This window comes from Manis javanica, chromosome 10, assembly GCF_040802235.1.
Source record: "Manis javanica isolate MJ-LG chromosome 10, MJ_LKY, whole genome shotgun sequence".
NCBI lineage: Eukaryota > Metazoa > Chordata > Mammalia > Pholidota > Manidae > Manis > Manis javanica.
Window position 1 is genome coordinate 826,537 of NC_133165.1, and position 106,219 is coordinate 932,755.

At 61.9% G+C, this 106,219-nt stretch overlaps 3 protein-coding genes and 1 long non-coding RNA gene across 8 annotated transcripts; 2 read left to right on the plus strand and 2 right to left on the minus strand.

Annotated features, from left to right (window-relative positions):
• Window positions 1-635: 635 nt before the first annotated feature.
• On the plus strand, window positions 636-5,813 carry LOC140843019 (tryptase gamma-like). 2 transcript variants are annotated; one of them, XM_073214415.1, is made up of 6 exons: window positions 636-902; window positions 1,099-1,147; window positions 1,949-2,108; window positions 3,845-4,119; window positions 4,416-4,561; window positions 5,387-5,813. In XM_073214415.1, the coding sequence occupies exons 1-6, from the start codon at window positions 891-893 to the stop codon at window positions 5,567-5,569; spliced, it is 825 nt and encodes a 274-aa protein (XP_073070516.1). In that variant the 5' UTR covers window positions 636-890; the 3' UTR covers window positions 5,570-5,813. The 2 variants fall into 2 exon arrangements, with proteins under 2 accessions (XP_073070516.1, XP_073070517.1); XM_073214416.1 differs by lacking the exon at window positions 1,099-1,147.
• Window positions 5,814-17,072: 11,259 nt separating this feature from the next.
• On the plus strand, window positions 17,073-18,670 carry LOC108402891 (tryptase beta-2-like). The gene is made up of 6 exons (XM_037005693.2): window positions 17,073-17,153; window positions 17,305-17,359; window positions 17,472-17,643; window positions 17,743-18,008; window positions 18,122-18,285; window positions 18,355-18,670. Exons 2-6 carry the CDS (start codon window positions 17,305-17,307, stop codon window positions 18,517-18,519), a joined length of 822 nt encoding a protein of 273 aa, XP_036861588.2. The 5' UTR covers window positions 17,073-17,153; the 3' UTR covers window positions 18,520-18,670.
• A 3,642-nt stretch (window positions 18,671-22,312) lies between these two features.
• Window positions 22,313-83,569, minus strand: CACNA1H (calcium voltage-gated channel subunit alpha1 H). 4 transcript variants are annotated; one of them, XM_037005672.2, is made up of 35 exons: window positions 83,382-83,569; window positions 82,779-83,098; window positions 43,927-44,038; window positions 43,696-43,829; window positions 43,269-43,366; window positions 41,106-41,265; window positions 40,492-40,807; window positions 40,280-40,372; window positions 39,193-39,988; window positions 37,670-38,112; window positions 36,475-36,626; window positions 35,612-35,797; window positions 34,790-34,925; window positions 34,337-34,492; window positions 34,041-34,143; window positions 33,750-33,958; window positions 32,469-32,843; window positions 32,209-32,309; window positions 31,972-32,095; window positions 31,826-31,894; window positions 31,488-31,672; window positions 31,270-31,396; window positions 31,029-31,154; window positions 30,792-30,881; window positions 30,421-30,613; window positions 29,897-29,914; window positions 28,747-28,898; window positions 28,070-28,179; window positions 27,752-27,885; window positions 27,469-27,539; window positions 26,430-26,508; window positions 25,410-25,531; window positions 24,917-25,334; window positions 24,637-24,797; window positions 22,313-24,078 (listed from the first exon to the last, which is right to left on the minus strand). In XM_037005672.2, the coding sequence occupies exons 2-35, from the start codon at window positions 83,078-83,080 to the stop codon at window positions 23,113-23,115; spliced, it is 7,017 nt and encodes a 2,338-aa protein (XP_036861567.2). In that variant the 5' UTR covers window positions 83,081-83,098; window positions 83,382-83,569; the 3' UTR covers window positions 22,313-23,112. The 4 variants fall into 4 exon arrangements, with proteins under 4 accessions (XP_036861567.2, XP_036861568.2, XP_073070515.1 ...); XM_037005673.2 differs by having other exon boundaries at window positions 22,314-24,078; window positions 34,790-34,907; window positions 83,382-83,568; XM_073214414.1 differs by lacking the exon at window positions 29,897-29,914 and having other exon boundaries at window positions 22,314-24,078.
• A 9,171-nt stretch (window positions 83,570-92,740) lies between these two features.
• Window positions 92,741-97,404, minus strand: LOC140843707 (uncharacterized). The gene is made up of 5 exons (XR_012121706.1): window positions 96,768-97,404; window positions 96,408-96,490; window positions 95,690-95,898; window positions 93,786-93,951; window positions 92,741-93,113 (listed from the first exon to the last, which is right to left on the minus strand). It is a non-coding gene; the product is annotated as an uncharacterized lncRNA (long non-coding RNA).
• Window positions 97,405-106,219: the final 8,815 nt, after the last annotated feature.

Genomic DNA, 106,219 nt, shown 5'->3' on the forward strand with positions numbered 1-106,219 from the left:
GATAAGAGAGGTTCTGGTGTCTTGGGCCTTGCCAGAGTCAACAGGGACACTGCTTGGAGGGTTGGGGGCTCCCGGAACCACCCTGCTCCTTCTCCACACCTGCTCTTCCCTGGGAACTGGGCACATGCATGAGGGCAAGGCCTGGGGTTCTGGCCCCAATCCCCCCAAACAGTGTCCTGGGGTGAGGGCCCACAGCCGGTGTGGATTTTGCCTCCTCGGGCGGCTCTGTGCTGAGTGGGGTGCTGGCCTGGGAGGGATGGGGCCCTCTTCCCTGGGTGCGAAGGAGGAGGCGACAGTGGGCTGGGAGCCTCCTAAGGGAGCCCAAGCCTCAGGAATCTGGAACCCCCAGGGGGGCAGCGGGGGAGGGCTACCACCTGCCAGGGGATCCCAGACACTGACCAGATGCAGGAGTTTCCCAGCCCTGGGGGGGCCTGGGGTCACTCCCTGGCAGAGGGGGCAGGCTCGGGCCCAAGGGCGACCACAACTGGACCTACAGGAGAGCTGCCCCAGCAGGCTGAGCCCTGCAAGGTGGGGCCAGAGTGGGGAGGGTGCGTCCTGGGTGGGGAGGAGCCTAGCTGGGCCCTCGCTGGCCCGCAGCAGGTCCCCGTGGCAGGGGAGGGTCGGCTGCCAGCACCAGAGGGTGCAGGGCCCTCAGCCCAGTCCATCCCCTGCACCCAGCCCGGCACTACTGCCCTGCCAGGCCTCCTTGCAATCCTGGCACCAGAAGCCCGTGACTTCCTTCCCTGCCCCCTGTCCCTGACCTCTGGGGACAGGGAGGAGGGGAGGCCAGGGGGGAGGGGCCAGGGGAGCTCCAGTCCGGTGCCATCACGCCAGAGTCAGGTGGCACCAGGGCTCAAGGAGAACGCGGAGTCCCCACTGGCCCCCGGCAGATGCGTCTCCAGGTGAGAGTTTCTGCAGGCAGGCCTCCCCCATCCAACCCTGCCCCCGCCTTTGGGGTGGAGGGGGAAGCCTGGGCGAAGGTGCCTGGCAGCGGGTGGCACTCACCAGTCATGGCCGTGGCTGCGGGGAAACGCCAAGGGCCCTTCCTGCAGCCCTGGGTGCTGGGGCTCGAGCAACCTGCCCTTTTCCTGCCCACAGATGCAGCTCCTCCTGAGGGTCCTCCAGCTCCTGCTCCTGGGGGGAAGGGGTGAGTCCCCAGGCCAGGGTGTCAGCAGCCCTGGAAACTAGGCCTCTGACCCCCAGGGCAGCTGGGGTGCTCCCAGAGGGCGTGCGGGGGCTGAGCTGCATCCGACCCCTCGTCCCAAGCGCCCGTACCCCCAGGCTGCTCTGGCTCCTTTCTGCACAGCTCGGTCCCAGGAGGCAGGCCTGGGGGATCAGGGGTTAATGCAGGCCTTGGGGCTTGGCGACCGGTGCCCTGTGGCGCGTGTCACTCTCTCTCCCTCCTGTGACTTTCCAAGTCCTCCCGTGAGGTGGCTTATCCATGTGGGACTCAGGAGGAAGCCGAGCCCCAGAGGGAAGCTTGGCCAGTGCCCCCTCCAGCCGGAAACTCCTCGGGCGACTGTCGGGCATCCTTTCTCACTGAAACTTCAAAATAGGGGCTGAGAGGCTGGCCAGCTGGCAGGCATGTGGCCGTCTGCCACCTTCTCCAGCCCGGGAGCCACCAGCCACCTAGGGGCTGCTTATGTCTAAATCACTTAGAATTAAATAAGATTAGAGATCCGGCTCCTTGGTCCCATGAGCACGTTTTTGTGACCAGCGGGCATCTTGCTGGACAGCTGACAGTGAGCACCCCATCACCGTGGACTCCCTCTCGGGGACGCTGTGGGCAGGTTGGAAGAAGGTTGACCACAGGCAACAGAGGCCAGCGGGGCTGGGGGGCCTGTGTCTCCGGGCCCCAGGCCTGGGCCGTTTTCACAGCAGGGCTGCCTGAGGGCAGCTTGCTGGCTGGCACAGTGACCTCGGGCTGTGCCCACTGGTGTCTCCACAGTGAGCGGCCTTGTCCCAGAGCCCCGCATCGTGGGGGGCATGGCGGCGCCTCCCCGGCAGTGGCCCTGGCAGGTCAGCCTCAGAGAGCGGGGCCGCCACACCTGTGGAGGCAGCCTCATCAGCCACCAGTGGGTGCTGACCGCTGCCCACTGCGTCTCCGGGTGAGTCCTGCCTCCCACGTGTGGGGAGGCCCCGGAGCAGCGAGATGGGAAACCTGGGGCCCTGGAGGAGTGTCTGGCCCCCCAGGACCCACCGCCCTCGACTACCTACCGGGGCAGAGCCCCGCAGGCTGGGCCCAGCACCTGGCTCTCTCCTCCGGGGATTTGCTGCAGACATGGGCCATTTGCTTCCAAACAGGAGAGGAAACATTTTCATTCTGTGTCAACGCTTAGAAGTAGGAACTTTCTCCAGTGATTTTCTTTACTGTGGTTAAACACATATAAAATGTATCTCAATCAAGTCTATGTCCCCCGTTTAGGGCATTGACCATATTCACATCCCCATCACCCCGCCCCCAAACGTTCTCATCTTCCCATGGACACTCCGTCCCCGGTGAACACACGCCCCCAGCCCCTCCCCAGCCCCTGACTCCCACCCTCCCACGTTCTGTCTCTGGATTCGACGACACGGATTTGCTCCTTAGTGCCCGGCTCAGCTGCCAGGGATGGTGCCCTCAAGGCCACACTGCAGGGGGCCGGGGCCGCCCTCCTTTCCGAGGCTAAACAACAGGCCCCGCTCCCCCCGTGGGCGCAGACCTCAGGCATGGCCATTTCTCTGCCTGTGCGCAGTTCCGCTGCGTCCATGTTTTTGCTGTTGTGAATTGTGAACCTGAGTGTATATGAAAGTAGAGAAATTTTAAGGAGCGAAATGCCCTTTGACAACACGTGAAAACTAAAAACCAAACCAGACCTTCAGGAAGCAATCCCAGGCCGACTTCTACAGGCAGATAATTTGCTATCAAGGATGGTAGCTCTCAAGGCTGAACCCTAACAGGTGCAATAATCAATATAAAATCAGCTGGCTCCGAGTGTGATTTTGAGGTACTTAAATCTTTCATGATTCTGTTGGTGTCGGGACCCTGTCTGGAATGTTCCTGGTACATTTAAGTCCTGGAAATAGTGGTCAACGGCTACTGGGGGCTCCCTGCGGACGTGCGTTGTTCCTAGCACACTGGGCAGACCGAGGCAAGTCCTACAACCCCCGCTCTCCATGAGGAAACTGAGGCAGAGAGAAGTGAATCATAAGCAACGGCAGATGCAGGATACCTGGAAAGGGCAGCGAGCCAGACCTCATGAGATGGAGTCATGGGGACCAGGGATGGTCCTGCCGGGACCATGGAGGAAGGGCACCCATGGGCAACAAGGGCAGCAGGCAGAGACTGCCTCCTGCAGGACTCAGAAACATCCGACTCCTCCACACACTTCCCGACGCACCCTTAGCTGTCCTCTGATGCCAACGGGGGGCATCCCGACATGCTCCACACATCCCAGAGCCCCCAGGCACTGCTCCACGCCCACGGGGCAGTCTCCCACCTGCCCCTCCACCCAGGCCCTGACCTGGGCCCCAGGCGCCCTGCCATCTAGGCACGGGCTCCCTGGCTCCCGTCTGGCTCAGGAAGAGCAGGGCCGTGGCCCGACTCACACACGGAGGGCTCACGACAGTCGAAGGATGACTCTCTCATCACACAGAGCTGGGGTCCCTCTTCCTGCCAGACTGGGTTTCTCGGGGATGCGACCCGGCTGGCATGTGTTCCCACACCTGGATCCAACTCTGGGGGCCAGGGTTGAGCAGAGGGTCCTGCAGGACTGAAGGAAGCTCCCGCAGGCACTGCCCTGTCCCCAGAGCTTGTCTGGGTGGGACCCTCACAGCCCACGGTGTCCCCCCACTTCCCGGCCAGATCTGTGAGGCTGCGAGACCTGCGCATCCAGCTGGGAGAGCCCACCCTGTACACCGATCCCCGGGGCTCAGTCTCCACAGGCGTGGCCAGCATCGTCCGGCACCCCTCCTTCAATGGGGATGCCCTCCAGGGCAGTGATGTGGCCCTGCTGAAGCTGGCACACCCCGTGCCCTTCTCTTCCACCATCAAACCCATCTCCCTGGCCTTGCCCGGCTCCCGCTTCCCTGCGGGCACCCTCTGCTGGGTGACTGGCTGGGGTGACATCAGGCAGAATGGTGAGTGAGGGGCAAAGAGTCGGGGGTTAGGGCTGGGAAGCCACTCTGAAGTGGAACGGGAGGCACTACAGGGGTCCCGTGAGTCGCCCCATCTCCCAGGGCCTGGCCCAGGCCTCACCCTGCACCCGAGTCCTGTCTGTCAGGCTCCGGCCCACCACCCATGTGATATGAATGCCTGCCCTCGGGAGGGGATCCGTCCAGCCGCGCTCCCAGCCGTTCCTGGAGGGCAAGCTGGGGGCCGGGCTGCACGTGCCACCTGGTGGTCCCCCTCCCGCCCACCGCCCCCTGCCTGGCAGTGGCCCTGCCCCAGCCCGGCAGGCTGCAACAGGTGGAGGTGCGCATCATCGACCTGCAGAACTGCCAGACGGCCTACCGCCCGGAGCCCATCGCCAAGGACATGCTGTGTGCTGGCCACTTCCAGGGCCAAAAGGGCTTCTGTGAGGTCAGTGCCCCAGCCAGCACCCTGTGCCAATCCACTGTGGGGCTTGGGAGAGTCACTGGACCCTCTGGGCCCCAGCTTACCCTGAAGTACAGTGGGGGCAGGGAAGCAGGGCCCCCGCTCACAGGGAATCTGGGAGAACCTTCCCCGTGCTGAGCAATAAGGCTCCCAGGTTTCCTCTTAACCCTCCGGGAGGCTGAGACACAGGCTGGGTCCTGGAGCTGGAGAGGGGCAGCCCCTTAGGGGGTAGTTCCGTGGGGCTGGGGCTGGGGCTCATGCCGGAGGCGGAACAGCGTCTGGCTCAGAGCCAGAGCTCTGTGAATATGTGTTGTAAGAATAAGTCCAGAGCATCCCGACGATAAGAAGCCAGAAAACAAGGCCCCGGCTGATAGCGCTGTGAGTGGTGCTGAAGGGCCCAGAGGGCCTGGGCCAGGCTGAAGGTGCCCCGTGACTCTGGGGTGGCAACGTGCCTTGCAGGAAGCCTGCAGGCCTGGGGTAACAATAATGGAAAAGTGCCCAAGCAAGCTGAGCTTTCACCAGCTGTGTGACCTTGGGCAAGTTGTTTGACCTCTGAGCCTGAGTCCTCAACTTCAGAAATGGGAGGTGGATGGAGTGGGTAGGCAGGGCTGCTGGGGGCCCAGATGCCCGTGGAGGCCCAGCCCATCCACCACCCTGCTACCTGGGCCCAGAGGGCTCGCCCTGTGCCTCCCCCCCAACTTCCTCCCCTGCAAGCTGATGCTGCAGGCAGCCTCTGCGAGTATGGGGGCTCCCCCTGTGGCATAGAACTGCCCCCTGACCCCGGCCTGTTTGTTTTCTTGTTTCTTCCAGGGCGACTCTGGGGGCCCCCTGGTCTGCCAGCTCCGGGACAGGCAGTGGGTGCAGGCAGCAGTGGTGAGCTTCAGCAGAGGCTGTGCCGAGCCCGGCCTCCCGGGGGTGTACACCAAGGTCTCTGCCTACCAGCCCTGGATCCGGCGCCACGTGCCTCTGCTGCGGTACTGCCAGAGGGGCTGACCCCCCCATGCCGTCTGCGGGACCCTTCTCCCCTTTCTGCTGTCCCTGCTTCTCCCACTGCCCCTTGCCCCCACTCCTGAGTGGCCAGCAGACAGCTGGAGCCCACGTCCTGGCTTTGAGAAGGCTGGCAGTTTGCCTGGCACCTGTTTGAGGCAGAGAGCTGGGCTCAGGATGGAAGCACAAGCTGGGGGGGCCTGGGGGCTGCAAGCACCCACCTGCACAGAGTAAATGCTCAGTATCCTGCTCCTCTAGCCTCTTCATTCAAACCATCCAGGGGAGCGGCAGCACCCGGCGAGACCCTGAGGGGTGTTGGCAGAGGGGGTCCTGGTGGGCCAGCCCTCGAGGCCCAGGCCTGACGCTCCCACCAGACGGGGTGGCTGAATGATTTCCAAGGTCTCTTGTTTAAAAGACAGGAAGCAACTTGGCTCCATTCTTTTGGAGCCTCTCTCTCTTCAGGGACTTTTATTGGCTATTTAACGTCCTGGGGACACCAGTGGACTGAGTGTGGCCCCTCCACGCTGTCAGGCCAACCCACGGGAGAGGGTCGCAGCCGGGCAGGATGGGAGGCAAACCTCCTCACATCAACACCAACAAAACACGTGTCACTGTGCGCTTCAGAAGGTGACACAGAGCCTGGCCGGCCAGGCTGCACCCCCACGACCCCTGTGAGCCCCGCCCCAGGCCTGCCATTCCCCGTGTGCCCCCCACATGCTCCCCCACCCCCATGCCTGCCCCCTCCAGGCCTGCCACGCTCCAGGTCCCCATGTGTACCCCATGTGCTCAGCACGCCCTGCTGACCCCACAGGCCTGGCTGGAGGGGTTCCTGGTTGTGTGTGTCTTGGGGGTCAGAGGTCCAAGGGGACCTTCCTCAACCTGGAGTGGTCGGCAGGCAGGGCCCCCAGCTCCTGGACCCACATCCAAAGGCCTGAAGTGGGCCCTGCGGCCTCGGAGTGGCCTGTGGGAGTCACAGGGCTCCTCTGTCCGTAAGTCCTCTGCATCAGCCTCTGCTGGGAATATCCTCCCCTTGCTGGAAGATGCCAGGTCTTCAGTGGAGGCCCCCGAGGCCCCTGCCCCCAACCCCAAACTTAAAAGCTGTGGAGAGGCGGGGTGCCTGCTGTCTGACCCTAGTGCCCACAGAGGCTGATGTGACACTGGAAGCCTCTTTTAAGGGGTCCGGGTGAGGGGCTGTGTGGACCCACTCCTGCTGTGTGACTCCGGACGGTACCATCCCCCGCCTGGTCCCCAGTCTTCCCATTAATACAAGGTTATTGCAAGCTTGGTCCCTGTTAATACAAGCTCTCAGCTCCAGGGGGTACCTAACCTGCACCCCCAGCTCCTCCCCCTGGTTCTTGGTGTAAACTCAGTTCTGCAGCTCAACCACACCTGGTGGGGAGTGTGTGTGAGGGAGATGGAGAGACAGACAGAGACAGAGACAGAAGGGGGGCAGCACGTGTGCACATGTGCCCCCCAGATGCAGCCCTGACCTGGAGGCAGGCATCACCGTGGCCGACAGAGCCCAGTACGGGCCAGGGCTGGCACCAGACATTCCCCTTTGCCCAGGATTTGCCTGTGGTCATCACCTCTGGGACCTGGGCCACCCTCCCCAGTGCAGGGACCAGGCTCCCACTGCTGCTGGAGCTCAGGGGGCCTCTCCCAGTGAGGCTGTGGGCAGGGCATGTCCCCCTTGGGAGCAGATTGCCATCCGGAGCTGGGCGAGGGTGGTGAGCAGGTGGGACGAGACGGGCTGGTGGAGGTGAGCTGGGATGGCCCGGAGGAAGCAGGTTGAGGGGTACTCACCTGTGAGGGTTTCTCCTGGGTGGGGCTGCAGGCCCAGAGGCCAGCCTAGGAGTGAACTCCCAGGAGCAAGGGTGGAGGAAGGGGCACCCAGAGGCTTTCAGCCACCCACCACTCCAGACCTCTGCCCACAACTCGCCTCACCACCACCCTCCCCAGCAGCAGCCCCGTTCCCCACCGAGATCAGCCACGGCTCAGCAAGGTTTGCCGAATGGCCCGAGAGGACACAGCTAGAAAGTGCAGAACCCTGGGGCACAGGGGCCGCTCCGCGGCTGTTTGTTACCTGTGAGCTCCACGCTCAGCCACATTCAGTTACGTCCTTCTGGGAGAAAAATGGCGTGGTGCTCGGATAGCTCGAGGCAGGCACCTCTGGGAAGGATGACCATGCTTTAATGCTTAAAAATCAGCTTTTCTGTGGTATAATTTAAGTATGCCCATAATTAAAATTCACCAATTTTAAATCTACCATTCAGCATTGGACAGATGTACACAGTTACGGAGGTGCCGCCACAATCAAGTCATGCAGCACGCCCAGCTACCCCTTTGCCAGGTGCCCACCCCCCCACACCCGCAGCTGGGGAGGGGCAGGAAAGTTCTGGGAGGGGGCAAAGGTGGGGGAGGGGCAGCAGGCCAGGCTCCCCGGCAGGCCTGCCTGCTCAGCAGACCCCGAAGGGAGGGGTGTCATCCCACCTGTCCTGCTCAGAATGCAAATGGTCTGCTCAAGGGTGCACAGTCAGACCCCGGCAGGGCCAGGGTGGGCCCCAGGCATCCTGGCTGCAGTCTTTTCTCCTCCCCTGGGCTGGGTGGGGGGTCATTGCTGTCCCCTCCAGGAAGCCCTCCCTGTTCCCTGTGGGGCACACTGGCACCTCTCCTCTGCCATCTGGGAGCCTGGTCTTGGGGGTTCCTCAGGAGGGTCCTAGCCTAGCAAGGACAGCTCAGGCCCCTGTGATGGGAGTTTCCGGTCCAGCCCACCAGCGTCCCCATCCCCACACCCGCCCCAGTCCCGTGCCTGCCACCACAGCAGCCCAGGCAGCCCTTCCCAGCGGTCCTCTGTCTGGCCAGGGCCTCATGATCTAGCTGACCAGGGGCCCAGGGAGGGGCCGGGACTTCCCTGACACCCACCCCCACGCCCTGCCCAGCTCTCCTGTGCTTTGGGAGGTGGACTCCTGGTGTCCCTCTGTCCCCCCCTGGATGGGACAGAAGTTGGTGAACTGAAGAAGGCCTTGAAAAGGCAGAGGAGGCTCCTACCGGTTGTGCTAGAGCCCCCCTGACATGTGTGTGTCACCAGTGGGCATGTGTGTGCGTGCACTTGTGTGCAGGATAATTAAATCTGCCATCTATGTAAGCACAAGGCTTCCATCTTTAAAAAGCAAGCAAAGCAATTTTCAGCAACCTTGAAAAACAGTGTTAGAGCGTTCATTTAGTTAAAAGCCTCAAAACAATGAAAAGGCGCCCAGAGGTCCGGTTGGCATGGGAGAAGCAGAACTGGAGGAGATTGAGTGGGAGCCGCCACCCTGGCTGAGATGGGCGCAGACCGCACAGCGAGATGCCCAGCAGTGAAGGGGCGCTGCTTGTTACAGGGTTTCAGAATTGAACATGTGCTTCCTTCCAAATGCTAGCAGAGATACATCTATTGCCTTGTGTCCTATGTATCAGGTGTAGCATACTATGTATCATGTATATTATATTATGTATCGCATATATCACATGTATTATGTGTCACATATTATGGATGACACATTATTCAGCCCCGATATCTGTCTCCCTTTTGTGTCCTGTGTTGGATTCAAAGACTTAAAGGGGTGCAGGCACATCTCATTCAGCGCCATGGCCACAGAGGAAAAGAGACCCCAGTATAGGATGGACTCCATTCTGAGTAAATGTGCAGGTGGGGGTTTATCACCAAGGAACAGAGGGATGGTGGCCACAAACTTGCTAGGAGGAGACGTCAGGTCTGGGGAATTCTGGGTGAAATGCATCTAAGGGAATCCCTGTGGATGCAGGCCAGGGTGATAGATGCCACGGTGGGCGTGAGGCGTTTTGATCAGATACCCAGAGTGGTCAGAGGCTGGCTTCCATCACAGGGTGAGCTAAAACCTCTGTATGCGCCGCTCTCCACACCGCAGGACCTCAGACGTCAGTCAGGAGGAGGCATGCAGGTCACTCTCCCGAACTGCCACAGGGAAGCTCAGGGCACTGCCCCTCAGGGGCAGGGTGTGCCTTGTCCAAAAAGTGCTCAGAGGAGGGGCGCTCCACCCTACAATTCAGAGCACCAGGTGGGGAGGGCCAGTCCCGTGGCCAGGGCCGGCCACCACCCTGCCTGTCCGTCCACCCCACCTCCTCACTCTCCCCTGGGCATGCTGGTTGCCGGGGCCCCCAACCCACCTCCTGGCCTCCTGACACCCTAGAGCCCCTGCAGCCCCCACTGCTGCCCGGGGCCCCCTCTTGGGCCCTGGGGGCACCTTGCACTGCCCAGGAGCCTCTGTCTGGGTGACTGAGTGTTCAGTCCTGTCCGTGTCCAGACTTTGGCTTCCTTGCTCATTTGCACTCTGTCCAGGAGTGTGAGGAAGCCCCTCTTGCCGTCTGCGGCTCGGAGCCCCCCAGTGCTGGCACATGGTGTTTGCCTGACGCTGGTTCCCCATCGATGCGTCTAGGTGTGTGAGCATGTGTTTAGGAGACCATCTTCACCCGCCGAGCGCCTTGCTGTCTCTCTGGGGAGCGCGTGGCTCTGGGTGGGCCCCTCTCTGGACCTTCTTCTCTCCCGTGCCCCTTTTCTCCTTAGAGCTGGAACACGTTGTCTTGATTAGTTTGCTGAGAATTTCTGTTCATGATGAGTATGTGTTGAATTTTGTAAAATTCTTTTTCTTCATGTAAGGATGGGATAATGGTTTTTCTTTTTAGTTTAATATGGTAAATCACATTGATTGATTTTCACATGTTAAAGCATCAACTTTCCACTCCTGGAATGAATTGTCCTTGGCCACAATGTGTCTGTCACTCTTTTATAGTTCGAGGAATCTGATATGCTGAGGTCGAGTTAAGCATTTTGATGTCCCTTTAAAGGAGGGATCTGTAACTTCTGATCTGTTGTTTGTTTTATAATGTCTGCCTAGTTTTCTTATCAAAACTTCTCTTGGCTCTGATGTGCCATCTTTCTCCTGTGTCTCTGAATTCGATCTGCTAAGGTTTTGTTGGGAATTCTTGCGTGTGTGCCGATGATGGGTATTGCTCTGCAGGTTCGTTCCTGCGCGTCTTCGTCCGATTCTGGCGCCAGGGGGTCCCGGCCTTCGCGACAGGGGGTCGCTACTGGTTCCTCCTCTGCTATTTTCCAAACAGGTTATGAAGATTTGGCATTATTTCTTCCTTAAATGTTTGGTAAATTTACAAGTGAAATCATTTGGGCTGGGAGTTTTGTTTGCGGGGTTTCTGACCACAAATTTAGTCTGAGAAATAGACGATTTTGAGAAATTGACCACAAATCTGGTTTGAGAGATTGTCTGGAGACAATCTCTTTTTTCTTTTTGTAGTTTGTACCTTTCAGGGGGTCAGTTCAATGCATCTAAGTGCTCAGATGCACAAGTGCGGCGTTGCTCACGGTGTGGCCATCGTCCTGTAATGCCCTCAGGCCTGTAATGACGTCCCCTGGAGCAACTGACTTGGCTTCCTGTGGTGCTTCTACATCCGGGGCACCTGGGGCTCGGCAAGGGGCCCTAGGGTGGGGCAGGGGGCTCCCACCCTGGTGCTTTCCCCTTAGCTGGCCTGGATCCCCAGGAACCCAGGCCCAGCTCAACCCAGGCTGGGCAGAACCGGAAGGCGTGGGCAGAGGGCAGGCAGGCCAGCCCCTCTCAATATCCCGCCTGGGCCAGAGGGCAGATCCAGCGTCGTGCCAGACAGACGTCCCCCAGGGGGTCAGGCCCTGCATTCTGGGTCCCCTGGGGCCATGGGGCAGCGCCAGGGCCAGCCTCACCGGCTCACGGGCTGTGCCCGCACACAGCCCACAGCCCTGATGGCCCCGTGCAGCCTCAGTGCGCCACTGACACCACTGTGGAATTTGTAATCATTTTTGAACAAGGGGTCCTGCATTTTCAGTCTGCCCTGGGCCCCCCAAATCAAGCAGCCACCCCTGCGTGGTGTATGTGGCATTTCTTTCTAGACAGCGAGCCTGGGATCTTGCAGGATTCGAGCACCTTGAAGGCAGCCGTGGTGTATGTTCCCTGTGGCTGCTGCAGGGAGCATCACAGACTTCCGGGTGTGATGACCGATTCTCCTGCAGTTCTGCGGGTCAGACACCTGACGCGGGCCCGGCCCGTGGAGCTGGGGGGGCGCAGGCCAGCGGGGCTGAGGCGAGAATGACAGCATGGTGATGCACTGCCATCCAGGCACGGGCACGGCGCCATGCTTGGCTTGACACAGAGCAGACGGAGCAGACGGACGTCCAGCCATGGCCTCTGCACCAGCTGGTGCACACACGGCCTTGTCCTGCCGGCTGGGAGGACCTGGACGCAAGGACACCTCAAGAGCCACAGGACAGCCGGCGCCAGACCTGGGTCTCTGACGCCATTCTCCACCGAAGGCACCAGGCTCCTCAGAGAAGCGGCCGCTCCCCGGACCGAGGCAAGGCACGTGCGGGAGGAGCTGGAGTCTGAGCCACCCCCAGCCCAGAGGGGCCCAAGGGCATGGCAATTAAATGTCAGGTGGGGCCTGGAGGGATCCTGGGACAGAAAGAGGACATTAGGGGAAAGGAAAGTTTGGAATTCAATGAATACAATGTATCATGTTGGTTTATGATGGTAACAATGAACTATACCAACGTTCATAATAGAGGAAATTGTACAGGGCACATGGCAGTGTCTATACTATTTATAATTCCTTATGACTCTAAACCTGTTCTGAAATAAAAAGTATTTTAAAAAAGAAAGAAAGAAATGCGTTCCAGGCTGGCTCCGGGGCGCAGTTAGACCCCGGCAGGGACAGCTCAGGCCCCCATGACGGGAGTTTCCGGCCTAGCCCGCCCGCCCCAGTGTCCCTTCCCCACACCCACCACCACCGCAGCCCTGGCAGCCCTGGCAGCCCTTCCCAACGGCCCTCTGTGTGGCCAGGGCCTCGTGACTGATCAGTGGCCTGGGAGGGGCCGGGCCCTCCCTGCCTGCCGCCCACCCCCACGCCCTGCCCAGCTCCGAGTCACAGGCTGGGTGGGAGGGTCCCTCCGAGACTCCAGGTCAGCGACCCCTCACGCGTGTGGGGACACCGAGGCCTGGGGCTGCCTGCTGCTCCAGCAGCATGTGGCTTCTCGGGCACAGACTTGTCTCGCTGCTGCCGGCACCTGGCCTGGAGCCTCTGCTCAAAAGCGTGTGTCCCACGTTGGACCCCGTGGCACCACACCTGTGGGGGGCCCGAGCTGAACCCCATATGGCTGCACAGGAGGTTTAGGTGTCCTGCAGGGGACCTGCCCCCGTCGGCCCTGCTGTGGGGAGCAGGCCAGATCCTAGGCGGCCCCGCCAGGGCCCAGGCGGCCTGATGGCGCCTAGTGCAAGGGCAGGGCGGGCCTGGAGGAACCCAGGTCCTCTGACTCCCGGACCGCCCATGCCACGCCCGGGTCCCCCGGTGGGACTTCAGAACCCTCACCTGTCCCAGTTCAGCTTGCTGGCAGCAGGGGTCCCCTCTCCCCACCTGCACCCCATCACACGTGTGGAAGGCAGAATGGCGGTTCTCCCAAGGCACCTTCATCCTAACCCCCCTCCCTGCAGTCACGCGAGCTCACAGAGCAAAGGAGGCCTTGGGATGAGAGGGTGTCCTAGGCAACCCAGCTGGGCCCAGGGTCATCATGAGTTCTTAAAATGGCACAATCCTTACCAGCTGTGATCGGGAGACAGTGTGATGGATGCGGGTCAGAGATGCCATGCGACTGGCCGTGAAGACCCGGAGGAAGCCGTGGGCAGAGATACCAGTGCCTCTAGAAGCCAGAAACCGCAGGAAACAGCCCCTTGCTCACTTCTTCCTCCTCGGTGGTCCCAGCCCAGGGCCACCGCATCAGAGCCTGAGCCCCCTGGGCAGCCAACCCTCCCCTCCCCACACCTGTCCAGCCGCTCAGGTAGGTGCTTGGGGTCCTCCTTCCGGGGAACCCAGGGGGAACTGCAGGGCCCTGTGAGGGCTGGGGCTTGTGGCAGGACCACAGGGGGAATTCAACAAGGCTGATACAAAACCAGCATAAAAAATACTGTATTCCTAAATATCAGCCACCAGTAACTAGAAAATAAACCTAAACATAATCGCATGTTCCATACATTTAAACAAAGGTGGGCAAGCTGTCTACCCTAGAAAGGATAAAACATGGCTCAGAGAAATTGTTAAGGCCCTAAGTAGGTAGAGATGGGTCACATTTCTGGGTTGTTAAGATAGCAGCTCTACCCAATATTGGTTTTTAGGCTCATGCAATTCAAATCACTATCTCAGCAGTCTTACTTTTCAAAGAAACAGACCATTTGATTCTCAAGTTAAATTGAAAACGTAAAGGACGTAGCAAAGCCAGGGCGACGAGGAGAATGGATAGCGTGGCGCACTGTCTGCTCAGCCAGGACTCGCCCCGTGGCTACCAACAGTCAGACAGGACTGTACAGGGGGGCGGGGGGACGGGGAGAATGTGACACAGATAAAGGGACAGAGCAGAGCCGAGATGTAGATCCAAAGATTACAAGGTCCTTTGACTCATGAGGACAATGTTGCTGAGATGGAATGGATAATCGGGCACCTTATCAATGCGTGGTGTCCGGCCGATAAGAGCCCGGTGCAGGAAGGAGGGACATGTGGGCCCCACCGCCCACCCTACACAGGAATTCATAGGAGATGGATTTATGTGGAACGTGGTGCTGATGCGATTCAGCTTCTAGAACAAAGCAGGAGAATATCTTCATGATAAGGGGGACCTCGTCAGTAAGAAGGAATGGATCACAAAGGCCCACAGCAACCGGGGTGAATCTCAGAATTAGCCGCCGTCCGATGAGACACACAGGCCCCCTTCCCTGGGACGTCTGGGAACTGGCGAGACCAGCCCCTGGGGGTGAAAGTCACACGGTGGCTTCTCTGTGGGTTGAGTGAACGCTGTATACCTTGTCTGGGGTGCTGGTTACCCAGGCTTTACAATCATCAAAACTCATTGAGAACTGGACTCTCCAGGTCTGTGAATTCTGTTGTAAGTTAGTCTTATTTAATTTAAAAGTAAAACATCTAGATTCCAGTTCTGCTCTGACATGTACAGAACTTGGCAGTGATATTCCCGTCCTCACAAGGCAGAAATGAAGGGCAGGTGATGGCTTGTCCGGGAGCCCAGGCCGCACGGCCAAGCTGCGAGACCCCCTGGAGCAGAGGCTGCAGGGTCTGCTAAGGTGCAGAGGAGGCTGAGCCCAGGGGGCTCGAGAGTCAGAAATGCCGGGGGCCCCAGTCCCGGGAGGCGCACACGGCGACGATTCTTTCCTCCGGGAGCTCTCAGGAAGATCTGAGAAATGTTCCTTCACAGTTCTGGTAGGAGGAGGGGAGATCGCCAACGACGTTCACGGGGGTCCCTTTTCTGCAGCAGCGGCCTGTCCTCAGGGACACACACTCACCGGGCGAGGGGAGAGGAAGGAGACCCACTCAGCGCGCAGGCCACCCCGCAGCTCAGGCATGGAGGCCTGCCAGGCTGCACACGTGGGACAACAGGATGCCCGCTGTCACAGACCTTCCCGTCCCAGCCAGGTCTCCCGTGTGGCCCTAATGAGTCACAGAGAACATAGAATGAGGACGCAACTTCCAGGGAAACCAGAGACAACCGGCACAAACCAGAAGCCAGAGCAAGTAGAGGCCTCACCCACAGCGAGCAGCTCGCCTCAGCTGGGCAAACACATGCTCACCCTGAAGGCTGTCCGCCTGTGCTCTCTGTTCCCATCACCCAGGACCAGTGCCTGGCCCCTGCCTCCAGCCACAGGGCACGCGACAGGCAAGGAAAATGCGGTCTGGAGAGACGAAGGGACAGAACCAGACCTGGATGTGCCGGAGATGTGGGGACCACCAGACTGAGGATTCTAAACGACATGGCGACATGCCAAGGGCTCTAATGGAAAATGTGAGCGCCATGTAAGAGCAGGTGGGTGGCGTAGTCAGAGAGACAGGAAATCTAGGGGCTGGAAAACATGTGGCGGAAATGAAGAACCATTCAACATCTTACCGGAGTCATTTATATGTGCAAATAGACAAGAAAAGGAAATCAAATGGAAGGACTGGGAAGGAAGAAATAAAATCGCCCATTTGAAGAATGTGCATTTAGAAAAGTCCCATTTAGACAAAGAACAGACAAAAACAAATTCCCAGAACTAATAAGATATTTTAGCAAGGTCGCAAGACGCAACACGCCTCTGAGGACAGACCAAGGGTCTCAGTGAATAGAGAGAGCCCTGGTTCATGGATAAGGAGACGACGTCGTTCGGATGCCATATCTTCCCAACTTGATCACAGATTCAATGGGATCCCAATAAACATCCCACAGAATTATCTCATGGACGTCAACAAACGCATTCCAAAGTTTATGTGGAGGGGCAAAGGCGCAGAACAGCCAACATGATACTGAATAAAAAGAACAAATTCGGAGTTCTGACCATACCCAACTTCCAGGTTTATTATAAATGGCAACAATATTGATGAAAGAATTGACAAATAGCTCAATGGAACGGAGTAGAGAGCCCAGAAACAGACACACACGAATATAGAGAAATGATCTTTGGTAAAAGAACAAAGGCAATTCAGTGGAGAAAAAACAGCCTTTTCAACAAATGGTGCTGAAAAACTGGACATCTACTTGCAGAAAGATTAATCTTGACACAGACTTTTCATGAAAATCAGTTCAAAATGGATCACAGACCTAAGGTCAACAGCAAAATTATAATATTTCAGAAGAAAACAGATAAAATATAGATGAATGACCTTGGGTTTGGTGATTTTACATAAAACACCAAAGGCATGATCCATGAAAGGAAACAATTGATAAATTAAACTAAAACTGAGAACTTCTGCCCTTCAAGAGACACTGTGGAGAGAACGAAAGCCACAGACAGGGAGAAATCTTTGCGGAATGCACAACTGATGAAAGACTGGTTTCAAAAATATACAAAGATTCTGAAAACTGAATGGTAAGAAAGCAGGTGACCAATTAAAAATGGGCCAGAGATGTGAAGGGACAGAACCAGAGATGCACTGATGGCAAATGCTCTGCATCCTTTGTCTACAGCAGGGTGGGGCTGGGGTGAGTGCCCACAGGGCACAGGAGGGGCCCCCCAGTTGGCAATGGGGGCTGCGGGGGCTCCAGGTGAACTGGAGGCCGGGAGGCGTGCTGGGGGCCGTGGCAACCAGCAGGCCCAGGGAGAGTGAGGCGGTGGGGTGGACAGACAGGCAGGGTGGTGGCTGGCCCTGGCTGTGGGGGGCGGGGGACAGGGCTGCGGCCCAGGGTGGCTGGCTCTGTCCTCTTCTGTTATCTCACCGTCACTTCCAACTGCCTGTGCCTCTGCGATGACGCTCAGATCCCCCAGATAACGAGGCCCCACTGAGGTCGGCCAGCGGCCCGAGGACACCCAGGGACGGCGCCGTCCCACCTCCCCAGGACTCGGGTCTGCTGTCCGGGCGGGGGCCTGGGGCCTGGGGCTGGGCCTCACCGGCTGCCGCTCTGCATTGGAGGGCAGAATGCCCCTCCTCTGAGCTCTCCTGGTCTGAAGGGATAAATGGGGAGGGAGAGCGGGCTGGTGGGGAGCAGCAGGCACAGGCCAAGGTGGGCACCCTCTCCCCAGACCCCCAGAACTGAGCCTCACATGTGGACCCTGGTTGCTGGGGTCCCGGGGCCCCGGCCTGCACCACAGCATGTGGCCCGCAGCCCCCAGCTCCCAACCGGCTCACGTTGCCCCTCCCCCTGCTCCTTACAGATGCTGCATCTGCTGGCACTGCCCCTCCTGGCCAGCCTGGCCCACACATCCCCTGGTGAGTCCCAAGCCCCAGCTGGCCCTGCCCCTGCCCAGGCACAGCGGAGGGGTGGCTCAGAGGAGCCCAGGGGCCGGGTGGGGTCCCGTCCTGAGGGCGCCTCCTGCCCCAGCCCCAGGCCGGGCCCTGGAGCGAGCAGGCATTGTTGGGGGGCAGGAGGCCCCTGGGAGCAAGTGGCCCTGGCAGGTGAGCCTGAGGTTCAACGAGCAGTACTGGATGCACTTCTGCGGGGGGTCCCTCATCCACCCTCAGTGGGTGCTGACCGCGGCACACTGCGTGGGACCGTGAGTCCAGGGGCTGGTGGGCGGGCCGGGCCTGGGCTCCCCCGACGCTCCGGGCGGCCAGGAGGTGCTCAGGCCCCGACAAGGTGCTCCATCCCCCAGGGAGCCCATGGACCCGGCCATGCTCAGGGTGCAGTTACGGGAGCAGCACCTCTATTACCGCGACAAGCTGCTGCCTGTCAGCAGGGTCATCCCCCACCCCGACTACTACAACGTCCAGGGCGGGGCAGACATTGCCCTGCTGGAGCTCCAGGACCCCGTGAACATCTCCGGCCGCGTGCAAGTGGTCACCCTGCCCCCTGCCTCGGAGACCTTCCCCCCCAAGACACCGTGCTGGGTGACAGGCTGGGGTGACGTGGGCACGGAAGGTGCGGGCACTGGCTGCGCCCACTACCCAGACTCTGGGGTTCCCTGGGGGTGCGGGGTCCCCACAGGGCAGAGGTCGTTGTCCTTCTGATGCTGCCTCCTCCCCTCCCCCCAGTACACCTGCCCCCGCCATACCCGCTGAGGCAGGTAAAGGTCCCCATCGTGGAAAACAGCATCTGCGACGCACAGTACCACACCGGCCTGTCCACGGGGGACAATGTCCAGATTGTCCAAGACGACATGCTGTGTGCCGGGACCAAAGAGAGAGACTCCTGCCAGGTGGGCCCCCGTGTCCTTCCCCAGCCCCCGCCCCACCTCCTGGGCCACTGCTGACCCTTCCCTCCCCAGGGCGACTCGGGAGGGCCCCTGGCCTGCAAGGTGAATGGCACGTGGCTGCAGGCGGGCGTGGTCAGCTGGGGTGACGGCTGTGCTAAGCCCGACCGGCCGGGCATCTACACCCGCGTCACCCACTACCTGGACTGGATCCGCCAGTACGTCCCCGAGGAGCCCTGAGCCCAGTCCCCGGGCCACCACCCGGGTGGGAGGAGCAGCGCACCCTCCTGTCCCCACACTGCAGCTTCCGCCTGGCTTCCTGGCCCGGCCGTGAGCCCCCTGCCCGGGAGCTGGCGGCGGGCACTAAGTGCCATAAAGAGCATGTGAGGCAGACGTGTCTGTGGCTGTGTTTCTGGTGTGGGTGTCACTGGGGGAGCGAGGGGGCCCAGGGTCCGCCGGGTGCCGCCACTGCCACTGTGGGTTCCCTGAGAATGGGCATCGCTGTGGGGCGGCTCCTCCAGCCCCGGAGACCCAGGCCACCTTCTCAGCCCACCGGCAGCCGTGTCACTGTGGTCGAGGGGCACGTGCAGTCAGGACACGTTGAGCACCACGGGCCATTCAGAAGGTGATTCCAGGACACCCCCGTGCCAGCAGGGAGTCAAGAGGGCGTGGCGCCCCTCCATACCCCGTGTCCCTTCAGCCACACAGCCCCTCCCTGCCCTCCACGTGGCATCTCCAGGCCCCCCTGCGGGTTGGCATGGGCATGCACCTGGGAGAGCTGTGGCTCCCTGGCCCCGTCCGGGTGACTGTTCTCCTTCCCTCCTTTGCGCCGTGCTCCTCCCTGGCCCCACCGTTGTGGCGCCCCCAGTGCCGCTGCATGTGGCTGAGGTCATGGTTTGATTCTGCAGTGCCCACTCCCCAGTGGACCTGCTCCGGGCTGCCCAGGAGGCTGGGTGTCCCCACCCAGGGCCTTAGGACCAGTGGCCGTGGCCGTTCCTACGTGCACACCCCGAATGTCTGCAGCGTGGGCCAGCTGGGGGCTGCCGAGGTCTGGGGCGTGCATGCCCTGCATGTTCTGGGCCGTGCCCCCTCGTTCCTCCTGCCCCAACAGCAGGGCACAGGCTTCCACGACCCTTCCTCTGTGGCTGGTCTGGTTTGGGGGTGTTTTCATTAAGCTTTCAGTTGATTTTTATATTTGGGGAGGAGGTCCCTTTGACAAGTGGAACACTCACCCTTGGCGTGGAGTGGATGGGTGTCCACTCTCTGGGGACACCCCGAAGCCCACCTGAGCACCCTCCCCAGGGAGCTCGAGCGCTGATCCCGGCCAGTCCCTCTCCGGGACACCTGGCGCCTCCGTCACTGCTCCTGTCCGCACGCCAGCAGTTTCTGCGTCAAGTGGCTGAGGCTTGGTTGCTCCATCAGCACACAGCCCCTGAAGTGCCCCAGTGCACCTGCTTCGGGCGCCCGTCTCCCGGAAGCGGGCGTGTAGCTTCAGGCTCTCTGTCCCTGCCCGCCCCGTGCTCCGCCAGCCGGTGCATCTGGCCAGGCCACCTGGGAGCTTATATTCTCTGGGACACACTGTCCTGTCCTCTGTCAATTGAGCAGTTTGAGTTTCAGATTCCATATTCATTTTTGGATTTTTCTATAAAGTGCTGTGTTCCCCGGGGTTTTGTTTGTTTTTCTGTTTGGACATGATCATGTGCATAAACAAAATACTGAGCTAAATCAACACCATCTCTTAGATGTATTCTGGGTTTTCAGGCTGGAAAGAACATTCTAAATCAATATTTACTTGAACTTTCAGACACAAATAACCTGCCTGTAAAGTATCTAGAAAGGACCTCTATTCCCATCAGGGGAGATTCTGAAATGACCCACCAGTCCCTTCTCCAGCCCCACCTGACTTCTGCAGACTTCAGGAGATGGGGGGCCAGGGGCCAGGAACAGGATGGAGGTGCCGGGACACACAGGACTTCTAGGGATGGGTGTGGAGGGAGGGAAGGTGGGTAGGCAGGGGCCTGGGGCCCCAGACCAGGGGAGCAGGGGAGGGGCCTTGCCTCTCAGCTTCCCCTTAACAGGCTTCGATCCCACGGGACTCCGCCCAGCCCCACCTCTGACAGGTACGCATAAAAGCGAGGTTGCCTTTTACCAGGGAGGGTCAAGCAGCCCATCCACAGCGCCAGGCTGAGCCATGTGGCACTGAGGGGTCCAGCCCCACTCTGTGCTGGCAGGGCCCCTCCCACGGGGCGCCCTGCAGGCCATGTGGCCCAGGATTGCCAGCTGTGAGGGCATCTCCAGGGCCCTGGCAGGGACACCCTTGGGGACAGGATGCCCCTCTCTGTACCTCAGCTTGCTCCCCTGTCACATGGGCAGAGATGGCTCACGTCACCCAGATGTACCACATGAATGCTCAGAATTTCTTTCTCAACAGCAGACCTGGACCCCTGGGGCAACCAGGGAGCTGTGGTAAGCCACCTGATGGGGTGTGGGTGGGGAGAGAGGCCCCCGTGCTGCCAGCAAGCTGAGCTGGGACAGGTGAGGGTCCTGACATCCCCCGGGAGACCCGGGCGTGGCACGGGCAGTCCAGGAGTCAGAGGACCTGGGCTCCTCCAGACCTGCCCTGCCCCTGCACTAGCTGCTGTCAGGCTGCCTGGGATCTGGCTCGCTCCCCACAGCAGGGCCGATGGGGGCAGGTCCCCTGCTGGACATCTAAACCTCCTGTGCAGCCGTCTGGGGTTCAGCTCGGGCGCCCCACAGGCGTGGTGCCACGGGGTCCAACGTGGGACACACGCTTTTGAGCAGAGGCTCCAGGCCAGGTGCCGGCAGCAGCGAGACAAGTCTGTGCCCGAGAAGCCACGTGCTGCTGGAGCAGCAGGCAGCCCCGGGCCTCGGTGTCCCCACACGCGTGAGGGGTCGCTGACCTGGAGTCTCGGAGGGACCCTCCCACCCAGCCTGTGACTCGGAGCTGGGCAGGGCGTGGGGGTGGGCGGCAGGCAGGGAGGGCCCGGCCCCTCCCAGGCCACTGATCAGTCACGAGGCCCTGGCCACACAGAGGGCCGTTGGGAAGGGCTGCCAGGGCTGCCAGGGCTGCGGTGGTGGCGGGCGTGGGGAAGGGACACTGGGGCGGGCGGGCAGGGCCGGAAACTCCCGTCACGGGGGCCTGAGCTGTCCCTGCCGGGGTCTGACTGCGCCCCCGAGCCAAGCTGCACACTTGCTGCCTGAGCAGGGCCGACGGGGTGACACCCCTCCCTTCGGAGCCTACAGACCAGGTGGACCTGTCAGGGCGCCAGGCGCCTCCTCTGCCCTCCCCCCCTTACGCCCCAGCGCTGCCCAGCGCGTCTCAGGCTCGGGGTGAAACCTCCCCTCCCCACAGCACACGCCCCTAGGAACCACGGTCTCCCGGCCCAGCTGGCGAATGACTAGCCGGGGGTCGGGGCGTTGCCCGCACACTCCAGTCATCTGCTGTGAGTCGTCTTAGTTCCCGTGAACCCAGGAGCTGGAGCTTCCAGGCTGCCACCCTTGCCCAGGGAAGCTGTGAGCCTGGAGGGGGCAGGGGGCTGTCCCTGCAGCATGGACCCACTCTTGAGCTCTTGGCGAGGGGCAGGCTGCCCCCACCAGGCAGGGTCACAGGGCCCTCGTCTGCCCAATGGGGCAGCAGGGGAGCCCTGAGCCCAGAGGGCCAGGACACGTGGCAAGTCAGGGGTCAGAGCTTCAGGACAGGGAGATGGCTGAGTGGGTGCCCTGCAGCCCCAGGACTGCCCAGTGGGGAGCCTTGCCCTGCCCTGCTGTGATGCTCCACCCCAGGGCCCCCACCTCTGCCCAGGCCACACCCACGCCTGCTGGGACTTCTCTCTGGGACCAGTCAGGCTTGGGGGACGATGGGTGGATTCGGCTGCTGTCTGAGCTGGTCTGGGGAAGCAGTTTCTTGAGGACACGTGGGCAGTGCCACAGAGACCGCATGGCCCTGGGGTGGCCACCTGGAGCCCGGGGCAGGCTAGTGCCACCCTCCTCCAGGGAGGACCTGAGGACAGCGGTCGTGAGCTTGGTTCTTAAATAAGTTAGTATTTATTCCACGTTGCCTCGATGACCCTCACCGCCCGCCCACTTCCCCTTCCCTTCTCTTGAGAGGCTGAATTTTCTTCATCAGATTATTGCAACGTTTAACCTGAATTTATAAGAAATGAAATGAAACAAGGGGTGTTGGCTGAAACTGCTGCACCTGTGCCCCGGGCCGGGCAGCGTGGGTTACTGCGCAGCCCCCCTCCCTGGTGGCAGGGCTGCTCCCCAGAGACCAAGTCAGTGGGTTTCTGAAATGCCCGAGCAGGACAGAATGTTGGGGAGTGGTGTGTGTGAGGGGGACAGAGACAGTGACGAGGGGTGGAGACAAACGGACAAGGACTCAGACTGTGAGTGGTGGTGAAGCGTGGCCAGGGCCCTTGGTGCCACCCTTAGGGCACGGTGGCCCCGAGCGCGATCCCTATAGACTAAGTGGACGACGTGAGGCCGGGCTCCGCCAGACAGCTTGCCTTCCCCCTCCTGGCTGTGTTCTGCTCCCTGCCCCGCAGACGCAGCGCTCTCCTACAGGGCAGCTGGCCGGGCCGCCTGCATGTCCTGGCGGGACCCCCGAACCTGGGCCCGCTGGACAGAGGCCCCAGGCAGGGGGCTGCTCCGCTCAGAACCGGAGGCTGCCTCCCTCTCAGAAGCTGATGCCCACCTGCGCCCCTCTGCCTGTCGGGAACCCAGACCAGGGTCCACGCGTGGCCTGCGGGGGCCACCACCTGCTGGGAACACCCCAAGCCCAGTGGCAAAGCTTACGTGGCATTGTGCCCTGAGCTACACGGGGCCATCTACACTGTCCCCTGGGGTGGGGGTGGCTAGGGAGCACCCTGCTTTCTCTGGGGGACTCTGAGGGACTTTGAGGTGCAGGCCCTGCCCCTTCTCTAGGGGGTTGCCAGAGGACATGGGAGACTCCGTTTTGTGGGATTCAGGAGGTGCCCGGGCCTCTGAGGAGGAAGCTCTGGGTTCTGGGGCTGCACCACGGCTGCTGTCCAAGAACAGGTCCCCACTGGGGCCCCCCACGTCCAGCGGCTCAAATGCATAGCTGGGGACGGTCAGGTGCTCTGTGCGGCAGTGGGGCTGGCTCCGCCGCTCCCCCTTGGCCGCAGGGTCCCCTCCTGCCGCGTCCACGAGCTCCGGGGCATCCCTGTGTGGTGGGGCCTCACAGGACGGGGTTCTCCGCCGCAGCGTGGTGCTGCAGCCCTCAGCCACAGGGGGCCGGGCTGCGCCCTCGTCCTCTGTGGGGGGGTCTATGGAGATGCAGGGGGGGCTCATCTTCTTCTTTCTGCGTGCCCCCAGGGCTGGCTCCGCCTCTGAAGCCCGGGCCTTCCGTTCCCCGGCTTCCGGGCAGCCTCCGCCCTGCTCCACCGAGGGCTGCCTCTGTTCATCCGCCCAGCCCGGCCGACCTAGGAAGCCCTGGGCGTCGGCACCATAGAAGCCACGCAGGTCTGGCTCTGCGCCCGACACCCCGTGGGCAGCAGGCGAGGCCGAGCTGGTGATGTGGCTGACCTCCTCGTCTGCCGGGTCTGGGGCCTCAGCCTCCTCCCCACCCGGGCCTGGCGGCCGGCTGGAGACACAGTGCTGTCCAAAGGCGTGCTTGTGGGTCAGGACTCTGGTGGGCCGTGGGGAGGTCCCCAGGGATGCCTGCCGGGGAGGCGTCTTCCCGCTGGGCTCCCCCCAGTCCGGGCCACTGTCCCCAGGGCCGTCAGTGTGCCCTTCCAGGGAGTTGGCATGCGTGGCCTCCTGCAAGCACATAGGCTCTGCTAAGGAAAGGGGCCAGGCAGTAGCCAGGGGTACAGGGGCCACCCCATCTGGGGTCAGACTGGGCTTGAGACCCCTCAAGGCTGGGATCCAGGGTGAGAGGGAGCTAAGGACGCTGGAGTCCCTTCCTCCCACTCATGCCAACTGTCCCACCCAGGGGTGCAGCCTGCAGGCAGGTGGCCCCCACCAGGGCCGGTCATGCTGGGGAGGGGCCGTGAGGGGCAGAGGACTGGGGGCCCAGATACCCTGCTGGGCACAAACATGGGCGGAGGTTCCCCCACCTTGTGCACCCCAGGATGAGCCAAGAGTGGGGTGGTCTGCGGGTGCAGGTGAGGCCCCGAAAGAACTGTTGCTGTGGGAGACTGAGGCTGTGGCCCAAGGAGGGGACAGGGGCATGGCTGGGCACTTTGTGGCCACAGGATCCAGGGACATGGTGCCCTTCTGTCCCATCCCTGCTGCTCAGACTTCAGTGGGGAGAGGGACCCCTCCCCCCTGTGGAGCCCCAAGCCTCAGCTGCAGGACTTGGGGGCTGATTCCCACCTGTCTGCGGAGCAGCCGGCTGAGGCTGGGGGAGTGGGCTGCAGCCCGAGGGGGCAGGGCATGGAGGGTGTCGCTGCCCCTGGCTGGGGTGGATGCAGCTATCGGGACCTGGAGGGTTGCGCAGGAGTCCACAGGCGGCGAGAGCTCGGAGGCAGCTGGGTCTGGGGCGGGAGGTGTACGGACCATGCAGCCACCGCCTGGCTGATCCCTGGACCCTACCCTGTCCCCCTGCCCCGCCCTCCACCCCAGGTCCACCCACGGCCTCTGCGAGGGGCCCTACCGGGGGCTGCGGGGCCCAGGTAGGTGTCCATCTCCACCTCCTGCGGCAGGCAGGGCTGAGGAGCTGAGGCCGGGGCCACAGGCCGGAACATGTAGCTGTCATTGGGCAGTGAGAGCACCCTGCACACAGATGCCTTGCACACGACCAGGGGAGCGGGGGTGCCCGGGCTCTGCTGGGCCGTGGGAACGGGGCGGGCGGGGGGCCCCTGGGCTGCCTCCAGCTCGAGCTCGGCGTCCAGCTCGGCGTCCTCGCGGGCCTCCTTGTTGGTCTCCTCCAGGTGCTTCATGAGCACGGCCACCACCACGTTGACCAGCACGAACTGGGCCACCAGCACGAAGGTGACGAAGTACAGGGGCGATATGGCCGGCAGGTAGCCGAGGCAGTGCTTGTCCTCCAGGGCGCACTCGCGCAGCGTGTCCTGGGGGGACAGGGCGGCTGCAGGCCGGGCCAGGGTCCCCCCGCGCCCACCCCGGGGCCGCACACCGGCCGGTACCTTCATGATGCCGTTCCAGTTGTCGCCCGTGGACACGCGGAACAGCGTGAGGAAGGCCATGCCAAAGTTGGAGAAGGTGGCATGCCTGCTCAGGCCCTCGCAGGGGTTGTCCTCGCTGCACTCTGCCAGGGGAGAGGCCCTGCCTGTCACCCCGCATGTCGCAGGGCGGGGCGCACGCCTGGCGCTGGAGGCCCCCTTCCCCAGGGAGGAGGCCATGCTCCCTCGGGGTACAGGGCCACAGTAGGGTTGGGGATTTGGGTGGGCGGGTGCCTGTAGGGGGCATCTCTGGGGGCCCCTCTCCATTCAAAGCAGGGCGATACGGCTCCTCTTCCAGGTGGAGGCCTGCCTTCAGACTTGGGGCTCTCCGGGTGGGCGCAGTCTCCACCAGCTCTGGCTCAGCCCCAGGACACCACCCTGCCCCTCCCCCAGGCTGCCTCTGGGTCAGCATGCCCTCCAGCCTGCGGAGGGAGGGGCTGCCCCGGGCAGGAGGGGCCCCAGATGCTGGGCCAGCGGCCGGAAGACTGCTCTGGTTACAGCCTGAGACGCCTCGCAGGCAGGTCCCTGGGGGCAGCTGCTGGAAGCCACTCGGACGCTCAGGAGACGCAGAAGGGACCAAGCTGCCACGGAGGGTCCCCGCCCACCCCGCCCACCCCGTCCCAGACCGACCAGCACCTCAGGCCTGGGGGTTCTAAGGAAATCCTCGGTGGAAATTTAAAAGGATGTGTGGCACCATGTGTCCCCTGACACACACAGGGTGTGCACACACTGATGCCCAGTGTGGCTCTCCTCTGGGCAGGGGCGTGAATGCGTGTGCATGTCCACGCGTGGGTCATGCATGGGTCTGGCCCCATGAGTGCTGCTGTGTGGATGCTCCTGTGCATGTCTGCTGTGTTCGCCTAGTGCAATGACGGGCTGAGGGGCCAGGGAGGACATGGCAGCAGGCAGGCCCCACCTCAGCTGGCACCCGAGCTGTGTGGACAGGGCCAGCCCCCAGCCGGGGCAGGGCGGGGCCGCACTCACCCAGCCGCCCGAAGAGCTCCACTCCCAGGGCAGCATAGATAAAAAACAGGAGCATGAAAAGGAGCCCGAGGTTCCCTACCTACACGGAGAGAGAAGCAGAGCAAGTCAGGGGCCTCGGCCCACGGGGGCTCAGTGCCCAGGGTCCCCAAGGGCTGCCAAGTCCCACGCAGGCACTTGAGGAGCTTCGCCCGCCCCTTCCAGCCTTCCTGGCCCCCAGACCCTCCCCAGCCCGCACCCCATCTCGGCCCCTCGTGTCCACCTCCACGCAGGACCACCCTGCTTCTCCACCCCAGGGCCTCGGAGGCCTCCCGACGCAGGGCCTGCCTCCAGCCCTGGGTCCCCACGGTCAGGCCAAGGCCAGAGAGCAGCAGACGGAGGAGCCTTGCAGAGCCCTGTCCACGACGTGGCTCCCCCATGAATCCTCCCTCCCAACACATGTCCGCACTGCACTGGGGTGGGGTGCCCTGCAGTCACGGGCCTCCTATACTCCGATGTGGCCACACCCTTCTCTAGCACCTGCTCCAGGCCCACAGGTGCAGCTGGGCCCAGGCCACCAAGGGTGGGCCCAGGAACCCAGTGCTGAGGAGCTCTGCTGGGGGTCGAGGGTGGGAAGGGGGGCTGGTGGGCATGTGGGTAGACAGGTGCACGGCTGAGGAGGTGGAGACAAGGTGCTTGGCGGGCAGGCACCCGTGCGGAGGGGGTGGCTGGGTGGGCGGACGGCTGTTTGGGGGCAGTTGGAGAGGAAATGGGTACTGCACAGGCCGGGCAAGCAGCCTTTTTCAGCTCAACAAGCCACTGCATCCAGAACCGGACCAGGGGAGGTGGGCACGGGTGGCCAGCCTCCCCCGGCAGGGCTGAGGCCCGCGGCAGCCTGTCTCTCTTCCAGCCTAGCTGAGCTATCCCTGCACACGGGGGTGATGACCACCCATGGATGAGTGACAGTGGTCAAGGCCCTCCCTGCAGCCCCTCGCGGGGCTACCTGCAGCGCCCACCCTGGGCAGTGGAGTGGACCCCGGCCGAGGTGCAGACTCCAGCTTACCTGGGGCAGCGCCTGAACCACCGTGTCCAGTAAGGCGCGCATGCCCGTGGCCATCTTCAGCAACTTGAGCACTAGGGCCAGGAGCCGAGTGTTAGTGGGGCCGTGGGACTGGGCCGACCCTCATGGCTGGCCAAGCCCCGGGGCCTTCCTGCCCCCAACTCCCGTCATCAGCACCGTCCAGCCGCAGGCGCCTCAGGGAAGGTCAGTGGGGCATCGAGCACCGGAAGCCTGGCTGCCGGTCCTCCCGACAGCCTGGGGCCTGGCGGGGAGGCGGGAGGCCTACCGCGAGCGATGCGGAGCACGCGCATGATGCGTATGATGGTGGGGTTGATAGGCAGGGCAGCGTTCACCTCGATCTCCTCCAGCGTGATGCCCATGATGGACAGCAGGACGATGGCCAGGTCCAGCTGGTTCCACCTGGGCCGGGGGTGGGCGTGGCTCAGCGCCTGCCTCCTCCCCGGCACCCCAGAGCCCCCGAGGCACCCTGGACGTGCTGGTGCCACCCCCACACACTGCGACCTCAGGCCGGGACCACCAGGGAGGGAGGCTGTGGCTCTCATGGGCGCCCCCACCCCCAGAGGCCCCCAGGGGCCCCGCGCACCTGTCCTTGAAGAATCTCCGGATCCCAAACGCCACCAGCTTCAACACGGCCTCGAAGACGAAGACGACGGTGAACACGTAGTTGCAGTACTTGAGAGCCTCGTCCAGCGACTGGGGCAGAGGTCAGGCTCAGGCGCAGCCCTGACCCGGCCGCCCGCCTCCCCCATGCCCTCTCTTGCCTCGCCCCTCTGAGCCCAGGCCCCCCGCCTGCACCCCAGGGCAGGGGTGGCCCCACACAGTGGAGCAGATTCAGACCCAAGGGCCAGGGCACCCCTTGCCCCCAAGGGGAGGAGAGGCGTCCTTTCTTGAATGGAATGACAGAGATGCAGGTGCAATCGGAGCAAAACAGAGAGCTGACCGCTTCATGCCTGCCTGCTGCCTGCCAGCTCTCTCAGACTACAAAACCCATGGCCAGGGCAGCCGGACTCGGGGACGCTGCACAGCCAGCCTCTCGGGAGGTGTCCTCACGGGGTGCGGAGGGCCCCCGGGGGGGGCAGGCACCCCGGGCAGTTCCAGCCAACTTTAAAGGGAGACCCTTTGCTCAAGCCATACTGCCACGTACCCCCTACACCTGGGACGGCTTGGCCAGGGCCACTGGCCTGGAGCCCTACCACCTGGGGTCACTGCCCTGGCTGTGTGGCAGGCAGCGCAGGAGGGGCCTTGGCCACTGGGCCCCACCTTGGGCTGGTTGTAGTGCTCCACGGACATGGTGATGACGTTGACCCCGATGATGAAGGTGATGAAGAGGTCAAGGTAGTGGCTGGTGCACAGTGAGTGGATGGAGCGGCGGGGGGGCGAGTAGTCGGCGTAGTAGGGCCGGCGCTGGGCCTCTGAGGGGGAAAGGGGGCAGGTGAGCCGCAGAAGGCTGCAGCATGGGGCAGCTTGGGGAGCGCTGGGTGGAGAGCGGGGGTGGGTGGTGGTGCGGGGCTTGCAACAGGCTGAAGGAGAGGATCTCTCCCAGGTGGGGGTCCCTTCTAGGAAACAAGTGGCCCCTCGGAGTCTGAATTCTGCAGCTGGTAGGAAAACACGGGCTGGGAAGTCCGGGCGGGAATGGGCCTCAGGGTCAGGTCAGCAGCCCCTTGACTTTGGGCTCCAACACAGGGGGCCCCAGGAGTGGGCCTGGAAGCTGAGACCCCCTGGGCCCTGCCCAGACCCTGCCCTGCTGGGGGCTCCCAAGCGGGGGCCTTTGTGGTCCACTCTTCCTCCCAGGCTGGCGTAAGGGTTCAGAGACACCTGGACACCTGGAGCTTTCCTGGGCGGCAGGGCAGGGTGGCCGGCCCCTCCTCCGTCCCCAGTCTGGGCAGGCCCAGAGTACCCCCCAGCCCCGATCTCCGGTCGTCTGACGTTGATGGCCATGATCTGGGGGGTTCGTGCATCCCCCAGCAGGTCTGCCTGTACTAAATGCCCTGCCTGCAGGGACCCCTTTAGGGCACAGAAGCACCTGCTAAGCTCCCAGTGGGGCAGGGTGTAGCTGCCAGCACTGCACACAGGCACCAGCCTCAGCCACAGAACATGTGAGAGGCCAGCATGGTGAGAGCCTTGGCTATGCCAGCGAGATGGCCCAGGGCCTGGGAGAGCAGGGACTGACAGGTGCCACCCTCCCTTGGACCCTCATGCTCTTAGGTCTGGCATGCAATCACTGCAGCTCTGAGAAGCCAAAGGTGCTAGTGGCCGGGCCAGCCAGGCCAGCACTGAGGACATGGAGCAGCCACAAGCCAGCGGTCAGGTGAGCAAGCCAGGCAGAGGGACAGAGAGCAGGCCAACCCGCAGCCCTGCGCAGCGGCGGGCAAAGCGGGAGACTAGAGCGTGCAGGCCTGGAGGCAGGTACCTGGGTTGGGGAACGTGCCTGCAAAGACAAGGAGATGGTCTGAGCCGGCCGCGGTGGGGTGGGGCAGGAACAGTCCTCATGGGCAGTGCTGGGGCAACACTCAGCAGCCCCCTCCTGCAGGAAGCCCTCTGCGCTAAGACCCTCTCTGTCTCGGATGGCTTTGCTTGTTTGCCCCGTGGCACGAGATCTCACAGGCGTGACTATGCCCCGGTAGGGGGCTGGGGTTACCGTTCACACCCTGTGGCACTTGGTGGGGGACTCATGCCTCCTGCTGCAGCGGCCCTCCTCTGCCCGGGCTCCTTGGAGGGCCCGCCCCCAGCAGACCCAGACAAGGTGGGCAGCATGTGGAGCCATCTGGGGGGGTGGGCGCCAGGCCCCCCACACTGGAGTGCCAGGGAGACCTGGCTGGGCCAGCAGCAGCTGTGGGTCCTGGAGCCCACCTGCCAGTCTCTGGTCCCCAGGCACGGGTGGGAAGGGGCCAGTGGGCACAGGTACCCAACCCGCCACCACCCCGAGCGCCTTACTCCTGCGTTTGCGCTCCAGGCGCCGCAGCCGCTTCTCCTCGCGCCGCCGCGCCTCCTCCGCCTCCTGGTGCTGCCGGCACTTGTGGAAGTTCTCCACCACCACGCCCACGAACATGTTGAGCACAAAGAAGCTGACGATGAGCAGGAAGGAGATGAAGTACAGCAGCATCCAGGGGTTGTGGTTGGGCTCGGGCTGCGGCACAGAGTGGCCCGTGGGTCCCCGCTGCCGGCGCCCCTGCCCTCCAGCCCACGGCTGTGGCGCTGGAGAAGGGGCTCCACGGGGACCTCCAGCGGGGCCGGCTCCCTGAGCTGACCGGGGGCACCTAGAGAGGGGTCCGCGCGCAGGGCCAGGCTGTTCTCCGCCCACGCACCTGCCGGTCTATGCCCACGGCGTCCAGCCCGTCGTACATGATGTTCACCCAGCCATCCTTAGAGGACAGCACGAACAGAGACATCAGCGCCTGCGCGGCCAGAGTGAGGGCGTCACCGCCCGCCCCGCAGAACCCCTGGGGGCACCCCCCGCGCCACCCCCGCCCGCGCTGCGGTCCCGCGGCTACGTCTCTCACAGCACCAGGAGCGCCTCGCTCCACGCGCCCCGCGCCGCCCACCTGGCCCAGGTTGTCGAAGTTGTACTTGCGCCGCACCCAGCGGTAGTGCGCGGCCCGGCACTCGGCCCTGGTGGAGATGTTCCTGGTGTCGGCGCCCTCACAGTAGTGGAACTTGCCCTTGAAGAGCTGACCAGGGCGTGGGGTCACCCGGAGCGCCCAGCCAGGCGCCGGCCCGCACACCCGCCCCGCGTGGGCCTCTGGGCAGCAGGCCGGGACCCCTGCGGACCCCCAGGGTGCGCACCTGCACACCCAGGATGCCGAAGATGACGAAGAAGGCGCAGCAAATGAGGACGATGTTTCCGATGGGCCTGAGGGACGAGATCAGAGTCTCCACCACCAGCTTGAGGCCCGGGGCGCGGCTGATGACCCTGCACACGGGCAGAGGGGAGGCGGTGTCAGGCCGCGCGAGGGAGCACAGAGACCCTGCCCCGCCGGAGCCCGCCCCCCCACCGCGCCCACCTCAGCGGCCGGAGCGTGCGCAGCAGGCGCAGCACGCGCAGTATGCCCAGGATCTTGGCACCACCTGCGGAGGCCATGGCCACGACGATGTCGACCAGGGACACCAGGACCAGCAGCCCGTCCAGCACGTTCCAGCTGCTCTGCAGGTAGGCGTGTTCCCCCGAGACCAGGCCCAGGGCCACCACCTGGCGAGGTGCGGAGGGGCGCAGGTGGGCACCCCGCCTTCTAGGGTGCGCGGCCGGCACAGCAGGTGAGCTACGGGGTGAGCTGGGCCACCGGGTGGGGCGGGCCCCTGGGGGCCGAGGGCAGGCCCGGGGCACTCCCGCCCACGCCAGTACCTTCACCATCATCTCGGCCACAAAGATCGCCGTGAAGATGTAGTTGGAGACGCTGAGGAAGACGCGCTCCTGCGGGGACAGGACGGTGGGAGGGGCCCGCCGCGCCCCCGCGCCCCCCCTCTCCCCCGGGCAGAAGGACGCCTCACGGTGCTGCCAGGGCCAATGTCGGGCCGCTCCAGGGCGATGGTGATGCAGTTCAGGAAAATGAAGACCAGGACGACGTGATCAAACATCTTGTGTGCAATGATCTTATGGCAGGAGACGCGGAACCTGGGGGGCGGGCGAGTGGGAGGCGCGCGGTCCGGCACAGCTCACCGCTCGGTGGGTAAACGGAGGGGCCCAGCGGGGACAGTGAGGGGAGCCACCCCCCCGCGCGCCCTCACCTGTTCTGCGGGGAGAAGAGGTACAGCGCCCAGGGCTCTCGCCTCTGACACCATTCTGGCTTGTAGGGCTCCAGCACCTTGTGCAGGCGTGAACAGCAGCTCTGGGGAGAGAGGTAAAGGGTCCTCAGGGCCCCTGGGTGAGTCCTGCTCAGCGCCTCCCCCCGACCATGAACGATGGTTCTGCTTCTGGGACCCGGCCCATGGCAGGCAGAGGGGGTGGGGGCAGCTGTGGATCTGGGCGTGGGGAGCGCCCCACTCACGTCCTCCACGTCGTCATCGAACTCAGCTGTGTCCCTGTGGCTGTCGATCCGCAGGAAGAACTCGCTGGGCAGGGCCAGCACTTGTCCGTTGCAGTTGTGGAGCTTGGCAGGCACCAGGGCGGCCGGTCGAGGGGGCCGCAGGTCCAGCGTGCTGCGGTGGTCCAGGGACTCGGCGCGCCCTGCCCGGGGCCTGCCGTCCTCTGCCTCCTCGTCTGTGCTGCCCTTCCCCTCACCAGACAGCAGGGACTCCCGCTCTCCGCACTGGCTGCGGCGCTTGAGGCTGGGCGCGCGGCCCACGCTGTTCCAGCTGGAGCGCCGGCTGCTCCAGGCGCTGTTGGGGCCCCAGTGGGCACAGGGCGAGCTGCGGAGGCTGGACTGTGGGGGAGAGGGAGGCAGTGAGCGGGCCAGCCCCCGGGGTGCTCCCCACAGTGGTATCACTGTTGATGCCCATGGGTGGCTGCAGGGCAGACAGCTCTATGAGGGAGATACTAGTGATTCGGCATTTTCCACAGGATGCCTGTGGGCACAACAGGTCCACGGGGAGCTGGAGGCAGCCAGCAAGGGTAGAGGCTGGCCTCTTGTGCCTGCTGGAGGACCAGACAGCACCACCCCTTCCTCAGGAGGTGCTCAACAGGCCTGGGACGGGCCCCTGGCCAGGCACCCTCAGAGCCGGCCTGCCAAGGGGTGGCCCCCACTTAGAACACAGCCTGCAGCCCGGGGGGTTTCTCCTGCTGCCCAGGTTCTCCCCATTATACCAGCTCCCCTCCTGGGTCTACTGAGCTGGGCTCTGAGCCCCGCTAAACTGCCCTGGCGGTTTAACCCCCTTGGGTTCCTAGCAAGGCCCCTAATCCCTCTGCCCGCCCTCCTGGGCCCTTCTGAGACGCTGGTCTGGGCTGGTTTCAGCTAGTCTGCTGGGGAGTGGGCATTTCCTGCATCTCTTCAGAGAGCCTGGGCTCAGCTCCGTAGGACCCTGTTCCCCAGGACTCAGTGGCTTCCTTCGTGTCCCGCCTGCTGCTCCTAGACCTTCTCGGGGGCCTTGTTTTCTGCTGTTCCTTCTGCCCGCTTTTATCTATCGCAGCTTGCAAGGTGAACCCCCTGCCTGTCCTCCTACCAGAGGCCGGGACGGTGGCCCTGAGTTCCAGAAGCTCTGCCTGTGCTCTCCCGGCAGGAAACAGCTCTGGCCGAGACTCATGGGTGTGGCAGCAGGCATGTGGGGTCCACGTGCATCTCTGGGAAGGGCTGTAAGGAGCTGGGTGCCCTGGGGCTGCACGGGTGGCCTACCAGAGACTTCTGGTCTCCCAGCTGGGGGTCCGCAGAGCTGCCGCTGCCAGGACGTGAGTCCAGGAGGCCCTGGGCTGAGTCGAGGTGTGGGGAGCTCTTGGGTGTGGGCATGGGCGTGGCCGCCGTATGCATGATGAGGGGCGGGGGCAGGCTGCCTTGGCCTTCCAGGTGCCCGTTGGGGGTCACAGCCAGTGAGCACATCTTCATCTCTGCTGGGGGAGGGGGCTGCCTGAGCCTGCAGGGTTCCCGGGAAGGGGATGCCCCCACAGTGCCTCCTGCCCCCTGCCCCACCTGAACACGCATCTGTGGCCTGCAGGTCTCTGCACTTGTCAAAGTCCTCCTCCAGGCGGGTGGACGTCTTGTCTTCGTCGGAGTCTGATCTGTTGGCATCACCCTGTGCCCCAGAGAGCAGAAGACACGTGGGTCTCCTGTGTAGAAGCTGTCTGTGCTGAGGACCTTCCACAGAGCCCCCCACAGGAAGGCCTAGTCTGCAGGCGTGGTGAATGGAGGAATCCACCCTCTCCCTGTAGGTCTGGGCAGAACCCCCGACTTCACCCTGGGAGCCCCCCTCACCTCTCACCCCTCACCTCCGCCTGGAAGCCCTCCACCAGGATGGCCACCAGCAGGTTGAACAGCACATAGTTGCCGAAGGTCATCAGGGCCACGAAGTAGAGGGCGGCCCAGGAGGAGGTAGAGGCCATGCCGTTGTAGAGGACAACATTCCAGTCCTCCTGGGTGAGGATCTGAAGGAGAGGGTGGTGGGCAGAGAAGGCACCAGACCCAGGGGCACAGGAGGGTGCTGGGGCAGCTCACCCCAGCTATGAAAATGCTGGCAAGCCCCTGGGACCAGAAGCTCAGTACCAGTGGGAACACATGGCCATTCCCAGGGGACAGAATTGACGGCCCTATGGCTATTCACAGCTTCTCACCCACTTGAGCCTCACATAGGCTGAGGGATGCTCTGGGGTGGCTATGAGCAGGGCTGTGACCCCCCTGGGGATCCCCACTTACATTGGGGTCTGCCCCTGCCCAGGCTTTACCTGGAATACAGTGACAATGGCCCACAACAGAGAATCAAAGTTCTTCCTGTCAGGGACTGTGTCTCCGGTGTCAGTCTTCAGGCTGAACTTGCAGCCAAAGAGGTGCATGCCCAGGATGCTGATGGCAGGAGGCAGGCTGCAGTGAGCGGGGGGCAGGGATGGGGGCACCTCTGCCTGCCAGCCTGGCACCCAGTGGCGGCTCCTCCATGCCTCCCACTCTGGCTTACCAGGACCTCCCACTGCCCATGGCTGAGCTGTTTCCCATTCTGCAGGTGGGGAGACCAGGACCAGGACTGGGAGGGACAACCAGAGGACACACTGCCTCCAGACAGTGGCTGGGACCTGCGGCGCCCGCCTCACGCAGCCAGCCTGGGCTGCCCTCCGCCCCAAACCCCTCCCCAAGGTCTAAGCCCCAGGCCAGGCTGCCATGCAGCAGCCACTAAGCCAATAGCCACGGTCAGTGGCTGCCCTGCCCCTCCTCCCATCCCACCCTTTTCCTCTCCACTCTTCTTGGGCAGTCCCCTGTCCATCCACCTGGGGGTCTGCTCACCCCCTACTCGCTGTGAGCCCAAAGGAGCAGAGCCCAGCCTGGGGTCCCACATGCCTGGCTGGCACACAAGGGGCCTCGGGTGCTGCTTGAGGGGAGGAATCTGTGGGTGGGCTTTGCAGACACTTTAAGGCTCCTGGCCACCTGGCCCCCAGCACCAGGAGCACAGGGCCAGCAAGATGGGGAAGGACCCGCAACCTTGTAGCAGGTGGGCACCCTGCTCCGGGCCTCATTCCCAGCACCCCCACAAGCAGATGGCCAGGTGGGCAGCCCACCTGAAGATGAAGATGAAGAGCATGAGCAGCATGCAGAAGGTGGCCACATTGTCCATTGTCTTCACGAGCACCACGAGCTGGCGCCGCAGCGCAGGCATGAAGCGCACCAACTTCAGCACCCGCAGCAGCCGGAAGGTCCGCAGCACCGACAGGCCGCCGTCCGCCTGCCCGATGATCTCCCAGACGCTGCGGGCCGGGGCTGAGAGTCAGAGTCTGCTCTCTGGCTACGGGTCCCTGCACCTGTCCTGATCCTGGAAGCAGGGATGCCAGCCAGGGAGCCACTGTGGCCTTTGCCGAACCCCACGACGGGAGCAGGCTCAGCTGCATCAAGGTGCTCTGGGCTGCGGGACTGTGACATCTCCCAAGCCGCCTAATAGCTGCCGTCCCTGGTGGCTGTCCAGCCCCGAGGCTTCTCGGTCAACGGCCTTCCCCCATCCTGTCTGGCTTGTCTGTGTGGCTCAGCTACTCCCCGCTAGGCTCCCAAGGGGGACAGAAGGAAACCCTGACTCTCCCCTCTTTCTCTGTGGTTCTGCTGCAGCAGGCAAGTGGGCCCTCCTGGCTGGGGCTGAGCCCTAAGTGGAGTCCAGCCTCCGGGCTGAGCAGCTGCTGGGTGCCCACTCTGTTCCAGCAGGGAACGGCTCCATCAGGTTCTGGACACAGCGTGTGAAACGCACGTGGCCTGACAGTGCCTGCAGGGAAGGACAGCCCCCGGGAGGGGGCTCTGCCCAACATCCCATCTCCATAGCCTGTCAGCGCCGCAGCCAGCAGTGCCTTCCACCCTGCCAGGGCTCTGCCCTCTGGGGGTGGCTGCCCGCCCCTGGGGCTGCCCGGGCCTGCAGGCGGGGCAGGAGCCAGGCACACACCTGATGACCACGATGACGCCGTCAAAGATGTTGTAAGGGCTGCGGACGTAGCCCAGCGGGCCGCAGGCCAGCAGCTTGAGCAGCATCTCCAGGGAGAACACGCTGGTGAACACGATGTTGCTGACCTCCAGGGCGTTCGTCAGCCCATCAGGCTGCAGGCAGGGGGAGCGTCAGGGCCCGCCATGGCACCCACCCCTCTGCGGCAAGCGAGGCTGTAGCCCCCACGCCCTGCATGCAGGTGAGGCTGCATCAAGGTGCCCAAGGGGGAAATGAGGAGCTGTGACAACATCCCAGAAGGAACCTAACGGCTGCTCTCTGGAGGAGAAAACTGGGACCCCAGAGATGTCCCTTCCAGTCCAGTGGGGCCCCAGCCCTACCCACTTGCTGCCCTGGCTCTGAGGCCCTGCCTGATTTTCCCACCGGTGTGTCTGAGCACTGGGGCTCTGTGGACTCCGTGGCCCTGCAAAATGCAGGTCACAGAAACAGGGTCCAGGGCATTTGCACCAGGGTTCCAGCATGGGCTGGGAGTGGACGGCACCTCCAAGCATCTGTTCTGGCCCCTGGGGCCTCTCATACCTGTCCTGCTTGGCAGAAGGCACCAGTGGCCTCTTCTGTATGTGCTGGCTCACCTGAGCACGTGCCTGCCCGTGCATAACACACATGTATGCGTGTGCACATGACCTGCGTATGCACATGTGCAGGGGCCCTTCCCACCAGGCAGCCCTTTGAGAAGGCCCATTGCTGCCCCTGCCCTGGAGCTCACCGTCAGAGAACCTCCCCACCCAGGACCTACTTAAGGCCACCTGTGGGATCTTCCCTAAATTGCTCCAGGATGAAAGAAAATAGCCTAGTAACAGGGAAGCCAGAGGGTGGGAGATGAAGATGCCCTGCCCCTGCCACCCCAGCCACCAAGCCTTCCTGCGAGGCCCAGCCCAGGGAGATGGAAGCATTCGTTGAGTGACGACTGATAGAAATTCCCACCAGAGAGCGTCGAGCTCCAACACCATCTCTGTTCCCCACGGCCCCTCCGAGGCCCTCAGAGCCTGGAATCTCAAGGAGACGCACAGAGGCTGCTCCCCAAGGTCATGATGCTTGCCCTGGCCCAGGCGGGCCCCCACCCACACAGGCCCACTCCACCTCCCAAGGGTCGCAGGCAGGAGCACGGTAGGGCCCGGCCACCCCCACGCCTGCCCACCTGCTCGTGGTGCTCGACACCCATGCTCAGTGTGTTGGTCAGGATGGCCACCATGATGCCGCGGCTAAAGTACTTGCTGCCCACGACCCGGCGCAGCTCTCCGCTGACGGTGGTCCAGACGTGGCCCAGCCCGCTCCGCTCACCCGAGGCTGCCTGCCGCCGCGCCTGCCGCCTCGCACCGGCCCGGCCTGGCATGTCTGCTGCGGGCGGCGGCTGCGCGGGGTCGCGGTGGTCTCCGTGTTGCACGTCCCGTGTGAACTCGTAGACGGCATGGCCATCTGAGTCCCCACTCTCTGAGTCACTGAGCTCAAACTTAGGGTCCTCCAAGGCACTGGCACAGTACGGGCAGTTCCTCAGCTCACAGGTCAGAGTGCCCGCCTGGGGGCTGGGCAGGGGGCAGGGCACGCTCAGGCCCGACAGGCGGCTGGGTGCCCGGCCCAGTCCTGCAGGGAGAAGGGCACAGGCAGGGTCAGGCTGCTTAGCGGCTACACCTGTGGCTGGGACCCACATGCATGCGGAGGCTCACGTGCATGCCTGGGCACATGTACCTGGTCGCCTGTGGGCACCCATGCACCTAGGGAGGGAACACACACCTGGGCACACTCACATGCACCCCACACAGGTGCAGCCCTGTGTGCACGGGGCAGGACACAAGGGGCAGAGAAGCTTGTCTGCCCTGGGGCCTCACTGTCTGCAGAACTGCAGGGCCAGCCACTTTCTAGGAGCCACGCTGAAACGAGTGAGGATTTGACGTACCTGCCGAGGCTTTGCCACTCCGACTCTGGAAGGCTATAAGAATCTCCAGGAGCCGGTACCCCATCTCCTCCCTCCTGCTGACTCTGGGACCCAGGGCACACTTCACACAGACAGCTTCATACCTCAGCTCAGACTCACCACAATTCCAGGGCCCCGTGAGACCAGGGCCACTGGACTTGCCGGCCTGCACACCTGTGGGCATGGCACATGCCCCTACCCACTCCAGGCGCACCTTGGTCTATACCTGCCCGTGCCCCAAGTGTTTGCAGGTGACCTGGCTGCCTGGGGGTCAGTCCCGGTGCCCCTTCCCCAAGTGCTGTCCAAGTTGGGTGAAGCTGAGGCCCTGGGGGGAGGACTGTGTGGGGGGGGGGGCATCCAGCCCCCAGAGACTCTGATCTCGATTTCTCCCTCCTGCCCAGCTCCAGCCTCCCCACCTAGAAAGGGGGTTGGCCACTCCTCGGGAGAAGTGGACAGGCTGTGGACATGGCTTACAGCTCCTCCTGGGGCCAGGTGGGGGCAGTGGTATGCAGGCCTGGTGAGTGTGATGCGTTTTCTGCCAGCTATGGAATTCTCAGGCTCATGGCAAACACTAGTTTGCCACTTACCTGGCCCAGGGTTCCCTCCCTCCCACCCCTTCCTCCAGGGCTCATGAGGAAAAGAATACCTCCCTGGAGGGTACACAGGTGGGGACACCCCAGGAGTCATCTCCCCAGCCCCGGCCCAGCCCCAGTGCCAACCCCTCCACGAGGCAGGGCTGGGGTCCTTACCATGTTCTCCCACCAAGTGCTGGATCTTCTCACAGGGGTTGGGGCTGCTCAGGCTCAGGGGACTGTGCCCCCCAGTGCCCACCGGCCCACTGGCCCACTTCCTCTTGGGCCCAGGGCTGGTGCTGTCTTTGCTAACGCCCACTGCCGAGGGCAGGATGGTGGGGTAGTTCATGGCACCCAGACCTGTGGCCAGCTTCAGGCCAGCAGCGGTGGTGGCCGCGGCATGTGCCACCCGGGCCCTCTCCTGTGGCCCCTCCACATGGCAGTCTGCATGGTACACGCTGTGCACAGACTCAGTGTCAGGTGGCCTACGTCCTGGCAGGGGTGGCGAGGGCAGCGCTCCGGCCCGCACCAGCCTGTTGTCCCCAGCGCCCGGCTCGGGGCCAGGCCGGCGTGGGCTGCCATGGCTGAAGTGGTAGTGGTGGTGGTGGTGGTGGTGGTGGTGGTACACCAGGTGGTGGACAGAGGCTGCTGCCCGCCGTCCTGCCCGCTGTGGCCGCCGCCCAGGCCCCTGGCCGTGCAGGGTGCTGCTGGGGTCCACCTTCTTGCACCAGCGGCTCTGCCAGCGTGCATAGAGGCGCAGAGCACGCCGCTTGGCCTTGCGGCAGATGTGACCCACGTACTTGAGCAGCTCCTCGTAGCAGCTGCCTGGCTCTGAGAAGCTGGCCAGGGTGCTGGCGTCGGACAGGCAGCGGGCGCGCTGCTCCCTCATGAGCCGGCTCTCCCGCTGCTTCGTCTCGGAGAACTGCGTGGCGATCACCACCAGGCACAGGTTGATCATGAAGAAGGAGCCCACCTGCGCGGGCGGGTGCTTGCCGTGAGTCCTGGCAGGAGGCCCACGGCCCCGTCCTCGGGCTCGGGGGGCCGGAGGAGGGCATGCGGGGGCCCTCCTGGGGCAGCGGCTGTGGCTCCTGCGCATCGGTGACGGGCGGGGTCCTGCTCGTCAGATGCCGAGCCGGGCTCCCGGCCGACCCCGGGAGCAGGAGCTCAGGGACCTGAGAGACGCCGTCCCAGCGCCAACCGCCGGCACCGCGGCCGGGGCCGGCCAGCCCACCCACCCCGGGACGCGCCTGGTGCCTCCACTCACGATGATGAGCAAGATGAAGTAGATGAAGTTGTAGAAGGAGTGCGCGTCCATGACGTAGTACATGATGTCCACCCAGCCCTCCAGCGTGATCACCTGGGCGGGGGGCAGGCAGCTGGGCACACGGACGGGGCGGCCCTCCCGGCCTGGGCACCCTGGGGCTGGGCTGCGGGGCAAGTAAGCCCTACCCCCTGAGGCCACGGGCGCTCGCCCACCTGGAAGATGGCAATCCAGGCGTAGCCGATGTTGTCGAAGTTGATGGCGCCGTTGTGCGGGTTGGAGCCGCCGGCGCGGCACACGTTGTAGTACTGGTTCCAGTTGATGCAGGCGTTGCGGCTGCCGCCCGCGCCCTCGGCCTGCGGCTGCCCGAGGGCCTCCCAGCCCAGCGTGCACTCCACGCGGAGCTCGCGGCGGCTGGGGATGTGCGAGCACTTCTGCATGCCGTTGTCCCGGCGCGCCGAGCAGATGAAGGGGTTCTCCTCGCCTGCTTCCGTCTGGTAGTACGGCCGCAGGAAGCTGAGGTTGTTGTTCCTGGTGGGGCGGGCCGGGCGGGCACGCGGTAGGGGCAGCGGGGGCACACGGCGGGGAGACGGGGAGAGACGGGGAGACGGGGGTGACGAGGGGAGCCAGGGAGAGACAAAAAGACAAGCAACAAGAATATTAAAAAGGAGAGACACACAAAAAAGATAGACCGACACTCAAGCCCAAGCACGGGCCGTTCCGAAAATAGGCGTGTCCGCGGGCCGGGGCGGTGGGGGCGGGCCCGAGGGGGCGGGGCCTGGGCAGGGCCGGACCTGGGGGCGGGGCCGGAGAGGGGCGGGCCTCGCACCTGACGAAGGCGCTGTCCAGGAAGCAGCGGTTGCGCAGCAGGCCGGCCCAGAGCTGGACGCCCACAATGCCGAAGATGAAGAAGACGAAGAAGCAGAGCAGAAGGACGTTCCCCAGCATGGGCAGCGTGTCCAGCAGCAGGGTTACCAGGATGCGCATGCCTGCAAGCGGCAGGACGGGGCCGGCTCAGCGGAGCCCTTGGGCCCCAGCGCCTCCCGCGAGTACCGGACGCGGGCCTGCAGGGGACACACATCCAGCCCAAGCGGCAGGGGCGCCTCAGACCCACAGAGGGAGCAGGGCTGCGGGCTGGGTGGGGGAAGGGTCTCAGAGCGGGTGGTCCCTGACCCTGCTGAATGACAGCCTGCTGAATGACGGACGGGGACTAGGCACATACAGGCCCTGGAGGCCGGCCTGGAGTCCTGTGGCTCCAGTCTCTGTCCTGGAGGCAACAGCCTCGGGGAGCCCCCAGATCAACTCTGGGGTGCCCCCTGTGCTCTGGAGCCTGGGGTCTCGCAGTAGCTCTGGTCCAGGGGCAGCACCCATGTCAGTCACGCTGTAGCAGAGCCCCCTGCACTGGAGGGGAGGTGGGGGCTGCATGCACCCCTAGGACGGGCTTTTGGAGAGGCCGTTTTGAGGCCCTTGTTGCTGGGCACTGTGGGCCACGTTAACGCAAATTGACCCAAGCAGCTGGTCAGCCTCGCTCACCCAGTCCTGGCCCCTCCAGACCTCCTCTGGGCCTGTGGGCTAGTTGAAGGAGGCAGGTGCTGAGGCCTCATGGAGCAGAACTCTGGGGGTGGCAGATGGCACAATGGGCGCTTGGGGCCACAGTGGGTGTCTCACAGCCAGGAGGGGGACTGAAGTTTCAGAAGTGGCCGAGAGAGTAAGATTCACCAGGGACAGTCAGTGAGCACTGCTGCGGCCAGACAGCTCAAAGGTCACAGGTGTCACAGGGTCAGAGTGGGCCCCAGGCAGCCAGATGAGGTGCAGCCCTGAAGGTGACCATGTGGGGCTCGCCTGGCAGAGGTCCCTGGTTTGGGACAGGGGCATGTCCCCAGAGGCAGGCTGCTGGTGGCAATTCTGGCCTCTGTGGGAGATCATCTGAAAAACGGGCACCTGCGCGATGGGCTGGGCCGTTAGTTCACAGCTCTGAAAGGCAGGTCCAGGCGAGCAAAGTGTGGGGGTGTCAGGCACAGAGCCAAGCATGGCCACTTTGTGGGTGCCACCAGTGTCCAGCTGTCACAGCTGGGGAAATGGAGGCTCAGAGAAGTTCAGAAACTTGCCTGGGTTTGAGCCCTATCTGACCTCTGACGGTAGAGCCAGTTGGGCAGGTGGAAGGTAGGGCCAGAGCCCGCAGCACAACCTTGAGCCACCCACCCTTTGGTGGAGCTGATGGCCCGTGGGGGAGGGCGAACCTGCCCTGGGGGGGTGTCCCTCTTAGGGGTGCTGCAGGACAAGCCCTGACCACCCAGAGCCTGGGTGCTGAGGCCACCAGGGCCCAGGCCAGGCACCTGAAAGGCCATATGCGCAGCTACACAGTACACGCAGACCCCTCCCCACCTCACACACACACCTGCACTTGACAGTCTTGTGGCCACAGCACTGAACACTCTGGGGACAGAGAAATCATCCCCCTGTGGGGGAAGGTCAGTGCTAATACAGGCTGTTTTCTCAACAAGCATCCATGGACTTCCCAGAAGCGTCTGGAAGCTTCCCTGCAGCACCAGACCCTTCCAGCAGAGCTCGGAAGTGAGAATCTCTCAGGCCAGAGAACAACGCCACCAGGGCCTGCGCAACCCCTCTGGGAGGACCCGGACTGCCGTGCAGATGAGGACTCTGAGGTTCAGAGTGGCCCCTGTCACTCAGCAATGCTAGGGGGAGCCAGGTCCCGTGCAGCCTGCCCATCAAACCCCAGCTCAGGCCAGGGGTGTTCTGTCCTCCCAGAAGAAAAGCGGCAAATCCTCAAGGACTCTACTCGAGTGGCAGGAGGCCACCCCTCCTCCCCCAGGCTTGGGGTCTATGCTGGGGCTACAGCATCCAGAAGCCACGTGGGCAGCATGGCCTTCTGGTTCTGTGAACCCAGGGTGTCCTTGAGGGCACTCAGCAGGGCTGGCAGCACACACAGGCCTGTCCCAGGCCCAGGTGGCGGGGGGGGGGGGCTGCTTACTGGGCACACGGTTGATGGCGCGGAGGGGCCGCAGCACGCGCACTGTCCGGATGGCTGACAGGCTCACGTTGTGTCCGTCCAGAGAGTACTCCATCATGCTGGGGCGGACAGAGTGGGGGAAGGCTTGGGGGTGCGCACAGACTCTCGCCAGGGCAGGGGCAGCGTGGCCCTGGGGAGCCACGGGGGCCCTGCACTTACCCCATACCTGTCCCTCTGTCCCTGCTGCTGGCACAGGGGCCCCAGGACGAGGCTCCCGCCCACAGCCACCTCCCAGACCGGGTCCCACCCGGACTCCGCCAGGGTGTACCCCCCAGCCCTCTTCCTGGGGAGCCCCACAGGCCACCACCGGGTCCGAGGGGGCTGGACTCCCGGCCAGGCTGGCCAGTGCAGAGGCTGCTCCTGTGCTGCAGGCGGGACGAGGGCTCACCCCGCCACAACGATGAAGAAGTCCAGCCTGTTCCACGTGTCGCCCAGGTAGCACCTCTGCCCGAACAGTCCCAGGGCGGTCATCTTGATGACCATCTCCACCGCGAAGAAGGCGAAGATGAAGGCGTCGAAGGCCTGGCGGGAGGCGGGGCCTGAGAGCACGGCCTACGCCCCCGCGCCCGGGGTGCCCCGAGGGCCACCGCGCGCAGGCCCACCCGCCGCCGCCGCCCACCTCCAGGGTGCTGCAGCGCTCGGAGCGGCACTCCAGGTCCTCGCAGGGCCGGAACATGCCCAGGGTCACGCAGTTGAGCATGATGACCAGCATGCTGACGTGCTCGAACCACGTGGAGCGGCGCCGAGTTAAGGGTCCGTGCGAGAGGCTGGAAACGGCCGCAGGGGGCAGAGGGAAGCAGGTCCCCACCCCACACCAAGGCCCCCACCACCCGCCAAGCCCTTCAAACCCCTGCACCCGCCCCATCAGCCTGGCGTTAAGGGACAGAGCCCTGACACGGCCCCTGGGAGCCTGCCAGGGCCACCCCACAGGCCGCTGGACGCTGCTGCCAGCCCGAGCCCAGAAGCAGCCCAGGCGGGGAGCGGGGCCCTGGCTGGAGGAGGCTGGAGACCAGCCCCTGCCCTTCTGCCAGGTTCCCCACTCCAATGCCCTAAACCGAGGTCAGACATGCCAACGAGCACCACTCAGTCGCGGATGCCCGCAAACTGGAGGGGAGCCCCAGAGCCCCTCCCCATGCCCTCCACGACCCCCCCACATTCCTCCAGCAGGGGGATGCCCCGACCGCAGGGGCAGGATGTGAGCCACTGGGCTCTCAGCCCTGCTGTGTGCCTGGGGGAGGGGGACAGCGGATGAATGACGCCCACCCTCAGCCTCCACCCCAGCCGGCCGATCGTCCTGGGAGTGAAGGTCACCTGCCCGAGTGGGCTTATCCAGCCTCCCTGCTGGCAGGAGGTCATCCAGACTGGGGTGGGGGCCTCAGGCAAGGGGCTGGACCCACGTGCTCTGTGCACCCAGCACTGGGGAGGAGAGGCCACCAGGCCCTCAGCAAGAGCGCCCGGCCATTCGGGGAGTGGCCACCAGGGGGCACTGTGGCTCCACGCAGGCCGCAATCTCCAGCCCACTTGGCTCAGGAAGAAACTGAGGGTCCCTGTGATGGGCCATCAACGCCAGGGAGGGGCTCTAGGCTGCCTGGATGGAGGTGGGGACCCCCAAGTTGAGCGGCTGAGGCTCCACCCAAGCCTCATGGATGTGGGCAGGTGCCCCTCGCGGCTGGGAGGATCCCCTCCCACCAGGCCCACCGGGTCCCCAGGGCGGGCTGCCCTTAGTTGGGGGGGACAGGGGTAGGAAGGAGGCGGCCTGCGGCCCCCAAGGCCAGGCCCCTGCCCCCGCTGGAGCTGGAGCTGGTGGGAGAGAGGCGTCACTTGGAGAACACTGCTCACCAGCAGACAGCACAGGGGATCCTGTGCCACGGACCTGTGGGGGCCGAAGGGGGTCCAGGAGCGGGCTGTGCACCCTTACAAGACCCCCCCGGGTGCCTGGCCGACTGGGGGCACTGGGCCTGGGGGTCCGTGTGGCCCTGTCTGCGACGGCTCTGACCCCAAGGGCAGCTGAGACAAATTGGCAGAGGCTTTGCTGACGGGGCATCAGGGAGGGGATGAGGCCAGGGCCTCTATACTTACAGGTGGACAGGTTCAGTGACGGGGGGCAGTGGGAAGGGCAGGCAGTGCTGTGCGTGGTCCCCTGGCATCCCACGCTGATCCCTCTCCCCACAGCCTCCCGGGCAGGGTGGGGGTGCAGCATGGCGCCGGGCCACCAATGTAATCACACGATCCCGTGGGGAGCGCCATAACTACACTTAATGGGTTCAGCGGTAACAAGTGCTCTTGCTACGATGTGGCTGCGGGAAAACTGAAATCAGCCTCCTGCTGAGACAGCACCAAGGCCGGCCCCCAGGTCCTGAGACGGTGTGGCCACATGCTGGCCCAGGTCCACACAGAACCGGGGCCTCTGGGCGTGGCCCCTGGGTGGCGCTGAAAGCATGCAAACACCTCCAGTGCGCCTCCTGGGGCTCCCCGCCCCAGCACCACATCCTGGGGGTCTCAGGTGGGTGCTGTGCAGGCCCCCAGCATGGACTGCCATGGGTGTGCCCCTGGAGAGGATGTGCACAGGGACTGGCTCCATGTGTCTCCAGGGGCGGAGTTCTCCCCATAAACAGGAGGCCCTGGAGGAAGAGCAAAGGCCGCCCAGACCTGCATGCAAGGGACAACCCCACGTGTCCACTGGGCTAGGCGTGCCACACGGCAGGGGCGCAGCAGCTCTGGGCCGGGTGGGTGAAGACGGGGCAGAGTGGGGAACACATCCCGGCCTGAGTACCCCGACTCCAAGATCTGACTGGACACCTGGCCGTGCAGGTGCCTCAGGGGAGCAGCCTATCCATCCAGAGGGCATGGAGACCCTTCTCTGACCCTCTTCTCCAAGCTCTCCTTGACCCCATGGGCTTCTGGGCTGGAGACCCCTGCCTCCCTGCGAACATCCTGCTCCAGCACTGGGGTGCCCAGCCCTGTCCGCCCCCGGCTCTTCCCGACTGATGTCTCCACCTGCTGCCTGGTTTCTCCCAGGCCTGAGCCCGCAGGAGCCCTCCTGCAGGAATGCCCGGGCCAGGAATGTTGCCCAGAAACAGTGCACCCCACCGTCAGGTAAATATTCATGCTCTCCCTGCACCTGGCCCAGACGGGGTCCACCAGCTGCCCTCCCACCACTTGAAGATTTGCAGCTAAGCCTTGTGGTGGGCCGAGTTCTGGACCCCAGGGTGGAGGGAGGGTGGGTGGAGATGGAAGGGGCATGCACAGGCACAGGCATCTCCTGGTCTGCAGGATTCTGGCAGGGGACCGGCCCCAAATCCCCAGAGCTGCCATCTGGCAATGCTGAGGACCTCAGCCCTCAATGACGGCATGGACATGTCCAAGTCCCTGCTGGCCCGGGCAGGGACCCGCCACAGGTAACTCAGGTGAGGGACTGGGGAGCTGCTCCCCAGTGGGAGCCACAAACCAGACCCCCCAGCTACTTGAAAAGACAGCCTGGCTGGCGGTCCCTGGACTGAGGCTCTGCCTCAACACCTGCCCAAACTACTGATAAGTAAAGCACCCCAACCAACCTTGGCTTCCACCTCACCTGCTGGCCCTGGGGGTCCTGGCCTGCCTCCCTGCTCATGAGGCACAGCCTGGGAGCTCAGCACAAGTGACCCCTGGGGGTCCGAGAGCCCAGCGGTGAGGCCATGAACACAGACCTGTTCGAGAAGTGGGAACACCGCTGGGGCAGCTGGGATGACCGACCTGGTCCACATGGCCCCAGCACCCAGAGGGTTCTCCATCTGTCCCTGCTATCACATGCCCTTTGGGGGGGTCACTCTCCCCACAATGCAGCCCGAAACACACCTGGGAGGGATAAGGACCTTGCCTGGGGTTGTGCAAAGGTCACGCGCACGTGAGGCTCTGGAAGCACCCTGGAGAAGCCCTGTGCTTCCTGCCCTGGGGAGGGGCTCCAGGTACCCAGGTTCCCCAGGGCTGTCAGGCCCCCAGGGCACATGGGAATGGCAGCCTCTGGTCCCATGAAGCTGCCCCCTGATACCCTGCTGGGCAGCTGAACACAGGCAGTGCCAGCCAGCTATGTATCACACACAGCCCAGTGACTTATGGAGGCTTAATTACTCAGATGGATTTTCTGGGTTTTTTTTGTTTGTTTGTTATCATTAATCTACAATTACATGAAGAAAATTATGTTTACTAGGCTCTCCCGTACCCCAAGTCCCCCCCCACAAACCCCATTACAGTCACTGTCCATCAGCATAGTAAGATGTTGTAGAATCACTACTTGTCTTCTCTGTGTTGCACAGCCCTCCCCTTTCCCCCACCCTCCACACGGTACATGGTAATCGTAGGGTCCCCTTTCTTTTTCCGCACCCTTATCCCTCCCTTCCCACCCTTTCTCCCCAGTCTCTTTCCCTTTGGTAACTGTTAGTCCATTCTTGGGTTCTGTGATTCTGCTGCTGTTTTGTTCCTTCAGTTTTTTGTTGTTCTTATACTCCACAGATGAGTGAAATCATTTGGTATTTGCCTTTCTCCGCTTGGCTTATTTCACTGAGCATAATACCCTCTAGCTCCATCCATGTTGTTGCAAATGGTAGGATTTGTTTTCTTCTTACGGCTGAATGATACTCCATTGTGTATATGTACCACCTCTTCTTTATCCATTCATCTACTGATGGACACTTGGGTTGCTTCCATTTCTTGGCTATTGTAAATAGTGCTGTGATAAACATAGGGGTGCATCTGTCTTTTTCAAACTGGAGTGCTGCATCCTTAGGGTAAATTCCTAGGAGTGGAATTCCTGGGTCAAATGGTATTTCTATTTTGAGCATTTTGAGGAACCTCCATATTGCTTTCCACAATGGTTGAACTAATTTACATTCCCACCAGCAGTGTAGGAGGGTTCCCCTTTCTCCACATCCTTGCCAGCATTTGTTGTTGTTTGTCTTTTGGATGGTGGTGATCCTTACTGGTGTGAGGTGAATCTCATTGTGGGTTTAATTTGCATTTCTCTGATGATTAGCGATGTGGAGCATCTTTTCATGTGTCTGTTGGCCATCTGAATTTCTTCTTTGGAGAACTGTCTGTTCAGCTCCTCTGTCCATTTTTTAATTGGATTATTTGCTTGTTTGTTTGTTGAGGTGTGTGAGCTCTTTATATATTTTGGATGTCAACCCTTTATCAGATCTGTCATTTGTGAATCTATTCTCCCATACTGTAGGATGCCTTTTTGTTCTATTGATGGTGTCCTTTGCTGTACAGAACCTTTTCAGCTTAATATAGTCCCACTTGTTCATTTTTGCTTTTGTTTTCCTTGCCTGGGGAGATATGTTCATGAAGAAGTCGCTAATGTTTATGTCCAAGAGATTTTTGCCTATGTTTTTTTCTAAGAGTTTTATGGTTTCATGACTTAACGCTCAGGTCTTTGATCCATTTCAAATTTACTCTTGTGTATGGGGTTAGACAGTGATCCAGTTTCATTCTCTTACGTGTAGCTGTCCAGTTTTGCCAGCACCATCTGTTGAAGAGACTGTCATTTCCCCATTGTATGTCTGTGGCTCCTTCATCGAATATTAATTGATCATATATGTTTGGGTTAATGTTTGGAGTCTCTATTCTGTTCCACTGGTCTGTGGCTCTGTTCTTGTGCCAGTACCAAATAGTCTTGATTACTATGGCTTTGTAGTAGAGCTTGAAGTTGGGGAGTGAGATCCCCCCACTTTATTCTTCTTTCTCAGGATTGCTTTGGCTACTCGGGGTCTTTGGTGTTTCCATATGAATTTTTGAACTATTTGTTCCAGTTCGTTGAAGAATGTTGTTGGTAATTTGATAGGGATTGCATCAAATCTGTATATGGCAGGATGGCCATTTTGATTATATTAATTCTCCCTAGCCAGGAGCATGGGATGAGTTTCCATTTGTTAGTGTCCTCTTTAACTTCTCTTAAGAGTGTCTTATAGTTTTCAGGGTATAGGCCTTTCACTCCTTTGGTTAGTTTTATTCCTAGGTATTTTATTATTTTTGATGTAATTGTGAATGGAATTATTTTCCTGATTTCTCTTTCTCTTGGCTCATTGTTAGTATATAGGAAAGTCACAGATTTATGTGTGTTAATTTTGTATCCTGCAACTTTGCTGAATTCCTGTATTAGCTCTAGTAGTTTTGGAGTGGAGTCTTTAGGGTTTTTTATGTACAATATAATGTCATCTGCAAATGGTGACAGTTTAACTTCCTCACCAATCTGGATTCCTTGTATTTCTTTGTTTTGTCTGATTGCCGCGGCTAGGACCTCCAGTACTATGTTAAACAACAGTGGGGAGAGTGGGCATCCCTGTCTTGTTCCCGATCTCAGAGGAAAAGCTTTCAGCTTCTCGCTGTTCAGTATGATGTTGGCTGTGGGTTTGTCATATATGGCCTTTATTATGTTGAGTACTTGCCCTCTATACCCATTTTGCTGAGAGTTTTTATCATGAATGGATCTTGAATTTTGTTGAATACTTTTTCAGCATCTATGGAGATGATCATGTGGTTTTCGCCCTTCTTTTTGTTGATGTGGTGGATGATGTTGATGGATTTTTGAATGTTGTACCATCCTTGCATCCCTGGGATGAAACCCACTTGATCATAGTGTATGACCCTCTTGATGTATTTTTGAATTCGGTTTGCTAATATTTTATTGCTAATAATTTATCCTTGCATCCCTGGGATGAATTCCACTTGGTCGTGGTGGTGTATGATCCTTTTGATATATTTTTGAATTCGGTTTGCTAATATTTTATTGAGTGTTTTTGCATCTACGTTCATCAGGGATATTGGTATGTAATTTTCTTTTTTGGTGGGGTCTTTGCCTGGTTTTGGTATTAGGGTGATGTTGGTTTCATAGAATGAGTTTGGGAGTATTCCCTCCTCTTCTATTTTTTGGAAAACTTTAAGGAGAATGGGTATTATATCTTCTCTGTATGTCTGATAAAATTCCGAGGTAAATCCATCTGGCCTGGGTTTTTTTTTCTTGGGTAGTTTTTTGATTACTGCTTCAATTTCTTTGCTGGTAATTGGTTTGTTTAGATTTTGTGTTTCTTCCTTGGTCAGTCTTGGAAGGTTGTGTTTTTTCTAAGAAGTTGTCCATTTCTTCTAGGTTTTCCAGCTTCTTAGCATATAGGTTTTCATAGTAGTCTCTAATAATTCTTTGTATTTCTGTTGGGTCTGTCGTGATGTTTCCTTTCTCATTTCTGATTCTGTTGATGTGTGTTGATTCTCTTTTTCTCTTAATAAGTCTGGCTAGAGGCTTATCTATTTTGTTTATTTTCTCAAAGAACCAGCTATTGGTTTCATTGATTTTTTTCTATTGTTTTATTCTTCTCAATTTTGTTTATTTCTTTTCTGATCTTTATTATGTCCCTCCTTCTGCTGACTTTAGGCCTCATTTGTTCTTCTTTTTCCAATTTTGATAATTGTGACATTAGACTATTCATTTGGGATTGTTCTTCTTTCTTTAAGTGTGCCTGGATTGCTATATACTTTCCTCTTAAGACTGCTTTAGCTGCGTCCCACAGAAGTTGGGGCTTTCTGTTGTTGTTGTCATTTACTTCCATATATTGCTGGATCTCCATTTTGATTTGGTCATTGATCCATTGACTATTTAGAAGCGTGTTGTTAAGCCTCCATGTGTTTGTGAGCCTTTTTGCTTTCTTTGTACAATTTATTTCTAGTTTTATACCTTTGTGGTCTGAAAAGTTGGTTGATAGAATTTCAATCTTTTTGAATTTACTGAGGCTCTTTTTGTGGCCTAGTATGTGGTCTCTTCTGGAGAATGTTCCATGTGCACTTGAGAAGAATGTGTATCCTGTTGCTTTTGGGTGTAGAGTTCTATAGATGTCTACTAGGTCCATCTGTTCTAGTGTGTTGTTCAGTGCCTCTGTGTCCTTACTTAGTTTCTGTCTGGTGGATCTGTCCTTTGGAGTGAGTGGTGTGCTGAAGTCTCCTAAAATGAATGCATTGCATTCTATTTCCTCCTTTAGTTCTGTTAGTATTTGTTTCACATATGCTGGTGCTCCTGTGTTGGGTGCATATATATATTTATAATGGTTATATCCTCTTGTTGTATTGAGCCCTTTATCATTATGTAATGTCCTTATCTTGTTATTTTCTTTGTTTTGAAGTCTATTTTGTCTGATACTAGTACTGCAACACCTGCTTTTTTCTCCCTATTGTTTGCATGAAATATCTTTTTCCATCCCTTGACTTTTAGTCTGTGCATGTCTTTGGGTTTGAGTTGTGTCTCTTGTAAGCAGTATATAGATGGGTCTTGTTTTTTTATCCATTCTGTTACTCTGTGTCTTTTGATTGGTGCATTCAGTCCATTCACATTTAGGGTGATTATTGATAGGTATATACTTATTGCCATTTCAGGCTTTAGATTCATGGTTACCAAAGGTTCCAGGTTACTTTCCTTACTTTCTAAGAGTCTAACTTAACTCACTTAGTATGCTGTTACAAACACAATCTAAAGGTTCTTTTCTATTTCTCCTCCTTTTTTCTTCCTCCTTCATTCAAATTCTGTACTTTTTGTCTATCCCTTGATTGGCTTTGGGGATAGTCAATTTAATTTTGCATTTGCCTCGCAATCAGCTGCTCCACCCTCCCTACTGTGGTTTTACTACCTCTGGTGACAGCTATCCACCCCTAGGAACACTTCCATCTATAGCAGTCCCTCCAAAATAGACTGCAGAGATGGTTTGTGGAAGGTAAACTCTCTCAGCTTTTGATTATCTGGGAATTGTTTAAACCCTCCTTCAAATTTAAATGATAATCTGCCGGATAAAGTAATGTTGGTTCCAGGCCCTTCTGCTTCATGGCATTAAATACATCATGCCACTCCCTTCTTGCCTGTAAGGTTTCTGCTGAGAAGTCTGTTGTTAGTCTGATGGGCTTTCCTTTGTATGTGATGTTATTTCTGCCTCTGGCTGCTTTTAACAGTCTGTCCTTGTCCTTGATATTTTTTTTTTTTGAGAGGGCATCTCTCATATTTATTGATCAAATGGTTGTTAACAATAATAAAATTCAGTATAGGGGGGTCAATGCTCAATGCACAATCATTAATCCATCTGAAGCGTAATTCTCGTCAGTCTCCAATCTTCTGAAGCATAACGAACAAGTCCTTACATGGTGAACGAATTCTTACATAGTGAATAAATTTTTACACGGTGAACAGTACAAGGGCAGTCATCACAGAAACTTTCGGTTTTGATCACGCATTATGAACTACAAACAATCAGGTCAAATATGAATATTTGTTTGATTTTTATACTTGATTTATATGTGGATCCCACATTTCTCCCTTTATTATTATTATTTTTATTTTTAATAAAATGCTGAAGTGGTAGGTAGATGCAAGATAAAGGTAGAAAACATAGTTTAGTGCTGTAAGAGGGCAAATGAGATGATCAGGTGTGTGCCTATGGACTAAGTATTAATCCAAGCTAGACAAGGGCAGCAAAACATCCACGGATGCAGAAGATTTCTCTCAAAACAGGGGGTTGAGGTTCTGAGCCTCACCTCTGTTGATCCCCAATTTCTCACCTGATGGCCCCCCTGCGACTGTGCCTGTCTTGGGTTGTTCCTCCCTTGAGGAATCTTACCCGTCTCTGGCTAACCAGTCATCTTCCGGGGCCATACAGGGAAATGTAAAGTTGGTAAGTGAGAGAGAAGCCATATTGTTTGAAAAGGTTAGCTTTTTACTTCTTTGCAGATTTATGCCCTGTGGCTTCTATGCCCAGCACTTGTCTCGAGGTATCTTTACCACCTGGAGGAATTATGATACTCGGTAAATTCGATATGAGGCACGAATTCTATTTAAGGGTTGTAATTAGGAAGGAAGAAGAAAAGCTATAGAGGTAGCATATGGAAGAAAACATGGGAGGATTGATTATTTCTTTGACATATCTTCTTGTAGAGTGCCTTAAGCATGTATAGGTTTTAAACTACTAACTAACTTGCGCTCACATATTAACATAATCTTATCCTTGATCTTTGCCATTTTAATTACTGTTTGTGTTGGTGTTGTCTTCTTTGGGTCCCTTGTGTTGGGGGATCTGTGGATCTCCGTGGCCTGAGAGACGATCTCCTTCCCCAGATTGGGGAAATTTTCAGCAACTACCTCCTCAAAGACACTTTCTATCCCTTTCTCTCTCTCTCTCTTCTTCTTCTGGTATCCCTATAATGCGAATATTGTTCCGCTTGGATTGGTCACACAGTTCTCTCAATATTCTTTCATTTTTAGAGATCCTTTTTTCTCTCTGTGCCTCAGCTTCTTGTATTCCTCTTCTCTCCTCCACCGTATCCATCCTGCTTTTGATACCCTCCATCGTGTTCTTTAATGACTGGATCTCCAACCTGAATTCATTCCTGAGTTCTTGGATGTCTTTCCGTACCTCCATTAGGATGTTGAACTCCCTTTCAGGAAGAGTCACGAGGTCCATATCATTTAAGTCTTTCTCAGGAGTTGTGTTAACAATTTTACTCTGGACAAGGTTCCTTTGGCGTTTCATGTTTGTATATGGCGCCCTCTAGTGTCCAGAAGCTCTACTCTGGAGCTGCTGAGCCCCTGAAGCAATGTCGGGGGTCGCAGGGGAGCTGTACTGGGGGGAGGAAAGAACTGTTCCCGCCTCCTGGCTGCTGTGCCTGTCTCCACTGCCTGAGCCAGTGGGCCGGTCACACAGGTATGCTTTTGTCCCAGAGCAGCTGGATATGGATCCCTGCTTTCCACAAGCGGCCGGAATCCCAGTCTCCCCAGGAACTCTGTCTGTATTAACTTTCCAACCCGGTAGTCATGTGAGTCTCAAGAAAGCACTATGAAATGTAGGTTTGTGCTCCCAGCGCAGATCTCCCGAGCTAGGTATTCAGCAGTCCCAGGCCTTCCACTCCCTCCCTGCTCCGTTTCTCTTCCTCCCGCTGGTGAGCTGGGGTGGGGGAGGGTCTCGGGTCCCGGGAGCCACAGCTCTGGTACATTACCCTGTTCGCTGAGGTCTGCTCTTTTCTCCAGGTGTGTGCAGTCTGATGCCATCCCCTTCCCTGTTGCTCTCTCAGGATTAGTTGCACCAATTAAATTTTCTAATTGTATCCAGTTTTAGGAGGAAGCTTCTGTCTCTCCTCTCCACACTGCCATCTTTTTCAATTTTCTGGGTTTTAATTAAAAATCCTTTAGGTTTTGAATCAAGTTCTACAAATTGGAGTCAATTCCCACTGAAGGTGCAATGGAGCCAGGCCGAGGGGCTGTGGGAGGCGGAGGTCTTCCCCATGGTACCCTGCAGCCAGGGAGGCTCTGCCCCTGACCCCCATTCCTTGACCACCCTGGGGTGGGGTGGGGCCTCCCATCCGGCAAGCTAGGGGGCTATTAAATGAGAAGTGGGCACCCAGAATGGCTTGCAGAAGGGTCCCAGGGCTGCCCCTGGGTGCAGTACTGGGTGCCTGCCCCATCGGCAGTGGGGCAGAGGTAAGCACCCTCTGCATTACAAACTCAAGCCATGCTGGGATTCTGCCCAGCCTGGCTCAAAAGCGGCCTTTCCCACCTCCTCCCTTCCCTTCCATCTCTCCAGACCCTGGTGGGGCTGAGCAGGTGCCCAGCACTGGCCCACCCTTCCATCCTGGCAGCCCACAGGGCGGGCATGCCCCAGCAGGTGTGGGGCACAGATCTCATCCTGTCTCGAAGGCTGGTGGTGCTGGCACCATGGTCTCCCAGACTAGGGCTCCTACGCCTCCTGAGTGACGCTCAATGCCTGGCACCCCCTCCGCGGGCAGTGCGGGCAATGACCACTGTCCATGGTGCTGAAGCGGGCTGTTCTGGGTGCGCCCGCAGCTGGGGCTGGGTGTGCTGTGAGGAGTACATGCCGTGCAGCCTGGGGCCTGCTGGCCACCCTGCCCGAGGTGTCATTGGAAAACACTCCTTGGACCACCTTTCTCTTCCCAGACCCCCCTGGTTAAAGGCACTCCATGGACAGCTGCAAGAACAGTGCTGGTCTGCGGACACCACAGTCTCCTGTCCCTGGGCACAGGCACCAAGAGGCCCCTCACCACATGGGGAAGGCTTCTGTCATCTCCACACTGAAGAGGCCCACAGGTGGGGCTGTGTGGAGCCAGGAGCAGCCGGGAGGCTGCCAGTGTACCCCAGGAAGCTGTGCCAGCGGGGAGCCCTGACACGCCCTGACACTGCCCTCCAGGGCCCTGGAACAGGATTGGGGTCCCTAAACACAGAGCAGTGTGGCCCAAAGGGTGGTCCTGGGCCCCGAACCCAGTCCTCCGTGTTAATGTGCAGCCCACCCAGGCCTGCTGGCCCAGGGCCCCCAGGGTGGGCCGCTTCTCACCCTGCCCAGCTGTGAGTTGGGGGATGAGCGCCTGACCCCCAACAATGCCACTGTCCAGCCCTCACCTGTTTTCTCAGCTGTAGGATGGGGTGACAACACTTATGTTTCAAGTCCTGGGGGATTCACCCAGATCGTCGTCTACAGAATGCCCAGCAGGCTCCAAACACCCCCCTCCTGGGGTGCCACCTCAGCCCCCTCTGCTGGCCCTGCACACAGGGAGGGAGGGGATGTGGTGGCCATCTGGCTCCAACTGCCCATGAGGGTCAGGATGCGGGGAAGGAAGGATGCTGTTACCAGAGGGACACAGGGCAGCTGGGTGTTCCTCCATCCCTGAGCCAGACGCAGGCCCAGGCCCCGGAGCACAGACCAGTGGGTGATATGGCAGTACTAGGGCTGTGGGGCAGGGGTGCCCAGGCATGGCCACTGCCCAGCATCTGAAGTCGGAGCCAGGGATGAGGCCCCGATCCCACAGGCTGGGCTCCCCACCAGGCAGTCGTGGGGTCAGGCAGATGGGGCTGCAAAGCTCTGTCAGGGAAGGTAAGGAGGCCATCCACTACCGGCCCAGCCTGCCCACCACCCCAGAGCCACCTGCTCAGACAGCTAAGCTCCATTAGGCCAAATCTGCAACAGCTTGGTGTGAGCAGCCTGCTGGGGGTGGGGGGAGGGGCAGTAGGGCAGGGGGCCCCAGAGTAGGGGTGGCCCCCAGTCAGCATCTGCCCCTCCTCCCACAGCCAGGGTCATACCACGCTGAGGCCACTGTAGCAGTCTCCCCATCTCCCTGCTGTCCATCTGTACCCACAGTGGCCTGCCACCCTTCCACCCTCCCCACACTGCCTGGGCCCCCTGACCTCGACACAGGACAGGCAGCTGTAGGCTGTGCCCACCCATCACAGACAGGGAGCCCTGAGCCTGGACCCTGACTGGAGACATAAGGGTGTGCGGGTGCCCAGGGCTGGACCTCAGGTCTTTCTGTGCAGTGCAGATGGGCCGGCAGGGAGGTGCAGGGCTGAACTGGGAAGGGCTGGCAACTGGCTAGACTGGCAAGCTCTGTACGCATGTATACCTGCCCCCAAAGTCAGTGGGCCCCGTCTGGCACGCTGGGCCACATGCTCACCGGGGGCCCCTGACGGGCAAACCTCTTCCTGTCCTGGAGGAGGGGCACTGGGCTGGCCCTTCTTGCCCAGGGCCTGTGCCCACTTGCGCACCCATGCTTGCTGCTGTGCCCCCCAACCCATGCACCGTCTTCTCGAGAAGAGCACATTTGTTCTTGGGGAGGAGGCTCAGACGGTGCTGGACCACGGGGCCGGAGGCAAGGCCTGGGCCCCACAGGGCAGGGTGAGCAGGTCAGCTGGGGCCGGAACGATAGCTCGGGGGCCCAGGAGGCAGTCTCCCTGAACTCTGATCCCTCAGTCCCCACGTCTCAGAACGAAAGCAGGTCCAGAGAACCCCCAAGGCCTCTTGAGACCAGCCACCTTGAGGTCCACGCGGCCATAAATGGGCGAGCCAGGTGGCGCCATCTGGGGCACCAATGGCTAGCCTGTTGGAACGTCTACGGCTGCATGGTGCCCTGTGATGCTTCTGTTAGCACAGACACATGTCCAGGGGCACAGACTAGGAGAAGCCAGAAACAGAGGCGCCCCCACTTATGAAAAAGCCCAGTGCAGAAGCATGCCTCTCCAGGACGCGTGTGGACTTACGTGTGCACAAAGGTACAGGAGTGTTCCGGAAGAACCCTCTCATTGGGAGGACCGTGGCTCCCTCTGGGGAGGGGTGAGTGGAGGCTGGGGTGGGGGTGCACAGCATGGCCATGCCTGGCTTGGGGCCAGGAAGCCCAGGCCTGTGTGGTCTGCTGGGGCCACTGGCATAGGTGAGGCCTGAGGAAGGGTCCCCGGCTCCTGGGCTTCCCCGGCCTCAGTGACCATGGAGGGAGCAGGGGGCTCCTGCCCACCCAGTGCCGTTAGCCCCTTGCTCACCAAGGTGGTGGGAGTCCACAGACCTTATGCTCTGCACCCCAGCTGGTGTCCCACATCTCCCCTGGTTGCCATGGCAACAGACCCATAATTTCCGGCCAGCATCTGAACTGGGAGCCACATGCTTTTATGTGAGACCCACCATAAATGAAGGGGGTCCACAGCCTCACAGCACCAGGGACTCGCAGAAGGGCCAGACCCAGGACTGTGGCCCCTAATGGCCCCACCTCCTGTTCCCAGGCACCTGCTCTTGGACCCCATCCAGGCTTTTCTGATCACCTCCAGGGGACCCCCAAGAGGGGCAGGCAGCATGGGTGATGGCTGAGGTGGCCAGTTCCATGTGGAACTCAGATGGCTCCCGGGAGGACGCCCGGACACGGGGGAAGGGCAGCTCCCACTCGGGGAACATCCCAGCCCCCTTAAGCAGGGGGTGTGTGCTAGCCCACCGGAAGCACCAGCGCAGCCCCCCAGGGCGATGCATCTTCCCTGGCAGCTGGGGACAATTACTCCATAAGCATTCTTGGTTAATTAATTAGTGAGGTAATCAATTAAGGCTCCGACTGCAGTGATGGGGCCCAGCTGGGGCAGGATGTGTGTCTGCAGGCCTGGGGCACCCAGGTCGCTGGCCCTCTCCTGTGCACGTGCGCTTCTGCACTGTTCCCCAGGGCAGCATCTCAACAGTGCTGGGCTCAGACACCCTGACCTCTGCTCCGGGGCTCCCCTGCAGGACGGGGCCCACCCACAGGCTTGGACCCTTGTGGGTCTGCAGACCTGGGAGATGGGCAGCGAGGCGGCCGGCACGGAGGCAGAGACAGTGCAGTTCCTGGTGGGTCTCACTGCAGCTGCACCGGCTCCACCAGGGCCTCTCGCAGTAAGACGTCTCTGCAGCTGCCTGGTGGTGCAGCAGGCACTCCCCAACCAGGGCTCAGGACAAATACAGCCCCCCAGGACCTGCCACCACCCCAGGGAGCCCCGCCTGTGGAGGAGGCGACAACCAAATCCAGCAGACGGCGCCCTTGGGGCCCAGAGAGGGAGACTGAGTGGGCCACCCCAACACCCTGAGGGGCTGGAGGCCTTCTGGAGGCTGCTGCCATGACAACAAGCCACCGCAAGCTGAGGAGGGGGCTCCGTGAGACGGACCCTGCTCACACCTTCCATTGCTCCCGAGGGAGGTTCAAGCCAGGGATCCCCAAAACTCAGCACCACCCCCACAGGGAAGCCCTGCAGGGCTTTAACCGGGGGCAGCAGGTGGGGTGGTGGATCCCACTGGTGTCTGGGGAGGGCGGGTGAGTGGCGGGGACGCTGCACGCAGGCCAGTGGTGGCTGCAGGCGATTGCTTTGGTCAGGAATGCGACGGCCGCACACGCCCGCCCGCTCTGCACAGGGAAGGAAGGCCCTGGCCTCTAGGGCAGCTCCAAGTCACCCAGCTGTCGGCACTGTGGTCAGACGACTCCAGCACCCGGTGGGCCACCCCGCTGGTCCCAGACCTGGACACGCTCAGCCAACGTTGTGCAGTGAGATGTTGCACCCCTGCCTATTGCACCGCCTGGCAAGAGCCCCACCCACGGGCTCTCCCGGCCCTGTGCCCTGTCTGCCCACTGGCCTCTTCTTCTGACGGGAGCGCGAGCTTCCTCTGAGCTTCCACTCCAGTCAGACCCCTGCTGCAGCGAGCTCGCCCCACCCGTCCCGCCCCTCCCACCCCAAGGTCCGGGTCAGCGTGACTCACTCGCTCAGCACGGGCTGGGGGGTAACAAGGACAGCCGGCCAGACATGGGGCTGTTTGTTCCTGGCCGCGACTCGGGGTCACACGGGGGGCTCAGGGCGGCCAGGCCGTCCCTGGAGGAGCACCTCCCCTGGGAAGCTGAGCAGCTCCAAGCCTACTCCCCACTGGAGGGTGCCACCCTCCCCGGTGACGAGACCACCACCCCTGGAGGCCAGCTCTGACCCCAGCCCACCCTGACCACCCTCCCCAAAGCCCTGGGCACTGGGGGCTCAGGCCTGTGGGACAGAGGTGCTGTAGGAGGCTTGCACAGCAAGACCGGGTCTCCTGCTCCCACACAGACAGGGCCGGCCCCCGGGGCTGGGCCTCCTCCCGCCCAGCACTGCCCAGTGCTGGGGTCCAAGTCTGGATCGCCACACTGCTGTGCCCAGCTCAGGGCACAACGAATGCTCCCTCCCCGCTGGGGACACCTCTGAGCTAATCTGGGCCATGGACTGTTCTCACCCCAATGGGGCCCAGGCTCACCAGCCACTGGAAGGAGGGCACAGCGAGGGTGGGCAGCCCCTCAGCTCCAGCCAGGGAGGGCCAGCGAGGTGGCACAGGGTGACATGCCAGCAACAGAGCCAGTGCCTGTGACACACACATGAAGTGGGCACTGCAGAGACCCACGTGTGCACACGCATGTGTGAGCCTGTTCCTGCATGCCGCACACACATGTATCTGAGCAGGACTGTGATGGTGTACATGTGCTCACACGCATGTGCCTCTTCAAGGCACCGGCCTTCGGACGAGGGGCTGGCCATCAGCTTTTCTCAGAAGATCCACAGCCCCTGGAATAAGTGAAACCCTCTCTCACACAGACACCGTGGAGCACATGCCCACACCCTCTAATTGTGCATGATTTTAAAGACTGCGCTAATTAGGAAGAGTGCCAATGTCTGCTTAGCTCTTGATAAAGAGCTTGATTCGGGATTTTTTTTTTCAAGGCATAATCGAGTGGAAAAGCACCCTGTCTGCACCTCCGATCACCATGCCTGCAGGAGGCCTGCCTGGGCGGGCCATGGACCCTCGTGGAGACCTCGCCAGCCACCTGGTGGTGGTGTGCCCACACGCCTTAGTGGGCCACAGACCCCAGGGATGTTCCTGAATGGAGGTGGGGCCAGGCCCTCGCCATTTCAGTCCCGTACTTCCCACTCTCCTGACGGGTCTCCAGGTCATGGCTCTGGCTTGGTTCCTGCGGGGAGTGGCTAGGGGCTTGGGAACATTCCTAGGACAGGGTCTGGCCTGGGAGGGGCAAGCAGGCCAGCCAGCAGTGCCAGGTGAGGCCTCCTTTGCAGACACCTCTGCCCATCTTGGTCCCTGCTTGGGGCTCCACACAGCCCCAGACTCTGGAAGGGAAAGGCACGGGCGGGGGGCACGGAGCCAGGAGGACCCCGGGGAGGTGGCTGCCAGGCTGCTGGATCTACTCCAGGCAGCAATCCCCTGGCCAGAAATAACTGCCTCAGCGCCACTGCACAGCTGCCCGCGGCCTGAATTAGCGCCCCCGGGGGAATGGTGGCTCCTTCCATGGGAACGTGGCCTGGAGTCCCCACTTCTGCTCCACCCACAGCTGGCAGGCGGCCCCAGACAGGGTCCTGGGTCTGCAGGAAGCCACTGAGGGCGGCTCTTGCCTGCAAGAGCACGGGGGTGAGGGCACCTGGCCAAGCCCCCCAGTAGGACCTGTTCCCAGCAGCCGGGAGTGGGGTAGGCCAGGAACAGAGCCTCTGCAGGCCTCAGATATGACACCCTGGATGCACCCCCCAACCGTCCCCAGCGGGAAGACCCGTGGGTAGGACCAGGCCTCCCCCTGCCCCCGACCTCCCCCAAGGTGTGAGACCCAAGGGCACTGCAGTCCCTCATGGTTCTGCTGGTGACGCCGTAGTCTCATTTTCATCTAAGACCCAGCTCACACCCGGGACACACTGACCATGGTGGCAGACGTGGCACATGCACACGTGCGCCAGTCGGCCGGGACACAGGCACCCTCCCCACGCCCTCACCCTACACTGGCCGCTCCCTGCAAATCTGGCTCCCCTACAAGCGTTGCCTGGCAACTGGATATTTATTAAAAAGAAATTAGGGGAGGCCTGGCATGGCGCCTGCCCGCCCAGCCTGCTCTCCCACGGCACACAGGTGCACCCCACCCCAGGGCCCGGGTCTGCCAGGGTCCCCCTCTCGGGTGGGGCCAGGTGAATGGTCCCAGACACCTCTCCCCACGGGCCCCCAGGCCTCTCAGGGGACACACAGGTGGACACTGCCTTCCCACTCCCAGCCCCCCAAGGGCACAGACAGCCTGGAACCTTCCCTCAGGGCAGCTGGCAAAGCCCTGGGAAGGCTGGGCCCAGGCCGGGGCGGGAGCTGCAGGCCGCGGGTCCTGACATCCCCGTTACAGAGGCCCGGAGAGAACACTCCTGGTGGAGCAGTAAGTTCGAGGCGCAGTGGGGTCTCCTGTCTCTCCCAGGGCAGCTCTTTCCAGCCCTTCGGGACCCCTGCACCTAAGCAAACTCCCCACACACTGCCGCAGAGCAGGAGACCCCAGCCCCCACTCCCCTAGGAGGCCCTGGCAGCACGCTCACGCCTCACTCACTCCCACCACCCGTCAGCCCAGACCCCAGGACCCAGAGGCCCTCCGGCCACGGAGGCTGGGATGCTGGGTGTGCCGCGGCCTGGTCCTCCCTCTACCCCCCGTGTTATTAATAGTGGTGACATTTCACAAGTATGGCCCAGCCCCTCAGAGTGTTGATTTCCAAGTGGAAGCAGGCGCCCCAGCACTGCTGTCCACCCGCTGCCCGGGCCCCGGCCCTGACATTTACACACCACCACCGCTGCCCGCGTCCCGGAGATCCTGCCTCAAGTTCAGGGCTGACAGCCCTCCACCCGCGGCAGATAAGGACAGACGGTGCAGCTGGCTGACTGCAGCTCACCTCCGGGTCAGGGGCCCGTTCTGGCTGGGCTGCGGGGGGGCAGCACACGCTCGTCTCAGGAATCCTGCAGTCCAGGTGCAAAAGGCCCCCCACTGCCAGGACCACGGGGGGTGTCAGCCTTGCACCCTTCTGCCCGGGCTGCAACCACCTTTCCTGCGCGGCCACCCTGTCCCTTCCAGCCTGCCCCCATGCCTCCCTGCTATGGGCTGAGGTGTGTCCCCTCCAGATTCCTGTGCCAGAACCCTAACTCAGGTCCTCAGACTGTGACTGCATTTGGGGGAAGGCCTTCAAGAGGTTGACAAGTTAAAACAAGGTCATTCAAATGGGCCCTCATCCCCTCTGCAGCCTCACGGGGGGATACCAGGCCCAGACACACATGGGGCGACTGTGCGAGGACGCAGGGAGATGATGCCCAGGAGAAGGGCCTCAGGGGGACCAGCCCTGCCCACACCCTGGCCCCGGGTCCCAGCCTCCGGGACAGGAGGAAGCCTGCGCTGCTGTGCGAGGCCCGGCTGGGGCTTCATGACCACTCAAGTACCACCACATCCCGGGCACCTTCCCTGCCCCCAGAGCCCCAGCTGGTTCTGGCTCCACCCCCAGCTGGGGCTCCTGGGGGGCCGGGGTGACCAGGGTGCCCTGTCCCTGCTGAGCTCCACAAGCTGGGGTGGAGAGACTTGGCAGTGGCCGGCGCCTGCTGCCCCGTCAGGGATAGTGGGGACAGCCCGTCCCTGAGCTCTTGGGGAGTGCTTCTCAGACATGCAGACTTGGACCCCAGCAGACCCTGCTTCCCACTTGCAGGGGAGACCGCCTACCCCACTGCAGACCCCACTTGGCCTTCCCATTCCTGGTGCAGCTCAAAGTGCCCCTGCCCCCTCCCAGCAGCTGGGGTCGCACACACTGGGCTTGCCGCCACGTCTGCAGGGCATACTCCCAACCTACGCCCCCAGCCTGGGTGGGTGGCACACAGCTGGACCCTCAGAGATTCCAGAAAAGCCATTAGTGCAGGCAGGCAGGGGCAGGTGCCGCTCCTTCCCAGGGTCAGGGCCCAGGCATTTCCGAGGCCTTAGCAACCACGCTCAGCCCCAGAAGCCCACACCCCAAGACAAGGGAGGCAGCCATTTGACAGGTGACACTGGCTCCGTCAGGCGCTAATGAGAGCTCTGTGTGGCGCCACACTCAACACCGACATCGGCATGGCCCTGGCACAAATAGTTCAAACAACACAGTATTTGTGCTTAACGGGCTGAAGTTCTCTAGGCCAAGGACCCAGCTGAGCCATTATGCCGGGCAGTTTGCAGGGAGAATGGAAACGCTGCACACAAACAAGACACAGGGGGGATGGGGCAGCAGCCATGGGCCACAGGGCCAGGGACTGGCTGCAAGGCACCACTCTCTGGGGCCACCAGCATGTTCCTGGTGCACGGCCACCCAGGCAGGTGTGGACAGGCTCTGCCTGCACAGTCAGTGGGGCCTACCTGGCTGCTGTGGCCTCTGGAGTGCAGACCCCAGGCCTGACGCCTGCAACGCCACCTGCCTGCCTGCCTCAGGGACACGCTCCTCGCCCCCCAAAACCCCTAGTGAGACCTCTTGCAGGAAGGTTCCTGAACTAGCTCAGGCGCTCATCGGCCTCACTCAGTCAGCGCCTGCTCTGAGTTAGGGACCACTGGGGGTCCTCCAACGTGAGTGAACAGCCAACCTTCCTGGAGCCAAGCAGCAGACAGTGCAGGACAGGGGACATATCTGGTGGCCACATGTGCCAACTAGACATCAATGCAGGGAGGAGCTACCTCAGGCCCGAGGGAAGGGACACGACCAACCTCCTGGCTCCCGAGGGAGCTCCAGCCACACCCAGGCCATGTGGGGGAAGCAGGCTGGGGTGTTATCAGAGCAGCAGGGACGGCAGGGGGGGTGTGCCCCATGGGTGGGCAGAGCAGGGGCTAGGGACACAGCAGTCTCCTGCATTACTGAGGCAACCCCTTCTGGCCCCCTGCTCATGCCCACCCACAGCATCACTAAAGAGCCAGGGTCCTAAGGGACAACCCCTGCCTCTAGGCTGGGGCTTCATGGGACAAACCACTAAATGGCTCCTGGGGGCAGGCACCGGCCTATGGGGACAAGGGCATGCCTCGTTCACCCCCAACACAAGGACAGAGCCTTGGGAGACCCCCTGCACACAGCAGGCTTCACTTGGTAGGCACATGTGTGCACACAGTAGGATCTTTCTCTCCAAAATCACACAAACAGCAAGGGTGCACTATCCATGGAGCTATGCACTTGGGTTTGACCACACAATGGGACTTCATTCTCAAGGAAACCTCACAGTAGGACCTCACATTATGCGAGCTTGGGTTTTGGCCTGTGCACACAGTAGGATCTCACTCTCAATGGACTGTGCACACAGCAGGACCTCAGCCAAAGGGGCTGTGGGTGAAGGGCTGTGCACAGTAGGTCTTCACCTTCCATAAGCCTCACACTGAGTAGAGCCCATTAGACAGACATGTGTGCATGGGTTTTGCACACAGTGGGCCCCTAGTGGCCTGGCGGGGTGGTGGGGGTGGGCACCTCCTGCTGGCTGCCTGCCTGCTCACTGGCCAACAGCAGGCCTGGGCCCCAGGGAGTCTCACAGCTGTGCAGCATGCTGATTGGCCCATCCTGGCTCCCCTCCAGCCGCCCATGTCTGAATCGATCCCCTAATAACTCGATCCATTATGTTGGAGCGGAATTCCTGGAAACCGGCAGGAAAAGGAAGGCTTCTGTGAATTGTCTGAGTCATTTTTTTAAACTAACAATAGGGCGCCTCTCCCCTCCCCAGGCGGCGGGCCTTCCACGCTGGCCTCTGCTGCCTCCCTATACCCAGGGAGGCAGCGGGTGCCTTCCAGGGAGGGTCAGCTGGGGGAGGGGGACCATGCACAGGCTGGACCCTGAAAGCCTGGGCAGAGCAGTGTGTTCCTGTGCAGGGAGCACAGGCCCTGCCCCTCCTCCTCCATCAGGGCTGCCCAGCCCCCTGCACCCCTGCCCGAGGCCAGCCTGGTCTGGGGATCTGAGTGCTGGCCCCACCTCCAGGAGGGAGACAGAGGAGCCCCAAGGAGCTGACCTTACTGGGCTGCTGGTGACTCCCACCTCCTGGCCCCCAGCATCCTCAAAGCATGGGCCTCCAGGGGTCCAGTCCCCTGGCCGAAAGGAGGGAGGGAGCCTGGGGGTGGCGACTACCCATCGCAGGGATGAGCAGACAGGCGGTCACTGCCCGGGCCGTCGGTGCAGGTGGTCAGCCCGACTCTGAGCAACTTGCTTCCGGGAGGCTGCAGACATCCCCCAGACCTGGAAGCCACAGCCCCCCAAGGAGAGGCATCTGCAAGGAGCCCAGAGCCTCCTGCAGGGGAGCGCCACCGTCCTGGGGCCGCACTCGCACCCTGCCAGCACGCAGGGCCTCTCCAGAGGCTTCCCACATGGCTCTCAGCAGGAGCAGCGGGCCGATGGTGGATTCCTCGTCAGACCAGACCCAGACCGTCGAGCCCGAGCCACAACCAGCCCCATCCCACCAAACTCTCCTGTTCTGGAAAATACAGCCGTATTTCATAGAAGAACACAGTACATTAACACGTGATGGGGTTACTAGCATGGTTTCAAATTAATCACTAAATGGCAATTTCCGAAATATGCAGCTTCAATCCTAACAGGTAAATAGAATCCCATCACAGGCTGCCTGGGCCTCATGAGCCCCTGGTTCAGGAGCGTTTCTGGGGTTGGAAACAGCCCAGTGACATCAGCAGACACACCCCAGGTGCCTGCGCACACTGCTTAGTGCCAGGGACTCCCGCACCTCAAAGGACACCCCTGTCCCCAGCCAGGGGCTCAGACCGCCCCCCACCCCAGTCCCAACACTCCCACCAGTACCCTCAGGGCTCCACAGCCACCCCCTGCACAGGCTTCTTTCTGGGTCCACAGTGGGGGAGCCGCCCTCTCCCCATGAAGGCGCCCAGTCTCCCCCCAGGCTGCCCCCACTGACAGCCACACTCAAGACAGCCCCCAACACCAACTGGGGACAGCAGCACTTCTGGGCCCCCCAGCCACGCAAACAAACGCCACTCCCACTCAGGTCTCCAGGACACCAAACCAGCCTGGGTCAGTGCCCAGCCCATGCTTCCCCCCAAGACCACATCACCTTAGGCCCAGAGAGGGTCCCAGACAGGCTCTTCCCACAAGGCCCTGGCTGGAGACCCTCAAGGTACCCCACAGTGAGCCCCCCAGGGCCACCAGGGCTACTGGCTGTCTCCGTGGCCGCAGGAAGCTTGGCAGATTCAATAAATCCCTCAATTAGGGAATCCCCGAGGAAGGTACCCAATGTGCCCACAGCTGGCGGGGTGTGCTGCCAGGGGAGGTGAGCCAGGCCCTTTTGGTGGAAGGGGGCTCAGAGGGCGGCCTGGTGGCTGGGGGACTGCAGCAGAGTGCAGAACTCCTGAGGGGACCTGAGGGGGCATCCACGGCACAGACACAGGTACTTTGGGGGAGGCTTCTGAGGTCAAAGTGCAGGGGTGTGAAGGTTTGGGGTCTGGTTGCTGGCTCCAAATGGGGCAGAAGCATGGGGGGCTGGCCCTGGGCCCGCAGGTGGGCAGAGGGGCGGGGGCGCTGAGGGGTCTGAAGGCTGGGGGTGCTCCCACAGCCAGGGGGCTCTTCCCAACTCCTCCCCATGCTGGTTTTGGCCCGGCCTCACATCCCTGGCAACCTCCTGGACAGCTGATGCCCCACACAACCCAGGGTCCCCCCAACAGACCCCAGACCTCCAGGAACTCTCCTCAAGGACAGGGGGTGCCCGGGAAGTGTCCCTGATAAGGTAGCGGCTGGTAATGCGGGGCTCCCCAGGAGGAAGTGGGGCAATGGGGCTGGGGCAGTGCTGGGTGTGGGGCCCTGGAGTGCCTGCACTGGGATCCCAGACACCCCCTGTGGTCATGCCAGACACCCTGGCAGCCCCAGGCTCAGCCACCAGGCACTGCAGGGCCTCAGGGGGTTCCCTGTGCCAGTGAACGTCTGCCCTGGCCAGCGCCCGCGGCTGCAGGTTACAGGAGCAGCAAGCAGGTCCCGGGGCCCCAAGGCATGGAGACTACAGGAGGATGGTGAGAATGCACACGCCACACGGGAAAGTGGGGCACCAGCCCCAGGCCCTGCCCAGGGTCCCGGCCATATCCCTGCCCCAGGCCCCTCTGCAGAGGGTGGGCGGGGAGGGGACATCAGAAGGGGTGCAAACCCGGTTAGCATAGCAACTGTGAAGCTGGCAGGCCTCAACCAGACCATTACTTGCCGGAGACAAATATATTTCCTAATTAAAGTCAGAGAAACAGCATTGATCCTAGGGCAACTGTTAGCGACATGCAAGCCGGGTGAGGGGGTGGTCTGCACGATGGGCTTTCGCCTGACCGGGTTCCCCCCACCCCCGCCCCCAGCTCTTATGGTAAAACTCTGACAGAGGCCAGGGCCGCCCGAGCACCAGATTCCTCAGAACTCCCGAGACCCCGCCCCCGTCCCCCCCAGCAGCTGACCCTGGACACCAGGCTCGGGTCACACCAGAGAAGGGCCCAGAGGCACGGGGGACCTGCCCCTCTGGAGGCAGCGATGGCCTGGGGTTGGCAGGGAGGGATCCAGAGGCGAGCCGCCGCCCCCTGGTGCCCACCGGGCAGCTGCAGTGTGCTGGGGGGAGGAGGCGCCCTGGGAGGGGCGCTGTCTCTACCCGCCAGGCCTCTGGAGCAGATAAACAGTCTAAATTAGGAATTAAAACATCTCTCGCTCCCACCAGCCAGCAGGCCGTATTTCAAACGTGTAGAAAACATGCTGGCTGCTGCCTTGAGCCCTAAACTTCCTAACGTGATTCGCGGGGTCTCACCACACAGAGGGGAGCAGGTCCCACCCAGTCAGCCATAGCCTGCTTGCCCTAGTGCCCCGGGCCCCAGCCCCCAGCCGAATCACACAGCACCCCCAGGCTCCAGCAAGCCCGAGAGGGAGGAGGGGAGGGGTGGGCAGCCCCCACAGCAGGTGTGGGGGCCCCGTGGACATCCATGGGGGTGGGGGTGGCACTGGGAACTGCAGATGTCCTCCTGACTGCCCTGGACCCCTGCCCAGGGAGAGGCCTTGGTGGGTCCTCAGACACTGAATGGGGCCATGGAGCTCCCCTTCCTGCCCCAGGGCTCCCCTCACCGTGGTTTCCCGCCCATCTGCTCCCACTGGAACCTGAGCGCGGACCCCGCCAGGAACAGGCTGCAGCTCTGGGACGGGGCGCTCCACGGTGGAATTCGGAGCACCAGTCGGCAGAACCTAGGGTCTCACTGCTATTTCCCAGACTGCTGGCCCTGTGGACCAGAAGGGAGTGGAGGGGGTGTCAGGCCTGGTCCCGAGGACGTTGATGTCACGGGGGAGGGTCCAAGGACAGGCTAAGGTCAGGGGTGAGATGGCGGTTGGCAGCAGCTGAGCTGGGGGGGCCACATCAGCATCCGGAGGGGGCGAGTCTGCACTGGGGGGCGCCCGAGAGCCCCTGCCCCACCCAGCATGACCACCATCTGGGTCTGCACCCCCAGGGTGAGGAGATGCTCCCTGGGATGTCCACTGCCTTGGGGCCTTGCTCCGGCCCCCTGCTCATCCCCCATGGGGCATATGGCTGGTGACGGGCTGAGAGCCCTGCCCACTCTGGCCACACATAGCAAAGGCCCTTGCCGGGTACAGGGCACCTCCAGCCCATCCCTCTTGGGCTGCCCCTCCAGCCCACACCCAGCCACGACGAGCCAGCAGACACAAACTCAGCTACACCTCAGGCCACAGACGCTGGCCACAGCGACTGGGAGGGACACAGGGACAGGATGGGGGCTGACCCACCGAACCCAAGGGGCCAGAGTGGACCCTGTGGACCTAGCTCCCTCAGTCCCCGCCCACACAGCCCCTTGGGCCCCCCTCAAATGTCTGCTTGGATACCCATGGCCATGGGGGCCTCTGGTCAATGCTTCCTTCTCAAGTTCAAAGTGTCTTTCCTCCCCGAAGGGAACCTGATGGGAAGCTGGGCACACAGATGACTGGGCACTGATGACCTGTGACTTGTGGCTCCATGCGGGGCCCCGGTCACTCCAGGCATGAACCCAGTAAGCTGAGCCGCTCTGGAGAGCAGGGCAGGGGCACGTCTGTAAAGGGCCCTGCAGGACAAGTCCAGGGTGACCTCTGGCTACTGGGGGACAGCCCTCTGGTCCAGAAGCTGACCCTCAGCATGGAGGTCAGCCCAGGGGGAGGACTCCCTCAGCGTGAGAAGGCTGCCATCGCTGTCCTGGCTCAAGACCCCAGCCTCCTTTCTTCTCAGACCAAATGTCCCTCGGCCCCTGGACAACCCAGCCTGAGGAAGATCTGAGCCAGCTGGTAAAACCCAGGGAGATGGACACAGCCATGGGCTGGGAAGCAGTACTGGCCACTACAGAGCAGAGGCCGTGGGCCTGGACTCTCCACCCAGGGCCCAGCCCACCTTCCGCCCCTGCAGTCGCAGCCTCCCCTCAGCAACACCACAGTTACGGTCCCCTGGTATCAGACTGTGCGCCCAGTGCACAGGCCACCAGGGGCTGCGGGGCAGCCTTCCCCTTCACCCCAGGTCAGCAGGACCCTGTGAGGGGTGCTGTCTATGGAGGGGAGCCCCAGGCAGGCCCACTGGGGCTGTATATTTAGCCACAGCGGCTGTGGAAACAAGTGTTGCCTCTGAGCCCTATTTTAGGTCTGCAGCTTAGCAGCTCACTAGCCAGGGTATTTCAGAGCGGGATGTGCTGGGGGCCCCAAATGGGTATCAGAGGGCTGGCTGCGGGGCTGTAGCTGCAGGAGCCCACAGGGGCCAGGACCACGTGCTGGACGGTATGGTGCTGGGGGTGTGTGGCCAGCCTGGAGCAGCCCCGCAAGGGCTCCTGCCTCAGGTTCTGGGGGGGCCACCTGGGGCTCAGGAAGACCAAAGAACCCTGGGGCCGGAGGCAGGGCCCAGCCAGGGGAGGTGCCCCCCCAAGGTCACACATTGAAGCCCAGCCCTCAGGGCCTCAGGATGGGACCACATTTGGAGGAAGGCCTCCAAAGAGGTGACTGAGGTAAAGTGGCCCCGCGGACGGGCCCTAGTCCCCTCTGCGGCCTCACGAGAGGTCAGGACCCAGACAGGCACAGGCACGACCGTGTGAGGACGCGGGGAGACGATGCCCAGGAGAGAGGCCTCGGGGGGACCAGCCCTGCCCGCACCCTGACCTCGGGTCCCAGCCTCCGGGACGGAAGCACGGGCTGCTCTGCGGGCTGCCGGCCTTTGCTGGGGTGGCCCTGGTGAACGAATTCAGGAGGCAGGTCTCGGCATGTCCCAGTCACACCAGGACAAGACAGCCCAAAGGGAGGGGGCTGGACAGTGTCCTCAGGAGCTGGAGGGGCCCAGAGCCCCAGGGAAGCCTGAGCTGAGTTCAGGGCTCATCCCAAGTGAGGGGCTCCTGGGGGAGTTGGGGACCTTAAGACACTGACTGTTCCCACCCCATTCCCATCAGGACTATGTGGGAGTGGCCTCCTCCAGGAAGCCCTCCCCACCTGCAGCACTGCATCCCCCAGCTACGCGGACCACCTGCCTCCCACCCAGAAGCCACTCAGGCAGCTGCAGAGTGTCCTGGCGTGCTGGGAGAGAGCCCAAATCCCCGAAGCAGTAGGCTCCCCACCCAGCTCGGCTGGCCCTGTCCTAGAGCACAGCCCCTAAGCAGACGGCCAGACTTCTCAGAGCAGCACCCACCTGCTTCAGATACTGTGCTGGGGCCTGGAACCCAGCAGGGTCATCAACACCCACCATGGACCCCCACCACAGGCAGCCCCAGCATCAGGCTGGCGTCAGAACGCACATGGACCACGTGGGCTCCTGGGGGTGAGCCAGAGACATGGGCAGGCATGGTGGGCCTCCCGGGACACGGCGGGCCCCCGGTGTTCTCCTCTCAGGCACCCAGGCCACACCCGGGGAGCCAGCGAGCTCCCACAGGCCCTGGCGCTCCACCGCTTGCCCCCACCCCCGCCTCACCGAGCACCCACTATGCACCAGCCCTCCCACTCTGCAGATACGGTGGCCCACGCAGAGACTTAACCCCCAGGGCTTCTTTCTAATGAATGCCAAATGCCACAGGCTGCAAGTATCTGTTTTCTGCATCCTTGCCCGTGTGTGGAACGGGGAAAGTCCAGGGAGCCGGGCCACGGGCCGTGGGGTCTCTAATCCTGAGCAGCCTTGAACAGGCTTAATCACTTTATGTAACTCAGGCCAGGCCGGTAAACCTGGAGCCAGGCTGGGCTGGGGATTAGTGGCGGTGTTGCCACGGCAACCTGATCAGTGGGCCCGCGTGGCGTCTGGGAGCAAAGCCGGCCCTGTGCAGCTCAGCAAAGGTAAAAGGAAACCCCAGAGATTCATTAGCAGCAAGTTCCCATGGCAACCGCGCCAAGCTCATTAATAACTTTTTTTTATTCCAAGTGTGGGTGTTGAAAATTCTCCAGAGGGCTGACGGAGAGGTGGAGGGATGCCAGGCACACACGCCAGCTACACCCACCTGCAGCCGGCGCATGCCCCACCCCCGTGCCCACCTGAGGTTCACACGCCTGCCCTTCCTGCACAGCTGTCACCTGGAGACCCAGGCCAGGAGCCCACTGAGCCTCCCTTCTGAACCTGTGGGCCAGGGCTGCCCCAAAGAATCTGCAGGGATGGGGGAGCTCGGGCTGGGCATGGTGCCCGATGCCCACCAGTGGCCTCCTGTGGAACCACCACCAGGGCTGCTGCTGAACCAGTGGCTCAAGACCCCAGGTTCAGGGGTGGGCACTGAAGTAGGTGCCGCAGAACAGCCCCTCAAAGATCCAACGATGCTCCCTGTGACCCCCATCCCGCTCCTGGGCACAGACAGAAGACGGGGCAAAGGGACTTGCACATGGCTGCTCCCAGCAGCACCACACATGGCACCTGCAGGCAGAGGCGGCTCAGAGGGCACCCCGTGCCCATCCAACTCTGGGACGTGACTCAGCCACGAAGAGCGACGGAGCCTGGCCATGCTACAGAGCGTGTGGACCCCAAGGACGCCCTGAGGTGGAGAAGCCAGACACGATGGACTACCAGCACGCGGCTCCAATTCTGTGACCCATTCGGGAGAGGCAAGGCCTCAGGGTCAGGGGCGGGCTGGTGGGTGCCAGGCCTGGGGAGGGTCGGGATCCCCTGGGGCTAGTGAACACACTCCCAAGTTGGTTGTGGCAACACACACACGGCTCTGGCTACGGTGACCCCCCACTGCTTCCGTGGAGTGAGTTACAGCCCTGAAACCCAGGGAGAGCAAGGACCAGGGGCACCTGAGCTGACCTGCCCTGGCACGCAGGGACCCACGCTGAGCCTCAGTCCTCGTCAGCAGAGAAACCCCAAGCGCTGAAATGGCCCCCAGCTGAGATGGGGCAAAGGGCTCCCCAAGGTGGGTGGGGGCAATCCCTCCTCACTGTCCCTTTGCCCCAGGTCAGAGGTGACCAGCTCCTAACCCGCAGCATGCTCCCATCCCTGTGGGACAATCGGGACCCACAGGTAGTGTGGCCTTCTGGGCGAGGGACACCTTCCTCCTGGGAAGGATGTACTGGTGACACAGTGTGAGAAAACACCCAAACGCAGGAACCCCGCTGCTCCATCTTGGCTGCCTGGTCTGAGCTAGCTGCCAGGCCTCACCAGCCCTGGGTGCCTGTCATTGAGACGGCTGAGGAGCGGTTGCAGCCAGGGAATGGGGGAGCTGCTAGGCCGGGGGCAGTCGTGACCACAGACCCAGCGACTGCTCTCACACTCAGCAGAGGGGACGGTCCAGAGCGAGCTTCGGGAGGGACGAGGATGGTGGGCCAGGAGGAGACAGCAGGGTGTGGGGACGGCACCCCGATGCTCCCGGGGTCAGCCTGGGCTCCCCACCCCCAGGCCCAGACACCCCCTTCTGCCCTGTCCCACACCAGGCACCCCCGCCCAGAAGTCCTGTGGGGCCACGACCAGCACTGGACTGAATCTGGGCAGGGGTGAGGCCAAGCCCCTTCCCCAAGCCTGCCGTGCCTCTGCCCCAGGCCCCCTGAAGCGGTCCCACCCCTGAGCATCCAGATGACCTGGATTTCCAGGGCAGATGTGAAGGCGGCCCGGGCAAACCGGGCAGGAATGTTGGGAAGCCCGGCTGCTGCATCAGGAGACCCTGGTCAGGCCTTGCTGTCTGTGAACCTTTGTACTGCAGGCCCACCCCGCGGGCATTCCCAATACTGCTGCCGCTTCTAGAAGGTTCCTCAGGCTGGCCACTGTGGCACCATGCCCAGCAGGTGGGGACTAGGCGGGTCACCCCCAGGCGGCGGTCTTGTCCCCCTGCCACCCCCACCCCTCAGGTGGCCTCCTTCCCACCTCCTTCCCACCCCTCCTCGTGTCTCCTGCCAGGTGGGGAAGGCCTCCCCTGAGCCCCTTCCCGCCTCCCAACAGGTGGCCTGCACAGCCCGGCCTGTGACCCTGTGACCCGGAGGTCAGCCACTCGAAGGGCACTCCCCTGGCTGGAGCCGCAGGACCACAGGGCCACCACGCCCCAGGCTCAACACTCACCAAACGTGGCATCTCATCCCCATATCATGGTGACACACGCCCCTGCTCCATGGCCAGGCCGATGGCTACACTGCCAGCAGCCCAGGACCCAGGACACGTCCTCGACCACATTCACAAGGCACTAATGCTGGCTGACTCATCAGACTGCGGCCAGCTGGCAACGGCTCAAAGACAAAGGGACGCAGCAGCCGTGCCCAGGGCCCCTCTGCCCCAGAGAGGCCACCCCCGCCCTCACACCTTCCTGCACACATGTGCTCCCTGGGCCCCCCGGGTTCCATCTCCGTGGCAGCCTGTGCCGGATGGGCTGGGGCTTGGGAAAGTGGTGGGCACAGGTTGGCTGCTCAGGGGGCCCTCCCAGGCTGCACTGCAGGAAGGCACCCCCTTCCGGGGAGATCACAGCATCAGAGGTCCGTCTGTTTCCCTGCCCCAATGCCGGACCCTGAACCCCCATCATCCTTCAGACGGGCACCACAGGGCCATCCATCTGGCCACGGCCGCCCCCAGCAGCCTGGTCACCCACACCCTGCTCATACCCACTCATCAGCCTTTGCACCCCCACCCCACCCTGAACACTGTCCACCTGGGAGCAGGGGTGCGTGGCTCAGCTGTAGAGGAGCTGTTCTCACCTGTCCATGTGTACCCTGCCACCACCGGGCAGCCAGGCACTGCTCCAGAGTCCTGAACAAGGCCCCGGCTAGCCTAGGGTCAGCGGGAAGGCACTGCATAGCCTTGAGAGGCCCCCTAAGCTGGACAGGAGTGGGCAGGAGCCTGAGGCAGCACACCCTGCCACACCCACCGAGAAGCTGAGGGCTGGACTCCGGGTCAGGGGTGCTGGGGGAACCCACTTCAGATTGGAGCCTGTCTCGTCTCTGGCCACCTGTGGCAGCCCTCTCGTGGCTGCTCAGAAGACATGGCAGCGCGTCCCAGAGCCTGTGCTGCCACAGAGCAGGTCCCCAGCTGGGCATCCACCCAACCCGTCTGCCAGCAGGCCGTGTGCGCCCCGCAGAAGTCCACCGCTGGCCGCCATCTCAGGAGAGCCAGGCAGGGCCGGTCCTGGGGGTCCCTCTGCAGCCATGGCATCCAAAATGTGCCCTGGGGGCAGCAGGAAAGCCCGAGACAGCCCCCGACAACACAACTGAGTGAGGGTCCCAGCAGCCCAGAGGGGTCTCCGTGGGCTCCATCCAGGGGAGAGAGGCCAGTCCAGGGGAAAGGCACCCGAAAACCCCGAGTCATGAGGGATGCCTCCTCTGGGAAGCCCCATGGGCGGCATCTCCTCTGGGCGCTGGAAAAACGAGATGCCACTGCTCAGGTCTCAGGGGCCTCCGGCACTGCCCTCAGCAGGGCCCTGCCTCCACAGCCTGACAGGCCTGGAGCAGGAGGGCACCCCAGGCCAGAGCCACTGCTGCCTTGGACTTTGGGGACGCGAATCCTGTCCGCCCAAATCACTCAGAATGACCGACTTCACGGTCAGTCTTCCCTCTGTGGGGCGAATCCTGGCCGGCACAGCGTGGCTCACCACGAATTATCCCCAAAGGGCCCGCCTCCCGTCAGCAGGCCCAGCGCATCCCCATTTCCCTCTGGGGGCACGTCAGAAGACAGCCCAGCGTGTGTGAGCTGAAGAAGGGGGCACTGCAACCACAGCGATTCACAGTCTGGAGGCTGGGCGTGCAGGGTCAGGGCGCCGGCAGGCTGGTACCCACAGAGGCTGAGGAGGCCATCTGGGCCCCTCCCGCTTCTGGCAGCTGCAGACACCCTGGGCACCCCTGGGCCGGCGGCCACACAGCTGTGGGCCTCCACCTCCACATGGCCGCCTCTGCCCTGCCTCCCCCCAACAAGGACACCTGCTCCGACTTGGGGCCCACAGGTCCAGCCTGGCTCCTCTGGCATGCCCCCAGGGGAGGTGCAGGCACTCAGCAGATGGTCTGGGCCGCCTGACATCCCCTGGCCAAGACCCCCTGCCACCGTTCCATCCAGGAGAGCGAGGGGGGATGGGGCGCCCAGCTGGCCTGGCTGCCCACGGACCACAACTAGGAGCCAGCGGGGTGCAGACCTGTGCCTCAGACAGAAAACACTGACCTAGCCTGCACCTCGCCCACCAAGGCCCCTTGGTTTCGGGCTGCTGACCCAAGTGGCCTTGGCCCCCAGTTGTGACCCCGACAGGGCCCGGAAGAGGGGCACCCCAGGCTCAGAGCCCACTTCCCATCTCTGCCTCGGACTTCAGAGACACAAATTCTGTCCACCCTACAGGCTGTGCCCTCATTCATGCCGTACCCCCTCCATGAGCCAGGACAGGGGCCTCCGGGGAGGCCTGGGCGCTCTCAGAGCGGGTGGCGGGAGTGGCCAGGGGTCCGTGTCTCTGTCAGGCCATCTGTGGATTAGACCAGGCCCTTCACCACCCGTCCCGGGCCCAGGGTACCCCCGCAAACCCCACCCTGTCAATGACCAGGAGTCAGGGGTGCATGAGGGGAACGGCTGAGGTGCACGTGGGCCACCACCCAGGAACACGCAGAAAATGCCGGTGCCTTCCTCCTGCATCACGGAGACCACAGGAGACCTGGGAGACCCTCGTCCCAGCCTCCCAGGGGATCATCACTGCTGGGGCCACTGACTTTCAGCCATGCGCCCTGCAGAGGTGTCAGGGTGTCCAGTCCATCCCCCCTCAAGGCATTAGAACAAAGATTGAGGGGAGAGCATTGGGGATTCTTCCCACTGGACACCACCACCACCCCAATACAGGGCCCTGAGCCCCTCCCCCCAACCAGGCCACTGTCCCAGCACCCTGACCTCACCTGGAGGCCAGCCTGGGGGAGGGGGCTGGCAGGGCCCTGAGCAGAGGACAGCATGACCAAGCAGGCCGGCTGCCACTTGCCAAGTGCTTCTCCAAGCTGCTGCCAGGGTGGGGTTGCCCAGTTCCCGGTGGTGAGATGGGGGCTGTGCCCAACCAGCAGGGCAGGCCTGTCCGTCGGCTCAGAGTGCATTGTGGGGCTGCTGAGCGTCGTGACTGGGCCTGCCTGCCATGCCCCCATGAAGGGGTGCTCAGACCCCGCTGGACAGCAAAGCTGAGGCCTGGCCCAGGGCCAAGGAGGAAAGCAGACCGCAGACAGGGCTGGAGATGAATCTGCCCACGGCTAGACCCCAGGATTCAGGGGACCGGTCCACCTGGGGCAGCATTGACTTTTGGGAGCCTGGGAAGGGGGTTCTGGGGTTCTCTCTCTGCCAGCCCTGCCCCCAACTTTGGCAAAAGACAAGCAGTGGCCGAGGTGGATCGGGGGCTGCTCTGGGATCCCCCCTGGTCATCAGCATCACACATAAGGAAAGCAAAGCTCCCGCAGACCTTGAGACCCTACGGTGTTTAGAAGCACCAGGAGAGGAGAGGCAGGCGGCCGGTGTGTGCACCCCAGAGCAAAGGGGCAGCGGTGAACCCGCCCGACACTCCGGTCTAGCACAGTCATCAGCCATCCCTGCTAATCTGAGCTCCGGGCTCCAGAGCCTCATCAACATCTGCTCCTCCCTCAGCAGAGGGCACACGTGCCCTGGAGCTGGGCACCCCCGCGTCCTCACCCGCCCGCCGGGGAGCACCCGCTGCCTTCTGTGGAAGGTGTGCATCTGCTCCACAGGCCCCTTCTGAGCACAGCCACGAGTTGCTGCTGTGTGTGCAGACGGCGGCGCCCACCTGCCACCCTGCCAGCACCGCACGCCAGGGCGGAGCCCAGACCCACTGCCTGGTTGCTTTCCTCTATCCTGTCCCACTCAGGGCGCCCGTCCCCCCAGCTCTGACCAGGGATCCCAGCCCTAGTTCACGATGTGGGGCTGGCGCACTCCTGTGCCAGCCCGCCTGGAAATTCAAGCGAGGCCCGCGTGACTCGGAGTCACTCCCAGCTGTGTCAAAATTAACCACTGAGGAGAGGACAGAGTAATTGGGCTTCTGTGGCCACTGAGTTAAATACCCACTTGCGAGGAGCAGAAAGAAAAAGTATTTCTCACGCAGCTGGACGGCTGCGGCCCCTTCCCAGCAAGGCTCCATATGCACGGGGGTGGGGACACAGGCATCAATCAAGGCTACATACCTCCCGCCTGACCTTGACGGCTCAGGAGGGTTTGGACTGCGGGCTGGAGCCAGGCTGCCTCGGAGTCATCCCTGGGGTGCTTGACAGGTCCGCCCATCCCCCACATTCCTTCACATCCTGACCAGGATGGAGTCTCACCAGCAGCCCCAGGGGCCGGCCTCTCGCCTGCTGCGCCACAGGAAGGCTCGGGGGCCCTGGCCTCCCTCTGCCAGACGGCTTTGGGTGGCCCTAACGATGCCCACCAGGTCCACAAGCTGGGCCCACCAGCGGGAGGCAGACCCACTCGCCGAGCCCCCAGGCCAGCCTGTGACCCCACCCCCAGTGTTCACAGGCCTCTCCCAGCCTCCCTCCCCAAGCCCCACGGCCCCCTCCAGCTCCCAGCCCCCTCCCGGGGCTCCAGGGGCACGGACGCCGACGCCCTCGGACCGCAGCACACGCCACTCCTCTGCCTGGGCTGCTCCTGTTCCATGCCCACCCCCCGAAGCTCCTCGAGCCCACCAAGCTGGGGTCCCCCAGGCTCCTGGCCAATTCTGCCGCCTGGCCCATTGCAAAGCCATTCTGGAGAGAACGGGGTCTCAGCCAGAACCTTTCCTGGGCAATCCCAAAGCATAAAAGTGACAGGGACACAGCCTGGTATCTCCCAGGCAGGCAAACCCCAGATCGTACTGACATCCCCTCCCACACCCCACCCACCTCCAGGGCCAAGATGGACGTGGACCTGGACTTCTGACCAGGGGTGGGGCTCCCAGTGATCACGCCTTTCTAACCTCTTGTCAGAAGCAGAACCAGGTAGAGACCCAGTAAGCCTTCCTGTTCCTTCTCCATCACCAGCTCCTGCCCATCCACGTGGCCCATCCCAACCTCACCTCCTCCAGGAAGCCCTCCGGAGCAGCCCCACTGTGCTCCATAGGACCCAGGAGGATGACACATCACAGCCTGGCTTTCATTCAACAGCCAGCAGAAGCCCAGGCCTGTGTCCAGAGGCCCCTCTACCAGCTCCTTGAGGAGCAGCCACCCAGATACTGAGCTGGCCCACCCCACCTTCTGCAGGTGCTCAGAGATGGGCCTCTCTGCTGTTGCCCTCCCCAGCTCTCAGGGGCAATGCCCCTCCCAAGGAAGGCCCCACCATGCACCCAACTCAACCGGGGTGACTTGACTTGCACACCTTCTCCGCAGTCCCTGAGTCTGGGGACCCAGTGCTCAGTGTGTGTGCGCCCGGAGGGCGAGGTGGCCGTGGAGGGCTTTCCCCTTCTTCCTCTGTTGGAGGAGATCAGGGTGCTGTCATCCTCAGACTCAGAGCAAGGAGGCTGCCTGCCGGAGGGAGCGGCCAGGGCCCCCCGAGCAGCCACACTGTGCCCCAGCCGGCCCAGAGGGCAAGGTCCCATCTAGGCACAACCCCTCTAGTCCCTGTCCTGAGACTCTAGTGAGGGCAGGATGGCCTTCCCACCCGCCAGCCCCAGGCCCACCCACTGCCTGCTCACCAGCACCTCGTGGGCTCCCCTCAAGTGGCCAGCTTAGGGACTGACCGGGGGGGGGGGTGTCCAGAGAAGTGGCACCAGGAGAAGTGGGGCCCAGGGCTGGAGACACGGTTCTGGGTGTGGTGGCAGCGCCCACAGACTTGGATTCCTGCAGGTACAGAAAGCCCTGAGCACGTGGCAGAGTTCTCGGAGGGGTCAAAGCACAGGCACCAGGAAGGCAGCCACCCCATTCACGTCGGATCGAGGGGGCTGAGGGGCGCAGGGAGGCAGGGGCCTGCCCTTCCCAGACCTTCACCAGGGACCCCCACACCTACCCTGAGCCCCAAGCACTAGCAGCAACCTTGGAGAGGTGCAACCGCCTGGAGCATCAGTTTTTACATGATGCCTGTAACGACTTGGCCTCGTCCAACGTCACATCTTCTGCCTGGTCCTGCCAAACACATGGGCCTGAGAGTCAGGCTGGCTCACCCAGCTCTGCCCTCCACAACCGCATGACCTTGGCATGTCCTCTGGATGCTCCAAGCCCTATGCTGAAGGGCATTCAGTGCCCAGCCCCTGGGAACCACCTCCTGGAGTTGCCCTCATCCCTGAGCCCCCAAGTGCCCCTCAACCACCTTCTAGTACCTAAACACCCTGGCGGGCTACAAGCAGCCTCCAAGGAGACGGCAGCAGGGCCCCCATCCCAGACGCAAGCGCCCCGGGAGACCCCCACCTGGCTTGGGTGCTGGGACGTGGCAGCTGCACTGCAAGCAAATGCCGAGTCAGGAACCCCGGGGGAGGCTGGGCAGAACATAACCCAGCCTCTCGGGCTACAACACACAGATCCCACCCACCTTCCTCTATAAATAAACCCATGTAGGAGACACAGCATCGCCCCGAAGTTCCAGTACAATTATATTTTCAAAAAGCAAACTAAATCAATAAGGACAAGGGCCGTCCTTGGAGGCTCCTTCACTGTGGGTTGGGGTCTCCCTTATGGCAAGGATGGATGGTGCACGCTCCTGTGCTCGGGCACCCACGGGGGGGGGGGCGGGTTCCCAGGAGGTCAGGGCCTTAAGGAAGGCCCCTTCCTATGATTGACTGCCCGAGGAACCCTGACACGGGGCTGGGCTCCAGAGACATCACTGGGACTCTGCCAGCCTGCGGGGAGCGGGAAGCCGCCTCATAGAGTGCGGGTTACCAGAGCCGACCCACATGTCCTACTTCCCTCTCTGAGGTTAGCCCGGCAGCAGGGGAGCCTCTGGGGAGGACAGCGGGTGCTGCCCACCCGACGCCCACCTGCAGGGGGAGAGCACTCCAGAGCTGCAGGATTCCCCTTGGTCCCTGGAAAACCACGGCCACCCACATGTCCAGCCTCACATAAAGCTGCACGGCTCGACTCTGGAATCCGGAGGGCTCTGGGAGACCTGTGCTGAGGCCCTTCAGGCTTCCCCGAGGCGGCCGCTCCCCACCTGTCTGGGTGTGCCAGCTTATTTTAGCTCCCTGAAGCACGGCCTGGCATCTGTCTGAGGTCAGCAACCATCCCCACAGGGCGAGAGGCCCCACGGAGCCCACCCCGCTCGACAGATGCGGGATTTCCACAAGAATGGAGTAAAATTATCCTGGGATCTGAGCTCCCCCACCCTGCTGCCACTCAGAGGGGACAGCTCTCCCCTGGTGGAGAGTACCTTCCTGCTCCTGGGGCCAAGGGCACTCCTCTGCAGCAAGGGAGGCCGGACAGGGGCCCGGCACATGGCCCTGCCATCCCTACCCTCCGGGTCCCTCTAGGTCTCCCACCAGTACAAGGCGCCCTGCCCCCACCTCCCTGTGCCAAGTGACACAACCTTGTCCGACATCTTCAGGGACGCAGCCCACAGGAACCCCCGGAACGCCCCGAACACGGATGAATGCTGGGTCAGGGCGCAGACTCCCCTGCCACAAGGGATGGAGGAGCCAGGCACAGGGGCAATCAGAAGGAAGTGCAGGCCCCACTTGGTGCCCCCCACCCCATCCTGCACATGCTTGGAATGACACAGGGAGAGCTGGTCTTCGTCCTCTGGACAAGGCCCAGTGCCCACCAAACCTGGCCACTCCGCCTTCCTGCCCAGATGTGGTGGCCTGGCTATCTCCAGGCTGGGTTCTGGAAGGAAGAGGCGCCTACAGCCACCCTGCAGGTCAGGAGTCCAGCCCCGACACCGGACGCCCACCCTCGGGACAGGCTGCCCCAGGCAGGCTGCCGGCCACAGCCATGACCTCCTTCACGACCGGAAGGCAAACCTGACTCAGCCGATGTTTGGATTTGAGAAAAAAGAAACACAGATTTCATTACTTTTTTTGGTACAGATTCCTCTTTTGTATTTAATATTTATACAGTTAAACACACAAGGTGGGGGAAATATATACACTCACTGCTCATTTCGCCTCTGCCTGCGCCCTTAACTCCGACAGGCGAAGTTTATCTGCGGGTCCCACCCTGCTCCTCTCAGCCCCCCAGCACCGGGCAGTCTGTCCACCACTCCAATCCCTCCAGGGGACGCGGCAGAAGGGCAAGCAGCTTCAAGGGCCAGTGGGGGGAGACGGTCCTCAAAAGCCACCTGCTGGGCACCCCCAGGCCCGCTACCTGCATCCCATAGCTGCCCCTGCCTCACGCAAGCCCTGCTCCGGAACCTTCTCTGAAAGTCTGCAGCTCCTGCCAGGAGCAGAAAGGAGGCCCCTTCCTCTGGGGCCAGCAAAAGCCCGGGGAGAAGGGACTCCAGAGCACGGTGCCAGCAGCCTCCCTGCCCCCCAACCCCAGCTGCGCATGACTTACATCAGCCCCGGCACAGAGTTCAGCCTGGAGAGGCGAGTTCACAACCAACGTCACCGCCTCTCAGAGGAAAAGGACGGGGAACGCTCGGCTCCCGGCCCCCACGGGTCCCCCGCGGCGCTCCCACGCGCAAGGCACGGGTCAAAAACTTTCCTCCCCCGCCTCTACTCCTTCCGACCTTCCCCTCCCCAGCTAGGGTCCTGCTTCAGCCGCACTGTCCGCGAGCCCGGAGGAGAGAATCCCCGTCCTGGCCGCCACCCGGGGGGCGCACTCCAGCCGGGGAGTTCCGACCTCCCTCCCCTCCTCTGCCCGCCGCTCTCCCCTCCAGGCCCGCGCGGTGGCCTCACCGCATCTCTTCCACGCTCTCCCGTCCCGAGCGGGCCGGGACCCCGCTGCCCCCCAAAACGCGGCTCCGGTCCACCTCTCTGAGAGGAGCGCTGCCCTCGCGTCCCCCGCGCGCCGGGCCGGCACCGGGTCCAACGAGCCTGGGCATGCGGGAGCCTCCTCGAGGGGATCCCACGCCCCGGACCCTAGCAACCTGGCAAGGATATGGGTTACAGACCAGCCGGAGACACCAGCTGCGCGGCCGCGTGGTCTGCCCGAGGCAGAAGAAGACGGTGGCCGCCAGCGCCGGGTACGGGACGGGCTGCTCCTCGTCGGCGCCCAGCTCCGCGCCGCGCTCGGCCGCCGGGCTCTCGGGGAGCGACGCGCTGGGCCCGGACCCCTGCTCCGTCGCTCGCCCCGGCGCCCCAGGGCTCTCCGGGGCCGCCCCCGCCGCCGCCGCTGCAGGGCCGGGGGCCGGCGCGCCCAGGGCCACTTGGACCTCGTCGGCCGCCAGCGCGCCCTCGGTCATGGTGGCGGCGGGCAGCACCTGCGGGGGACAGGCGGTGACCGGGACTCGGAACGACACACCCCGCCCGTCGCGGGCGCCGCCGAGCTGCGGGAACAGCCGCGGCCGCCACGATGTCTTTGTCTTTCCTTATTAGAGACACACGCGCCCCCCGCCCCCGCCCGCCCCCTCCCTCCGCGAGGGCTGGGCGGCCCATCCCCCACCGCCGGGGCGGAGGCGGGGGCCCGAGGGGCTCCCCGCTGGCTCCGCTAAGTTGAAGAGGGTCCCGGCGCGCAGTGGAGCGCGCGTCCCCGCCGCGTCTCACCTCGCTCCGGCGGCCGGCAGCGTCCCCGCGGGCATCGCCCGGGCGGCGCGGTCACCGCGGCCCCGGCACGGCGCTCGGCCCCGGCTGGAGCGCGCCGCCCCCGGCCCGCCGGCTCCGGCTCCCACGACCGCTCCGGCTGCGGCTCCGGCTGGCCCGGCGGCAGCGGCGGCGGCGGCAGCGCGGAGGGGGGCCGCTGGGAGCACACGCCGGGGTCGGAGGGCGCGGGGGGCGCGGGCCGGGGGCGCGGGGCGGCGAGCAAGCGAAGAGCGTGTCCGCGCGCGGCGCAGGAAACTTCGGAGTGAGCCGCGGGCGGGGCTGGGGGCTGTGGCCGGGGGCGGGGCCGGGGGCGGGGCCGGGCGAGGGGCGTGGGGAGGGAGGGGCCGCCCCAGCTCCGGGGCGCGCGCGCTGGCGACCCCTCCCCCACGGCGAAGGGCGCCCGAGGGTCCCCAGGGTCCGCAAGGGCGACGCCGGACCCCGCCGCTCCCGGTCGCTCCCCGCCCTTTCCCGCCGCACCCCCGGAACCCCCGCCGCGCGAGGCGCCAGGGGGCGCTCGCGAGGAGGCTCGGCGGGGGGCGGAGGGCGGGGGGCGGTGCCCACGAGCTCCCCGCCTCCCGCTGCGGGGGCGGCCTGAGCGGCGGAGGCGGGCCTAATCCTCCCCCTCCCCGCCGCGGCGCGCTGCCCGCTCCCCACCCCCTCCGCGGCGCGGGCCAGGGTCGCCAACGGGGCGGGGGCGGGCACGCGTGGGCGGCTGAGGCCGCGAGGCCGCATATCCCTCCCCCGCGCGTGTGTGTCCTGGGTGTGACCGCGCGCGTGTGATGTGCGGCTGTGTGCATGGGTGGGATGCTGGGTGCGCCTACATCCGCAGGTTCCCGGTACACCGCGCGCACGCACACACACGGCACCTTCGTCGAGCTTGTCCGGCTCCCAGCCCCTACTGGGCGGAGATCTGTGGGATCCTGGGGCAGGGGCAGGCCCTACTGTAGCCCCCGACTCACTCTATAAGCACAGTGGTCAGATTCCTGGAGGCAGGTCAGTGAAGCTCCTCGGCTCCAGGGGTCCCTTCACGGAGGAGTACAGACGGGCGCACTCCCTTAACGGGCCAGCTGGAACCTCAGGGCCGGTACCAGGCTGAGAAGCCCGCAGAAGGACCTCCCACCTGGACCCCCCAGCTGCTCACTGCAGGGATGGGCGGGCGTGTCCCAGTGAGGGGCCTGGGGCCCAGTTCCGGACTCCAGTCCACCCCTGTCCCCCCATGGCCCTGAGACTCCCAGGCTCTGCCCGCTTTTCACTTCCCCAGGACCACCAGTCTGCTGTGTGTGGAATTGGCCCTGGGTGCACACCTTCCCCACAGCCCAGCCAGCCCGGGAGGGCTCTCCCTGGCTCCTGCCACCCGACCTCAGGGTGCAGGAGAGCCCACCCCTCCTGTGGACAAAGCAGGTTGGCTGGCCCTCAGTTGGCCCCAGGGGCCTGAGGCCTCTCCAGCTGCTGGTCTGGGCAGGGGCTAGGGCCCTCTTGGGGACCCCAGGACCCGGAAGGGCTCTGGCAAGGTCACTGCCGGCGGGGGCTTCCCCACCTGCACTGGCTCTGGAAGAGAGCTGTAGGAGGCAATCGCCGTATGGCACCTGGAAGGGAAGGCCCGTAGGTAGCAGCCCGGGAAGGGCCCACACTCAGGGCAGAGGAAGGTGGTGTAGGGCCTGCAGGGCAGCTCTTGCAGGTCCTGGGTGGTGTCCGGTGCGGGCCACTCACCGCTCAGCACCACCTCCTCTTGTATATGTGAACTTCTCAAGAAAAGGAAAACATTTATTCTATTTTAATGTTCTACTTAATGGTAGAGGGCCATGGCCAGTAATTAAGGCCCTCAAAGAGCAATTTGGTTCCCAGCCAATGAGAGGAAAAAGCAAGGAGAGCCCAGGGTCTAGAACTCAGCCCTGCAGAGAAGCGTACAGGACCAGCAGCCACAGAGGGCACAGCGGGATCCTGGGCAGGGGCTCCCTGGACCCCCTGATCCTTTTCACACTCATTGTTGGAGTGAAGCTCAAGACTGATTTTACCTGGGGGCTGTTAGTGATTTGCTGGACAGAAACTACTGGGAGGTTGACAGTGTGCCAGGCCCTGGATAGAACTGGGGGCGCAGCAGCGGTGACTAGGGCAGGCCCTGTCCTTGCTCCCTGGAGCTTCATTTCAGCAGGGAGGCAGCCACAGACATCGTAGATAGAGGAAGAAAAGATGTACAAACTGTGTCGTGACTTGGAGAGCCAAGACGGGGGTCCTATATACCCTCCATGAAGACAAGAAGCAGCTACAGAGTATTAGGGGTTCTTCCAGCAGGCTGTGCAAAGGCCCTGTGGCAGGCAGAAGAGGGCTGAGGATTGGGAAGAACCAGAGCCTACAGCATTTGGGCAGTAGGCCTGCCAGTAGAGTGCTGAGGGGGAAGGGCAGGGGGGTCCTCCAGGCAAACCCCCTGGGGGAGGCAGGCTGTGTGTCCTTCTGAATGCCGCTGGCTGACTTTGCTTTCTCTGTCATGCTGTCTTAGAGACGTCTCCACCAGGGGCAGGAACATGGATTTTTAAATAGACATTATTTTTTAAAGACAGCATCTGTAACCTGACAAAGCCTATTGCCTTCAGGCATCCCATGGCCCATTTACAGACTGGGGGGCAGCCACACAGACACCAGGGTGGGGGCTGGGGGGGTGCATTTTCCACCTCAAGGTCTGGGAAGGAGTCCTCCTCCCTCCATCTGGGAACCTGCCGAGATTGTCTCGGAAGGGCTCTGCGCCCCCTGGGCTCACTGACTTGCGTGCGTGGCACCTGATGGGTGGGCATGGGGTGTGCTCCCACGCGGGTAGCCTCGGCCTCCAGGAGGGAAATGAACAGCAGATGATACATTGATACGAGATTAGAAGGTAGCGTTAAAGACAATGAAACAGTGATACATTCACATTGCTAGAAAGGAATGTTAAAGAGAGACGAAGCATAGGACGATTTGAAAATTGGCATTAAAATTGTTTAATTAAGCTGTACAGGGTGTTCAGATGTATTTTCTTTTAAATTTTCCAGGCCTCTGGAAAATTTGCTTTGCTTTGTGATATTTCGTGTTTTTTTTTTTTTTTTATGGCAAAGCATTTTCTTGACAAAGATCTGGCGGGGTGGGGACACACGCCCATCAGTTTAGCCAGCAGGAAGCAGAAACAAGCCCCCTAGGAGCAGCACGCGGACCCTGGGGCGTGTGGCTGAGGCCCTGTGGGTCAGGCTACCTTGAGGGTCCCCTGCCTTGGCAGGGGGGCCACTTCCATCAGGATCTGTGGGCACCTGCCGGAGCCCGGGCCTGGAGGCATCTCCATCACCAAGTACAGTCACCACACTGCTGTGTCCCAGGCACTCCTGTCCACCCCGGGGCTGGCCAGAGCCCACACAGGCCTCACTCCGTCATCCCTCAGGGCTGCAGACCCACCAGCCGCGTGGTCCCTCTGGTCCAGCCCTGGCCACATGGAGCCCACCCTAGCAGCTCCTGCCCAGACTGTGTTTAGCTGGCACTGCCCACCCACAGCCCTGCCTCCCCATGTGTTTTCAGGCAGGACGGTGGCTTCCTCTGATGTTTGTCACATTCCTGCCCCAGGTGGGAAGACAGGAGATGCCCAGCAAATTTGGGAGAAGACTGCAAGAGGGGACACGTGTCACTGACAGGTGAGGGTGTCTGGCTACAGTCCTAAGTCTGCAGCCTCGCAGTGCCAGCGGCTGGGAGTGGAGGCCGGGCCTGGGTCAACTGCTGCACAGCACGGGTCCAAGCCCCAAGCCCCTGGGGAGCTAGCAGGGGGCTCGGGTCCTGGGCTTGCTGTGGGCGGCCGCTCCGTCTCGGCCCCTCTGAGCCACTCACGCCCCTTGGACTTGGGGATCAGGCTCTACAGGGAAGGGCCCTTAGGGCAGGCAGCAGGGCCGTGCATCAGGCCTGTACTCCTGCCCAGCCAGGCCGCCCCCAGGACAGATGCTTCATTCGGCCCCGTGCGTGTCTGATATCACCCAGCCCAAGGGCCAGCCAAAATTTGGGGCTGCCCTGCCTGGACAGCAAGCTGGACAGTGAGCCTCTGATGATACGTCTTCCCCAGCTGTCCGTGCAGCGTGTCTGCTCTGCCCTGCCAGCCTCCCAGATAGGCTGCCCTGCATCCCCACCCCACCCCACCTTGGCCCCAACACCCTGCCTCCTGGGTCCCCTCAGGGCTGTGCTGGGTGGCACCGGGGACAAGAAAAGGTGGTGCCTGGGCCTCAGGCCTCCTTCCAGTTCCCAGCTGGGAACAGAAACCATCCACTCTGCTCACTGAAGCCTCAGGGTGGGGCTGCCAGATAAGCAGACAGAAATATAGACTGCCTATTAATTTGGAATTTCAGGGAAATAATGAACAATTTTTAGTATAAGTGTAACCCATGCACTATTTGGGACATACTTATACTAAAAAACATTTTTTTATATCTGAAATTTTGAGTTGACCAGGGGTCCTACATTTTTATCTGGAAGGAGGTGAGGCACAGCAGGTCTTTGAGGGTCTTGGGATGAGGGAGTGTCTGGGCCCCACCCAAGTCAGGTGCCCCCTGCAAGGCTCTGGGGTGCTCACCCCAGGAGTCAGGGCATTCTGAAAGAGCAGACACCCAGGGACAGGGTGCTGAACTGGGGGAGTGGAGGCACTCCAGTGCCTGAGTGGCCAGCACTGTGTGAGCCGGCCTGTGCCCGCCTCCTCACCCACTGGAGGCTCAGTGCTTCGGGCTCCACCCCAGGCCTGCCAGCTCGGGTCACTTGGGGTCACTGTGGGGAACGTGGGGGCTCTGTGGGGTGTGGCTTTGGCAGTGCCCCTTTGAGGTCCTGGACTCCCAAAGCAGGAAGCATGGAAGCTTCCAGGACTTCATTTTGCAGCTGCGCAGCTCCGTGGAGCTTTGGACCAAAGGCCCTCAAGGGTGGAGCGAGTGGGTGTCCTTTGCTAGTGCCTGGCATACAGCGGGTGCTAAATAAATGTGCTGGCTGGATGGCTGAAGGGGCTTCTGCTGGCCCCTGAAGGAACCTGGGGAACACCATGCACCCAAGCTGTGCCGGGCGGGTGACCCTGTCACCATGGGGTGGGGGTCTCAGAGACAGGCAGCTGGTGGGCACCCCAACTCCCAGAATAGTCATAGCATTTCAGTATCAGCTAGAGTCTTAGCAACAATAATCTTTGTTTCAATATCAGACAATTAAACCTGTAACAGCGCTGAGTGCAGAATCATTCCATTTTATTGCAGCAGGGCTAGAAACACCGTTTTCTGCCGGTGTCTAGACATCTCCGCCGTCACTTTATGTGGGACTTGCTCCTTCTCGCCCTCCCGGTCACCTTCGCTGCCATTCCAGTGGGCTGAGCTCCGGGAGCGTGAGGGGGTGGGGACATGGCGGCTCGGCCAGCCGGCTTAGGGGAGCCTGGGGGGCCCTTCCCTGCCCAGGACGTGTGTGGAGGGACACAGACCAGTGCAGGAGCGCGGCCGACCAAGAGATCCACAGCATATCCCAAGTGCTGAGCCGTCCCAGTGGCACCACGCTGGGGCGAGGGACATGCGGGCTCAGGCCCGGCGCCTCCTGGAGATGGTTTCATGAGAACAGGGCCACGAAGAGCTCTTCAGTTTCCTCAGGCAGAGGTGAGGCCCCGGGGTCGGGTGGGACCCCGCGCCACCTGGAGGCCGTGGGACAGAGAGCTTAGGCCCTTTCTTGGGCTCTGCAAGCACACAGCCAGGGTTCAAATCCCAGCTCCGGCGCACTCACTGGCTGTGTGGCCTTGGACAAGTGTCTTGACCTCTCTGAACTTAAATTTCCTCCTCTGGGAAGTCAAACTTGCATCAGATGATATAGAGCTAACTGTTCCTCCCAGAGGGTTAAGCATAGTCAACCATACCACCAGCAGCCCTCTGCCCCCTGCCCCAAGTATGTTCCCGAAAGAGTGAAGCACCCACACAGTCACAGGAGCAGGATTCGCGACAGCCAAAAGATGTGCACACCCCACTGCCCGGAAGACAGATGGGCACTGGACATGGCCTGTTCCACGCCCCGGAGTACTGCTCTGCCACGGGAAGGAGCAGTGCCGACCGCCGCGACGTGGCTGGACCTGGAAACCGCAATGCTTCATGACAGAAGCTGGGCGTGGAAGGCCACGATTCCACTTATGTGAAACGTGCAGACAGGGTAAGTCCACAGACAGCATGGAGGAAGGCTATGGGGGGTCCTTTGGGTGATGAAAACATCCTAAAATTGACTGAGGTGACAGCCCCCGGGGCTGTGAGCTCCGAATGAAGCATGTGGGTCGTCATCTCCCCACAGGGCCGTGGAGGCGGCGTGAGGTGAAGAAGTCCTGCATGGTGGATGTTTTAACACCCGAGACCCTGTGGGGGCCAAGGCAGGATCTTCTGCTCTGGACGGGTGGGCACCAGGGAAGGAGAGCCATCTCTGGGCTCCTAGGCCCCAGGACCCTAGGGCTGCCTTACAGCGTCCGGCCAGCAGGAGCTCATACCGTCTGGGAAGCAGGGACCTTGGGATGTGGTCGCACTGGCCTCTTCTGATCCCTCCCCGCCTCCACCCCACGCAGAACTCTGGAGCTCATGAACCCACAGGTGGCCAAGGAGGACAGAGCCAGGGGACAGGAGCTGGTCCAGGGCCTCTCCAGGAGGTGGCACTGGCTGGTTGGTGACATCTGGTCACAGAGGGGCGGGTATCCCGGGCAAGTCTCCATGGGGAGCCAAGGGCTGCCCTGGGTGCTGAGGTGGCCCCCACTTTACACAGCATTGCAGGGGACCCAAGTGGGTGACCCCAGCAAAGGTGGGTCGCCACCAGATGCAGGGCGCAGGGCAGCAGAGACTGTGGGGGCCCAGCTAGGACTCAAGGCCACCCCTGCTTCTGGGCTCCTCTGGTATGTTCACCAGGGGCACATTTTTTTATTTTCACAGTTAAATAGGTTACAGGGTCAACTGCTACATATTTGAACAGCCCCTCCCAGCTGTGATGAAGGTCAGGAGCCTCCCCCACTGCAGCGTCAAGCAGATGTGGCACCACCGGGGCCTGGCAGAGGCTGAGGCTCCAAAGGCATTTCCATAATTTATTGTAAATCATCCCAGCTTTGTTTAACATTCTGCTAATTCCACTTAGTACTGGCTTCCCCAGCGTCACTGGCCAGTGTCACTGGCATTTTTCAGGGAGGAGGGACTGGCCCAATGGTGGGGGGCACTGCCGTGATACCAGGGCGGCCAGCCTGCCAGGCACTCCATCCCTGCCCTGCTCCGGGACACCTGCTCCCTGGAAATAATTTCAGGTGGCCCGGGGGCTCTCTGACTTCTGACCAGTGGCATCGGGCCCCAAGGGCTTTGAGGGGGACGCACTGGGCAAACACAGGGACATCGCATGGCCACTGGGGCTATGGACAGCCCCTCACACGGCAGGGTCAGAGCACATCAAGCTGGGAAAACTCGAGCAGCATTTGCAGGAAAGGCCCATCCCTTCCATTCCTGCCCCCAAGAGGGGTGGGAGAGGCACCGCCCTGGGGCCAGCCTCCCTGCCGGGAACAGCCTAACCCTGCCGAAGCCTGGCATTGTCTGGGTGCGGGCGGGGGTCTTCAGGGTCGAGGGAGGCCCACGCACCTCGCGTTCACCAACAGCCAACCTGTTCCCGAAAAAATTGTGTCCTTGGAGCATAAGCAAGTCCATGGGCAGCAGCCAGAAAGGTCCCAGTGGAGAGTGGAGAGTTCCAGAACATCCCCATTTCCAGGTGGTGGGGCTGCACAGGCCCTGCCAGGCTTCTAGCTGAGCCCTGAAAGGTGCCTGCATGCTCCTCGCTCGCTTTGCTCCATGTCCAGGGACCCTGCCCTTGTGGGACTAGTCGGGAAGCCTAGCAGACATGGGCAGAGAGCGCCAGGGAGTCACAGCCAGGCGGCAGAAAGCAGCGAAGGTGCTGGACCAGCAGCCTGTGCCCCCAGTTCCTGATGGACCCTGCATTCTCTGAAGGTATGGTGGCATGGTAGGTGCCACACCAGTCCCCACTGTGGCCTCAAAAGCCTTAACATCACCACCTCACTCAGGGGTATCAAGGCTCAGAGAGTGTGAGGCTGTGCCAGGCCCTGCGGGCACCGGGGGATGTCACCCACCATGGGAGGACACCCATGCCATGGGCTAGGGTGCAAGGTGCATGCATCATCTTGAAGTCAGATGGCCGAGAGGCAAGGCCCCGAAAGGTTCTAGCCTCGGGCACTGTTTCCCAGCCATGTGGCAAGACTGTCCATGGAGCAGGGAGACACGGCCACCAGTCATGGGAGCTGTCCCCTCTGCCCCGCACGTGGGCTGTCCTCATAGAGCCTCCACTCGGAACTGGCCAGCAGCCGTGCTGACCTCTGAGGGTGCCCAGCCTGCCCAGCCATTCTGAGTGTCTCCCCCACAGGGTCTGTGGCCAGCGGCAATATCTTGTTCCCACTGGAAATGGGCACCCCAGGGAGCCGTCCCCACTGCCAGTGAAGCCAGCACCAGTGTTCAATCACCAATACTCTAGTATAATTAGTGTGTCAGGCCTTGAAGTGATGGCTCAGAGGCTGGGGGTTGGGGAGAGACCCCTGGGAGGCTGGCCTGGGTGAGGGTTCAGAGTGAGGTGGGGCCCAGGACTGAGGTCCAAACAGGCGTGTTCTCCCCCTCCATGTACGCGGACCTTGGTGAGGGGCCGAGCAGGGTGTGGGGCTGAGTCTGGCTGGAGCAGGCCATTTGCTGAGATGGGGAGCACTGGAGCAGACAGCGTGGTGAGGGGACGAGGCAGCCTGGTGGCTTAGTGAGCCCGAGCACCCACCATGTGACAGTAGGCGCACGTTAGGGTGGCTTCCCTGGGAAGACCCGGCCAAGAGCCGCTTTTGCTTCTGGGCAGCTGGGTCTCTGGGCAGCGGGGCTCAGCCCTGCTGGGGAACCTCCATCAGCACCTGAGTGCTAGGGGCTCCTGATGGCCACGTGTTGCCTGCCCAGCCAGAGCTTCCCTGGGCTCCTTGTCTGCCTGTTTCTTGGGCACCTGCCATGCTCTAGGTGTGACTTAGCCACCTCAATGCACAGACTCTATGCCCAGGGCAGGTGCTCGACCCCACCCTCCTTCCCAACACAGCTGGGCAACACCAGCCCTGCAGCGCATGGAGCCCTCTGTGTCGGGTCCCCCCACCTGCCTGGGTGGCGGCTCTGAGCTGGGCCTGACAGATGCAGTTGTGATTCCCCTGCACCTTCAGACAACAAGGGGCACACCGAGGCTTTCTCTTCCCACTTTTTATTAGTTATCACCTTCTAACTGTCCGAAAAGGTGAGGGCAAAAGAAAACAGAACTGAATTTTTGCCTCAGTAACAAGTGTGTGTCTGGCAGTGGCTGTGATAAGGCGGACATTTGTCCTCCGGCTGGCACAGCCCCTCAGCAGCCCACTGCTGCCTGGGGTACACGGGCCTCATTTATCTTGTCCACATCTCTGCCTGCTGCCCACGGGGCATTTGGCACTTCCCTTGGTGAATCAATCAAACCCAGACCACCACAGAGCCACGAGCCGGTAGTCCCTAGAGGATTGATGGGTGTTCGATCCTCACAAAGGGCGTGAGAAGCATCGGAAAGTCTTACTTCCCCAAACAGCCCCTCAGTAAAGTCCCACCATCGGCACATCCCTTTGGGTTAAATGTCGTCCTCCTTGGGCTCCTTCAAAGTCCTTCTGGTAGGGGCTGTGTACTGAGCGGTAGCAACCATTGACATTTTAGTATGAATTAATGTCTTAAGCCCTTTCCCAATTACCAACAGAAAAGGGAGAGAGTTTGGGTGACAAAGGTGGGAAAGGGTATCACAAGGCTGCCGGGCGAGCACGGGGAGCCAGGGTGGGGGTAGAGAGCCGGGGTGGGGTTGAGGATGTGGGCCTGTGACTGCGGATCTGAGGTGCCCCGGCCCCAGGGGAGACCTGCCTCAGCTGGGAGGCAGGTCTGTTTCGGGGGTGCAGAGTTGGGTCTGGTAGAGACAGGTGGGATTGGGCCTCCTGGGATGCCTTCATGGGGTGAGGGCTTGGCGGCAGGGGTCCCAGGGCAGGGAGCTCCTGGGAGACCTTACACAGTAAAGCGAAAGTCCACCTGAGCCGAGTGCAGCCCATGGCCCAGGTCTCGCGGAGGTAAAGCCCTGCACATCAGGGGTGGTGCTGGATGTAGCTGGGGACCGGGCCTGGGGTGGAGCTTTGGGCTGGTGCTGGGTCCCTCTCTGGCCCTCAAGGCCCCTGAGCAAACCCTCTGCCTCCACAGGGCCCTTAGGAAACAGGGCCCTCGACACAGGAGGTCCCCGGCCAGCCCAGGAGGGCCAGTGCAGGGCCCAGGGGACAATGATAGCCCCCCAACCTCCTCCACCCAGATACCTCCTCACCTGCCCCTCTCTGGCCAGGGAGCAGCTGCAGGACACACGGGCATTTCTGCCCAGCAGATGCCAACATTTTAATTTTCCTGGATTCATGGCTTCTTCTGTGACTTCATTACTGAGATGAGGATGGATCCCGTCCCCGTCAGGTTCCACATGGGACACGCAGCCAGCCCTACCGATAAACACCAATGCTGTTTATTCCTGTGCAGAGTGGCAGGAGGGTCCCCGGCCTTCTACAGGCCTCAGGCCAGCAGGGCCCGGGGGTGCTGGTCACCCTGATAAGGTAGCCACCCCTGGGGCCAGATGTCCCATGGGGGACACAAAGCAGGGAACTTCGGGGACCTGCTCAGGGTGTCTGTGAAAACCCTTAGTGAGCGTGTCCCTGGTGGAGAAGGACTGGCAGCCCCTCCCCTGTCAGAAACAAGACAAGACCGCCCTCGCCGCTGTTTCTGTTCAACACTGTCCCGAGTCCCAGCAGGGCTATTAGTCAAGAAAATGCAAACAAGTCTGAAAGTTTGGGAAGAAAAAATAAAATTGTTTTCATGCACAGACATCACAGTTGTGCAGAAAATCTTACGGAAGCTACCAGAGTGGCTTTCTGTTGGCAGCTTGAAATGGGTCACAAACTGGCAAGTGGTACAAATACGGGCTTAGTCCGAGTGAAGATCTGCAGCAGAGGCAGGGTCACAGCACAGACACGGGGACCAGGACCAGGAGCTGAGCCCAGAGGAAGTCCAGGTCCAAGGAAGGACCCACAGAGGCGGCTACCACTACAAAGGTGCTGCTGCTCCTGTCCAAGGCGCCAGAGACGCACCCCGCAGACGCAGAAGGCCCTGCAGAGGTCTGGCCAGTCCCCGCGCACCCCTGATGCGGGAGGCTCATGGAGCATGGGGACCCGACCCCATCTGACGGCTGCCAAACCCCCTTCCCACCCAGGTCCCATAGACGGCCCTGGAACCAAAACTTTTTGTTCCCCCAAAGGCGGGAGAAGGCTGAGGAGGAGGAGATGCAGAAGGCATCGCTACACTTTCCTGGGCACGTCCCACCCCAGAGTCCCACACCGCGGGAGGAGTCCGGGCGAAGGTCCGCAGCAGGGGCGGGGTCAGCAGCACAGACGCGGGGACCAGGACCAGGACCAGGAGCTGAACATTCACCAGCCTGTCACTGTACCCCACCAATCCCCAGAGTGCCCACATGAGTTTATTTTAGCCTGAAGCTGAAATTCCCACTCTAAACAGTGCAGGTCCCCCTGAGCACTATACCACCCGCTGCCCAGGTAGCGGCGGAGCTGAGCTTTCACCTCTAAGCAGGTACATTCCCTGCTTAAGAACACATGGCAACTTGCTCACTGCGCATCTGCCCACTTGACACTGAAGGTTTAAACCCGCAGGAAGATGGTGCACTGCCCATAGTTTAAAACCCCAGTAAGTCATGGAGATGTTTACAGGGGACCTGGAAACAACATGGAATGTGGGTTCACTTGGCTCAAAGGCTACCTCAGCGCAGGTCACAGTCAGCATATGGGAGCTCGGGCACCCAGTGCTCTAAGGTGACAGGGCCATTTGACACCCGACAAGTCTCAGGGCCACAGCTTAGTTACTGAGCACCATGATCGATACACATTGTGCAGTCATCACGGAGAAACCCAGACAAACGAACCTTGGGGTACAGTGTTCGGGGTACAGTGTTCATCCCGAAAGGAGAGCCCCACACAGAAACACGGGAGCCGGCAGAGGACACACACGGGGGTTTCCTTTGCACACCCTCTGTCGGTGCGAACCAGTCTGCAGTGAAGGAGCGTCACGGGCGCTGCCCTGGAGCTGGGTGACTGCTGTCGTGGCTTCCCGGGTGCCGCCCAGGGCAGTTAGCTGCTCGCCGACTGTACCCCACCCCAGCCGCTGAGAACACACCTGCTCAGACACAGGCACCCACATTCGCAGCCACACTTCCTGGACACCCCCTCCTCCTCCCCATGGGGCCGGCCGGAGCGCCCAGGCTGCTGGTGGGGCCGGGAACCGCCAGAGCAGCACAGCGAGTCCCTGGCGATGTCTTCCTTTCGGACCACACACATCTCTCCTGTGAGCTCTCTGGCCTTTCCCTTCCTGGTTTGAATCTTTGCCTGTGGGCAGAGAGATTGAGCCTCAGCCCTGAGGAGGCAGTGAACGGCCTGGGCCTGGGCCAGGACCTTGTAAAGTCCCAGAACCTGGACCCGGAGCTCCAGAGCCGCGACTGTCGGGGGCCCTCCAGGCCAGGCCCTGCCGCCTCCAGGAAGTGCTCTTGGGACAGAGGCTGTGAGTTGGGATATTTTTAGCGCCTCGAGCCATCAGACAGTCCCTCCCTGCAGGCCCCATCTGCCCAGCCTGGTGCTTCCCACGGCAAGGCTGGAGGGGTGCAGCCCCCCACAAGGCCTCCAACCCCAGAGGACAGGGCCCAGCCCGAAGGCCAGCGGGCTTCCTTCTCAAGTGCAGTGCTGCAGAGAGGGGTGGGGCAGGGGCCTGGAGGCCTCCTGACTGGGGCAGACCCTCAGTGTGCCTGGGCTGCGGCATGCCCACCGGCCTCTGCCCGTGCCTGCCTGTGCCCCCACATTTACTCTCCTGTCAGGACGCTGTCGCGGGATGGAGGACCTACCTGGACGGTCCAGCATGGTTTCATCTCTAGATGCTTAATAACATCTGCAAAAAGCCTTTTCCAAATGAGGTCCTGCTCACAAGCTGTGGGGATCAGGATGCGGACATGTCTTTTGGGGGGCCCCATGTGGGCTCCCCACAGCCCCAGGGGCATTCTTTCTGAGGCCCCTGCCCACAGGCAGCCTATGGCCTGACAGCTGAGAGACCCCCTGGTTCTGCTGTCCTGGCCACTCACCGCAGACCTGGCCACCCCCCATGCTGGTGGAGCCTGGGCTGCAGCTGGGAGGCCAGGAGCAGGGCAGGTGTCCCGGGCCCCCGCTGAGGCATGGCTCTCCCTGTCGGCAGTGTCCTTGTGCCTTACTGAGCAGCTGCCTGGTGAGTGACCTCCTTCTGTCACGGGCGTCTTCTCCTCTCTCATTTTCCCTCAGCTGGAAGGTACACGGTTTAACAGCCCCATTGGGACGAGGACACTGCTCGCCCGGGGTCCCCAGAGCTCACGCCGACCATCAGGGTGCCGGGCTGATGCTTGAAGCTGTGGACTCTTTGTCCCCGGGTGTCCTCAGTGGGAGTCTGGCTCACCGGGGCTCAGGGCTCTGCAGGAACACAGGACATACACAGGAGGTCCAGGGTGGCGCCTTGACCAGATGAGGCTCAAGGGACAATCCACAGGGCACCTCCTAGAGGGTCTGGGTGAGCGACCGCCCTTACGGTGGGGGCGCAGCTGCACTCACCACAAGACAAGGGAAATCACAGCAAAGACTGTACGTGTCTCAAGCTGCTCACGCTGCTGTGACCAAGTGCCGCGGACTAGGGGGCTTACAAACAGCAGACATCTCTTTCTCCCAGTCCTGGAGGCTGGGCATCCAAGATTGGGGTGCCATCGTGGTTGGCGTCTGATGGGGACCCCCTCCCGGGGTGCAGACAGCCAACTTGCCTGTGTCTGCATGTGGTGGAGGTGCCAGGGCGCTCTGCGGGGTCTCTTATGAGGACACCGATCCCATTCACGCTCCTGCTCAGGACCTAGTCACCCTGGCCCCCACCTCGCCCAGGGCCCCCTTGTTGATACCATCACACTGGAGGGTGGGTCTCAACAGGTGGACTTGGGGGACACAGACACTCACACCACAGCAGAGCCCAGAAAACCAGGGGTTGAGAACCTGGTCCTGTATCCTCGTCATCTTAGGGGCCTGGGCAGTGGGGAACCCCGACTCCGCACCAGGGGTTTGGGGTGCTGACTGATAGCGAGGAGACAAGCCTTGGGTCCAGGTAAGTTGGGTCTGGAATTGCGGTCCCCACGCGGACTTTCCCTGGCAGACGGTGTGACATACACTCCCTCCAGCTGAGAAATTCATAGAAAAAGGGGTCCTGGGCCAGCTGCAGCCCAGGTCCTCGGACCCTGTGCTTCAAGGGCTGACCCTCCTCCCAGGGTCCTGCCCACAGGGACACAGCCCACCACCAGGTGGAGTCAGGAGCAGGGGCTGCTGCGGGAAGCGACCCAGTGGGAAGGGTGCATGCCAAAGCGCACAGGGACACACAGGGGGACTCAGGACCCCAGAGAAAAGCAGTCCCCCCTGGGGGGGCGGGGCTTGTCGTGAAAACACCTTTGAAATTACAAAAAGAGCCAGTGGGTGCAGCTGATAAGAGAATTCATGAGCTGGGGGATGACACGGCAGTCAGGGACCCCCAAGTGGCCAAAAGCCAGCATGAATAATGGAGGCTGAGGGGCCCGACGGACCCCTACACAGGGCTGCCGACCTAGGCGTGCGCCACCCGCCCTTGCCGAGGCCGGTGTTCTGGAACCCGGCCACACCCGGGGTCCGCACGTCGTCCACAGCTGCTTCCACACCAAAACAAGGCTGTTGTAGCAGAGGCCCCCCGGCCCAGAGCCTCCCCTGCTCTGAGGAGCTCCAGAGGGACGAGGGACAGCAGAGGCGGTGCCGGGCACGGGAGGAGGTCATGGCCAGGTCCTCTGTGGACAGGAGCTTTCCAGAACCGATGAAGGACATGTGCCTCAGATTCCAAACTGGTGAGTCCCACCTGGACTCGCCAAGGCGGCCATGCCGGACCCCGTGGAGAGCCTCCTAGGGACAAGCAGAGAGGAAGGCAGGCGGCTTGGGGGATGGCAGGCTTCTCGTCCCAGAGTGGGAGGAGCAGCCACTGGCCAGGACTCAGCCCGGGCATGGTGTCAGGCACCGAGGCACCTCGGACAGGCTGGGGGCAAGACCACCACAACCTCGCTGCTGCGGGAAGAGCAGTCCGGGACCCGGAATCTACTGAGAAGGAAGACACACAAGACTTTACTAAGGAAAATGTTTGCAAAGGCATACAAGTCTGAAATAGTGGGACGCTGCCACATGGGTGGATGGGAAGGCTCAGTACAGCAGAGAGGGGGATTCTCCCCAAATCTGTGAACTCGGTGCAGTTTCCTCAGAGGTGTTCCTGGGCCCTTGGCAGGGTGACCCGAAGGTGTATCTGGATGAATGGGGGGCCCAGGGTAATAATGGGAGAGGCTTCCTTCACCAGACTTCAAGACTCACCAGCAAACTGGGCCCCAGGGGTAGACAGGGTAGAGCAGATGGCTGGACAAACATCCCCATCCCCTGGCTGGGTGGCCTGTGTCGGGAAACCCTTCAGGGCCAGGATGCCGGGAGGTCCCGGATCGGCAGGTGTCTGTATGACTGCAGCCAGCTTGCCTGGCTCGTAGGGGCTGGGGCTCAGTGTCCAAGTTTTTGGACAGCTGCTTGCAAACGCAGCCACCACAAGACACGGAATTATATCGAGTTGTAGTTAGTGTTGAAAACAGCTTTAGTTGAAGGAATGTAACTTGTAGCAGGAGAAGAAAAGTTGAACAAGGTCCTCACCAGATTTAACAACAGTTCGGGGGTGGCTGGGATGCAGTTTGGTGACCCCAGGTGGCTCCGGGTGCAGGAGCGGGGCCCAAGCCTCCAGAGGAGTCCCACAGGGCCAGGTGGGATTTACGGTAAAGCACCCAGAATTTTATGGCTATTTGTAAACCATGAGCTTCACATCGTTTATCTCAGCTGCAGCCGTCCATGAATAAACACAGACATTTCTACAGCCCCGTGTGACTCTCACACATAGCGAAAGCAGCAACTTGCAAAGGATGCGTCAAAGATGCCCAAATTTGTATGAATTAAAAAACACCTAGAGCCACGTGACATATGCATGTGTTTAATCTCAGAAGAGGGTCCACGGCTAACGATGCTATTTTCTATACTTTTCAGCATGTTTGAATATCTCATAATTTGCAACTTGGCTTTAAACAGACACAGGTCTCGGCTCCCGGGGTGCCCCCATGAGACGTCCCCACCCCCCACTGCTTAGGAATGTTTTGCTCTGGGATGGAGAGAAATGTTCTCTTGTGTTCCCGGCCATCAGACTGGAGAACTCCTGACTCCTCCTGCCTGGCCATCTGCAAGCTGCAGGGCCGAGGGCAGCCCCTGCCTGCCTCCAGGCAATCCAGGCATCGGGCAGGCAGCGCCAGCTCGGCTGCGTGGCCCCAGCCAAGCATCGATCCATCGTAATTGGGTCTTGGAAGAGGTTTAATATTTAACTGGGTTATATATTTAAACAGGACGAGTTGACCGGGGGATGGTGGGGACAGGCCTGGCAGGTGAGGTGGGTCCTAACCCCTGGAAGGAGAGCCTCAGACACACAGCCTACCTTCCAGGCAGACAGCAGGTGCTCATGAGGTCCCTCTAGGGGGTGATGTGGAGTTTCCTGCTGGGCCCAGGCTGGGACCACAGACAGCCTATCCAGCCCCTCCGTAGGGCCCTGTTTATGAGCATCAACCCTGTGCCAGGCAGGGCTAAGGGATAGGACTGCTTGGCAAACACCCCTGTGAGGCTGTAAGATGCTGCCTCCTTCAGGAAGCCTGCCAGGACTGGGCCAATCCCCATTATACATACTGTCCCCCCAGCATCCTCGTCAGCTGAAAGGGTCTTCATGAGGCTGAACTTGGTTCCAGTGGACAGAAGGCCTCTGAGGCCAGCACCCTGCTCAGTGCCTGTCCTTGGTGAGGGGCTTTTCCCCTCAGCTGGGGCTCCCCACTGACAGCACTGGGGACTGGCCAGGCACATGAGGCTGCCAGGAAGACCTAGCCCCACTGCTTCCCAGCCACCAGCAATCTTCGGGCAGTGCCAGGAAGGGCCTCGGGCCCCGTGACTCATGGGGTGGGGGTGCAGTGGGTGTCCCTGAGCTGAGCCCTGGGAGCTTCCCACACAGCTCCCCACTTGGCCATGCTGAGCCGGGTCTGCAGAACGTCAGCTCTGTGCCGGAGGAAGCCAGCAGAGCGGCCTGCCTCTCGTGATGTCTTGCAGAGCCCGGCGACCGGGAGAGACAGCCCCCACCCCAGGCCAGGACTGTGGCTGCATTCCCGGGGGGCTCGGGGCCTCCTGACGGGTCCAGGTCTGGGCCAGACCCGAGGGCATGACCCGGGTGAAGGAGAAAGAGGGCAGGGAGGGAGAGGTGGCAGCGGAGGCTGGATCCTCCCAGGGGAGCCAGCAGCCCCAACCCACCGCCCGCCGGGCACATGCGCAGACCAGGCCCAGCTTTTCTCTGGCCACTTGGGAGCAGATGTGGGCTTTGATCGGTCTGTCCGGCTTCCTGCTGAAGGGACCAGACACACGGGGGAGCAGGGTGGGCAGGGCTGCGTGGCCGCCAGGGAGAGGGCTGCAGAGGTGGAAGGGGCAGGACCTCAGTGCCTCGGCACTACCTTGCTCACTTCCCTGCCCCCTGCCCCCTGAGGTCTGTGCCTCATACTGACCGCTCACCCTCTTTCTGGGCTCTAACCTGCTCTGCAGGCCCCCAGCCATGGGGTCTTGCCTGGGGCTCCTCAGAGGCTGCAGGGACAATAGGCACGACGAGCAATCCCCCACCGCCAGGCCAGGTAGGTGAGAGAAAGGAGGGGGGACCAGGCTGCCCAGGATGGGGCCGTGACCCCCCCCCCACCCCGGGGAATGGTCTTGCTGTTTGCTCTGAGTGGCTAGGCACATAAGCGCCACCCAGCCAGCACTGAGCGAGTGGCTGCACGGACGGGGGCACGGATGCTGGCGTGCCTGGAAACCCCAGCAGGTGATGCCTTCAGGTAAGGGTTCCATGGGACCCCTGTCTGGGTTAACCCCCAAACGCAAGGGCTCTCCAGGGACCCCACCAGGGCTACTGGGATCAGACAGGAGAGGCGTGCAGGGGTCTCAGGGTCTGGCAGTGGTCACACGGGGGCCTCTCTGCTGTGGGATGGGGATGGCCTCCCTCACTCCAGCTGGTGGGTGGATATAGGTCTGAGGGCCCAGGGACCAGAACCATGTCTGCGTGTGTTTGGGGGGAGTTCTTGCTCTTTATAAGCAGCCCTGCCACGTCAGCCCAAGAGGGCCAGTCCCTGGCCATCAGACCTTGCCTGCCTCTGCACCCCTGGGCAGCCCGAGCAGTGCAGGGTGGCCACCGGCCTCAGGCTTCATGGCTCCAGGGACACAAGGGGCACTGGACGGAAATGCAGTGGGTGTCACGTGGGTGAGCGCTTGTGGGGCGGACCCCTGCGCTGCTCCCCTGAGGCCGGGGCCCCTGGTTGACGAAGCCCAGACTGCGGCTCTGTTCCAGGCCAGCAACTCGGGCCTGGGACAGGAGGATGCCTGGAGGGACACCGAGGTGCCCAGGGCCGGGTGTGTGTGAGGGTGGGGCTGGCAGTTGGCCCCTCCCCCAGCTCACCACAGGCCAGCCCCCATCACACAAGATCTGGGGAGCCTAGGTCCCTTCTGGGGGGAAGCCTCAGGGGCAGAGGTCAAAGGAAAGGCCTGGTGGAGCCACAGGTGCTGGGGGGCAGGGCCATTCCCGGAGGGGATCCTCCCCTGCCCAGCCCACTCAGGCCTCCCGGCCCCTCCTCGCCCGCCCCCACAGGATCCCTTCTACCAGGTCCTGCCTGGGGTTGGGTGGGCTACACAGGCCGAGAGGGGGCAAGACTGTTGAGGAGACAGGCAAGTTGGGGGTCGAAGGCCATTGAAAGTGACCTGGGAATGGCGATGCCCTCCCCGACGCAGAAGGAGATGAAGCAGAGCTCGAGTAGGAGCCCTGGCGGGCAGCCTCCCACACACAGTCACACCATCCCCTGTGCCCACCAGAAGGCCCCAGAACACCATCCGCCGCCACTGTCTGTGTCAGTCCCCTCGCCGGCCCCCTGGCATCAGGGTCAGCGCTGGGTGACCTCTCCCCCCTCCGGCCCGTGGGTCAGCCTCGGCTCTGCACCTGGGGTGTCTGGGACCCCAGCCCGCCTCCCTGCTGCGGGGAAGGAGCCTCTCCCTGCCCTGGGGGCCAAGAACATGAGGCCTGGGCTGGCCCTGGCTGAGGGCACACTGAGCACAGACTGACCCCTGTCCTCCCTGCCAGGGGCAGGGTCGGGGGGCCTCCCTCCTCGGGAGTCCTCAAGGGTTTGCTCCTAGTGCCCAATCTCACCTCTCTGGGCACTGCACAGGGTACCCCCGGCTGGCGGCTGCGGCTGGTAAGTGCACATCTCAGTCCACAAATTAGGGGCAAGGGCAACATAGCGCCTTCCGTAATGTCACGCAGCCGGGGCTCAGAGCAACAGAGATGCGTTCCCTCACGGGTTCACAGCGAGACGCCGCCATCACAGCGGGACAGTCACACTGTTTCCCGAGACTTCAGGGGGACCCCCCTCCCGCCTCTGCCACTCCTGGGAGCGCTAGGCAGGCCTGCACGTATAGGGTCCTCTTTTCTTATATAAGGACACTGTCATTTGATTCAGGGCCCCCCCAGTCCAGCATGAACTTGTCTTAAGTTCCTCCACTTAATGACATCTCCACGGTCCCAGTTACTGGCGTGGGGGCTGGGACGGGCACGAGTCTGCTCAGGGCCACCATGGGACCCACTGCAGGGCTGTCCATCAGCTAGTTCAGAAGCGAATCACAGGCCTTGGGCTCAAGGGCGGGACCAAACAAGGGCTCCAGGCTTCAGACCCAGAACCACCCGCCTGCCCGGCAGTGACCAGAGGGTGAGACCCTGGGTTTGGTGCAGCCCACACTCCTGCACCTGTGCTCAGCAGCCCTGAGATGCAGTCCACAAATGTGGGTTCAGGGGAAACTGGAGGGTGTGGCCTCCATGGACAAACCTGTGCTGTGCTGCTGTCATACCCGAAGCACCCAGGATTAGCCCCTGGGCTCTGCCCTCTGCCTCTTGGGGGTCTCAGCACCAATAAGGGGGTGATCACAGATGGAGAGGTTCACACCACTGTTCCCTCATGGTTCACACCAGAAAACTGACCTGACAGTCGTTTTTTCTAGCAAGACTGTCCCTCTGCATTCTGGCCATGAGAACAAGCTCCTACCCACTCTTCAAAACCCCATGAGATCTGCATACAATCATTCTTCAATAGATGTAAAGACCTTGGGGAAAATGCTGAGGGCAGAAAGCATGGTTTTTCCCTCTGCAGGCTGAAGCTGAGTGGGAGGGTGCAGGCAGTGTGGGTCCCCAGAACGAGGGTCTCGCTGGGCTGCCCGCCTGAGAGAGGGGAAGGGTGCTCCTGTAGTTGCCACAGGCATCGCAGGAAGGGGAGCTGCTCTCCTGCGGGACTGCTGCTCGGGGTCCTGGGCTAGGCCCCGAGCTCTGCCTGTGTCCCAAGGATCTGCAGGGACCCCAGCCTGGCCTCGGTGCCGGCTCCAGAACCCTCTCCCCCGAGGCCCTGCTTCATCCATCTCCACATCCTGGCCGTTCTGCGGGAGGCCCTGGAGGGGACTGTGAGGAGAGCCCCCACAGCCAGGGTGAGCCCCAGGCAGGGATGGAGCCCCAGGGACAGTCCCTGCTCGTCAGGGTCTGCAGCCTGGAGGCCAGCCCAGGCTGCCTGGCTCTCCGCAGAGGGGCATCCCGGGGACCGAGGCCCTGAGGGCATCCTCCATGCGCCCTGCGCACGCTGGCTGAGCCAGAGGTGCTGAGCGGAGGCAGGACTGCCTGCGTGGGTGCAGGGGCTCGGGCACTGGCAGCCGGGTTGCCAGGCAACCACAAGTGCGTCCTGCCGTCCGCACGCTGAGGGGTGGAGGAGCCCCAGGTTCCAATATTCGCACTTTGCCACTTGCGAAGGCACTGTCGCTCCCTGGAAGGGGCTGTGGGGTCCCAGGCCCCCCAGGTCTGCTATGGGGGGCTGATGAAGCTCTCTGAGTGGCTTAGGCTTGGGGGCTTCCTGCTGGGCCCAAATGAGACGGAGGCTGCCCACCCCTCCATCGGGCCAGAGTGAAGGAAGGGCCCAGCCAGGGGGCCAGCCCCTCCCTGCCTGCACGTGTGACGGCCAGGGCTCCCCCTGCATGGTGCCCTGAGGCCGGTTCTATGGGCCAGGGGGTGGGGGAGAAAGGACCGCAGCCTGAAAGAGCAGTGGGTGTCTCGGACTCAGGTGGGCACTGAGCACCCAGGGATGCCTCATGCTGAGGATGGGGGCAAACAGGGACCACGGGGGCCTGCAGCAGGTGTCTGCCCCTGCCGCCCTCAGCGTCCAGCCCACATGGGGGCTAGGTCCAGGCTGCACAAGCCCCAGCCCCTCCTCTGGGCCTGGGAGCTTGAATCAGGAAATGTTGGAGGGCACAGATGTCAGTGTTGGGGAGCCAGGCTTGGAGGGTCAGGGACACGATGTCCCCCTCGCTTCTGGGGCTCCTAGGTCAGGGCCTGGGATGGGTGATCCCCATGCTCCCCACAACCCTCAGTGGGGCTCAGGGGGCCGAGGGGGCCGCCTCTCTCTCCAATGGCCCTGGAGGCTTGCCCCCCCCCTTCTGGCTCAGGGACTCTGGGAATTGGGGCACCTGGACCCCAGGCCTTGGTCTCCTGGGGCCTGACAGCTGCAGCTGAGGGTGCCCCGTGAACTCAGGTCCCCTGGGAGGAGGGGCCCCACCCAGACTGTGGACCACAGCTTCACCCCAGCACATGGACCCCCCAACAGGGAGCGGAGCCCGGCAGACTCACGTACTTGAGTCAGGGGACTCATGTGGGATTCGTGAGAGTGGGGTGTGGGCTCAGTCTCCACCCAGGTGCCGGCGCTGATGGCGTCCTTCAGAACTGGGAGTGTCAGTGGAGAGAAGACCCCCAGCTGACTCCCCAGCCAGCCAGGACTCATGAAGTGTCCACGATGCTGCTGCCCTCCCGCGGCCCTTCCCTGGCTGAGTCCAGACCCACGAGCGGAGCCCACAGCCCCCCACCCAAGCTGTGTCAACTGCGGGCTGCCTCGGGGATTCATTTGGTCATATGAAAACGTCTAGTGAGCGTGCACTGGGCCTGCATGGGGACGTCTGGATGCCAGAGACCGGGCACTGTGGGGCCCAGCCTCCATGGGGCCCAGGAAGAGCTGTTGGGGGCCAGACGCTGAGACCCTGAGAGCGGGCCTCCCCGGGGGCCTTCAGAAGGAGGCAGGGCCAAGCTGCAGCACCCTGGGTGCTTGGCACATGCGGCTGTCCCATTGGGGGCAACCCCAGGGCTCTGCAAACCCTTCTGCACCTTGGTACCTCTGCCCTCTGGCCTTGCTGGGCCTGCCTATCGCTTGTGGGTGGAGGACTTGGGGTCTCCTCTCTGGACTGAGTCCCTAGGGCCATGTCCACCCAGGCCTTGAGGCCCAGGAGATTCAGAGCAGGCCCAGAACCTTCTGGAGTGTTCTGGGCTGAGGGGACAGACGGTGGGGCCCTGCGTGGGGCCAGCCTGGCTGTGGCCCTGCTAAACCCGGACTCTTGCCATTGATCTGGGGACAATTACCCCATGGCAAATCCCACTGGGTCCCTCATGCACCATTAAGGGGTTCACTGGGATGCTTCC

Bases quoted from the DNA above. Each gene is read 5' to 3' on its own strand.
- CACNA1H (XM_037005672.2), bottom strand. From the start codon at position 83,080: ATGACCGAGGGCGCGCTGGCGGCCGACGAGGTCCAAGTGGCCCTGGGC. The intron at 38,113-39,192 runs GTAAGGACCCCA...TTCTCCCTGCAG, and splicing joins GCACTTGGTGGGAGAACATG to GACTGGGCCGGGCACCCAGC. The intron at 32,096-32,208 runs GTGAGGGCGCGC...CCCGCCCCCCAG, and splicing joins CTCTTCTCCCCGCAGAACAG to GTTCCGCGTCTCCTGCCATA.
- LOC140843019 (XM_073214415.1), top strand. The intron at 1,148-1,948 runs GTGAGTCCCCAG...GTGTCTCCACAG, and splicing joins CCTGCTCCTGGGGGGAAGGG to TGAGCGGCCTTGTCCCAGAG. The intron at 4,562-5,386 runs GTCAGTGCCCCA...TGTTTCTTCCAG, and splicing joins GCCAAAAGGGCTTCTGTGAG to GGCGACTCTGGGGGCCCCCT.
- LOC108402891 (XM_037005693.2), top strand. From the start codon at position 17,305: ATGCTGCATCTGCTGGCACTGCCCCTCCTGGCCAGCCTGGCCCACACA. The intron at 18,009-18,121 runs GTGCGGGCACTG...CCCTCCCCCCAG, and splicing joins GGGTGACGTGGGCACGGAAG to TACACCTGCCCCCGCCATAC. The intron at 18,286-18,354 runs GTGGGCCCCCGT...TTCCCTCCCCAG, and splicing joins AAGAGAGAGACTCCTGCCAG to GGCGACTCGGGAGGGCCCCT.